This window comes from Pan paniscus, chromosome X (assembly GCF_029289425.2).
Source record: "Pan paniscus chromosome X, NHGRI_mPanPan1-v2.0_pri, whole genome shotgun sequence".
NCBI classification, from domain to species: Eukaryota; Metazoa; Chordata; class Mammalia; order Primates; family Hominidae; genus Pan; species Pan paniscus.
Genome location: NC_073272.2, coordinates 66,857,235 through 67,001,413, shown reverse-complemented (window position 1 = coordinate 67,001,413; position 144,179 = coordinate 66,857,235).

The window sequence follows — 144,179 nt, the reverse complement described above, 5'->3', positions numbered from 1 at the left end:
GCCTGGCAGAGACACACAAAAAAAGAGAATTTTAGACCAATATCCTTGATGAACATTGATGCAAAAATCCTCTATAAAATACTGGCTAACCGAATCCCGCAACACATCAAAAAGCTTATCCACCATGATCAAGTGGGCTTCATCCCTGGGATGCAAGGCTGGTTCAACATATGAAAATAAATAAACGTAATCCAGCATATAAACAGAACCAAAGACAAAAACCACATGATATCTCAACAGATGCAGAAAAGGCCTTTGACAAAATTCAACAACCCTTCATGCTAAAAACTCTCAATAAATTAGGTAGTGATGGGAAGTATCTCAAAATAATAAGAGCTATCTATGACAAACCCACAGCCAATATCATACTGAATGGACAAAAACTGGAAGCATTCCCTTTGAAAACTGGCACAAGACAGGGATGCCCTCTCTCACCACTCCTATTCAACATAGTGTTGGAAGTTCTGGCCAGAGCAATCAGGCAGGAGAAGGAAATAAAGGGCATTCAATTGGAAAAGAGGAAGTCAAATTGTCCCTGTTTGCAGATGACATGATTGTATATCTAGAAAACCCCATCATCTCCGCCCAAAATCTCCTTAAGCTGATAAGCAACTTCAGCAAAGTCTCAGGATACAAAATCAATGTGCAAAAATCACAAGCATTCTTATACACCAATAACACACAAACAGAGAGCCAAATCATGAGTGAACTCCCATTCACAATTGCTTCAAAGAGAATAAAATACCTAGGAATCCAACTTACAAGGGATGTGAAAGACCTCCTCAAGGAGAACTACAAACCACTGCTAAGTGAAATAAAAGAGGATACAAACAAATGGAAGAACATTCCATGCTGGAGGGTAGGAAGAATCAATGTCATGAATATGGCCATACTGCCCAAGGTAATTTGTACATTCAATGCCATCCCTATCAAGCTACTAATGACTTTCTTCACAGAATTGGAAAAAACTACTTTAAAGTTCATATGGAACCAAAAAAGAGCCCGCATTGCCAAGTCAATCCTAAGCCAAAAGAACAAAGCTGGAGGCATCATGCTACCTGACTTCAAACTATACTACAAGGCTACAGTAGCCAAAACAGCATGGCACTGGTACCAAAACAGAGATATAGACCAATGGAACAGAACAGAGCCCTGAGAAATAATGCTGCATATCTACAACTATCTGATCTTTGACAAATGTGACAAAAACAAGCAATGGGGAAAGGATTCCCTATTTAATAAATGGTGCGGGGAAAACTGGATAGCCATATGTAGAAAGCCGAAACTGGATCCCTTCCTTACACCTTATACAAAAATTAACTCAAGATGGATTAAAGACTTAAACATTAGACCTAAAACCATAAAAATCCTAGAAGAAAACCTAGGCAATACCATTCAGGACATAGTCATGGGCAAGGACTTCATGTCTAAAACACCAAAAGCAATGGCAACAAAAGACAAAATTGACAAATGGGATCTAATTCAACTAAAGTGCTTCTGCACAGCAAAGGAAACCACCATCAGAGTGAACAGGCATCCTACAGAATGGGAGAAAATTTTTGCAACCTACTCATCTGACAAAGGGCTAATATCCAGAATCTACAATAAATTCCAACAAATTTACAAGAAAAAACAGACAACCCCATCAAAAAGTGGGCAAAGGATATGAACAGACACTTCTCAAAAGAAGACATTTTTGCAGCCAAAAAACACATGGAGAAATTCTCATCATCATTGGCCATCAGAGAAATGCAAATCAAAACCACAATGAGATACCATCTCACAGCAGTTAGAATGGCGCTGATTAAACAGTCAGGAAACAACAGGCGCTGGAAAGGATGTGGAGAAATAGGAACACTTTTACACTGTTGGTGGGACTGTAAATTAGTTCAACCCTTGTGGAAGTCAGTGTTGTGATTCCTCAGGGATCTAGAATTAGAAATACCATTTGAACCAGCCATCCCATTACTGGGTATATACCCAAAGGATTATAAATCACGCTGCTATAAAGTCTCATGCACACGTATGTTTATTGTGGCACTATTCTCGATAGCAAAGACTTGGAAGCAACCCAAATGTCCAACAATGATAGACTGGATTAAGAAAATGTGGCACATATACACCATGGAATACTATGCAGCCATAAAAAATTATGAGTTCATGTCCTTTGTAGGGACCGCATATTCTCACTCATAGGTGGGAATTGAACAGTGAGAACACATGGACACAGGAAGGGGAACATCACACACTGCGGACTGTTGTGGGGTGGGGGAGGCGGGAGGGATATCATTAGGAGATATACCTAATGCTACATGCCGAGTTAGTGAGTGCAGGACACCAACATGGCACATGTATACATATGTAAGAAACCTGCACGTTGTGCACATGTACCCTAAAACTTAAAGTGTAATAATAATAATAATAAAGGAAATAATCGTACACTAAGAAAACTTTAAGATGCATCCAAAAGTGTTTAGATCTGATAAATGAATTCAGTAAAGTGCCAGGATACAAATTGAATGCTCACTAATTAGTAGCACTGGTATACACAAGCAACAATCAAGCTGAGAATCAGATCAAGTACTCAATTCCTTTTACGACAGTGGCAAAAATTTAAAATACTTTGGAATATACCTAACAAAGGAGGTGAAAAATCTCTACAAGGAGCACTACAAAACACTGCTGAAAGAAATTATAGATGACACAAACAAACAGAAACACTTCCCATGCTCATGAAAGGGTAAAGTCAATATTGTGAAAATGACCATACTTCCAAGAGCAAACTAGAAATTGAATAAAATTCCCATGAACATACCATTATTATTCTTCACAGAACTAGAAAAAAAATCGTAAAATTCATATGGAACCAAAAAAGAGCCCACATAGCCAAAGCAATAGTAAGCAAAAAGAACAAATCTGGAGGTATCAGATTACCTGACTTCAAACTATACAACAAGTCTATAGTCATCATAATATCACAGTATTTGTATAAAATAGGCACGTATACCAATGGAATAGAATAGTGAGACTAGAAATAAAGGCAAATACTTACAGCCAACTGTTTTTGAGAAAGCAAACAAAAACTTGAAGTGGAGAAGTGACACCCTATTCAATAAATTTTATCGGTAAAATTGGTAAGCCACATGTAAAATAATAAAACTGGATCTTCATCTTTTGCCTTATAAAAAATAACTAAAAATGGATAAAAGACTTAAATCTAAGACCAGAAATCATAAAAACTCTAGAAGATAACATTGGAAAAACTCTTGTAGACATTGGCTTAGGCAAAGAATTCATGACTAAGATCCCAAAAGCAAATGCAACAAAAACAATAATAATTAAAGCAGACCTAATTCACTACAAAGCTTCTGCACATCAAAATAAATAATCATCAGAGTAAACAGACAACCCACAGAATGGAAAAAAAAATCTTTGCAAACTACACAACTGACAAAGGACTAGTATTGATAATCTACAAAGAACTCAAATCAACAAGAAAAAACAACAAATGATTCCATCAAAATTGGGCAAAAATATGTACGGACAATTCTTAAGATATAAATGCAACAAATATAGGAAAAATCTTCAATATTACTAATTATCAGGGAAATGCAAATTAAAACCACAATAAATCACCCCCTTTCTCCTGAAAGAATGGCCATAATTTAAAAATAATAAATAATAAATACTGGTGTGGTGTAAATGGAACACTTTTACACTGCTAGTGGAAATGTAAAATAGTACAGCCACTATGGAAAATAGTATGGAGGTTTCTTAGAGGACTAAAAGCAGAACTACTATTCTGCAATCCCACTACTGGGTATCTACCCAAAGAAAAGAAGTCATTTTATGTAAAAGCCACATGCAGGCTTAATACATGGGTGATAGGTTCATAGGTGCAGCAAACCACCATGGCACACATTTACCTATGTAAAAAACCTGCACATCCTGCACATGTATCTCAGAAATTAAAATTAAATTAAATTTTTAAAAAAGAAAAGAAAAATCCACAAGCACATGCATATTTATAGCAGCACTATTGACAATTGCAGAAATATAGAACCAACTTAAATGCCCATCAACCAATGAGTGGATAAAGAAAATGTGGTATATATATACCAGAGAATACTGCTCAGCCATAAAACAGAATGAAATAAGGCCTTTTCAGCAACTTGGATAGAGTTGAAGGCCATTATTCTTAGTAAGTTACTCAGGAATGGAAAAACAAATATTGTATGTTCTCACTTGTAAGTGGGAGCTAAGCTGTGAAACTGCATAGGCATGAGAAAAATAAAATGGACTTTGGGTACTTGCGGGGAAGGGTAGGAGAGAGAGTGATGGATAAAATACTACATATTGGGTACAGTGTACACTGCTCAGGTGATGGATGCACCAAAGTCTCAGAATCATCACTAAAGAACTTATCCATGTTACCAAAAGCCACTGTACCCCAAAATCTATTGAAATCAAATAAAAATTTAAAAAGTATCATTAAATGATTATTGAGTATAGTCACCCTGTTGTGCTATCAAATACAAGATCTTACTCATTCATTCTACTTTTTTTGTACCTATTAACCATCTCCATTTTTCAAAATCTCCCATTACCCTTCTTAGCCTCTGGTAACCATCATTCTTGCTCTATCTCCATAGGTTCAATTGTTTTAATATTGAGCTCCCACAAATAAGTGAGTTTATGTGGTTTGTCCTTTCTGTGCTTAGTTTATTTCACTTAAAAAGTTGACCTCCAATTACATCAATGTGGATGCAAGCGGCTGGATTTTATTATTTTTTATGACTGAAGAGTACTCCATTGTTTATATGTACCACATTTTCTTTATTGATCCATTTGTTGATAGACATTTAGGTTGCTTCCAAATCTTGAATATTGTGAATAGTACTGCCGTAAACATGAGCATCCAGATATCATTTTGATACACTAATTTTCTTTCTTTTGGGTATATACATAAAAGTGGGATTGCTGGATCATATGGTACCTCTATTTTTTAGCTCCTTGAGAAATCTCCAAACTGTTCTCCATAATGATTGTACTAATTTACATTTCCACCAACAGTGTTCAAGGATTTTCTTTCATCACATCCTTGTCAGGATTAGTTACTGCCTATATTTTGGATAAAAGTCGTTTTAACTGGGGTGAGATGATATCTTGTTGTAGTTTTGATTTGCATTTCTCTGATGATCAATAATGTTGAATATGTTTTTATATATCTATTTGCCATTCGTATGTCTTCTTTTGAGAAATGTCTATTCTGATCTTTTGCCCATTTTAATTAGATTGTTAGTTTGTTTTCTCCTATAGAGTTGTTTGAACTTCTTTTATATTCTGCTTACCAATCCCTTCCCAGATGGGTAGTTTGCAAATATTTTCTCCCATTCTGTGGGTTGTCCCTTCACTTTGTTGATTGTATTCTTTGTTGTGTTGAAGCTTTGTAACTTGATGTGATTCTATCTGTCCACGTTCCTTTGGTTGTCTGTGCTTCTGGAATATTACTCAAGAAATCTTTGCTCAGTCCAATATCCTGCAGAGTTTTCCCAAAGTTTTATTTTGGTGGATTCATAGTTTGACGACCTAGATTTAAGACCATAATTCATTTTCATTGATATATTTTTTCTTTTTTATTATTATACGTTAAGTCCTGGGGTACATGTGCAGACCCTGCAGGTTTGCTACATAGGTATACATGTGCCATGGTGGTTTGCTACACCCATATATCCATCATCTACATTAGGTGTTTCTCCTGATGCTATCCCTCCTACATCCTGCCACTCCCTGACGGGACCAGGTGTGTGATATTCCCCTCACTGTGTCCGTGTGTTTTCATTGTTCAAATCTCACTTATGAGTGAGAACATGCAGTCTTTAGTTTTCTCTTCTTGTGTTACTTTGCTGAGAATGATGGTTTCCAGCTTCATCCGTGTCCCTCCAAAGGACATGAAATCATTATTTTTTATGGCTGCATTGTATCCCATGGTATATATGTGCCACAATTTCTTTCTCCAGCCTATCATTGATGGACTTTTGGGTTGGTTCCAAGTCTTTGCTGTTATGAATAGTGCCACAATAAACATACGTGTGCATGTGTCTTTATAGTAGGATGATTTATCATCCTTTGGTTATATGCCCAGTAATGAGATTGCTGGGTCAAATGGTATTTCTTGTTCTAGATCCTTGAGGAATTGCCACACTGTCTTCCACAATGGTTGAACTAATTTACACTCCCACCAACAGTGTAAAAGCATTCCTATTTCTCCACATCCTCTCCAGCATCTGTTGTTTCCTGACTTTTTAATGATCACCATTCTAACTGGTGTGAGATGATATCTTATTGTGGTTTTAATTTGCATTTCTCTAATGACCAGTGATGATGAGCATCTTTTCATATGTTTGTTGGCTGCATAAAAATCTTCTTTTGAGAAGTGTCTGTTCATATACTTTGCCCACTTTTTGATGGGATTGTTTGTTTTTTTCATGTAAATTTGTTTAAGTTCTTTATAGAGTCTGCATGTTAGCCCTTTGCCAGATGGATAGATTGCAAAAATTTTCTCCCATTTTGTAGGTTGCCTGTTCACATTGATTATAGTTTCTTTTACCGTGCAGTGCTCTTTAGTTTAATTAGATCCCATTTGTCTATTTTGGCTTTTGTTGCTATTATTTTTGGTGTTTTAGTCATGAAGTCTTTGCCCATGCCTATGTCCTGAATGGTATTGCCTAGGTTTTCTCCAGAGTTTTTATGCTTTTTAGGTCTCACATTTAAGTATTTAATCCATCTTGAGTTAATTTTTGTATAAGGTGTGAGGAAGGGATCCAGTATCAGCTTTCTGCATATGGCTAGCCAGTTTTCCCAGCACCATTTATTAAATATGGAATCCTTGCCCCATTGCTTATTTTTGTCAGGTTTGTCAAAGATCAGGTGGTTGTAGATGTGTGGTGTTATTTATGAGGCCTCTATTCTGTTCCATTAGTCTATATATCTATTTTGGTACCAGTACCATGCTGTTTTTATTACTGTAGCCTTGTAGTATAGCTTGAAGTCAGATAGCATGATGCCTCCAGCTTTGTTCTTTTTGCTCAGGATTGTCTTGGCTATGTGGGCTCTTTTTTGGTTCCATATGAAATTTAAAGTCTTTTTTTTCCAATTCTGTGAAGAAAGTCAATTGCAGATTGATGGAGATAGCATTGAATCTATAAATTACCTTGGACAGTATGGCTATTTTCACGATATTGATTCTTCCTATCCATGAGTACGGAATGTTTTTCTATTTGTTTGTGTCCTCTCTTATTTCCTTGAGCAGTGGTTTGTAGTTCTCCTTGAAGAGGTCCTTCACATTTCTTGTATATTGTATTCCTAAGTATTTTATTATCTTTGTAGCAATTGTGAATGGGAATTCACTCCTGACTTGGCTCTCTGTTTGTCTATTATTGGTCTATAGGAATGCCTGTAATTTTTGCATGTTGATTTTGTATCCTGAGGCTTTGCTGAAGTTGTTTATCAGCTTAAGGATATTTCGGGCTCAGATGTTGGGGTTTCCTAAATATACAATCATGTCATCTGCAAACAGAGACAATTTGACTTCCTCTTTTCCTATTTGAATACCCTTTATTTCTTTCTCTTGCCAGATTGCCCTGGTCAGAACTTCCAATACTATGTTGAATAGGAGCAGTGAGAGAGGGGATCCTTATCTTGTGCTGGTTTCTAAAGGGAATAGTTTCAGCTTTTGCCCATTCAGTGTAATGTTGGCTATGGGTTTGTCATAAATAGCATAAATAGCTCTTATTATTTTGAGGTATGTCCCATCAATACCCAGTTTATTAAGAGCTTTTAGCATGAAGGAGTGGTGAATTTTATCAAAGGCTTTTTCTGCGTAATTGAGATAATCATGTGTTTTTTTGTCATTGGTTCTGTTTACGTGATGGATTACATGTATTGATTTGTGCATGTTGAACCAGCCTTGCATCGCAGGGATGAAGCTGACTTGATCATGGTGGATAAGCTTTTTGATGTGCTGCTGGTTTAGGTTTGCCAGTATTTTATTGAGGATTTCAACACTGATGTTCATCAGGGCTTTTGGCCTAAAACTGTTTTTGTGTGTGTGTGTGTGTGTGTGTCTCTGCCAGGTTTTGGTTTCAGGATGATTCCAGCCTCATAAAATGAGTTTTGGAGAGTCCTTCTTTTTCTACTGTTTGAAATACCTTCAGAAAGAACGGTACCAGCTCCTCTTTGTACCTCCGATAGAATTTGGCTGTGAACCCCTCACGTGCTGGGCTTTTTTTGGGTTGGTAGGCTATTAATTACTGCCTCAATTTCAGAACGTGTTTTTGGCCTATTCAGGAATTTCACTTCTTTCTGGTTTTAGTCTTCGGAGGGTGTACGTGTCCAGGAATTTATCCATTTCTTCTAGATTTTCTGGTTTATTTTCATAGTGGTGTTTATAGTATTCTCTGAAGGTAGTTTCTATTTCTGTGGGATTGGTGGTGATATCCCCTTTATCATTTTTTATTGCATCTATTTGATTCTTCTCTCTTTTCTTCTTTATTAGTCTGTCTAGAAGTTCATCTATTTTGTTGATCTTTAAAAAAAAATCAGTTCCTGGATTCACTGATTTTTTGAAGGGTTTTTCGTGTCTCTATTACCTTCGGTTCTGCCCTGATCTTAGTTATTTCTTTTCTTATGCTAGCTTTTGGCTTCTCTATTTCTTTTAATTTTGATGTTAGGATGTTGATGTTAGATCTTTCCTGCTTTCTCTTTAGAGCATTCCTGCTTTTTCTTGTGGTATGTTGTGTGTTTGTTCTCATTGGTTTCAAAGAACATCTTTATTTCTGCCTTCATTTCATTATTTACCCAGTAGTCATTCAGGAGCAGGTTGTTCAGTTTCCATGTAGTAGTGCGGTTTTGAGTGAGTTTCTTAATCCTGAGTTCTAATTTTATTGCACTGTGGTCTGAGAGCCTGTTTGTTATGATTTCCATTATTTTTCATTTGCTGAGGAGTGTTTTACTTCCAATTATGCGGTCAATTTTAGAACAAGTCTGATGTAGTGCTGAGAAGAATGTATATTCTCTTGATTTGGGGTGGAGAGTTCTGTAGATGTCTATTAGGTCCGCTTGGTTCCAAGCTGAGTTCAAGCCCTGGATATCCTTGTTAATTTTCTGTCTCATAGAACAGTCTAATATTGACAGTGGGGTGTTAAAGTCTACCATTATTATTGTGTGGGAATCTAAGTCTCCTTGTAGGTCTTTAAGAACTTGCTTTATGAATCTGGGTGCTCCTGTATTGGGTGCATTCATATTTAGGATAGTTAGCTCTTCTTGTTGCATTGATCTTTTTACCATTATGTATTCCCCTTCATTTTCTCTTTTGATCTTTGTTGGTTTAAAGTTTGTTTTATGAGAGACTAGGATTGCAACCCCTGCCTTTTGCTTTCCATTTGCTTGGTAAGTCTTCCTCCATCCCTTTATTTTGAGCCTATGTGTGTGTTTGTACATGAGATGGGTCTGCTGAATACAGCACATCAAATGGTTTTGACTCTTTATCCAATTTGCCAGTCTGTGTCTTTTAATTGGGGCATTTAGCTCATTTACGTTTAAGGTAAATATTGTTATGTGTGTATCTGATCCTGTCATTATGATGCTAGCTGGTTATTTTGCCTGTTAGTTGATGTAGTTTCTTCATAGCCTCGATGGTACAATTTGGAATTTTTGGCTGTGGCTAGTGCTGGTGGTTCCTTTCCATGTTTAGTGTTCCCATGAGGAGCTCTTGTAAGGCAGACCTGGTGGTTACAAAATCTCTCAGCATTTGCTTGTATGTAAAGGATTTTATTTCTCCTTTGCTTATGAAACTTAGTTTGGCTGAATACAAAATTCTGGGTTGAAAATTATTTCCTTTAAGGATGTTGAATATTGGCCCCTACTTTCTTCTGGCTTGTAGGGTTTCTCCAGACAGATCTGCTGTTAGGTTGATGGGCTTCCATTTGTGGGTAACCCGACCTTTCTCTCTGGCTGCGCTTAACTTTTTTGCCTTCATTTCAACCTTGGTGAATCCGATGATTATGTGTCCTGGGGTTGCGCATCTTGAGGAATATCTTTGCGGTGTTCTCTGTATTTCCTGAATTTGAATGTTGCCCTGCCCTGCTAGGTTGGGGAAGTTCTCCTGGATAATACCCTGAAGAGTGTTTTCCAACTTGTTTCCATTCTCACCGTCACTTTCAGGTATGCCAATCGAACATAGATTTGGTCTCTTCACATAGTCCTATATTTCTTGGAGGGTTTTTTTGTTTCTTTTCACTCCTTTTTTCTCTAATCTTGTCTTCTTGCTTCATTTCATTGAGTTGATCTTAAATCTCCAATATCCTTTCTTCCGCTTAATCAGTTCAGCTATTGATATTGTGTATGCTTCATGAAGTTCTCGTGCTGTGATTTTCAGCTCCATCAGGTCATTTATGTTCTTCTCTAAGCTGGTTATTCTAGTTATCAATTCGTCTAACCTCTTTTCATTGTTCTTAGCTTCCTTGCATTGGGTTAGAACATGATTCTTTAGCTCAGAGGAGTTTGTTATTATCCACCTACTGAAGCCAACTTCTGTCAATTCATCAAACTCATTCTCTGTCCCGTTTTGTTCCCTTACTGGTGAGGAGTTGTGATCCTTTGGAGAAGAGGGATTCTGGTTTTTGGAATTTTCAGCCTTCTTGTGCTGGTTTCTCCCCATCTTCACAGATTTACTTACCTTTGGTCTTTGATATGTTGATGTTGATACTATTCCTTTCTATTCGTTAGTTTTCTTTTTAACAGTCAGGCCCCTCTGCTGCTGGCCTGCTGGTTTGCTGGAGGTCCACTCCAGACCCTGTTTGCCTGGGTTTCACCACTGCAGGCTGCAGAACAACAAAGATTGCTTCCTGTTCCTACCTCTGGAAGCTTCATCTCAGAGGGGCACATGCCAGATACCAGCCAGAGCTCTCCTGTATGAGGTGTCTGTCAGCACCTACTGGGACGTGTCTCCCTGTCTGGATACACAAGGGTTCAGGGACCCAATTGAGGAGGTAGTCTGTCCCTTATCTGTGCTCGAACACTGTGCCCGAACACTGTGCCAGGAGAACCACTGCTCTCTTCAGAGCTGTCAGGCAGGGATGTTAAAGTCTCCTGAAGTTGTGCCCACAGCCGCCCCTTCTCCCAGGTGCTCTGTCTCAGGGAGCTGAGGTGGGCTCCGCCCAGTTCAAACTTCCCGACAGCTTAGTTTACACTGTGAGGGTAAAACTGCCTACTTAAGCCTCAGCAATGATGGATGCCCCTCCCCCCACAAAGCTGGAGCATCCCAGGTAGGCCTCAGACTTCTGTGCTAGCAGCTAGAATTTCAAGCCATTGGATCTTAGCTTGTTGGGCTCTGTGGGGATAAGACCCACCGAGCCAGGCACAAGACAGAATCTCCTGGACTGTCAGAATCCTTTCCCTATTGCTTGTTTTTATCAGGGTTGTCAAAGATCAGATGGTTGTAGATGTGTGTCATTATTTCTGAGGCCTCTGTTCTGTTGCATTGGTTTATATATCTGTTTTGGTACCAGTACCAATGCTGTTTTGGTTACTGTAGCCTTGTAGTATAGTTTGAAGTCAGGTTGCATGGTGCCTCCAGATAGGAAGAAACAATATTGTGAAAATGGCCATACTGCCCAAGATAATTTATAGATTCAATGTTATCACCATGAAGCTACCATTGACTTTTTTCACAGAACTAGAAAAAACTACTTTAAATTTCATATGGAACCATAAAATAGCCCATATAGCCAAGATAATCCTAAGTATACCATCGTTTTTAAGAAGGCTTTCCAGGTATTCAGAAGGACCTGAGTTTTGTGATCTAAGTTTTTAGTCCCTACAGATGTATCCGCATCATGGAGTACCCCAAGTTCAGTAGTGCTGTGGGTCTTGCAGACTCATTGAGATATTACATTGCAGGACTTGGATAAGATCCAGAAGAATTTTCTTGATTTCCAGGCAGAGACCCTTACTCTCTTCCCATACTTTTTTTTTTTTTTTTCAAATAAATGAAGTCTCTCTCTCTCTCTGTGATGAGCTGCCTGGAGCTAGGGATAGACTGACACAAGCAATCCTATGGCTACCATTACTGGGACTATCTGGGTCAAATCTGAACCCAGCATAGCAATTGGTCTCGCTCAAGGTCTCCTTTGACCACTACCTGGCTACAGCTTATGTTTGCACTATGGCTCTATAATCAGTAGGTGCCAATGCTAGCCAGGCATGTGTCCTTCCCTTCAGAGCAGCAAGTTCTCCTGGGTCCTGGGTGGGTCCAAAGTTTCTGTCTAGGAGCCATGGCCTAGAGTCAGAAATTTTAGAAATTTACTTGGTTCTCTAGTCTATTGTGGCTGACCTGACAGGTATACCCCAGGATGAAGTCCTTTCCACTCTCTATTTTCCTTTCTACAGGCAGAGGAGTCTCTTTCCATGGCCACCACCACTCCAGGCTCATGGGAAGTAATCCTGGGCTACCACAAATGTTCACTTAAGGCCCAAGACCTGTTCAGTCAGCTTGTGGTGCATGCTTCCAGGTCTGGAACACGACCTTCAGAGCAATGAGCTCCCCTATGGCCTAGGGCAAGTTCAGAAATGCTTCCCAAGAGCCAAGGCCTGGAACTGGGAACCCCAAGAGCCTGCTTGATGCTTTACCGCATTGTGTCCAAGATGTTACCTAAGCTTCAAGACAGAATCTCCTTTACTTTTCTCTTTGTTTTTCTCAAGCACAAGATGTCTCTCCCCATAGCCACCATTACTGGGAATGTGCTGAGTCACACATGAAGGAAGCACATCTCAGAGCCTCAACCAAGACACATGGATTATATTACCTGGACCTCACTGTTGATTATTCAGCTAAAAAGGACTCTTTTATTAGCAAGTAATGAATGTTGCCAAGACTTGGTCCTTTCTCAGTTGATTTCCTTCTGGCCTAGGATATGTCTAGAAATGTCATCCAGGAGCCAGTGCATAAAATGAAGATCTCCCAACTCTTCCTGGTGCCAAATTTTACTGTGGCTGAGCTGGTATCCAAGTTGCAAGACAAGTTTTTTTTTTTTTTTTAAACCATTATTTGTAATATTTATAAATTATTTTAAATCATTCCCTCTCCTTTAGCAGAAATGCCCTGACAGGTCATGTGCCCCCTTAAGTTCACTGGCTCTGAGATCAGCACAGCAGTAGGACTTGCCTAGGAATTGCAGTCTTTGTGGCCTAGACTGAATTTCAGGTTTATTTAGGACCCGAACTCCTTTAGTGTGCAGTGGCTAGGCTTGCAGAAACTTAAGCTCTGACTGCTGAGATAGGCCATTTTCCCCTGGCTAGGGCTCCTATAAATGCTCCCTCTGTGGGCACTGGCTGAGTTCTGACTGGTGTTTCTTTTCACTGCAACAGGATAGCACTGCATTCCGATGCAAATTGTTGCAATTAGTGTGTTCTCCTTCCCTCACGTGCACAGATTCTCTCTCTGAGCCACACAGCTATTGCGGAGTGGGGAAGGAGTGGTGATGGTAATTCAAGATTGACTTTCCTACCCTTCTTTGTGCCTCTTTCAGTGATATGAAGTTAAAATCAGGTACAGATTGCTCACCTGATTTTTGGTTCTAATAGCGGTGACTTTTTTGGTGTAGATACTTGTTAACTTTGGTGTTCCTGTGGGGAGGATGATTGGCAGATGCTTCTATTTGGCCATCTTGTTCTGTCCCGTACAAAATAATTTTTTAATAGAGAAGTTGGTTTTCTATATACAAGATTATGTCTTCTGCAAATAGAAATACAAATATCTTCTTGTCTTATTGCCTTAGCTAGAACGTCTAGCACAATGTTGAATAGAAGTGACAATAGAAGGCATTTTTGTCTTATTCCTGATATTCTTCAGTCTTTAGCATGTGAGTTAAATTTGTCATCTATGACTTTTTCATAGATACACTTTACCAAGTTGAGAAATTATATTTCTATTCACAGTTTAAGGTTTTTTAAGAAATACAAATTATGCAGAGGTATTGGTTTTGGTCAAGTATTTTTCTGCATCTATTGAGATGGTCATGTGGTTGTATTCTTTATTCTACTGTTGTAGTGTATTACATTAATTGATTTTTGTATGTTAGGCCAATCTTACCTTCCTGGGATCTACCTCATTTGGCAATGGTGTATAATCTTTTAAATAAATTGCTGTATTTAGTTTTTTAATTTTTATTTTTTTTGCCTCCTCATCAGGAATTGAACTCTGGTCTCCTGCATAGCAAGTTTGCTAGTATTTTTTGAAGATTTCGTGATTTTTGTGTCTATATTCATAAAATATGTTAGTCCTAAATTAGCTATTCTTGTCATGTATTTGTCAAGATTTAGGATGTAGGTAAGATTGGTCTCATTGGGTAAGTTGAGTGGTGTTCTTCCCTTTCTATATTATGGAAGAGTTTGTGAAGATCAATATTAATTCTTCAAATATTTGATATAACTTTTTAGTGAATCCATCTGGTTCTGGGCTTTTTTGTGTGGGGAAGGTTTTCTAATCACTAATTCAATCTCCTTACTTTTTTCAAGTCTCTTCATGATTGTCAATTGCTTCTTGAGTCAGTTTTGATACTTGCACCTTTTCAGAATTTGAGAATTTTATTTAAGTTATATAGCATGCTAGTATATAGATAATAGTATTCCCTTATAATTCATTATATTTTTGCAAAGTTAATGATATGCTAGTTATTTAATTTATAATTTTTATAATTTGAATCTTATCTTTTGTTTTATTTTGTGTTTTGGGGGTTTTTTGGGGGGAACTCTAGCTAATGATTGCCAATTTTGTTAATCTTTTTGATGAATCAACTTTTGATTTCACAAATTTTCACTTTTGCTTTTCTATTCTCTATTTTATTAACTTATGCTCTAATCTATATTGGTTTCTTTCTTCTTGTTATTTTGAGATTCGTTTTCTGTTCTTGTTCTAGTGTCTTAGGGTGGAAATTTAGGTTATTGGCTTGATTTCTTTTCCTGAGGTAGATATTTGCTTATGTAAATTTTCCTTTGAGAACTAGTTTTGCTGTATCCCACTTTGTTTTCTAAATCTCTCATGTCTTTTTTCTCAAATTTTCTTCTGTTTCCTTTGGCTTTAAGTAAATATATTCTAGTGTAACATGTTCATTTCTTTAATAATTATTTCTCACTATATGTTTTAAAACTTATTTTTTAGTGGTTGCTCTAGAGTTACCATATTAATTTTAATTTTTGCATATTGAGCAGTTTTATATTAGCTTAATTCTGATGTTATAAAATAACCCTCCTATGAGGTTTTGTTTCTGTTTTGTGCTATTATTCTTATACTTTTTACAAATATTGTATAATTTTTTATTTTTATTACTATTGTTTTTGTTTTAACACATTTTTGTAGGTACATAGTAGGTGTATATATTTCTGATGTACATTAGATGTTTTGATAAAGGCATGCAATGTGAAATAAGGACATCATGGGGAATGAGGTATTCACCCTGTCAAGCATTTATTTTTTGTGTTACAAATGATCCAATTACACTTTTTAAGTTCGTTAAAAATGTACAATTAAGTCATTATTGACTATAGTCGCCCTATTGTGCTATCAAACAGTAGGTCTTATTAATTTTTTCTAGTGTTTTTTATTCTTTAACTATCCCTACCACTTTCCTGGCTCACCACTACCTTTACCAGAGGCTAACAATTCTTTGACTCTCTATGTCCATGAGTTCAATTGCTTTGATTTTTAAATCCCAAAAATGAGTGAGAACATGTGATGTTTGTCTTTCTTTGACTGGTTTATTTTACTTAACATAATGATCCCCAGTTTCACCCATATTGTTGGAAATGACTGGATCTCATTCCTTTTTATGAATAGTACTCTATTGTGTATATGACCAAATTCTCTCTATCTATTTATCTATTGATAGACACTTAGGTTGCTACTAAATCTTAGTTTTTGTAAACAGTGCTTCAACAAACATAGAAGTGCACATAGCTCTTTGATATACTGATTTAGTTTTTTTGGGGTATACACCCAGCAATAGAATTGCTGGATCATTGGTAGTTCTATTTGTAGTTTTTTTGAGAAACCTCCAAACTGTTCTCCACAGTGTTTGTATTAATTTACATTGCCATCAACAGTGTACAAGGTTTCCTTTTCTCCACATACTTCCCAGCATTTGTTATTGTCTGTCTTTTGGATATAAGCCATTTGTACTGGAGAGAGATTTTTTTTGCAGGTTTGGATTTGCATTTCTCTGATGATCAGTGATGTCGAGCAACTTTTCATGTGCCTGTTAGCCATTTGTATACCTTCTTTTGAGAAATGTCTGTTTAAATCTTTTCCCCATCTTTTATTACCTTTTTCTTGCTTTTTGTTTATTCTTTAACCATCCCTACTTCTTTTCTGGTTCATCACTACCTTTACCAGAGGTAAAGCTAAAAAATATTTATAAGTTTGCAAATTTTTTTCCTGCAGATTTGTTGAACTTCTTTGATATTCTGATTTTTAATCCTTGGTCAGATGGGTAGTTTGCAAATGTTTTCTCCCATTCTGTGGATTGTCTCCTCACTTTGTTGCTTGTATCCTTTGCTGTGCGGAAGCTGTTTTAATTGATGTGTTTCCATTTGCCCATTTTTACTTTGGTTGTCTTTGCTTGTGGAGTATTACTCAAGAAATATTTATCCAGACTGACATCCTGGGGGGTTTCATCAATTTTCTTGTAGTAGTTTCATAGTTCGAGGTCTTAGGTTTAAGTACTTAATTCATTTTGATTTTATTTTTGTATATCATGATAAATAGAGGTCTGGTTTTATTCTTCTGCACACAAATATCTGATTTTCCCAGCACTATTTATTGAAGAGACTATATTTTTCCCAGTGTAAGTTCTATCTTTCTACCTTTGTCAAAAATGAGTTCACTGTGGGTGTGTGAATTTGTTTTTGGGTTATCTATTTTGTTCCATTTATTTATGTGTCTGTTTTATGCCTGTATCATGCTGTTTTAGTTATATATCTCTGTAGCATAATTTGATGTCAAGAAATGTGATTCCTCCAGTTTTGTTATTTTTGCATAGAATAGCCCTGACTATTTTTGGTCTTTCGTGTTTCCATATATATTTTAGCACTTTTTAAAACAATTTTATGAAGAATGTCATTTATATTTGGATAGGGATTGCACTGAATTTGTAGATTTCTTTGGGTAGTATGGACTTTTTAAACAATATTGATTCTTCCAATTTGTAAATATGGCATATTACTCCATATTCAGGTGTCTTCTTCAATTTTTTATCAGTGTTTTATAGTTTCATTATAGAGATCTTTTATTTCTTTGGTTAAACTAATTGATAGGTATTTAATTTATATTTGGGAATTGTAAATAGGATTACAGTTTTATTTTTTTACATTGTTCACTATTGTTATATAGAAATGCTACTGATTTTTTGTATGTTGATTTTGTATCTTTCTACTTTATTAATTTTTTTTTATCAGTTCTTATAGTTTTCCTGTGGAGTCTTTAGGTTTTTCAAAATATAAGATCATATCATCTACAAAGAATAATTAGACTTTTCCTTTTCTAATTTAATGTCCTTTATTTTTTTCTCTTCTCCAATTGCTCTAGCTAGAACTTCCAGTACTATGTTGAATAACAGTGGTGAAAGTGGGCATTCTCCCGTGTTTTAAATCTTAGAGAAAAACTTTTCAATTTTTCTCCATTCAGTATAATACTAGTTGTGGGTCTGTTGTATATGGCTTTTATTATCTAATGTTACTTCTAGACCAGTTAATTGAGAGTTTTATAATGAAGAAAAGTTGAATTTTATTCAACAATTTTTTTCAGCTTCAAATGAAATAATCCTATGGTTTATATCCTTCATTTTGTTGATATGATGCATCAAATTGTTTTATTTGCCTATGTTGAACCATACCATCGTTGCAACCCAAGAATAAATCCCACTTGGTGTTTATGAATGATCTTTCTAATGTATTATTGAATTCAGATTGCTAATATTGTGTTGAGAATTTATGCATCAATTTTTATCAGATATATTGGTCAGTGGTTTTCTTTCTTTGATGTGTCTATCTGAGTTTTGTATCATGTTAATACTGTCTTTATAAAGTGAGTTTGGAAGTGTTCTCTCCTCTTCTATTTTGTGAAATAATCTGAGGAGGATGGATCTTAATTTTTCTATCGATAGTTGGAATAATTCAGCTGTAAAACAGTCAGGTCCTGGGCTTTTCTTTACTGGGTGACCTTTTATTAAAGCTTCAATCTCATTACTTGTTATTGATCTGTTTAGGCTTTGAATTTCTTTTTGGTTTAATCTTCATAGGTTGTGTGTATCTAGGAATTTGTCCATTTCTTTCAGATTTTTCAATTTATTGGAATATTGTTTCTCATAGTAGCCACTAATGATCCTTTGAATTTTTGCAGTATCAGTCATAATATCCCTTTTTATCATTTCTGATTTTATTTATTTGGATCTTATCTCTATTTTTCTTAGTCTGACTAAAGGTTTGTAAATTTTGTTTAACTTTTCAAAAAACCAACTTCTCATTTTATCAATCTTGTTTTGTTGTTTTCATTTTAATTTCACTGATTTCTGCTCCTACCTATATTATTTGTTTTATTCTAATAATTTTGAGGTTGGTTTGCTCTTGCTTTTACAGTTCTTTAAGATTCATTGTTAGATTGTTCATTTAAAGTTTTTTTCTTTTTTGATATAGGTATTTATAGTTATAAACTTCCATTTTAGTACTTCTTTTCCTGTTTTCTATAGGTTTTGGTATGTCGTGCTTCCATTATCATTTGTTTCCAGAAATTTTTCACTTTCCTTCTTGATTTCTTCGTAGACCTACTGGTCATTCAGGAGCATAGTGTTTAATTTCAATATATTTCTATAGTTTTCAAAATTCCTGTTGTTGTTAATTTTTAGTTTTACTCCCTTGTGGTCATAGAAGATTCTTGATATAATTTCAATTATTTGAATATCTTAAGAATTGTGACCTAATAAATGGTCTGTCCTTGAGAATAATCCATGTGCCAAGAAAAAAATGTGTATTCTGCAGCTCTTGGATGAAATGTTCTGTAAATATATATTGGATCTATTTAGTCTATAGTGCAAATTATGTCTGATGACATAAATTATTTCTTTGTTGATTTTCTGTTTGGAAGATCTGCCCAATGCTGAAAGTGGAATGTTGAAGTCTCCAGGTATTATTGTATTGGGACTCATCTCTCTGTAGCTCTAATAATATTTTCTTTATATATCTGGGTGCTCCAGTGTTGGGTGCATACATATTTGATATTACTATGTCCTCTTACTGAATTTACCCATTCATCATTACATAGCGACCTTCTTTTTCATTCACCATTATGTAGTGACCTTCTTTTTATTCTTTTATAGATTTATCTTGAAATTTATTTTTCTGATATAAGTATAGCAACTCCTGCTATTTTTGGTTTCCATTGACATGAAGTAACTTTTTCCATCTTTTTACTTTTCAGTTTCTTTGTGTCTTTATTGTGAAGTATGTTCCTTGTAGGCAACAGAACTATGTGTCTTGTTTTTTCATGTATTCATTCAGTCTATTTCTTTTGAATGGAGAATTTAATCCAGGTATATTCAGTGTTTTTATTGATAAGTGAGGACTTCTGTCATTTTCTTATTATTTTCTGGTTGTTTTGCAGCTTTCTCTTTCTTCTTTCCTTCATTCCTGTCTTTCTCTAATGAAGATGATTTTCTCTGGTGATATAATTTAGTTTTCTGATTTTTCATTTTTTCTTTAAATTTTTATTTTAGGTGTGGGGGTACATGTGAAGGTTTGTTACATAGATGAACACATGTCACTTGGGTTTGTTGTACATATTACTACATCACCCAGTTATTAATCTCAGTACTCAATAGTTATGTTGTGTTGTGCTTACATGTGCCCCACATTTATCTGAGGCTGTGTTTAGTTGTCTTCATTTTATTATTTCTATGTTTTATGGATTGCATAATAACTATTGATATATCTTCAATTTTGCTCATTCTCTTGGTTTTTCAAATCTACTGCTGATCTCTTGTAATAAATTTTTAGTTTAGTTATTGTAATTTTCAACTCCATAATTTCCATATTATTCTTTTTCACTTATATTTTATCACTTATATTACATCTTTTTATTTATATTATATATGTGATGAGACCTTCTCTTTATATCTTACTTTTCTTAATTAAACATAATTTCCTCTGGTTCTTTAAACATATTTATAATGGTTGCATTGAAATTTTTGTTAAATCTGACATCTCTTTCTTCTTACAGATAGTTTCTATTGCCTATTTTTTTCCTTTGAATGGGGCACACATTTCTGTTTCTTTGCTAGTTTTGAACTTTTGGTAGCAGCAGGAGGCAGACAAATGTCTAGACATATAGGGGTGGGTGCCTGGTTAAACCTGACCTCAAAGTCAAAGACAGTTTAAAACTTGAAAGCCAAGCTACAAGTCAAATCCATGGACTGGATTGAAAACCTGTCTTCCTGTTTTGCATGCTTTCCTCTGATTGATCCTCCTCTTCACCTATTTTACATATATCTACCCTTTCCTAATTGGTTTTCGACACTGCCATGTCCACCTTATGTGGTGACTTTGCTTTAGCCTTTCTTTGCATACTTACAAACCAATCAGCATGTACACCTCTGTTCTGAGCCCATAAAAGCTTCAACTGCAGGGGTGGGGGAACAGCTTTTCATCCCCTCTCCACTGAGAGCTGCTCTGTCAGTTAGTTAAATTCTCTTCTGCTCTCTTCACCCTTTGAATTGTCAGTGTATCCTCATTCTTCTTGGATGGAGGACAAGACCTCAGGAACTGCTGAACATGGGTACAAGCCATAATGCAGCCATGCCAAGTGGGTGGGGTGCCTCCAGTGACAGGCCCAGGGCTGAGTGAGACCTGGGGGAGGGTGGGGTGTGTCACTGGACATGAAGTTCCCCAGTTGGCAAAGTGGCCCAGAAAAATTATGTGTCACTTTTTTTTTCTTGAAAAACTGGACTTTTTATGCAGTATGTTGTAGTAACCTTGGATACTAATTCTCCCACACCTCTTTGTGGCTTATTTTGTTATTTGGTTTTTGTTTCTTTGCTAAAGTATTCTAGTAAATTTAGGAAAATATTTTTGCTCCATATTGAGAAGGAAATAGTGTCACTTTGGTGTCATTTTTCAGATCCTACAATCCTCAGTGTGTTTTGTGTTACCCTAGGATGCCTGTGATATTAGAATGGATTTCTTAGAATCTATTTTCCTAATCTCTCTGTTAAGCTGTGTTCTTCATTTGGTAATGCACCTTGCCAGTCAGGCCCTGTTAATTACCAGTTGATTGCTCTATTGTTTTTGACAATTCCCCGATTGCATAAACTGCTTAGAAGTCTGATTCAATTAAATTCAGTTGAAGATGTTTTTGAGGCTGGTCTTTGATATTTATTCTGACACCAGAAGGACTCTTGACTGTCTCTTTCTCTGGTTCTTTTTGGTGGACTTGCTGGTCCATAGTTTTGCTTCTGTCCTTAACTAAGAATAACTATTTTTTTTTTCCAAGAGTGGCTTTAAGATTCAACTTCCTCACTTTATGCTTCAAATAAAGTTAATTATGTTTGGGAGAAATTAGGAACTCTCTTTTCCTATAGACTGCTGTTCCCTCAGGACAAGCTCTCTAAGCAATAGGTTTGGTGGTATACCCTCCGGTTGTCTCAGCTGCATTTATAAATAAGCTCATGCAAGGACAGTCAAAGTTTTATTATGCTGGCCATCCATGCTTCTGGTACAGCTTCCATCATTTAGATAAGGCCTGGGTGGAGGAAGTGAGATTCCTACCACTTGGCCATACTCACCAAAAATTTAGGCTCTTCTACTTAAAATTGAAAGGTTCTTTGCTATACTTACTGAGAGTAGAAGTACCATAATGTTGGGTTGGGCAAGGTGAGAAAGAATGGATTGTGGCTCAAATTCTCTTGACTCTGGGCATTATTACTGATTTTTAGTATATTTTCTTGAATAGATGTTTTCTACTTTGCTCTTTGCACTTTAGTCAATTTTCAAACATTTAAAATTGTTCTTCATAATATTTTGACCAGTTTTGCTTGATTTGCTGGGTATAGGGTTCATGGAATTCCTCAGGCTATAATCCAAAAGAGGAATACTCTTTGTGTTTTTAATATTAATTTCTGTAAGGACTAAAGATGTTGAGCGTTCTTATGTTCTTAGTAGCCATTTGTATATCTGTTTTGGAGAAATGTCTACTGATAACCTTTGCCCAACTGAATGAAGTATTTTCTGTTTTTATTTTAATTATAGAGTTGTAAGCATCTCTTATATATTCTGGATACAAATCCCTTATCACATAAATAACCTGGAAAATTTTCCTCCATTCTGTGAATTGTCTTTTTATTTTTTCAGTGCTGTACTTTCAAGTACGAAAATTTTTATTTGTTTGCATTTATACTACTTTTATTAAGTCTGAACTCTCTGATGTTGAGTAAGATGTGAGCAGATATTAATGACTTTTTCATATTCTTTATATTTGTAAAGATTTTTTCAAGCACAAATGATCTCCTGTGCAGTAAGGTGTGAGCATTGGTTAAAAGTTTTGCCACATTCTTCACACTTGTACAAGTTGTTTTTTTGTATGAATTATCTTATGTACAATCAAGTGTAACAACCATTTAAAAGCTTTGTTACATTCTTCACATTTCTAAGATTTCTCACCAATACAATTTCTTTTATGTTTAGAAAAGTTTGAGGTGTTGTCAAAATCACTGTTACATCTTTTAGGTTTGTGGAGTTTCTCACCAACATGAATTTTCTTATGTCCAGTAAGGCTTGAGTATTGGTTAAAAGTTTTGCCATATTCTTCACATTGGTAGGGTTTCTATCCAGTATGACTTCTCTTATCTAGTAAGGTGTGAGGATTGATTAAAGGCTTTACCACATTTTTCATACTGGTAGGGTTTCTCTGCAGTATGAATTATCTTATGTGTAGTAAGGTGTGAGAAATGACTAAAGGCTTTGCCACATCTTCACATGTGTACAGTTTCTCTCCAGTATGAATTTTTTATGTTCAGTAAGTTTTGAAGATCGATAGAAAGATTTGCCATATTTTCCACATTGGTAGTGTTTCTCTCTAGTATGAATGCTCTTATGTCTAGTAAGGTGTGAGGACTTGTTAAAGGCTTTGGCACATTTTTCACATTAGTAGGTTTTCTCTCCAGTATGAATTATCTTATATGTAATAGGGTGTGAGGACTGCCTAAAGGCTTTGCCATATTCTTCACATTTGTAAGGTTTCTCTGTAGTATGAATTATCTTATGTCTGGTAAAGTGTGAGGACTGGTTAAAAGCTTTGCCACATTCTATAACTTTGGAGAGTTTCTCTGTAGTATGAATTATCTTATGTCTGGTAAGGTGTGAGGACTGGTTAAAATCTTTGCCACATTCTTTATATTTGTTGAATTTTTCTCTGGTATGAATTATCTTGTGTAGTAAGGATTGACGACTGGTTAAAGACTTTGCCACATTCTTCAAATTTGTAGGGTTTCTCTCCATTTTGAATTATCTGATATGTAGTAAAATATGAGGAAAGATTAAAGGCTTTGACACATTTTTGACTTTCATAGGGTTTCTCTCTAGTATAAATTATCTTACGTGTAGTAAGGTTTGAGAACTGGTTAATGGCGTTGCCACATTCTTCACATTTGTAGGGTTTCTCTCCAATATGAATTCTTTTATGTTTGTTTAGTAAAGATTGAGGACCCATTAAAGGCTTTTCCATAGTATTCATATTTGTAGAAATTTACTCTAGTATAAGTTAGTTTGTGTTGAGTTAGGTTTGAAAACACGCAAAACAATTTGCCACATTCTTCACATTTGAAAGGTTTTTGTTCCAGTATGTCTTATCTTACGTCCATTTAAATTTGAAGATTTGTGAAACATTTTCACGTATTTATCATATTCAAATATTTCATGCTGGGTAGTCAGCAAACATTGATCAAGTCCATTATAACCTCCTTTTTGCACCTTGCAATCATCTACACATTTACCACATTTTCTTAACTGTAAATTCTCATGTTTGCATTTTCCACAACTTCTCAATGTCACTTTTTGGAAAGAATCATTTATGATCTGCTCTGGCCAAAAGTCCTGGGAAAAATGAGAACACATAACTGGGGATCAGGAAGACCAGGTTTCTGTAATTCTCTAACATCACATTACTATATAAATTCCACTGTGTGGTGTCCAAGCATTGTCACTTCACCAGAGAGAATTCTATGACCACAACCCTAAATTTCAATTTTTCCTTAGAGTCACATTAGGCACTTTATTAAAATGACATGGATGCTTCTGCCCATAACATTAAACAGAACAATTTCTAGGCTTTCAGGGGGCCCTGGCATCTTAGCTGTGCATCTCCCAACACTTGCTGGTTACAGGACCACAGAAGCTGGACCTCTAGGAGCAGAGAACACAGAGAAGTAAAGACAAGACCTGGAGCTACAGCTGCAGCGAGAGACCAAAAGATTTTCATTTTGATGAAGTCCAATTTATTGATTTATATTTTATAGCTTGTGATTTATTATTGTATATTAGAAACAATTGCCTAATGCAAGTATAGAAAGTATTACTGCTATATTTTCTTCTAATAGTTTTATATATTTGTCTTATTCATTAGGTCTCTGAACCATTTGGAGTTAATTTTTAAATATGGTGAGAGAAAGCAGTCTAACTACATAGTTTTTTTATACAGTCTTATTGAAAAGAGTTTTTATTTCATTGAATAGTTTTAGAAACTTTGTCAAAAACTAATTTTGTATAAAAGTTAGAGTTTATTTCAGGATTCATAATTCTGTTTTATTTATGTATATGTTAATCCATATATCACGATCACACTGTTCAAATGACTATAGCTTTGAAGTAAGGTTTTAAATTGGGTAGTGTTCTTTTTAAAATTTATTTTTGACTATTCTGAGTTTCTTTAAATTATACATGGATTTTAAATCAGCTTGCCAAATTTCTGAAAATGGGCTCTGAAATTTTGATAGAAATTGCTTTAAATATGTAGATCAATTTGGAAATTATTGTTATCTTAAAATATCATCTGCCAATCCATGAGTATGTTTCCTTTCATTTTATTTAAATTTCCTTTGTTCTTTCAACAATATTTTTCAATTTACAAGTTTTGCACTACTTTGAAATATTCATTTCAATGTTTTTTATTCTTTTTGATGTATTTTAAATAAAATTGCTTTTTTGAATTTTTATTGCTAATGTGTGTAAATACAATTGATGTTTGCACATTGACTTATCGTGAAAACTTGTTGAAATCTAGGTGGTATGGTATTGTGTATATATATATATATATAATATTGTGTGTATATATATAATATTGTGTGTATATATATATAATATTGTGTAAATATATATAATATTGTGTGTATATATAGATACACACACACATATATATTTTCTGCATCTTGTTCTTACCATTATAAAATTGTGATATTGACATCTTTATTATTGCTTAATTATTTATTTCTTACTTCAATTATGTTCAGTTTTGCCTTATTTATTTTGGGGATTTGTTATTAGGTGCATGTATATGTATAATTGTTATATTTTTCTGATAACTATTTTTACTGTAATAAAAATTTTTGTCTTAAAAACTATTTTCTCTGATATTATTATAGCCACTTGAGCATTTGTTTAGTTATTGCTTTCATGACTTACCTTTTTCCATCCTTTATTTTAAATGCTGACAGAATTTTGTGGACCTATTGTAGACAGTATGAAAAATAAGGATCATCTTTGATTCATTCTGCCACTATTTGCCTTTTAATTGGAGCATTTATATCAGTTACATTTCATGCAATTTCTGAAAAGGTAGGATTTATTTTGCCATTTTGCTATTTATTTTTGACATGTCATATGTTATTTTCCTCTTTTTCTCCATTATTCCTTTGCTTTGTGATAAATGTATATTCCCTTATAATTACTTATTTTAAAATAATTTTTATTTTATTTTTTGTAGGTTTTTTTGCATATATAAGGGAAAGTTTTATTCAAAATAAATGTGTTTAAATGTTTTTTTTTTTAATTATACTTTAAGTTTTAGGGTACATGTGCACATTGTTCAGGTTAGATACATATGTATACATGTGCCATGCTGGTGCACTGCACCCACTAACTCGTCATCTAGCATTAGGTATATCTCCCAGTGCTATCCCTCCCCCCGCCCCCCACCCCACAACAGTCCCCAGAGTGTGATATTCCCCTTCCTGTGTCCATGTGATCTCATTGTTCAATTCCCATCTATGAGTGAGAATATGCGGTGTTTGGTTTTTTGTTCTTGCGATAGTTTACTGAGAATGATGATTTCCAATTTCATCCATGTCCCTACAAAGGACATGAACTCATCATTTTTTATGGCTGCATAGTATTCCATGGTGTATATATGCCACATTTTCTTAATCCAGTCTATCATTGTTGGACATTTGGGTTGGTTCCAAGTCTTTGCTATTGTGAATAATGCCGCAATAAACATACGTGTGCATGTGTCTTTATAGCAGCATAATTTATAGTCATTTGGGTATATACCCAGTAATGGGATGGCTGGGTCAAATGGTATTTCTAGTTCTAGATCCCTGAGGAATCGCCACACTGACTTCCACAATGGTTGAACTAGTTTACAGTTCCACCAACAGTGTAAAAGTGTTCCTATTTCTCCACATCCTTTCCAGCACCTGTTGTTTCCTGACTTTTTAATGATTGCCATTCTGACTGGTGTGAGATGGTATCTCATTGTGGTTTTGATTTGCATTTATCTGATGGCCAGTGATGATGAGGATTTTTTTCATGTGTTTTTTGGCTGCATAAATGTCTTATTTTGAGAAGTGTCTGTTCATGTCCTTCGCCCACTTTTTGATGGGGTTGTTTGTTTTTTTCTTGTAAATTTGTTTGAGTTCATTGTAGATTCTGGATATTAGCCCTTTGTCAGATGAGTAGATGGCAAAAATTTTCTCCCATTTTGTAGGTTGCCTGTTCACTCTGATGGTAGTTTCTTTTGCTGTGCAGAAGCTCTTTAGTTTAATTAGATCCCATTTGTCAATTTTGTCTTTTGTTGCCATTGCTTTTGGTGTTTTAGACATGAAGTCCTTGCCCATGCCTATGTCCTGAATGGTAATGCCTAGGTTTTCTTCTAGGGTTTTTATGGTTTTAGGTCTAACATTTAAGTCTTTAATCCATCTTGAATTAATTTTTGTATAAGGTGTAAGGAAGGGATCCAGTTTCAGCTTCCTACATATGGCTAGCCAGTTTTCCCAGCACCATTTATTAAATAGGGAATCCTTTCCCCATTGCTTGTTTTTCTCAGGTTTGTCAAAGATCAGACAGTTGTAGGTATGCGACATTATTTCTGAGGGCTCTGTTCTGTTCCATTGATCTATATCTCTGTTTTGGTACCAGTACCATGCTGTTTTGGTTACTGTAGCCTTGTAGTATAGTTTGAAGTCAGGTCGTGTGATGCCTCCAGCTTTGCTCTTTTTGCTTAGTATTGACTTGGCAATGTGGGCTCTTTTTTGATTCCATATGAACTTTAAAGTAGTTTTTTCCAATTCTGTGAAGAAAGTCATTGGTAGCTTGATGGGGATGGCATTGAATCTGTAAATTACCTTGGGCAGTATGGCCATTTTCATGATATTGATTCTTCCTACCCATGAGCATGGAATGTTCTTCCATTTGTTTGTATCTTCTTTTATTTCCTTGAGCAGTGGTTTGTAGTTCTTCTTGAAGAGGTCCTTCACATCCCTTGTAAGTTGGATTCCTAGGTATTTTATTCTCTTTGAAGCAATTGTGAATGGGAGTTCACTCATGATTTGGCTCTCTGTTTGTCTGTTGTTGGTGTATAAGAATGCTTGTGATTTTTGTACATTGATTTTGTATCCTGAGACTTTGCTGAAGTTGCTTATCAGCTTAAGGAGATTTTGGGCTGAGACAATGGGGTTTTCTAGATATACAATCATGTCGTCTGCAAACAGGGACAATTTGACTTCCTCTTTTCCTAATTGAATACCCTTTATTTCCTTCTCCTGCCTAATTGCCCTGGCCAGAACTTCCAACACTATGTTGAATAGGAGTGGTGTGAGAGGGCACCCCTGTCTTGTGCCAGTTTTCAAACGGAATGCTTCCAGTTTTTGCCCATTCAGTATGATATTAGCTGTGGGTTTGTCATAGATAGCTCTTATTATTTTGAAATACGTCCCATCAATACCTAATTTATTGAGAGTTTTTAGCATGAAGGGTTGTTGAATTTTGTCAAAGGCTTTTTCTGCATCTATTGAGATAATCATGTGGTTTTTGTCTTTGGCTCTGTTTATATGCTGGATTACATTTATTGATTTGTGTATGTTGAATCAGCCTTGCATTCCAGGGATGAAGCCCACTTGATCATGGTGGATAAGCTTTTTGATGTGCTGCTGGATTCGGTTTGCCAGTATTTTATTGAGGATTTTTGCATCAATGTTCATCAAGGATATTGGTCTAAAATTCTCTTTTTTGGTTGTGTCTCTGCCAGGCTTTGGTATCAGAATGATGCTGGCCTCATAAAATGAGTTAGGGAGGATTCCCTCTTTTTCTATTGATTGGAATAGTTTCAGAAGGAATGGTACCAGTTCCTCCTTGTACCTCTGGTAGAATTCGGCTGTGAATCCATCTGGTCCTGGACTCTTTTTGGTTGGTAAACTATTGATTATTGCCACAATTTCAGCTCCTGTTATTGGTCTATTCAGAGATTCAACTTCTTCCTGGTTTAGTCTTGGGAGGGTGTATGTGTCGAGGAATTTATCCATTTCTTCTAGATTTTCTAGTTTATTTGTGTAGAGGTATTTGTAGTATTCTCTGATGATAGTTTGTATTTCTGTGGGATCAGTGGTGATACCCCCTTTATCATTTTTTATTGTGTCTATTTGATTCTTCTCTCTTTTTTTCTTTATTAGTCTTGCTAGCGGTCTATCAATTTGGTTGATCCTTTCAAAAAACCAGCTCCTGGATTCATTGATTTTTTGAAGGGTTTTTTGTGTCTGTATTTCCTTCAGTTCTGCTCTGATTTTAGTTATTCTTGCCTTCTGCTAGCTTTTGAATGTGTTTGCTCTTGCTTTTCTAGTTCTTTTAATTGTGATATTAGGGTTTCAATTTTGGATCTTTCCTGCTTTCTCTTGTGGGCATTTAGTGCTTTAAATTTCCTTCTACACACTGCTTTGAATGCGTCCCAGAGATTCTGGTATGTTGTGTCTTTGTTCTCGTTGGTTTCAAAGAACATCTTTATTTCTGCCTTCATTTCGTTATGTACCCACTAGTCATTCAGGAGCAGGTTGTTCAGTTTCCATGTAGTTGAGTGGCTTTGAGTGAGATTCTTAATCCTGAGTTCTCGTTTGATTGCACTGTGGTCTGAGAGATTGTTTGTTATAATTTCTGTTCTTTTACATTTGCTGAGGAGAGCTTTACTTCCAACTATGTGGTCAATTTTGGAATGGGTGTGGTGTGGTGCTGAAAAAAATGTATATTCTGTTGAATTGTGGTGGAGAGTTCTGTAGATGTCTATTAGGTCCGCTTGGTGCAGAGCTGAGTTCAATTCCTGGGTATCCTTGTTGACTTTCTGTTTCGTTGATCTGTCTAATGTTGACAGTGGGGAGTTAGAGTCTCCCATTATTAATGTGTGGGAGTCTAAGTCTCTTTGTAAGTCACTCAGGACTTGCTTTATGAATCTGGGTGCTCCTGTATTGGGTGCATATATATTTAGGATAGTTAGCTCTTCTTGTTGAATTGATCCCTTTACCATTATGTAATGGCCTTCTTTGTCTCTTTTGATCTTTGTTGGTTTAAAGTCTGTTTTATCAGAGACTAGGGTTGCAACCCCTGCCTTTTTTTGTTTTCCATTTGCTTGGTAGATCTTCCTCCATCCTTTTATTTTGAGCCTATGTGTGTCTCTGCATGTGAGATGGGTTTCCTGAATACAGCACACTGATGGGTCTTGACTCTTTATCCAATTTGCCAGTCTGTGTCTTTTAATTGGAGAATTTAGTTCATTTACATTTAAAGTTAATATTGTTATGTGTGAATTTGATCCTGTCATTATGATGTTAGTTGGTGATTTTGCTCGTTAGTTGATGCAGGTTCTTCCTAGTCTCAATGGTCTTTACATTTTGGCATGATTTTGCAGCGGCTGATACCGGTTGTTCCTTTCCATGTTTAGCACTTCCTTCAGGAGCTCTTTTAAGGCAGGCCTGGTGGTGACAAAATCTCTCAGCATTTGCTTGTCTGTAAAGTATTTTATTTCTCCTTCACTTATGAAGCTTAGTTTGGCTGGATATGAAATTCTGGTTTGAAAATTCTTTTCTTTAAGAATGTTGAATATTGGCCCCCACTCTCTTCTGGCCGGTAGGGTTTCTGCCGAGAGATCCGCTGTTAGTCTGATGGGCTTCCCTTTGAGGGTAACCCGACCTTTCTCTCTGGCTGTCCTTAACATTTTTTCCTTCATTTCAACTTTGGTGAATCTGACAATTATGTGTCTTGGAGTTGCTCTTCTCGAAGAGTATCTTTGTGGTGTTCTCTGTATTTCCTGAATCTGAACGTTGGCCTGCCTTGCTAGATTGGAGAAGTTCTCCTGGATAATATCCTGCAGAGTGTTTTCCAACTTGGTTCCCTTCTCCCCACCACTTTCAGGTATACCAATCAGACGTAGATTTGGTCTTTTCACATAGTCCCATATTTCTTGGAGGCTTTGCTCATTTCTTTTTATTCTTTTTTCTCTAAACTTTCCTTCTCGCTTCATTTCATTCATTTCATTTTCCATTGCTGATACCCTTTCTTCCAGTTGATCGCATCGGCTCCTGAGGCTTCTGCGTTCTTCACGTAGTTCTCGAGCCTTGGTTTTCAGCTCTATCAGCTCCTTTAAGCACTTCTCTGTATTGGTTATTCTAGTTATACATTCTTCTAAATTTTTTTCAAAGTTTTCAACTTCTTTGCCTTTGGTTTGAATGTCCTCTCATAGCTCAGAGTAATTTGATCGTCTGAAGCCTTCTTCTCTCAGCTCGTCAAAGTCATTCTCCATCCAGGTTTGTTCCGTTGCTGATGAGGAACTGCGTACCTTTGGAGGAGGAGAGATGCTCTGCGTTTTAGAGTTTCCAGTTTTTCTGTTCTGTTTTTTCCCCATCTTTGTGGTTTTATCTACTTTTGTTCTTTGATGATGGTGATATACAGATGGGTTTTCGGTGTGGCTGTCCTTTCTGTTTGTTAGTTTTCCTTCTAACAGACAGGACCCTCAGCTGCAGGTCTGTTGGAATACCCTGCTGTGTGAGGTGTCAGTTTGCCCCTGCTGGGGGGTGCCTCCCAGTTAGGCTGCTCGGGGGTCAGGGGTCAGGGACCCACTTGAGGAGGCAGTCTGCCGGTTCTCAGATCTCCAGCTGTGTGCTGGGAGAACCACTGCTCTCTTCAAAGCTGTCAGACAGGGACATTTAAGTCTGCAGAGGTTACTGCTGTCTTTTTGTTTGTCTGTGCCCTGCCCCCAGAGGTGGAGCCTGTATACAGAGGCAGGCAGGCCTCCTTGAGCTGTGGTGGGCTCCACCCAGTTCGAGCTTCCTGGCTGCTTTGTTACCTAAGCAAGCCTGGGCAATGGCGGGCGCCCCTCCCCCAGCCTCGCTGCCGCCTTGCAGTTTGAGCTCAGACTGCTGTGCTAGCAATCAGCGAGATTCCGTGGGCGTAGGACCCTCCGAGCCAGGTGTGGGATATAGTCTCGTGGTGCGCCGTTTTTTAAGCCAGTCTGAAAAGCGCAATATTCGGGTGGGAGTGACCCGATTTTCCAGGTGCGTCCGTCACCCCTTTCTTTGACTCAGAAAGGGAACTCCCTGCCCCCTAGCGCTTCCCAGGTGAGGCAATGCCTCGCCCTGCTTTGGCTCGCGCAGGGTGCGCGCACCAACTGGCCTGCACCCACTGTCTGGCACTCCCTAGTGAGATGAACCCGGTACCTCAGATGGAAATGCAGAAATCACCCATCTTCTGCGTAGCTCACGCTGGGAGCTGTAGACCGGAGCTGTTCCTATTCGGCCATCTTGGCTCCTCCTCCTATTTTATGTAGTTTTAAAATAATTTATTAATGATAATTACAGTAAACAGTTTAAAATAATCTAGTTCAGTTTAATACTAAATAAGTTATATGGTGTAAAAAAGTTTGCTCCACTATATGTTAATGTCTTTCTCCCTCTTTGAGTTTTTATTGTGAAAATATATCATTATATATTTAAAGCCTGTCCAAAAGATTTACAATTATTGCTTTATGCAGTTTCTTTCAAATCAGATCAGATAAAAAAAGTTACAAGAAAAACCTTTACACTAATTTTTATATTTACCTCTGTCTTTACCTTTATCAGTGTAGTTACCTCTACAAATGCACTTTATTACTAATGTGTTTCAAGGTGCTCTTAATTTAATTGCTAACATGTTTCTGGGTCCCATGAGTCCCTGAATCTCTGCTTATTTTTCTTTATTCTTTTTTATTCTATTTCTCAGTCTGAATAATTTAAATTAATTTATTCTCAAGTTTGTGGATTAGCTTCCTGATTCAAACCTGCTATTCAGCTCATCTAATACATTTTTTTATTTAGGTTGTTATTTTAATGCAGGATTTCTATTTTGCTCTTTGTAATAATTCCTTTCTCTATCTTTATATTCTCTATTTGATGAGACACTATTCTCATAATATCCTTAATTTTTTATACATGGCTTGTTTCAGTTCTTTGAGAAACTTTGTAATACTAAAGTCTTTGTGTAGTGAGTCTGAAATCTAGGCTACCTCCCAGTGAACTTCTATTGACTGCTTTTTCTCTTTGTTTTGACCACAATTTCCTGTTTCGTTGCATACGCATTAGTATTTTTGTTGAAAATCAGATATTTTAAATAATATAATATTGCAAATGTGGAAATCAGATTCTTTTTCTCCCAGTATTTTCTTGTTGTTTGTTTCTTTAGTAACTTACCTGAATTAGTGCTATACATCTGTATTCCATATTATTTGTATCCACTGAAGTCTGCTTAATGAGCTTAATTTTCAGCCAACAATTAGACAGAGATTTTCTTAAATGTTTTGAGCCAATAAATCTTCAATCCTTTGCTAATTGTGTGTCTGTGTGTGAGAGAGAGAGAGGACAGAATATGTGTGTGTTGTGGCATGCATTCAATACTCTAGCAATATCCAATTTTACCTTAAAGTTCATTTTCTTCTTGGTTGGAAACTCAGGTCTAGCTAGAGCTAGAAGAGTGGGTCTCTGTTGCATCTCTCTTGAGCATGTGTACATGTCATGGCCTACCAGATTACAAGGAATATGTAGGATCTTTCCCACTCACCCACGTACATTTTATTAATTTTCTTTTCTTTTTTTTTTTTTTTTGCCAGCCTTTTTGTTGCCCAAACGTGAATCATCACCTCAGGCAGCTGCAATATTAAATAATTGCCAGTGATAATTTTTACCAAATTCCATGGATGTATGCCTATTTCTATGAAACAGGCTTTGAGTCAAATCAAATGGCAAGACCCGTTAAAAGGGACGCTCTAGAGAGTTTCCAGACAAGTCAGATAGTGAACACTTTCTGGGGATGGGTATTTTTGAGATGTTCTTATCCTGGTATCCACTTCTCAGTGGCTGCTAAGGTGCTGATTTTTACAGTTATTTTAGGTACGTATATTTTAACAATTTTTTTTGGCAGTGTTGTCAATAACTTTATGGAGGAACAGGTTTTGGGAAGTCTCTGCCTTTCATCTTCTTCTATATTAGATTTTCAGAAAATTTTACAGGTGATTTTTCAAAAACAAATCCTTCATCAAACAATTTATCATCAATGTCCAGGACACATTCTTCATTTCTGCTTTGTCATCTTGAATTTCTTTGTTTTTGTCCTTAGGTTGGCCCTCTATGTTCATAAAATAGCTGCAGGAAATCCAAGCATCACAACCTCACACAATAGAAACCAAGGGCAGAAAGAAACGGAAATACCTTCTTTGTGTCTTTTTTTGAGTGGGGAAGTTTTTTCCAGAATTCCTCTCCCTCCATGCACACACTAGTAGCTTTTTCCTCGCATCTAATTGTCCAGATTGCACTGCTTACCCATTCATAAACCAATCATTGGCTAGGAGAATGGGATTATTATGAGTTTCTCATACTAATCAGATTTACCCTCTGCAGCTTGGGAAAAACCCTAAAGTTTTTTTCTTTAACTTTTATTTTAAATTCAGGAGCACATGTGAAGGTTTGTTACATAGGTAAACTTGTGTCATGGGGTTTTGTTGTACAGATTCTTTTATCACTGAGGAATTAAGCCTAGTACCAATAGTTATCTTTTCTGCTCCTCTCCTTCCTGCCACCTTCCACCCTCAAGTAGACCCCAGTGTCTGTTGTTTCCTTCTGGTGTTCATAAGTTCTCTTCATCTAGCTCCCACTTTTCAGTAAGAACATGTGGTATTTGGTGTTCCATTCCTGCATTAGTTTGATAAATATAATAGTCTCTAGCTCAATCCACGTCCCCAGAAAGATATGATCTTATACATTTTTATGGGTGCATAGTATTCCATGGTGTATTTGCACCACATTATGTTTATCCAACCTGTCATTGATGAGCATGAGGTTGATTCCATGTCTTTGCTATTGTGAGTAAAGCAGTAATAAATATTCACATGCATGTGTCTTTATGGTAGAATGATTTATATTCCTCTGGTATATAGCTAGTAATGGTAGTGCTGGGTTAAATAGTAGTTCTGCTTTTAGCTCTTTGAGGAATCACCATACCGCTTTCCATAAAGGTTGAACTAATTTTCACTTTCACCAAAGGTGTATAAGTGTTCCCTTTTCTCTACAACCTAACCAGCATCTGTTATTTTTTGACTTTTTAATCATAGTCATTCTGACTGGTGTGAGAGGGTATCTCATTGTGCTTTCGATTTGCATTGCTTTAATAATCAGTGATCTTCTTTTGAGAACTGTCTGTTTATGCTGTTTGCCCACTTTTTAATGGGTTTGTTTGTTTTTCTCATGTCAATTTGTTTTTTTCTAGAGATGCTGGATATTAGACCTTTGTCAGATGCATAGTTTGAAAGTATTTTCTTTGATTCTATAGGTTTTCTGTTTACTCTGTTGGTAGTTTATTTTGCTGTTCAGAAGCTATTAAGTTTAGGTCCCACTTATCATTTTTTTTTGCTTTTGTTGTGACTTATTTTGGTTTCTTTGTCATGAAATCTTTGCCTGTTCCTATGTCCAGGGTGGTATTGCCTAGGACATCTTCCAGGGTTTTTACAGTTTGGGGTTTTACATTTAAGTCTTTAATCCATCTTGATTTGATTTTTATATATGGTGTAAGGATGGGGTCCAGTTTCAATTTTCTGCATTTAACTAACCAGTTATCACAGCATCATTTAGTGAATAGAGAATCTTTTCCCCATTGCTTGTTTTTCTCAGGTTGTTGAAGATCAGATGACTGTAGGTGCTTGGCCCCATTTCTGGGCCCACTATTCTGTTCCATTGGTCTATGTGCCTGTTTTTTTTCTGTGTGTGCTAGTATCTTGCTGTTTTGGTTACTGTAGCCCTGTAGCATAAAGTCGGGTAATGTGATGCCTCCAGCTTTGTACTTTTTGGGTAGGATTGCCTTGGGTATTCAGGCTCTTTTTTGATTCCATGTGAAGTTTAAAATAATTTTATTCTAGTTCTGTGAAGAATGTTGCTGGTGGTTTGTTAGGAATAGCAGTGAATCTGTAAATTGCTTTGGGCAGTATGGCCATTTTAATGATATTGATTCTTTCTATTCATGAGCATGGGATGTTTTTTCCATTTGTTTGTGTCATCTCTGATTTCTTTGAACAGTATTTTTAAATTCTTGTTGTAGAAATCTTTCACCTTCCTTATTAGCTTTATTCTTAGGTATTTTATTCTTTTTGACACAATAGTGAATGAGATTATTTTTCTGATTTGGCTCTCAGCTTGTCTGTTATTGGTTTATAGGAATGCTAGTAATTTTTGGACATTGATTTTTATATCCTGAAACTTTGCTGACACTGTGTATTATGATCTATTTTTTCCTATAATGAATCCCTCAGCCTTAGAAGAGACTTAAGCAAACTTGTGAATAATTGTCACACTAGCCCATTGATACAACATAAATTTAAAAACAGAGAAAAACAGTTTTAGTTCGGATAAAGTGGAGTAGACATATTTCTCCCTATTCCTTCTGCACAATACAACGAAATACTTTAGACATAATATATAAAACTCATAAAAAACTCTGAAAGATGTAGAAACAAATGTAAACTCAGTGGATACCTTGGGACTCAAGGACTGAATCAGTAGTATATTTCCTGAGGTTACTTTTTGCCTACTATATATCTCAGACAAAGTGTTAGAGACACCCATCTCCTAAAAATACAAATAGGCACAGAAAAAATATTCTCAAGGAGAGTCTGTGCTCTCCAGCCAGAGGCTTGGAAAAGAATGGCCTAGATGGGCAGAAACATTTTTGATAATACTTGCTCTACTCCAGAGAAACATCACACACACAAAAAAATTCCACAACTTCTTCCATGCCACATCAGTGGAGGCTCAGTGAGGAACCTAGACATTCATCCCTGCTTAGTACTTGCAAGGTATCCCTCCCACTCCCTTTTGGGGTGGTACCACTGGAGGCTGAGAGGGGAGCCCAGACTTCCACTTCCACTCCCGAGTAATAACGCTGTTTCTTCTCCATTCCCCTCCTGGCACAGTGGAGGACTGCAAAGATAGAAGATTTAAATAAGATCCAGAGTCTCATAGCATAATACCAAAATGTCCAGCTAGTATGTAGCTGAAACTCACTCATGTAAAACCATGGAAAAATCTTAAATTGAATGCATTCCATGAGATCAGCATCATCCTGATACCAAAACCTGGCAGAGTCACAACAACAAGAACAAAAAAACCTTCAGGTCAATATCCTTGATGAACTTTGATGCAAAAATCCTCAACTAAGTAATTGCGAACTGAATCCAGAAGCACATAAAAAAGCCATAAGGAAGTAATAAATTTTTAAGTGCTTAAAGAAAACAGTTGTTTACACAAACTCCTGTATCCATCAAAAATGTCCTTTATAAATGAAGGAGAAATCAAGATATTTTCTAGTGGAAGCAAATTCAGAGAATTTTTCACCAACAGATCTATGCTAAAAGAGTGGCTAAATGAAATCCTTGAAACAGAAAAGAATTGAAGGAAGTAATCTTGGAACATCAAGAAGGAAGAATGAACAATAGGAAGAGTGAAAATATGGGTAAATAAATCAGACTTTTTTTTTTTTTTTTTGACAGAGTCTCACTCTCTCGGCCAGAGTGGAGTGCAATGGTGCGATCTTGCCTCATTGCAAGCTCTGTGTCTCGGGTTCAAGCAATTCTCCTGCCTCAGCCTCCTGAGTAGCTGGGATTACAGGTGCCTGCCACTACACCCGGGTGATTTTTGTATTTTTAGTAGAGACGAGGTTTCACCATGTTAGTCAGGCTGATCTCAAACTCCTGACCTCAGGTGATCCACCCGCCTCGGCCTCCCAAAGTGCTGGGATTACAGGTGTGAGCCACCGTGCCCAGCCAAAATGGACTATTTTTCTCTTGAGTCTTATACATTATATTTGGCAGTTGAATCAAAAATTATAAAATTGATGTTATTTTCAACGCATTTGGAGGAAATATTTAACTTGGAAAATGTTTCCTGTGCACTTGAGAAAGATGTGTAGTCTGATGTTGTTGAGTGGGATGTTCTGTATATGTCTGTTAAATCTAATTGGTTTATGGTGAGTTTTCTATCTGTTATTGAAATTGGTGTATTGAAGTTCCCTAGTATTCATGTATAAGTGTATTATTTCCCTCTTATTCTGTCAATTAAAAAATATTTGCTTCGTGTTTCAGAACATTAATTTCGATGTGTATGTGTTTATAATTGTCATATCTACTTAGTGAATTAACCTTATTATTGTTATATAATATCAGTTTTTGTCTACTCTAACAGTTTTTTACTCAAAGTCTATTTTGTCTGATATTAGTAAAGCCAACCCAGCTTTCTTTTGATTACTGTTAACATGGATATCTTCTTTCATCCTTTCACTTTCAACCTATTTGTATCATTATATCTAAACTGACACTCGTATATCCAACTATACAGGGTTTGTTAATTTCTTCATGTAATTCTCTTTGGGTTTATCCTAGTTTTTGGTAAATTCATGTCTTTGCTCAAATTTGAGAAGTTTTTCATTATTCTTTCTTCAAACAATCTTTTTTGCCTATTTCTCTCTCTCTTCTTCTGAGAGTCTCATTATATGTATGTTTGTCCATTTGATGGTGTCCCTCAAGTCCTGCAAGTTCTAACGTTTCTGTATTCATTTATTTCTCTGCTCCTCTGAATTTCTAATTTAAATTTTGTTTTCTTCAAGTTCACTGATTGTTTTTTTGCCCAAATATTCTGTTAAAAAACAGAAACTTCACAGCCAGTCAGACTAGGATTGGAATCCTAGTTTTGTCACTTACTAGAGAATAGTCATTAGGCAAATTACTTCATCTCTTTGAGTTTTAGTTTCCACATCTGACAAAAATACCCACCTGTAGCAGAGACTGCTAATTATCCTCTTATATTTATATTCTCTGATTAAATGGCAATACAAATTTTAGCTGGTATGTGGTCACTCAACAAAATTTTAGATTTTTGCTCCTCCTTCCTCCTTTGGATGTAAGGTATGGCTATGTGACTAATAATTGGAAAATAGATTTGAAAAAAAATGACATAAGTAGCTTCTAAGTGGCTCCCTCTTCTGCTGGCTAGAATACAGATGACATGGTGGGAACTGGGGCAGTTGCCTTGAACCATGATTAAATTCTTTGCTCTACTGAATACTTGGCAAGTAATTTTCCATTTCCTTTTCTTTTTTTTTCTTATATATTAAGTTCTGAAATACATGTGAGGAACATGCAGGTTTGTTACACAGGTATACATGTGCCATGGTGGTTTGCTGCACCCATCAACCCATCATATATATTAGGTATTTCTCCTAATGCTATCCCTCCCCTTGACCCACCCCCCAGCAAGTCCCAGTGTGTGATGTTCCCATCCCTGTGTCCATATGTTCTCATTGTTCTACTCCCACCTGTCAGTGAGTACATGTGGTGTTTGGGTTTCTGTTACTGTGTTAGTTTGCTGAGGATGATGGTTTTCAGCTTCACCCAAATCCCTGCAAAGGACATGAACTCATTGTTTTTTTATGGCTGCATAGTATTCCATGGTGTATATGTGCCACATTTCTTTATTCAGTCTATCATTGATGGGCATTTGGGTTAGTTCCAAGTCTTTGCTATTGTGAATAGTGCTGCAATAAACATACGTGAGCATGTGTCTTTGCAGTAGAATGATTTATAATCCTTTGGGTGTATACCCAGTAATGGGGTTGCTGGGTTAAATGGAATTTCTGATTCTAGGTCCTTGCGGAATCACCACACTGTGTTCCACAATGGTTGAACTAATTTACACTCACACCAACAGTGTAAAAGTCTTCCTATTTCTCCACATCCTCTCCAGCATCTGTTGTTTCCTGACTTTTTAGTGGTTGCCATTCTAACTGGCGTAACATGGTATCTCATTGAGGTTTTGATTTGCATTTCTCTTACGACCAGACATGATGAGCTGTTTTTCATGTGTTTTTTTGCCACATAAATGTCTTCTTTTGAGAAGTGTCTGTTCATATACTTTGTCCACTTTTTGATGGGTTGTTTGTTTTTTTCTTGTAAATTTAAGTTCCTTGTAGATTCTGTGTTTTTTGTCATGAAGTCTTTGCCCATGCCTATGTTGTGAATGGTCTTGCCTAGGTTTTCCTCTAGGGTTTTTATGGTTTTAAGTCATACATTTAAATATTTAATCCATATTGAGTTAATTTTTGTATAAGGTGTAAGGAAGGGGTCCAGTTTCAGTTTTCTGCACATGACTAGTCAGTTTTTCCAAAACCATTTATTAAATAGGAAATCCTTTCATCATTGCTTGTTTTTCAGTTTTGGCAAAGATCAGATGGCTGTAGATGTTTGGTGTTATTTCTGAGGCCTTTGTTCTGTTCCATTTGTCTATATATCTGTTTTGGTACCAGTACCATGCTGTTTTGTTTATGGTAATTTTGTAGTATAGTTTGAAGTCAGGTAGGGTGATGCCTCCAGCTTTGATCTTTTTGCTTAAGATTGTCTTGGCTATACATACGGTTTTTGGTTCCATATGAAATTCAAAGAAGAGTTTCTAATTCTGTGAAGGAAGTCTATGGTAGCTTGATGGGAATAGCATTGAATCTATAAATTACTTTGGACAGTATGGCCATTTTATGATACTGATTTTTCCTATCCATGAGCATGGAATGTTTCTCTATTTCTTTGTGTTGTCTCTTATTTCCTTCAGCAATGGTTTGTAGTTCTCCTTGAAGAGGTCCTTCACATACCTTGTAAGTTGGATTCCTAGTTATTTTATTCTCTTTGTAGCAATTGTGAATAACAGTTCACTCATGATTTGGCTCTCTGCTTGTCTCTTATTCACGTATAGGAATGCTTGTAATTTTTCCATATTGATTTTGTATCCTGAGACTTTGCTGAAGTTGCTCATCAGCTTACGGAGTTTTGGGGCTGAGATGATGGGGTTTTCTAAATATAGAATCATGTCTTCTGCAAACAGAGACAATTTGACTTCTTCTTTTCCTATTTGAATACCCTTATTTCTTTCTCTTGCCAGATTTCCCTGGCCAGAACTTCCAATACTATTTTGAATAGGAGTGGTGAGAGAGGGCATCCTTGTCTTGTGCTGGTTTTCAAAGGGAATGCTTCCAGCTTTTGCCCATTCAGTATGATATTGGCTGTGAGCTTGTCATAAATAGCTCTTATTAATTTGAGATACTTTCCATCAATACCTAGTTCACTGAGTGTTTATAGCATGAAAGGGTGTTGAATTTTATTGAAGGCCTTTTCTACATCTATTAAGATAATCATGTTGTCTTTGTCACTGGTTCTGTTTATGTGATGATTTAAGTTTATTGATTTGCATATGTTGAATCAGCCTTGCATCACAGGAATGCAACCGCCTTGATCTTGGTGGATAAGCTTTATAATGTGCTGCTGGGATCAATTTGCCAGTAGTTTATTGAGGATTTTCACATCAATGTTCATGAGGAATATTGGAGTGAAATTTTTTTTTGTTGATGTTGTGTGTCTGTTAGGTTTTGGTATTGGGATGATGCTGGCTTCATCAAATGATTTAGGGGAAAGTCCCTCTTTTTTATTGTTTAGAATAGTTTTAGAAGAAAAGGTATCAGCTCCTCTTTCTACCTCTGGTATAAATTGGCTGTGAATCTGTCTGATCCTGGGATTTTTTTGGTTGGTAGTCTATTAATTACTGACTCAATTTCAGAACTTTTTTTGGTCTATTCAGAGATTCGACCTCTTCCTGGTTTAGTCTTTGGAAGGTGTATGTTTCCCAGAATTTATCCATTTCTTCTACATTTTCTGATTTATTTGCATAGGGGTGTTTATAGTATTCTCTGATGGTAGTTTGTATTTCTGTGTGATCAGCAGTGATATTTCCTTTATCGTTTTTTGTTGTGTCTATTTGATTCTTCTCTCTTTTCTTCTTTATTATTCTGGCTAGCAGTCTATCTATCTTGTTAATCTTTTCAAAAAGCCAGCTTCTGGATTCCTTGATTTTTTGAAGGTTTTTTTTGTGTGTGTGTGTGTGTGTGTGTATGTGTGTATCTCCTTCAGTTATGCTCTGATCTTAGTTATTTCTTGTCTTCTGCTAGCTTTTGAATTTGTTTGCTCTTGCTTTTCTAGTTCTTTTAATTGTGATGTTAGGGTGTCGATTTGAGATCTTTCCTGCTTTCTCATGTGGGCATTTAGTTTTATCAATTTCCCTCAAACACTGCTTTAGCTGTGTCCCAGCGATTCTGGCACATTGTGTTTTTGTTCTCATTCGTTTCAAAGAATTTATTTATTTTGGCCTTAATTTCATTATTTACCCAGTAGTCATTCAAGAGCAGGTTGTTCAGTTTCCTTGTAGTTGTGCGGTGTTGAGTGAGTTTTTTTCTTTTTTTCCCAACAATTTAATACTTTATATATTTATTTATATTATACTTTAAGTTCTGGGATACACGTGTAGAACATGCAGGTTTGTTATGTAAGTATACAGGTTCCATGGTGGCTTACTGCACCCATCAACATGTCATATACATTAGGCATTTCTCCTAATGCTCTCCCTCCCCTAGCCCCACAGCCTCTGACAGTCCCTGGTGTGAGATGCTCCCCTCCTTGGGTACATGTGTTCTCATTGTTCAACTCCCACTTATGAGTGAGAACATGCAGTGTTTGGTTATCTTTTCTTGTGTGAATTTGCTGAGAATGATGGTTTCCAGCTTCATGCATGTCCCTGCAAGAACATGAACTCATCCTTTTTTATGGCTGCATAGTATTCCATGGTGTATATGTGCCACATTTTCTTTATCCAGTCTATCATTGATGGGAATTTAGATTGATTCCATGTCTTTGCTGTTGTGAATAGTGCTGCAACGGACATACATGTGCATGTGTCTTTACAATAGAATGATTTATATTCCTTTGGGTATATATCCATTAATGGGATTTCTAGGTCAAATGGTATTTCTGGTTTTAGATCCTTGAGGAATTGCCACACTGTTTTCCACAACGGTTTAACTAATTTACGCTTCCAACAACAGTGTAAAAGCGTTCCTATTTCTCCACATGCTCTCTAGCCTCTGTTGTTTTCTGACTTTTGCATGATCGCCATTCTAACTGGACTGAGATGGTATCTCAGTGTGGTTTTGATTTGCATTTCTCTAACGATCATTGATGATGAGCTTTTTATTACATGGTTCTTGGCTGCATAAATGTCTTTTGAGAAGTGTTGGTTCATATTCTGCACCCACTTTTTGATGGGGTTGTTTTTTCCTGTAAATTTGTTTAAGCTCTTTGTGGATGCTGGGTATTAGCACTTTGTCAGATGAATAGATTGCAAAAATTTTCTCCCATTCTGTAGGTTGCCTGTTCAATCTGATGATAGTTTCTTCTGCTTTGCAGAAGCTCTTTAGTTTAAATAGATCCCATTTGTCAATTTTGGGTTTTGTAGCCATTCCATTTGGTGTTTTTGTCATGAAGTCTTTGCCCATGCCTATTTCCTGAATGGTATTGCCTAGGTTTTCTTCTAGAGTTTTTGTGGTTTTATGTCTTATATTTAAATATTTAATTCAGCTTGAGTTAATTTTTGTATAAGGTGTAAGGAAGGGGTCCAGTTTGAGTGAGTTTCCTTATCCTGCGTTCTAATTTGATTGCACTGTGGTCTGAGAGATGGTTTGTTATGATTTCCATTCTTTTGCATTTGCTGAGGAGTATTTTACTTCAAACTATGTCATCAATTTTAGAATAAGTGCTATGTGGTGCTGCAAAAAATGTATATTCTGTTGATGTTGTGTGGGTATTTCTACAAATTTCTATCAAGTTTGCTTGGTCCAGAGCCGAGATCCAGTCCTGAATATCCTCAATTTTCTATCTCTTTGATCTGTCTAATATTGACAGTGGGGTCTTAAAATCTCCTACTTTTATTGTGTTGGAGTCTAAGTCTCTTGGTAGGTCTCTAAGAATTTACTTTATTCATCTGGGTGCTCTCGTATTGGATGTATATATATTTAGATTAGTTAGCTCTTCTTGTTGTACTGATCCCTTTACCATTATGTAATGCCCTTCTTTTTCTTTTTTTATCTTTGTTGATTTAAAGTCTGTTTTATCAGAGACTAGAATTCCAACCTCTGCTGTTTTTTGCTCTTCATTTGCTTGGTAAATCTTCCTCTATCCCTTTATTTTGAGCCTATGTGTGTCTTTGAATGTGAGATGGGTCTCCTGAATACTGCACACCGATGGGTCTTGACTCTTTATCCAATTTGCTAGTGTGTGCCTTTTAATTGGGGGCATTTAGCCCATTTATATTTAAGGTTAATATTGTTATGTGTAAATTTGATGTTGTCATTATGATTCTATCTGGTTATTTTGCCCATTAGTTGATGTTCTTTCTTCATAGTATTGATGGTTTTTACATTTTGGTATATTTTTATGGTGGCTGCTACAGGTTTTTCCTTTCCATATTTAGTGTTTCCTTCAGGAGCTCTTGTAAGGCAGGCCTGGTGGTGACAAAATTCCTCAGCATTTCCTTGTCTGTACAAGGTTTTACTTCTCTTTCACTTATGAAGCTTAGTTTGGCTGGGTATATGACAGTCTGTGTTGAAAATTCTTTAAGAATGTTGAATATTGACCCCCACCCTCTTCTGTCTTGTAGGGTTTCTGCAGAGTGATCTGCTGTTATTCTGATGGGCTTCCCTTTTTTGTTAACTAGAGTTTTCTCTCTGGCTGCCCTTAACATATTTTCCTTCATTTCAACCTTGATGAATATGACAATTATGTGTCTTGGGGTTGCTCTTCTTGAGGAGTATCTTTGTGGTGTGCTCTGTATTTCCTGAATTTGAATGTTGACCTTTCTTGCTAGGTTGAGGAAGTTCTCCTGGATAATATCCTGAAGTGTTTTTTCCAACTTGGTTCTATTCTCCTTGTCACTTTCAGGTACACCAATCAAATGTAGGTTTGGTCTTTTCATGTAGTCCCATATTTCTCAGAGGCTTTGTTCTTTCCTTTTCATTCCTTTTTCTCTAATCTTGTCTTCATGCTTTGCTTTATTTCATTAAGTTGATCTTCAATCTCTGATATCCTTTCTTCTGCTTGATCGATTCGGCTATTGACATTTGTGTATGCTTCACGAAGTTCTCGTGCTGTGTTTTTCAGCTCCATTAGGTCATTTACATTCTTCTCTAAACTGGTTATTCTAGTTAGCATTTCCTGTAAGCCTTTATCAAGGTTCTTTGCTTCCTTGTATTGGGTTAGAACATGCTCCTTTAACTCAAAGGATTTTGGTATTACCCACCTTCTGAAGCCTACTTCTGTCAATTCGTGAAACTCATTCTTCATCCAGTTTTTTTCCCTTGCTGGTGAGGAGTTGTGTTCCTTTTGAAGAAAAGAGGCACTGTGATTTTTGAAATTTTCAGCCTTTTTGTGCTGTTTTTTCCTCATCTTCGTGGATTTATCTAACTTTGGTCTTTGATGTTGGTGACCTTCAAATGGGGTTTTCTCCTCTTCATCCCTTTTTTTTTTTTTTTGATGTTGATGATATTGCTTTCTCTTTGTTAATTTTCCTTTAACAGTCGGGCCCCTCTTCTGCAGGTCTGCTGGAGTTTGCTGGAGGTCCGCTCTAGATCCTGTTCGCCTGGGTATCACCAGCGGAGGCTGCAGAACAGCAAAGATTGCTGCCTGCTCCTTCCTCTGGAAGCTTTGTCCCAGAGGGGCACCCACCAGATGCCAGCTGAAGCTCTCCTGTATGAGGTGTTTGTCGACCCCTGCTGGGAGGTGTCTCCTCGTCAGGAGGCTCAGGGGTCAGCGACCCACTTGAGGAGGCAGTCTGTCCCTTAGCAGAGCTCAAGCACTGTGCTGGAAGATCCGCTGCTCTCTGCAGAGCCAGTAAGCAGGTATGTTAAAGTCTGCTGCAGCTGCGCCTACAGCCGCCCCTTCCCCCAACTGCTCTGTCCCAGGAAGATTGAAGTTTTATCTACAAGCTTCTCACTGGGGCTGCTGCCTTTCTTTCAGAGTTGCCCTGTCCAGAGAGGAGGAATCTAGAGACACAGTCTGACTACAGAGGCTTTGCTGCGCTGTGGTGGGCTCCGCCCAATTTGAAATTCCTGGTGGCTTTGTTTATTTACACTCTGAGGGGAAAACTGCCTACTCAAGCCTCAGTAATGGCGGATGCCCCTCCCCCCACCAACCTTGAGCATCCCAGGTTGACTTCAGACTGCTGTGCTGGCCGCGATAATTTCAAGCAAGTGGACCTTGGTTTGTTGGGATCTGAGGGAGTGGCATCCACTGAGCAAGACCACTCGGATCCCTGGCTTCAGCCTTCTTTCCAGGGAAGTGTACAGTTTTGTCTCTCTGGTGTTCCAGGTGCCACTGGGATATGAGAAAATACTCCTGCATTTGCCCAAACAGCCACCCAGTTTTGTGCTTGAAATCCAGGGCCCTCATGGTGTAGGCCCCCAAGGGAATCTCCTGGTCTTTAGGTTGTGAAGACTGTGGGAAAAACATAGTATCTGGGCCGGATAGCACTGTCCCCCATGGAGCAGTCCCTCACAGCTTCCCTTGGCTAGGGGAGGGAGTTCCCTGACCCCTTGTGCTTCCTGGATGAGATGACACCTCACCCTGCTTCTGTTCACCCTCCATGGGCTGCACCCACTGTCTAACCAGTCCCAATGAGATGAACTAGGTACCTCAGTTGGAAATGCAGAAATCACTTGCCTTCTGCATTGGTCTTGCCTGGAGCTGCAGAACAGAGCTCTTCCTATTCAGCCGTCTTGCCTGGGAATCAATTTTCCATTTTCTGCATGTGTAAAATGGAGAAAATATTGACCTTTTAGAGATGCTGGTAATGTTCATTGAGAGAAGGGCTTCAAACATACATTGGAGATGGTCAAGTAATTATGATTATTTTTAGTAATAAAATACAGCCTGAATATGTGGAAGGAGACTTCATATTTAAAAATCATTAGGGTCTAATTTCATCTCAGTCACTTATAAGTTGTGTTATACTGTGCAGAGCCCATAAAATTTCTCAGCATCATTTTTTCAACCGTAAGATGGGAAAAATCATACTTCCTCTTAAAGATAAGGAAATAAGTCATTGACATAGTTTCTATGAAAGTGTTTGGCACATAGTAAGTGCTCAGTATTATTTTTTATTTTTCCTTCTTTTCTTTTATAGATGTCTACTGTACACAACCCTGTCTGGGTAAAGACACTCATGGGCATCATGAAGACAATTAGGTCCTAGTGGAGAAGTGAGAAATTTGGTAACATTGGAAGATGAACAAAAAGCAATTTGAACGTTGGCCCATTCTGTTTTATTTTGTATAATTCCCCTTGAGCATTTGTTTTGTTCTCCTTAGCATGAACTGAGCATTAACCTAGTAGGCCATTTCTGTAGTTACTTTGCAACATAGACGCTTTTGGCAGTCTGATATAATGTACTGACCCTTCTTAGAATAATACTTTGAATGGATAAAATAAAATATAGAAGATTACAATGAAAACAAATTGTATTTAAAAGTACTTATCAAATTATACAAAACAAAGTTTGTGATAAAGAAATATACATATATTTCTTTATTAGAGCACTAAATAGCAAGATCTAATTATAGGTTTAATAACCACCACAATTTCAAAGTAGTGATGAGCAAACATGATATTCCAAGATATGTGCAACAACAGTAGTGTGATGTGACCATTTTGTAATTTCTACTGACTATAGAACTCAGACATTATCAAAACTACTCTGATTTGTTGCTTACATTCATAATTGAAGGGAGAGCTAAGTTTCAGTTAAAAGTTAGTAAAAGTAAAAAATGTACTTTTTGTTCATCTATGTTCACAGATACCTGCCTTAACCCTAGCATGAGAGAGCCTTTATAGTAAATATTTTATAATATGGAAAAATACCATTGACAGGTAAAATTAAAAATGAAAAACATCCCTCAAACATATTTGGTACTACATACACCAAATTGATTGACGGAAAGCAGAACTAAAGTTGTAGGAGACCTTATAAGCTATTTATTATATCCACTCTATTTCATAGCTTATGGATGCAGAAGTGAAAGGAATTGTTTATGGTCACACAGTTAGGTAGTGGTGACAAACCAGAATACAGATCTCTTCAGTCCCAGATCAATGTTTTAATTACATTAAATTAATTTTGAAATATAGATATGTGACAGTTTTGCAATCTCATAAAGGTAAGTGATCAACAATAAGAGGCAGCAATACACTCTCTATGCATTTTACACTGAACTTAAGTCATTGGTTTTATTACACAGATTACCAGACTAAAAGTTTAATATAGTCTCTTGTTTAGAGAGTATCTCAATTTTGGCCTAGTGTTTGGCAAAGTATCTAAGGATATTTCTATTGATATGATTGAGAAAGAATGCACTTGACAGTGTAGCGAAGATTTGTGAATGGCTAAAGCCTCATAACCAAGCATAGTCAATCATGTCAACCTAGTTGGAGGTTTTTTAACGTGTGCTGCAGGTGTTGGTCCTTAACTCTGACTCAAAATTTTTATTAATAATTTTTGGTGAGGACTTTAATAGCATAAAACAATTGCAGATGATAAAAAGCTGGGGCAGGGAGTGTAGAATAAATGAATTAGAAAATACACTCAGGATCCCAGAACATGTCCACAGGCTACACAATGGTAGATTGAGTAGAACCAGATGGAATTGAAGAGAGGTTTATGTGAAGCTGCCATTTGGTCTTGACAATTGCACAGGCACAGAATGGGAAATTCTGGGGTGGCATTGGTATGTGAGGAAAAGTAAGGGAAGAAGGTGTTTCAGAAAAGCTCAGCAGTGGAAAGTGTAGCTATAAAAGCTATTGTCTGTGTTTAGCTAAGGTAACAACAACTGCTTTGAATCATAATTCTAAAACCTCAGTCACTTAACACAGTGAATTTTTTTCACCAATAGAAAGTTTAATAAGTGGCGACAGAGAAAGGTACTGATCTTCACACAGTTACTGAGGGATTCAGACTGACTGGAGGTTCTGCCATGCTCAAAGTGTGACTCTCAAGATCCTTATGGGAGTTAATACCCAGCTGGAAGATTAGAAAAAAGTATGGAAGTATTTACATGCCAGGGCTAAAAGTGGTGAATTATCACTTCTACCTATATTCCATTTCCTAGAATTCAGTTAAATGGCTATACGCAGCAACAAGAGAGGCTAGAAAATGTAGTTAAGTGCGTGACAAGCAGGAAAGTAAAACATGTTAAATGAACATCCAGTCTGTCTTTGCCTTAAGCCAAAATGGCTGAAAGTGGGTTATGATGGTTCTGATCTCTTCTACCCTGACTGTGCACTTTAAAGGAGAAACAGACTAACTGGATAGGAGTAAGTAGGCTGGGGACAAAGCTGGATTTCAGGTTCCATAAATAGTGGTTGAAAGGAGCTGGAGCAGCATGCCTAGAGAAGAAAGAGAAGGTTCAGAAATGTGGTCTCTGTCTTCAGACCTCCGAAGAGCTGTCATTGTAACGAAGAAGACAAGGTCTGCTGTGGCCTGAATGTGTCCTCCCAAATTCATGTGCTAAAACATAATGGCCAATGTGATAGTATTAAAAGGTAGAGATTTTAGGGGATATAATTAAGTCATGAGGGCAGAACTCTTATCGCTGAGATTGGGGCTCTTAAGGAAGGGCTTGGGAGAGACGGTTTGTTCTCTTCTGCTCTTCATTATGTGAGAGCATAGCATTTATCCCCCTTTTGCCTTAAAAAATCCCTTCCACCATATGAGGATGCAGCAAGAGTGCCCTCACTAGGAACTAAATGCCAGCAACTTGATATTTGACTTCCCAGGTTCCATAGCTGTAAGAAATAAATTTATTTCATTTATAAATTACCCAGTCTATGGTATATTGTGATAGAAGCATGAATGGACTAAGACAGGGACTGTGTGTTTGCAGGTGGTAGAGCTGGGACTTGTAGGTGAAAGCCACAGGGAGGCTGGTTTCAGCTCAATAGAAGGAAGAATTGTCATCAGATGAAAGAAGCTGCTTTTGGAAATAGTGAGCTGTTCAACACCAGAGATATGCAAAGGTTGGATGACGCATCTCACAGGGATAATGTTGAAATGATTCCTCTATTTTGTGGAAGATTGCACTACTAGATCTAAGACTCTTTCCACTTCTGAGATGCTGTAATTGTACATTTTTTCCTGCTGTAATTTTAGGCTTATTTGTCTCTTTCTAGTATGTGAAGAAGAATACCAGCTGAAGAAAATGAATAAAAATAAAAGTTTATGAAAAATAAAAATCAGGACAAAAGGCAATATTAACTCACTCTAAAACTATGGATGAATTGCACTTACAAACTGTGACTAACAGTAGAAAAATTGTGTCTTTTAAAGCAGAGCTTCATTGCAAATTTTAAGATAGAAATATCCAAGTGACTAATCTTTGAACAATTTGCTAATTTCAGGTCTATATTCATACCAAGTGGCTACTGGAGGATGTAACTAATTCTGGGTGCCAGATATTAGATATCTATTAGATTTAAGCTGGCAGTTTCTAATATACTTTATCCAGTAAAATTCAGTGATTGCAGAAGCTTACCCTAAGCAATAATATTAGAGAAATGAGTCCCTATCACATTACCAAAAGAAATAGTAAAATGGCTGCAGTAAAATGATCCTAGCAGAACCCTCTGAAGTTGCATTTTTTAGCATGTCAGGACTGCATACAAATTCAGACAATCATGCAAGGAATCCAACCCCTTAATCATAAACATAAAGACTCAAAGGGAGATGACTTTTAGCAGGAGAATCAGGGGCACCTTTATAGAAAGGGTGACATTTAGCTTCAGTCTAAAAGATGGGTATAATTTTCTCCGGTAATAAGAAGGCACATTTATTCAGTTCTTTATTCATTTAACAACACAACAAACATTTATCTACCAGACATCGGTAGGCTCCAGGGACACAGCTTGTCTTTGTCCTTGTGAAGCTTACATTGTAGAGAAGTATATAGGCGAGAAATAAAAAAAAGAAGTTCCAATGGTAATACAAGCATTGAAAAAGAATAAGGTAGAGTAATGTGTCAGGGACTGTAACAGGTGGGATTTTGTAGACCATAGGAAAGAACTTAGTTATTGCTCTAAATGCATTGGGAAGGTATTGAAAGATTTTAAGGAATATTACCCTTAACTGCTATTTAAAAATGTATGTTGGAGAAGGGCAAATTGCAAGTGGAGGGACCAGTTGGAATACTGCAGGGGTAGGCCTGGGAGGTGGTAGAGAAGAGGGAGTGAAGTACTCAGATTCAGTATATGGTTTGGAGGTAGAGCTAGCAGGACAGGCCAGTGGGTAGGAACAGTAAAGTCCACTTATTTTGGCACCTACTTTTTCACTGAATCTAAAAACAACCCCTTTTAGGTAATATTATTCTCACTGAAGGGTTTTCAACAAGGAAATGATATGCCCTAAATTACATCATTGAAAACTACTTTCACACCAATTATTTCACTCAACATCCACAAAGATCTCTGCAGTAGGTAGGGTGAAGACTCTTACCCCTATTTTATAGGTAGGGAACCTGACACTCACAGCTCAGCTCCAGATTTGTAACCCTGATCACTAATTCTGAATACAGGAATTTCTATCCACTTCATCTCTCTTTAGAATAGTCACTCAGCTCCCCAAGAGGTAGCTGAATTCAGTTTCTTAACTCTTGCAGCTCTCCAGTTTATGTAATCTATGTAGCACTAAGGGCACAGCCTAGTAGCTATCGTCCCAGAGGTCAACTCAGGAAATACACTCAAGTACCTGTATTGGGTTTATTTCAAAGAATTCAGGGTGTAGCTGGGAGAAAACTTGCCTCAGATTACCTGGTCATTAGCAGGGAAGCATATGTGAATAAGGAGAAATGCAAGTATTAGGGCTCCGCAAGTCTCTGTGGGCTCCCACAGTTCCCTGCACTCCCCTCTGAGGGCATTGATCACACCATTTGGTTTTTGAATGTTTTGTAGCCTGCCTTGCCTCACTAAAGGGCAAGCCTCCCCTCAGCAGGACCTAATTTGTAAGTATTTATTTGTTGAGGGAATGCATACAAATATAAAAGAATCTTGAAATTTAACCTGTCACTTCTGCTTTGTAGTATATCTACACCAGCAGGATTTGTAAAGTTGGGTAAGAACTTTGCAAATTTGGCCATTCAGTGTTCTATCACACTACAACTGTTTCCTCAACTTCCCAACTCTTTAGCAAAATGTCAAATATATTATCTTTTTACTAACCAGCATTGCCTTGCTAGAGTAGCCTATTTACAAACCAGCTCACTCCCCTTTTACTCGTGCTTATCCCCATTAAAACATTCATTAGCCGCTACTGTAATTGTCTAGTTACTTGTTATTTTTCCTGCTTGACTTGTGAGAACTTGTAGACTTCCCATTTGGCCTGAGATCTGGGATCATGCCATTTATTTGCACATCTCTAAAGACTTCATGACCTAGAGCAGATAAGGCATTCAGTGTTTGTTGAACATTCTCACACCATGCTGAGATATATCTTCTGATATTCACCTCCATTTCCTCCAGTGTCATCACATTTTCTCCTCACAATAACGTTCAGTTCTCTGTCTTCACTATGGTTACATCCTCTATGTTAGGCAGACATCATACTTCCTCTTTTTGTTGCCTGACTTCAAGGGGAAGCCTTAACTTGATGTCTCTTTTTTTCCACCACTGTTCTTTTCCTGTTATACAATCTAGCTTTGAACTCCACCAATGCACTAAACCTCCATCCTTGAAGATTGTGTTTAAAGATTTCTTGTTAAGTCCAGTGTCCTGTTTTGATCACCTTTTTCTTCTAGTCCTTTGCAGTACTTGACAGTGTTAATAACACTTGTTCTTCAAAATCTCCTGTATTGTACAAATTTAAAATGGCTTAGTAAATCTTAGCCACACTGGATGTTTGGTTATGAGGCTTAAATTAAATCATATATGTGCACAGTCACTGGCAGAAAAGGTTCATTGTCTCTAACAGCAGTAGGGCCTAGGGCAAGGATAACAAATAGAAGCCCACAATTTATTCGTTCAAATATTTAGAAGTCAATCAAGTTGACTAACTGTTAAATAAGATGCTAGCTTCCTACCTTGACAAATACATTTTTCTAACAACTTTGAAGACCATATTTAAATATAGAATTCTTGGACGCATTTGAGTGCCATGCCAAAATGTGCTGGTATGTGGGAAAGCTATCCCTTAGCCTGCAGTTCATTCATGTTCTCTTCCCATGACTGGCTCTGCCCAAGACGAGAGAAATTTTCCATAGACATGTGTAGATCCCTGGAATGTGGCCTGAAAACAGAAATGTAGACTCTTAATGGGCTTGTTCCTTGGGTTTATGAACTCTTCACCCTATGGATAGAAGCACAGTTAGAGGAGCGTTAGGATAGGGCCTCAAAACTTGGATAATCTTGTATGGCTCATTGTAGATATTCAGTACATGGTTGTTTACTTTTAATGCAGCACACATATTAGTCATCTTTTCTCCCCACCTGTTCTCCCTCCAAGTTTCTTTATTTTTGACATTAACAGCAACACTCTATCATTTAGACTAGAAATTTTGGAGTTTGTTGGGAATCATTCCTTTTCTTCATTGTCTATATCTTTTCAGTCTTTAAGTCCAGTGCATTGTATCTTCTACCTGTAGATTCCTATATTTAGCTATCTCACTCTCAGCCTTTGCATCCAGCTGACTCATTGCCTCAAGTTGGGATTATTTTAATAAGTATACCTAGCATTTTCTGTTTATTTGGCATTCTTCCACTTGGTTGGGAACCTCTTGAGATGAAGAACCATGACATTCATGTCAATATCCCTAGAAGTTGTCTGGGCACTTTTAGCCTATTCAGATATATTTTGAATTATCCAGAGTGCTGGTGGAGTTTCTTGACAGGGGTCTCATTCCAAGAAAAATTAAGAGGCTTTATGAAAAGCAAAATTGACTGGCTACTTCTGGGGCTGGTAGCCAGACCTCGTGGATAAGAACTTTCAAATATTAGGTTCACAGGTCACCCCTATATCTTCCCCTGGCCCCATGCCTCCTCCCCAGCTAAGACCTTGGCAGAAAAGTAATTTACCTTTTTGAGAAGGTGAAGTACACAAGTTAGGGATTGAAAGACCATATACTGCAATAGAGAGAAGGTACTATTGGCTATTTCATGTTGAACTGCTCCTTTTGAATCAGTTTCAGTTCCCTCAAGAAAGAGGGTACTGACAATAAGCAAATGACATAAAAGATGCCTCATTTAATTATCTACATGAAACAGAAAGGATGCTGCTGTTGTTTGTCGCCTCCAAAATTTATGTTGAAATTTAATTGCCATTGTAACAATAATAACAGGTGGGACTTTTGAAAGGGGATTAGTTCATGAGGGTTCTGCCTTTACGGGTGGAATTAATGCCATCATGAGAGAATTAGTTACTTCTCCCATTTTCTCCCTCTTGCCTTCTCTTGCCCTTCTGCCATGTTAGGACACAGCAACAAGGTGCCATCTTGGAACAAGGTGGCATCTTGGTCCTGATCAAGGAATCAGCAGCTTCAATGTCTCAACCTTCTCTTCAGATGTTGAAGCTGCTGATTCCTTGATCTTGGACTTCTCAGCTCTCAGAACCATGAGGAATCAATTGCTTTTGTTTATAGATTACCCAATCTCAGGTGTTCTGTTATAGTAACAAAAACAGACAAGACAGATGGCAGGCATGGTTTTATGGTTGGACGTCCAGTGTTCAATTTCAGAGCTGGGGCTGTTAAAGGGGAAAGAAAGCCCTATGAAGTGGATACAAAAAATTTTTTTCCATATTATGTGGCTTCTTTCAGTACGGGACTTGGTGCTAGATTGGCAACAATAGCAGCATGTCATGCTACTGGATACCTAAATGTCCTGCAGGCCATATAAGGACCTAAAGAAAGAAAATGTCTTGTCAGACTAGGTAAGAAGTATGATAATTTAGCTTCAAGTAGTAGAAAGCAAACTGAAAGAGGTTTAATTAAAGACTTCTATTCGTTTGTACCAATATAAACCCTGGTCCTTTCAGTAGAAGTATAATAAAGTTGGCTTCAGGATTGGCTGTATCCAATCTTTGGTACTGCCCTCAAACCAATATATTAACTTAATTTTGATAATAATTATTTATTCAAATTCAACCTATCCCAAGTCCTATTGACCATCTTTTGTTCAAACCTATGCAACTTCTACTTTTCTCATTTTTGCAAATGGAAGCACCAATCATCCCACCACTTCAGCTGAAAACTTTGGAGTCCTCTTAGAATCTTTTCTGTTTCCGTCTTTCTGCAGGTTCCTTAGTTGTTTCAGCTCTGCATGTTGATATTTCCTTCAGTCTGGATTTTTTCATGGAGGCAAAATGGTTGTAGCACTTCCAGGCCCATAATGTCCACAAAAAGAAAGGGTATAGCCATTGTTTGAAATTTTTTTTTCCACAAAAGTTTCCATCAAAACTTTTCTCACATTGTGTTGACATGAATTGAATCACATGATCATTCCTGAGCCAACTGTTAATGGTTAGGAGAATGCCACTCATTTGTTGTCTTAAGCCTGGAGCTCTGAATTGACTATTGGTGCAAGGGGGTTAATACCCACAGACTAGTCTACCCTGGCCCTAGTACTGAGGTTAAGGCTGAGGGGAGAGCTCAGGTTGGACTAAATTTTCCCTAAGCACAGGAATGCTTGGAGGGAGAGGTGGATACTGAAAGGACCTCAGAGGCATAGAAAGTGAGAAAAAGATGCTAGGTAGACAGCCAACAATGTTTGCTACAGGCCCGTTGATCCAGAGAAACAGTTGTCAACGGAATGGGTTTTCTAGAGATCTGGATCTAGATCAGTTGCTTTGTTATGGGTTTCTTTGTGTGTGTGCATGTGATAATTTTGTTCTCAAGTGTAAAAGCCTTTAAGGCTAGCAGAAGGTTGTCTAAGAAGGTGGGTCTCCTGGCCTTCCAAAGACTCTATACCACTACAGAATAATTTCTCTGCAAATTCACAGACCTTTCATTCAAAATTATCTCTGCCAGCTTGAATCATGTATTTTCTCCTTTAGAATCGCATTTTGGTCTCTTCCTAATTCTTGTTCAGAATTGGGCTTTTGTCTCATGACTCTATGCCTAATCTCAGCTCTCCTCTTATTTCTGCTCTCACTCAGCTGGTTAAGATTTGCCATCTTGACTATTGTCTTCTGGTATCTGGCTGGGCTCAGTTTACCTCGCATTTACCATCTCGCTACCCCTGTCATAGCCTTTAGCTCCATGGAACCCCATCCTGCTATATATTGTAATAAATGCCACTGGGTTGGGCCAGTTTGAGTGAAGGGAACAATTCCTGTGAACTCAATTTCAGCTTCTTAAATAACAAATAACAGCTACATCTATCTTAAATGCATATTAAAATTTTAAAACATTTTCAGGTCTTAAGCTTTACAGAATCATTCTACTATATTATCACAGAGCTTAGATTACATTACAATTAAAATTTGAGATGCATAGGGACAATATTCATTCACTCAACAACATTAATTGAGCCTAAACATTGCACCAGGCATGGTACTGGTACTGGGAACACAGATATGAATAATCTAAAGTTTCTGCTTGCAAAGAGTTCACATTTTGTTCGTGGAAGATAGACACATAAATAGATAATTTAAGTACATTAGACTAAGTGTTATCATAAATGTAAGCTCCACAGGGTGCTGAAGAGCACATACGTGTGGCAGCAAACCTTATCTAGAATGGGGAGAAGAGAGTTAAGAAAACTTCACAGTCCTCAATATTCCCATTTCTTAGTATTAAAACCCTCCCACATTGTAGTAGAGCTGGTCTATATGACCAATTGCATAAGATAGAAACAGTTTTGGCTTCACTATCTGTGGGTGATGCAACCACACAGAGCCAGGTCTCAAAAGGGCCTTAAACTTGGGGCTTTAATACTCTGGAGTCACTGTCCAAAATTTCTTAATAATTTAACTTTGAATTCATGTTTTGTAAGTAAAGTCCAATAGGAAAATGAAGCATTGGCCAAGGATGAAGTCCCATCTCCTGCTGTTTTTCTGACTATAAAATAGGTTGTCAGCCTCTTACTCTCCTGCCATCTTCTGGCACCCAGGGCCCCACTTGGACTCCCCTTCCATTCCCCCTACCAGCTGCTGCTGCCACTTTCTGCCTATAGTGGTGGCCTGGTAGCAGGTGTGAGGAATATTGGGATTGGGTGTGTGTGGTCCATGACATTTTAGAGTTGGGCATGGTGGTGTCCAGGTGACCCTGGGCTGTCAGCACCATAAAAACTCTGGTGGGAAGCTGTCCAGAGGCTATGACTCAGCTGGGGCAGGCCTCCATGCCCATGATTGATGCAGTTACCTGGTGTGTCCTTGTCGGTATGACGCAATACTCTTTGTGTTTACCCATCTACTTTGATTGAAGTGGTATACCTATGGGAAGGGGAAGGCACATGGCTTAATTCCCCAGTGTCTACAGCATGTTGATTCTCCTGTGGCTAGTGGTAATAGGGTAAATTAGAGGAGAAAAATGCATCCAAAAGACCTGAGCAAGTGTGTGTGCCCCTGCATTGAGGGTTTGTACATTTTACTTGCCCCACATGTTGTTTCTGTGTCCAAGGGAGCACTCCCCTCAAGGCTGCTTTGTGTCTGGGGAGCCCTCTTTCCAGCCTTCTCAAATATGGTTTTTCTTTACCACTTCTGGCCATCTGAAGGCACCCTCAAAATACAAATTGTGCAAATTTTGTGATTATTCATATGAAATAAATACTCTGATATTTGAATTTTAAACTAGTATTGCACAACTTAAAGATGAATGGTGAAAATCAGGCTAAAAAGTTAGTTTTAGCTTTTCTGTCCTTAGAACATTAAATATTAAACAAAAAATACCATGACAAGCTGAGAGAGAGAGAACGGAAGAAAGAAAAATGATTTATATTTTAGTACCTTTACTAACTCAGTTTCCTTACTTTTTGAACAAGAGATGACCCCACATTTTTATTCTATAGAATTATGTAATTATGGAGCCAGTCCTGGGTAGAAATGATGATATGTCACTTTCAAGATTAGTTTATGAAAGACACTAAGCTCAATGGCTTGCTCTCCCAGATCACTTCCTCTGGGCAAAGCCAGCTACCCTGTCAGAAGGATATTTAGGCAGCCTGTAGAGAGAACCATGTGGTGAGGAACTGAGGTCTCCCACCAAAAACGTGTATGAAACTGAAACCTTCCAACAATCACATGAGTGAACTTTGAAGATGCTTTGGATCCAGATGCTTGTACCCACTGACATCTTGACTGATCCTGAACAAAAACTAAGACACTGCTGGGTTGCTGATCCACAGAAACTGTGTGACATAATCAATGTTTGTTGCTTTAAACTGCTATATTTCAGGGTAATTTGTTATGCAGCAATGGGTAACTAATATGGAGAGGGGTGTGATTGGGTTTCAGGATTGGTTAATGTAAGTCACATTGGTTGAAAAGTAAATATCCTTCCAGAGGAGAGGAAGAAAGGGCAGACCCTGTGTGGGTGACCCACTGTCATGCAGATTACTTTAGCTCTTTGTACATACAATGTGCATCTAAACAGAGGTTGGAAAGAGCAGGATTGCTCAACAAAACAAGTGGAGGAACTTTTTTGAGTTGAATTGCTGGTCAGAGTAAGGGGCAGTGAAAAGGAGGAAGGGAATCAAATTGGATGGAGCTAGACCTGAGTTAGTTGAAATAATCTAGAAACTTTTTAAGAAGAAAAATGAGTAAATGTTCTGTTAAAATTGTCTGATTTTCTATGATGTAAACCTTCATCATTTCCCCAAATATTCAGCAAAGTGTCACACATATTAAAAATTTTGTGTAATAGTTTGTTTTGTGGATATCAAGAAAAAAGCCAAGTGACTTAAAAATACAAAAGAATGCTGCAAGATATAGAGCAGGAAAATGGAAATCAGCAGATGCACAAACGAGGCCAAAGGTGACCATAGAAATGTAAATTCCTTAGCAAGTAACTGAAATCTTGAGAAGGTCATTAGACTATCCGTAGAACAGAAATTCAAGCCATTTTCTCTAGATATTAATAACAAGCAGGAAAGCCACAAACTTCTTTGACTTGTAGATGATGGGAACTCTTTGCTGTTCATTCACATATTGGTTGATGTCATTCTCTGGAATCTTGGTGTTTGCTTTGTCAGTATGTGTTTCAGAAGTTGGATCATATTTATAGAGTTGTGTTGTTGTATTTGTTGTTTTGCACAAGGTCCAGCAGTGCAGCAAGTGCCATTAGAAAATTAATCAATGTTGTTTGGAAGTATTCTTCTGTTGCAGACTCTGAAAGCATTCATCTACCCATCCTTCCAAGCATCATTGAACATTTGCCACATGCTAGACAATTAGGGCTTACACATTTGCTATACATTTGAGTATAACCTTATATTTCCTGTTCTGCTGAAACTTAGTTTCTGCCTTTTTGATAATTCAATTATACTCTCCACTTTCATGTCTTCAATATGAAATTGTAACACGGTATGATGACTTTTACTAAACTTTCCTTTAAATTTTCACTTGACCTTCCTAGAGAGATTCACAAAAGGTAACCCTCAGGCACAATACAATAAAGTCTTATTAATTTGAACTCTACTAATTTGAAACATGTTTTTTTCTTAGACTTAAGGGTACATAATAATGGGCAGTGGATTATGTGGACACCACAATTTGGAAGGGCCATTGATCACTTTAGATTATAAAACCAGGATGTTCCTCAAAGATCTCAGCAAATTGAAGGCATTAACCAATTCTAAAAAAAAAAAAAAAATTTATTTGGATCTTACATGAGCCCCTCAAATCATCCACACAAAATACGAGAGATATGAATTAAAAGCAGCACATATGAAAAAGACTTATGGGGGACTGGTTTGTTTAATTATATGTTAGTTTGTGTCAAAAGTGATGCAGATCCAAAAAACAAAAATCTAGAGTGATATTAACTGCATTAATAGAAGTATAATGTAGAACTATGATTCTAGATTTTAAGAAGGATAAAGAACTAACTGGGACATGTTTGGTGGGAGATAGCAATTTGAGAAGGGTGCTGGAACCCATGTCCTAGGAATAAGGAATGGATGCTAGAGATAGAATAATTTTAAGAGAATACTCAAGGACACGTACTCTCTGTTTTTAGATACCTGGAGGCCTTCCATGCATGAACAGAGGCATGGAGGCTACAAATTGTTAGGCATATGGGGAATATTGACTAATCTAATTTGCACAAAATATAGAATACACAAAAGGGAATAGTTGAAAATCAGCCATAATAGGTCCTTTAATGTCAGATTTTAGAAGTTTTCAGAAGAGATAAAAAATAATATGGAAGTTAATCATAAGGATGGTGGAATTCATTGGCAGTTTTAATCTTGTTTTTTGGCAAGGTGACATGTATATTGTAATAAATATAAACATTGAAGAAAAATATGGCCTATCTTTGACCCCCAAGATTTTTGGTTTCCTTCCCCATATTTACACAGTAATATATGTATGTTGCCCCCTTGCTTAAAATATGAACAGTTGCATACTCTATTCTTCATTATGCATCTTATTATTATTATTTCACTTAACATATCTTAAAGATTGTTCCAAATAAGTACATATAAAGCTGCTTCCTTCTTTTTCATGGCTGCATGACATTATATTGTTATGAATATACCATAATTTATTTGACCAGTAGTATGGAGCCATTGAAGGGTTTAGAATATGGCTGCAACATGATCAGGCCTGTGTTTTTGGAAGTTTACTCTAGCTGGCAGGATTGGAGCATTGAGAGACTGGAACAGAGAAACCAATTAAGAGGATCAATGAGAGAATATATGTGAAAGCACTTTTCAGCTGTAATGCACTATGCAAATATGAGTTATTACGGTTATAACTCACATCGGAGTTAATGAGGGGCTTGAGCTCAGGATTTCTGACTCCAAATCTGGACGCTCCTTTCCACATCATGTTTTTTGGGCAACTCCACCCAGCTTTGCCATTTGTAGTTGTGATAATGCTGACAATTAAGATGCTTACAGTGCTTTACCATTTTCTGAGGGCTTGGTATTCAGGATCTTTGGCTCCTTTCAGCACCCTAGTGAGGTAGGCCTCACCCCTGATTTATAGGTGCTGGGGTGACAGTTGAAGCTAGTATACAAAATCAGTTCACTAAGAGAGAAAAAAATCAGAAACTTGGGAAACAGGCACCATCAAGGGGCTAGCAGAAGGAAGTGAAAAGCAATAAAGCTAGAAGAGCCAGAAAAGGAGTAGTCCAAGAGGTAGGAGGAAAAACAAATAAATTTAATGTCAAAAAATCATGGCCATTTAGTATACTTTTCTGTAGCACCTTACAGTTTACAAAGTGCTTTCCATTTGAACCTCAATACACACAAATTTAATTTACCTCCCCCACTTCAAAATGTGACAGAAAAAAAAGATTAGGGGAAGGAGAAAAGGGGGTTAAGGAATTATTTATAATGCCCTTGTTAGGTTCTAGCATCTAGAGTAGGTGCTTTACAAGCATGAGCTCCTTGAATTACCTCTGTGTGGTAGATGCCACATCCTCACTACAGAGAAGAAGACTGAAATTTAGGGTGGTTAAGTGACCCGCCTAATGTCACACAGTTTATAAGTGGCAGAACCAGGAATCTGACTTTTATCTTTCTGATTCCAGAGCCTCATGCTTCTTCCACTCTACCATAATGTCCCTGTCTGAAGCACTGAAAAGAGATATCATAGAAAGTAAAAACACATCCAGATTTCCTACACAAGTTCAAACTCATTCAGTGTTAGAGAGAGAAAATAAGATGCCAAAGCTACAGGAGATTTCCGTTAGGTTCAGATAACTGACCTGGACCAAAAGCTGAATTAGACTTTGAACTTTACTATTTTGGAAGGTTGTTGCAAACACAGCTTTTGGTAGGCAGGCAGAATGGATGGAGGGAAGGGGCAGGTTCAACCATACCATCTAAGAGGAGAAACTCAAAAGAGGATTCTCACAAGACAACTTGAGAATTGAAGCTGTGACTTCTTTAGCTTCACCCTCTTCAAAGTGCATAATGAAGTGTTTGGCACATATTAACTAATTAACAAGTTGTTTAAAGATGCCAATTATGGCCGGGTGCGGTGGCTCACGTCTGTAATCCCAGCACTTTGGGAGGCCGAGTTGGGTGGATCACAAGGTCAAGAGATTGAGACTATCCTGGCCAACATGGTGAAACCCCGTCTCTACTAAAAATACAAAAATTAGCTGGGCATGGTGGCACGTGCCTGTAGTCCTAGCTACTCGGGAGGCTGAGGCAGGAGAATTGCTTGAACCTGGGAGGCAGAGATTGAAGTGAGCTGAGATCATGCCACTGCACTCCAGCCTGGTGACAGAGCGAGACTCAGTCTAAAAAAAAAAAAAAAAAAAAAAAAAAAAAAAAGATGACAATTATTTGGGTTCATCTGGAAGGGAGAAGAATAAGATTTTAAGTTCAGTGTTTTCCCAGACAGCTCTCTTCCATTAATTTTGTAGATAATCAGTCTTTCTCAATGTTTTCTCCATTCACGTAACCTCTGTAATCATCCCACTTTCCTTGCCCTAGCAAAATCAAATACATGTCTAGGTCCCAAGTGTTTTGTAACTTGTACTACATCTGCTGCAGAAAAACTGTGTAGCTGGCTTCACCACTCTGAATTCAGAGGCTAGAGGCACAGGAAGCCCAGTCAGTTAGAATGAAGCTTCCAAATTAGCCCCAAGTGCCTTGGAGCTGCTCTAGGCATAAACTTTGCTCCCAACTCAGACCACATCTATTTCACCTGCAAGAAGGGAGGCCAATTTATATAGAAATGAGTTTTTCTACTTGAGCCCAAGCCATGCAAATACTCTAAATAGGGGAAGTCATGGGGTATCTGTTTCTTATCTCATAGGACAAAGTAAAACAAGAATGGAGTCTTGAGGAGCTCCTTAGCTGCAAGGTAGGGAATATGCTGCCTGTCACTGTCAAGACATGAGCTGAGGACACAATGGCCTTAGGAAGGCTCTCCTGAGTCTTTTTATCAATACTTATTGACTGAGCTGGTCATCTGTGACTTCTTTAGCTTTGTGCTAGTCATTGTGGCATAGTACTAGTCACTGTGGTGGGGAAGTAGAGATGAACAAGATACAATACTTTAGGAAACTCACATCATGAAATGTATAATTAAGAGCCAAATTATGATAAGACTAGGGAAAGGGTGGTCAAGGAGAGCTTCAGGGCTTCCTGCAGGAGGTTGTGTTTGAGTTATATCTTGAAAGAAGAATTAGTGTTTAGAGATTTGGGGTAAATAACTGCAAAGAATGGTGGGAGCAAAGGTGCCTAGGTAAGAGTGGGCACTCTAGTGACCAAGCCAAGGTGGTGTAGGTGTGTGGAAAGTAGGGAAAATAGCCATTTTTAGAAGGCTGACTAGGTTGTAGATGCCCACTCTTTGATTAGAGAACACCCTTGGCCAAAAGGTAAAAGTCTAAGAGAGGCCATGAGGAGAAGAACTGTATTTTCCAGACCAAATAAACATAAACTTGAAAATCAGGCTAAGCACCTTAGAAAGGCAGAGACCCTTTGCCAAAAGGTAAGAACCAAAGAGAGACATGGGCCCTTGGAAACACTTTCAGGCTTTCCTTGGTTCAGAGCGGGACAAGGTGGTATCACATACACTTAAGACAATGAGCTTTCTACTGAAATGTCCAAAGTTTATATTCCAGCTCTTCTGTATTCTGTGTGACCTCTCTGTGCCTTGGTTTTCTCATGTATAAAAAAAGAGAATAAAAATAGCTTCTTTCTTATAGGCTATTCTGAGGCTTAAATTACAGAATGCACATAACAAAGCACTTAGCTCATGGTTGTCCTATAAGAAGTACTTGGTAAATTGTGGCTCCTATTAGTTTTTTTTTTAAATTGATATTATGCTCAAGGTTATATAGTGGCCTGGGCATGGAGATGACTCTCAAATACATGCTTTTTAAAGTTTGGTACAATACTAAGGTATTTATTCTGAGAATACCCTAGGGCACACATCCACAATTTCTCCCTGGTGACTCATTCCCTGGCTGATTGATGGTGGGGAAGACATACCTCAATATTCAATTAGATGATTATTGTGATTGTCTAGCTCTGAAAGTACCCATGAAATCTCTAATCCACTCAATTTATAATAACTGCTATTTCCAAAGTTTTTCACTGTTTGCAAAATCCCTTTATCTCTGTCATCTCATGTGGATTTGAAAAACTGGGCCATAGGATGGTCAGGGACAGGTGCCCTTATTTTACAAGTCAAAAACTGAAGCTCAGAGACATAAAGCAATTCACCCAAGGCCACACAGCGTGAGGTGACTCTCAAACTCATATCTTTTGATTCTATTTCAGTGCTCTTTCCCTCACCGGGCCTTGATTAAATCCTCCAGGATTAAATGAAGACTCAAATTTAACCTTTAGCCTGTCAAATTGGCCAGGCAATGTGTGTGTGTGTGTAGGAGAGCAGAGTTTGGTAGAGAGAAAAATCAGGAACCTGGTCTGGACTTGGGAGTGAAGAAGGTTTGAACCCACCTATCTAGATTGGACCCAAGCAAAAAAAAAATTACTTCCTTTTAGTATATTTTGTGAAGAAGAGAGAGGACTGGGTTAAAAAGAGCACTGTGAGATATGCAATAGGCCAAAAATTAGAGCAACTACAATAGATTACCCCACCCTTGAAGGAGGCTATGGATGGGTGTTTGGGATCTTTGGTGTGGCACAATGAAAGCTCTATCTCCCCTCTCTCTTCTGCTTCCCTAGCTGTACCATCAGCACCCACGTATTCTATCTGGCTTTATATTACTCTCAACAAGTTTATTGCATTGGTACTCCAAGTTCAAGAGTCCAGGCTTGAAAAGGTATTGAGGTTGGGCCAGTGCCTCCACACACTTTTGGTACTTAGGCAGATTAAAGACAAGGGAAGTCCCAGCACATCTATTAGACAGAGACACTTAAGCCTGAACAAGTCATGTCTCCATTCCCCTGCCCTTTGCTTGTCAATTAAGGCCTGTCTCTAGTGTGTCAGGCCAAAAAAGAATCAGTACACTGGGAGATGCTTCTTCTGGTACAATCTGAGTCTTACTACATACTAGGCTTCTGCTTCCTAGTGAGATAGGAGGCAGGGCTCAACTTTAGAGGCAGGGCTTGGACACCGGGCCAGATTGACGATTTGGGCAGGGGAGGAAGCAGTTTTCAACGAAACATGCCCACCAGCATGCCATGTCAATTTACCATAGCCATGGCAAAACCCAGGAGCTACTGCCCCTTTCCATAACAATGACCCAATGACCCAAAAGTTACTTCCCCTTCTGTGGAAATTTCTGCACAAACCATCCCTTGATCTGCATGTAATTAAAGTAGGTATAAATATGACTGCAAAACTGCCTTGAGCCCCACTCTTTGCCTAAGGGATAGCCTTTCTCTGGTAGAGTCAAGGAGCTTTAACACTGCTGGAGCTGTAACACTGCCTCTTCAATAAAGCTGTTTTCTTCTACTTCTAGCTTGCCCTTGAATTCTTTCCTGGGCAAAGGCAAGAACTCTCATGGGATAAGCTCCACTTTAGGGCTCGCCTGCCATGCATCGCCAGGAGAAGGCCTCAGGGTGGACCAGAGAGTCCTGACTTGGCAGTCCACTTTGCTTCTGACCATGAACATACCTCTGAAGTTCCAAGAGCAGGAAGGAAAGAGCTGAGTGCTAGCTTTTGCCTGAAGCCTGGCACAGAATTCAAACAACTCCCAGTGTGTTGGCATAGCCATGTGGGACAAAGTCAACCTTGCAGAACACATTTGGTGGCTTCACATGAATTACTGTTGTATAATAAATATACAAGAACAGAGCTCAGTTGGTTTTTAACCATAGCATTAAAGTTTTTCTCATACCTTGGTCATCCTTCTGCTCAGACTGGGATCTTGTTTATAAGCCCACTCTAGGTTTGGAGGAATCAAGGAAAGCCAATCTTTCTGATATCGTCTTTCTAGTGGTAAGTAAAGGGCAGGAGTGATCACTCCACTGAAGCCAATTAGGAATGTTTTATTTGTTTTAAATCCTCCAAATTTTCTTGACAGATGGGCATGCCCCTTTTGGACAGGTCAACTTGGCCAAAATTCCTCAGAAGGTTATCTGTACTATTAATTTTTGTTAAATGATGTGAGATAAGTTCTGATGAATCATGATTCTTACTTCAATCCCCAGTATCAGCCTGCCCTAGATTGATAATACTGGAGAAGTCTTGAATACCTGACCCTATTATTTGTACCAGAACAGAAAACACACGGTTCATATTGAAAGAGTAAGTAGGAAAAAACTTAAATATCAAGGTCTCTAAAAGCCTTCAGTCCCATCCTCATAAAAATTCATCATGACTTGCCCTCAGTAGTGATCACAAAATAATTCTTTTCTTGGGGGGTGGCGGTGGGGTGGTCCTTATGTGAGAAAAGACAGTGGTTCCAGCATCCCAAACACTATTTTCTTGAGGAATTGGCTCTTTCATTTTCATTACTCAGCTTCAGCTCTTCTCAGTTGAAACCTAGGAGATGCTTGGGCTTTTATACTGTAGAAAGATTGTTCCTTTTTAATCAGGGAAATGGAGTGGGGGTAGGTAGTAGGGAAACCCTGTCAAGAGAGAAGAATGGATAACTTAAGAGCTGGAGACATATCCTTTGGGATTTTTAGACTAAAGTATTTAAGATCAAGAAGGCAGAAATTGTCACAGGGCTGGGTTGTACTTTAGATCCTTCACATGGAACTAGTACAATTCACAGTGGTATATTGCTGTGGGAACATGAAACTTCATGGGATATATTTTTTGTAGTATACAGCTGATGTGTTTCAGCTAGTTACTTTGGGCTCTAGGCTCCTTCAGCCAATTGGTGGCATTCAATAAGTAACTAAAGAATCTCTCCTCACCACTTCTCTGTCCCCCTCTTGAAGATCAGAGTCCTAGCCAACACCAACATTTTGGCCAGGCATGAATTCTCTAATCCAGCACAGGAGAATAGGAAGCTCATATGATTGCTCTGAATCATTGTGTGCGTCATTCATTCCTATATTTCCAGTGTCTGGAATAGTACCTTGCATATAATACGTGCTCATGAAATGTTTATTGAGTAAATAAACGCTTAAATAAATATTTCTAAGTACTGCTTCTGCCAAGAAAAAAAGACTAATCTTTTCTCAGAGTACCTTCCCATTTCCCACCTCAACTTTTCATGTGCTAAATTCTTCCCAGTTATATCAATGAAGAATGGACTTACGGATAAAAGTGGAAGAAGATGTGGACGGGCCATAATGAGCTCCAACTCAGAATAATTCAAAGAGTTAATTAGAACATTTGTAGAGTATAAATTTCCCACTCGTGAGAAAAAGTCTTACTTTGCTCTTTCTTAAGTATTTAACAGAAGGAAAATACCCTCAAAACCAAAGTCTTGAGGTTCTGCCTAAATATCTTACATTCCCCAGATTTCCCAAAAGCTTAACAACTCATCCTTGGAGTCTGTTTCACTCTCTAGCCAAGTCTCACGGGCATACAAAGTATTTCATAAATAATTGATTGCATAGAATGATCAAGTGTCAAAGCTGAAAGGGAATTTAGAAATATCAGAGCCCAACTCCTTCTTTTTATAAGTAGGGTACACTGGAACCCAGAGAGTGGAAGACATTGGCAGCTTGGTCTGCTGACCACCAGGCTAGGGTTTTTCTCATCATACCACATGATTTCCAAGTGTTGGTCAATTTTACAAAAGGACTACCACCCCCCACCCCTCCTTATAGGGTTATAGAATATAGGTTTCTAGGTTGGAAACACTACATGGACAGGAATAAGAGGGCCTATATTGCATTCAAGAACCATGTTGACTGCAAATTGTAGGTTCACTTTGGCCCAGAACGTGCTATTGATGTGCTCCTATAGAAGGGCCAGAATCCATAGGCTCTGTCTCCTCCCCCCCCGTAACCTAAGCCAGGTGTGCCAGGGCATGTTGGCACAACACCCTCTCCCATGCATTGTTTTTTTGGAACACAGGCCTCAGGCCAAGTATATATTAATGCAGCTATGCATAGTATGCAGGGTTCTCAGTTCCTGAATTGGGAAGAAATGAGGCCAGGCTGAAAAGAAACCAGACTGTGAGGGAAGATCTGTAGTGACACATGCGGAAACAGCCTCAAAGCAATTAAGAAAAGCACTGGGCTTCCAAGACTCACATTATTAATTTTGGCTGGCCCTAGTTAAGATACTTAACTTCTCTGATCTTGGTTTTCTCATCTGTAAAGTGGGAGAAAATCAGATCTGGTTCAACTATTTGGATGGAACTATGAAAGTAATTTGGAAGTGATGGTGTTATGCAACAGTTCCTTGTGACTGGATCTGAACATTTTTAATCCTTTGAGTCAAGTAACTCCAGTAGAAGGTATCACTGCCTTTATTCAGATAAATGTTTGAAAGAAAATCATAGAATGGTTAATGAGTGATTGTGGGCTTGCTTTGAAATTAAATATGACTCAAAATACTTTTTTTCTAAACACACTGGTCTTCAGATGAGCAAAGAAGAATCACCAGGAAAATGTTTTAAAAATCCAGATGCTTAGGCTCTACCTTGGATCTGAGGTTCAGAATTGAAGAGGGAGGAAGTATGAGTTAGGCAGGACATCTGTATTTCCAACTAATAGTCCCTAGAAGATAATACTTAATCAATTTGGAAATCACTGATCCAGTAGACTGATTAAAGTGGTGAGGTATAGGAGAAAGATGCCAGCCTCTGGCTCCAGGCAGACAAAGTTCAAGTCTTCACCTGGAGCAAATCACATCCCTTCGCAGAGTCTTCAATTTTGCGTCAACAAAATAGAATTATGTACCGAGAGGTTACTGTGGGGATTAAAGGTGATGATGTAGGTAATGTAGCAGGCATTCAAAAATGTTCTCTCCTTTATTGGCCTGTCCTTTCCTTACTTTGGCCTGGTTTGTTGTAAACCTGGATGACATGGACCCCATCTGTTCAACTCATTCTGCATGATGCTCAAAGATGTAGGGTGAGAGTAGGGAGATTTATGCAGAAGTAGCAGCTTAATAGCCGCTTTGTGATTGTTCTAGTCAGGGGCAGAGGACTTCAAATAAAGGGGAGTTTATTGTAAGCATATAGGAGGCCTGACGTAGAAGAAGTTAACCTAAGAAGCTACAGAGACTTCAGCAACTAGGGGTCATAAATGGCTTTCATTAGTGTGATCCAGCTGTCCTCTATTTCTTTCAATTCCCTTATCAACTGGATCTCCAATAACTTCAGCGTGAACACAGTACAAGAAACTTTTCTGCTCCAACTCAATCTGATGACTTTCAGTTGAAGCACCTACTACTACTTGGTATTTTAAAAAATATGTCCTAGTTCAAATATGAGAGTCAGAGAGAATCTGATTGGTGAAGCTTATCTTTTTGTGACAATACAATTTTTAGGTTCCAGGTCTGCTTAAATATTGGTTGCCCGTAGGTCAGATTCAGTTGGAGTGAGGTCATTTGGTGAAAAGCCTGGCAGCCTAGGTTTTAAGAACAGTTTATCTTGGAAAGAGATATGGTTTAGGTAGGGACCATAAGATAGGACTGGCATAACATTGTCCTCTGGGGTTGAACAGTTGAGGAGACATGAGCAGGGACTTGGCAGTACATGTATACTGATTAGGTAATGCCATGACATCTCTGTTTTGGGCAGTAGTGTAGGTAACCTTTCTCTGGGAAGTAACAAATCTATCTATTTCCTGGACATGATATAGCCACCCATTCTCTGGGCTTTGTGTCTAAACCAGCAGCAGTAAAGACAAGGAGAATATCTAAATAATGGAATCTAACTTCCGGACTGCACATAGTGATGACCCATCAATGTTTAAGGAGGGTCTGAGTAGAAGGACGAATCCTTCCCCTTTCTGGTGAAGAAAGTGAGTTTAAAAAGAGAAGCATCTCATAGCTAAGAGTTAGAAGTCAAACCTGGTCTGACTGTCTCTCGATTCCATACTCCCTCCATTGTATCCAAGTTTGGTCTTCCTCATTATAAATCTGAGAAGCTACAATGGCTTATGCTGGTTCCCATTTTACAGGCAGAGAAACTGGAGCATAAGGAAACACCATGGCTGGGTGTGTACTGGCAAATTAAGGTAGACAATTGACAGCTTTTTTGGGAAAATTCAGATGAAGTTCCCACTTTCAATACATTAATCCTAAGATACACTGGATTTCCCTGGAGAGCTGGTTAAATACAGATGACTGGGCCCTACTTTCAGAGATTCAGATTCTGTAGCTCTGGGATGGAGACGGGGAATTTACATTTTTAACAAAATCCCAAGTAATGCTTATGCTGTTGATCCAGGAGCTACACTTTGAAAACCGCTGTTGTAAGCAATGCATTGGTTGAAATGACTGGCTTATGACATCCAGCTTTCATGCACCAGCCACTAGGATGAAGTAGTTAAAAAATATTTATATGTGAGATCCAAGACCATCTCTGTTAAAGACATCTGATGCTACCCATGACCTTCTTCTCCATAGACTCTAGCAAACACAACGATGAGTACCTAGGCCTTGATGTCAGACAGATGGGGTACAATTTCCTAGCCTTGTGACCCCAAAAAGTTACATGACTTCTCTGAGCCTCAGGTTCTTCATTTTTAAAATGGGGGTAATGACGTTGCTACACAGGGCTGTTGTGAAGATCACAGAAACCAATGCATATAAAACCTTTGAAGACAAGAAAGTTTTGCATCAGTTGAAATACATTTTTAAAAAGAGTAACAGATTTCTTTTTCTGGACCACCTCTAATTCTTGGCATTTTAAGACTCCTTGGGTGCCTGTACTTTTGTTGCAGAAGGTGGCAGACAGGAATGTCTGCAAGTGGCTGTGGAGGAGCCATCCTAGATGCTGTAGGTGTTTATTCATCCCTATTAACACAGGCTAAATTCAAGTTTCCTATGTTCTTAGCCCTGGATCTTTTTAATATGATGCCTTCAACAACCAAGCTGCAGTCTTTCCAAAAGCCTGAGAAATGCAGATGGTCGTGTAATTCTTATCATCCATTTTTCATTTTTAGAGGACTGGGTGTTTGAAAAAAAGGGAAATTCTGTAAGAGGTAGACAGAAGATACAGTCTTTTACAACTGTGTCAGATTTTTCTCTGTTAGAGAGTAGAGTGGAAAGGCAACAGAGTCGGGAAATTTGGGTCCGAGAAAATGTTCTGCAACTGACTCACTGTGTGGCTTTGTATAAATCTCTCCTGCTTTTCAGGCCTCAATATTTTGTCTGTAAAATGAGGTACAATATTCAGATTCAATGGTCTTGAAGGGTCCTGCAAGATCTAAATTCTAGATTCAGAAAGACAGAAGACTTGCTCCTAGCCATAGCTATATGTATGGGCTCATTATGTGATGGAAAATCCCTTCTCATCTCTGAGCATTAGTCTTCTCAGTTATAGACTTGGGAATAATTATAAACCATGCCTTAAATCTCTTCAAATACTTATGCTAAGAACCTAATATGTACTATTCAAAATATCTAGTATCATATGATAAGAAGTTGATATTCAGAATATATAAAGAACTCCTACAACTCAACAATAGACAAATTTACTAAAAATTTGTCCAGGAACTTGAATAGACATTTCTCCAAAGAAGATATGCAAATGACGGATAAGCACATGGAAAAATGTTTGACACCACTGATGCAAATCAAAACCACAAGAAGATACCATCTCATATCCATTAAGATAGCTACTATGAAAACAAAACAGAAAATAACAAGTGTTGGCAAGGATGTAGAGAAATTGGAATACTTGTGCATTGTTGGTAGTATTGCAAAATGGTACCACTGCCATGAAAACAGTATGACAGTTCCCTTAAAAGGTAGCAATAGAATTACTATATATAATCCAAAAATTCTACCTCTGGATATATATCAAAAATAATTAAAAGCAGGCTCTCAAAGAGATATTTCCATACCCATGTTCATAGTGGCATTCAAAATAGTCAAAAGTGAAATCAACCCATGTCCATTGACAGATGAGTGGATGAAGAAAATGTGGTTTATACGTGCAAAGGAATATTATTAAGCCTTAAAAAAGAAGAAAAGTCTGACACATGCTGCAGCATGAAATAATCTTGAGGCCGTTATGCTAAATAAAATAAGCCAGTCTCAAAAGGTCATATGCAATATGATTCCCCTTATATGAGGTGCCTAGAGTAGTCAAATTCACAGGGGATGGGGGCTGGGGGGATGGACTGTTATTGTTTAATGGATAGAGTTTCAGTTTTGCAAGATGAAGGGGCACTGGAGATGGATGGTGGTGATGGTTGCTCAACAATGTGAATGTACTTAACACCGCTGAATTATACACTTAAAATAGTGGAGATAGTAACATTTGTGTTATGTGTATTTTGCCATAATTACAAATAATAAATTTCTTTGAAAACTGACAAGCGCTCTATAAATTTGGGAGTGTAATTTGCTCATCAAGTTTATCATCTTTTTTTATATTTTAGGAATATATCTCCACCTTCATTCATTTTGTAATTTTTTTTAAATTGAATTATAACTGACATACCAAAAACTGTACATATTTAATGAATACATGTCAATGAGTTTGAAAATACATATACTCCCATAAAACCATCATAAAAATGCCATTAACATATCTACGATCTGTAAAATTTACATCCTCCCTCTTTTTTTGTGACGAGGACATTTGACACACAATCTAACCTGTTTACAAATGTTTCAGTAAGCTGTACAGTTGATCTCTAGGAGGTTTTCATCTTGCAAAACTGAAACTATGTACTCTTTGACCAACATCTCATTTCCCCCAACTCCCAAATCCTGGCAACCACCATTCCACTCTGTTTCTATTAGTTTGATCATCTCAGATTCCTGATACAAAAGGGATTATGTAGTATTTGTTCTGTGTCTGGCTTATTTCACTTAGCATAATGCCCTCCAAATTGATCCATGTTGTCACAAATGGTAAAATTTCCTTTTTTATTTATTTTTAAATTTTATTTCAATAGTTTTGGGGGTACAGGTAGTTTTGGTTACATGGATAAGTTCTTTTAGAGGTGATTTCAAAGATTTTATTGCACCTGTCGCCCGAGCACTGTACACTGTACACAATATGTAGTCTTTTTATTCTTCACTTCCCTTCCAATCTTCCCTCCTAAGTCGCCGAAATCCATTATATATTTCTTAAGTTTTGCGTTCTCATGGCTTAGCTTCTGCTTATAAGTGAGAGCATATGATGTTTGGTTTTCCATTCCTGATTTACTTAGAATAACGGCCTTCAGCTCCATCCAAGTTGCTGCAAAATACATTATTTTATTCCTTTATATGGCTAAGCAGTTTTCCATGGTGCATATATACCACATCTTCTTTATTCACCTGTTCGTTGATGGACACTTAAGTTGGTTCTGTATATTTGCAATTGAGAATTGTGCTGCTATAAACATACATGTGTATGTGATCTTTTCATATAATGACTTATTTTCCTTTGGGTACATACCCAGTAGGGGGATTACTGGATTGAATGGTAGGTTTTTAGTTCTTTAAGGAATCTGCATACCATTTTCCATAACGGTTGTACTAATTGACATTCCCACCATCAATGTAAAAGTGTTCCTTCTTCACCACATCCATGCCAACATTTATTTTTTTTTTACTTTTTAATTACAGTAATTGTTGCAGAAGTAAGTTGGTATCTCATTGTCATATTAATTTGCATTTCCCTGATGATTAGAGATTTTGAGCATTTTTTTCATATATTTGCAGGCTGTTTTTATATCTTCTTTTGATAATTGTCTGTTAATGTCATTTGACCATGTTTAGATGGGATTTTTTTTCTTGCTGATTTGTTTGAGTTTCTTGTAGATTCTGGATATTAGTCATTTGTCAAATGCATAGGTTGCAAATATTTCTCCCATTCTGTGGGTTGTCTGATTATCTCTTTTGCTGTGCAGAAGCTTTTTATTTTAGTTAGGTCCCACTTATTTATTTTTGTTTGTGTTGCATTTGCTTTTGGGTGCTAAGTCATGAAGTCTTCACCTAAGCTAATGTCTAGAAGAGTTTTCCAATGTTATCTGCTATAATTTTTATGGTTTCAGGTCTTAGACTTAAGTCTTTGATCTTGAGTTGATTTTTGTATAAGGTGAGAGATGGGGATCCAATTTCATTCTTCCTCAGGTGGCTTGCCAATTTTCCCAGCATCATTTATTGAATAGGGTGTCCTTTCTTCACTATATGTTTTTGTATGCTTTGTCAAAGATCAATTGGATGTAAGTATTTGGCTTTATTTCTGGGTTCTCTATTCTGTTCCATTGGTCTATATGCTACCACAACCAGGAAATGACATAAAAATAAAATTAAAAGAATATAATAAATATTGTCAAGTAAATATGATTTAAAATTAATTATTATTTTATCACCAACAATATTAGTTATCTACTGCCACATAACTAGTAACCTCCAAACTTCAGTGACTTTACCACCATTTTATTTCTCAAAATTCTGTGGGTTAGCATGATTCTTTGGGTCGCCTGTTAAGTAAGTTGGGAGCTGGACATGTGAGGTGCTGGTATGGATGAGCCTCACTTTCCAAGTGATTTTTCATCCTTAGAGAGGCTAAACTGGGTTTCTTTATATGTAGTCTCTGGGCAGTGTTCCAAAACAGCAAAAGCAGAACCAGTATGGCCTTTTAAGTCTCAGCTTCTAGCAGATTCCAATATTCACAAGATATGAAATAAGACATTTGCATTTCCATTTATTTAAATAGCTCCTTCAGCTTACTCTAAATTGTGGAAATATAATCATGATTATAATTTATGTTTCAAAAGTAAGCAAAGTTTACTTTCAGCAAATTGTCCTTTTTATAATAAATTTTTCAAAATAACATGATTGAAACTGTGGAAAAAAATAAAAATAAAAACAATAAAATGAAATTACAAACCAGTGTCCCTGATGAACATAGATGCAAAAATTCTCAAGAAACTACTAGTTAGGTGAATCCAACAACATACCAAAAAGATAATTCATCATGATCAAGTGGATTCATACTAGAGATGCAGGGAAGGTTAACATACACAAATCAACAAATATGATACATTATATAAACAGAATTAAAAACAAAAACCATGTGATCATCTCAACAGATCCAGAAAAAGCATTTGATAAAATACAGCATCCTTTTATGATTAAAACCCTCAACCAAAAGCATAGAAGAAACTTACCTCAAAGTCACCTACGGCAATCCAACCACCAACATCATACTGAATGAGGAAAAATTGAAAGCATTCCCCATGAAAACTAGAAAAAGACAAGGATGCACACTTTTACTACCTCTATTCAACATAGTACTGGAAGTCCTGGCCACAGCAACCAAAAAAGAGGAAGAATAAAGGGCATCCAAATTGGAAAAGAGGAAGTCAAACTGTCACTGTTTACCGATGATATGATCATATATATCATCGGCGAATAGCTTTTTGTTTCATTTATTTTTTGTAATTTCTTTTGGTTTCAATTTCATTTAGTTCTGCTCTGATCTTTTTTTTTCTACTGGGTTTGGGGTTTGGTTTGTTTTTATTCCTATAGTTCTTTGAGGTGTGAATTAGATTTTCTATTTGTGCTCTATCAGACTTTTTGATGTAGGCATTTAATGCTATAAACTTTCCTCACTTTTGCTGTATCCCAGAGGTTTTGGTAAATTGTGTCACTATTATTCAGTTCTAATAATTTTTTAATTTCCATCTTGAGTTCATTGTTGGCCCAAAGATCATTCAAAAGTACACTATTTAATTTCCAAGTATTGGTATAACTTTGAGGGTTCCTTTAGAAGTTAATTTCATTTTATTCTACTGTGTTCTGAGAGGCTATGTGATATGATATTGATTTTCTTAAATTTATTGAGACTTGTTTTGTGGCCTTGATATCATATGGTCTATTTTGGAGAATGTTCCATATGCTGATGAAAACAATGTACATTCTGCCATTGTTGGGTAGAATGTTCTGTAAATATCTGTGAAGTCCATTTCTTCTATCGTATAGTTTAAGTCCATTGTTTATTTGTTGACTTTCTGTCTTGATGGCCTGTCTAGTGCTGTCACTGGAGTACTGAAGTCCCCCACTATTATTGTTTTGCTGTCTACCTCATTTCTTAGGTGTAGTAGTAATTGTTTTATGAATTTGGGAATTCCAGTGTTAGGTGCATATATAATTAGAATGGTAATATTTTTGTTTCAGACTAATTATTTTATGATTATATAATGTCCCTCTTTGACTTTTTTCATTGTTGCTGCTTTAAAGTCTGTTTTGACTGATATAAGAATAGCTGCTCCTGCTTGCTTTTAGCTTCCATAGGTGTGGAATATCATTTTCCACCCCAATTTACCCTAAGTTTAAGAGTCCTTATGTGTTAGATGAGTCTCTTGAAGACAGCAGATACATGGCTCATGAATTTTTATATACTCTGTCATTCTGTATTTTTTAAGTGAAGCATGTAGGCTACTGAAATTCAATGCTAGTATTGAAATTTGAGGTACTATTCTATTCATCATGTTAGTTATTGCCTAAATACCTTGGTTTTTTCATTGTGTTATGTTTTATAAGCCCTATGAGCTTTAAAATTTGGTTGCACTTTGGTGTAGTTTGAGGTTTTGTTTTAAGATTTAGTACTCCTTTTAGCATTTTCTGTAGTGCTGGCTTGGTAGTTGTGCATTCTCTCAGCATTAGTTTGTGTGAAAAAGACTTTATCTCTCCTTCATTTATAAAGCTTAGTTTTGCTGGATAGAAAATTCTTGGCTGACAATTATTTTGTTTAAGGAGATTAAAAATAGGACCCCAATCCCTTTTGGCTTTAAGGTTTCTCCTGTGAAATCTACTGTTAATCTGATAAGGATTTTTAAGAGGTTACCTGATGCTTTTGTCTCACAGCTGTTAAGTTCTTTTCTTCATCTTGACTTTAAATAAACTGATGACGTGGCTGGAGCCAAGATGGTCGAATAGGAAAAGCTCCGGTCTACAGCTCCCACCGTGAGCAACGCAGAAGATGGGTGATTTCTGCATTTCCATCTGAGGTACCGGGTTCATTTCACTAGGGAGTGCCAGATAGTGGGCACAGGACAGTGGGTGCAGCACACCATGTGCGAGCCAAAGCAGGGTGAGGCATTGCCTCACTCGGGAAGTGCAAGGGGTCAGGAAGTTCCCTTTCCTAGTCAAAGAAAGGGGTGACAGATGGCACCTGGAAAATTGGGTCACTCCCACCCCAATACTGCGCTTTTCCGACGGGCTTAAAAAACGGTGCACCAGGAGATTATATTTCGCACCTGGCTCAGAGGGTCCTACACCCTGACCCCTGACTCCCGAGCAGCCTAACTGGGAGGACCCCCCCCCAGTAGGAGCAGAGTGACACCTCACACGGCCGGGTACTCCTCTGAGACAAAACTTCCAGAGGAACGATCAGACAGCAGCATTCCCGGTTCACGAAAATCCACTGTTCTGCAGCCACCGCTGCTGGTACCCAGGAAAACAGGGTCTGGAGTTGACCTCCAGCAAACTCCAACAGATCTGCAGCTGAGGGTCCTGTCTGTTAGAAGGAAAACTAACAAACAGAAAGGACATCCACACCAAAAACCCATCTGTACATCACCATCATCAAAGACCAAAAGTAGATAAAACCACAAAGATGGGGAAAAAACAGAGCAGAAAACCTGGAAACTCTAAAAAGCAGAGCGCCTCTCCTCTCTAAAGGAATGCAGCTCCTCACCAGCAATGGAACAAAGCTGGACGGAGAATGACTTTGACGAATTGAGAGAAGAAGGCTTCAGACGATCAAACTACTCTGCGCTACAGGAGGAAATTCAAACCAAAGGCAAAGAAGTTGAAAACTTTGAAAAAAATTTAGACGAATGTATAACTAGAATAACCAATACAGAGAAGTGCTTAAAGGAGCTGATGGAGCTGAAAGCCAAGGCTCGAGAGCTACATGAAGAATGCAGAAGCCTCAGGAGCCGACACAATCAACTGGAAGAAAGGGTATCAGCGATGGAAGATGAAATGAATGAAGTGAAGTGAGAAGAGAAGTTTAGAGAAAAAAGAATAAAAAGAAACAAACAAAGCCTCCAGGAAATATGGGACTATGTGAAAAGACCAAATCTACGTCTGATTGGTGTACCTGAAAGTGACAGGGAGAATGGAACCAAGTTGGAAAACACTCTGCAGGATATTATCCAGGAGAACTTCCCCAATCTAGCAAGGCAGGCCAACATTCAGATTCAGGAAATACAGAGAATTCCACAAAGACACTCCTTAAGAAGGACAATTCCAAGACACATAATTGTCAGATTCACAAAGTTGAAATGAAGGGAAAAATGTTAAGGGCAGCCAGAGAGAAAGGTCGGGTTACCCTTAAAGGGAGGCCCATCAGACTAACAGCGGATCCCTTGGCAGAAACTCTAAAAGCCAGAAGAGAGTGGGGACCAATATTCAACATTCTTAAAGAAAAGAATTTTCAACCCAGAATTTCATATCCAGCCAAACTAAACTTCATAAGTGAAGGAGAAATAAAATACTTTACAGACAAGCAAATGCTGAGAGATTTTGTCACCACCAGGCCTGCCCTAAAAGAGCTCCTGAAGGAATCACTAAACATGGAAACGAACAACTGGTAACAGCCGCTGCAAAATCATGCCAAATTGTAAAGACCATCAAGGCTAGGAAGAAACTGCATCAACTAATGAGCAAAATAACCAGCTAACATCATAATGACAGGATCAAATTCACACATAACAATATTAACTTTAAATGTAAATGGACTAAATGCTCCAATTAAAAGACACAGACTGGCAAATTGGATAAAGAGTCAATATCCATCAGTGTGCTGTATTCAGGAAACCCATCTCACGTGCAGAGATACACATAGGCTCAAAATAAAGGGAAGGAGAAAGATCTACCAAGCAAATGGAAAACAAAAAAAGGCAGGGGTTGCAATCCTAGTCTCTGATAAAACAGACTTTAAACCAACAAAGATCAAAAGAGACAAAGAAGGCCATTACATAATGGTAAAGGGATCAATTCAACAAGAAGAGCTAAGTATTCTAAATATATATGCACCCAATACAGGAGCACCCAGATTCATAAAGCAAGTCCTGAGTGACCTACAAAGAGACTTAGACTCCCACACAATAATCATGGGAGACTTTAACACCCCACTGTCAACATTAGACAGATCAATGAGACAGAATGTTAACAAGGATACCCAGGAATTGAACTCAGCTCTGCACCAAGTGGACCTAATAGACATCTACAGAACATTCCACCCCAAATCAACAGAATATACATTTTTTTCAGCACCACACCACACCTATTCCAAAATTGACCACATAGTTGGAAGTAAAGCTCTCCTCAGCAAATGCAAAAGATCAGAAATTATAACAAACTGTCTCTCAGATCACAGTGCAATCAAACTAGAACTCAGGATTAAGAAACTCACTCAAAACCTCTCAACTACATGGAAACTGAACAACCTGCTCCTGAATGACTACTGGGTATATGACGAAATGAAGGCAGAAATAAAGATGTTCTTTGAAACCAATGAGAACAAAGACACAACATACCAGAATCTCTGGGACACATTCAAAGCAGCGTGCAGAGGGGAATTTATAGCACTAAATGCCCACAAGAGAAAGCAGGAAAGATCCAAAACTGAAACCCTAACAACACAATTAAAAGAACTAGAAAAGAAAGAGCAAACACATTCAAAAGCTAGCAGAAGGCAAGAAATAACTAAAATCAGAGCAGAACTGAAGGAAATAGAGACACAAAAAATCCTTCAAAAAATTAATGAATCCAGGAGATGGTTTTTTGAAAGGATCAACAAAATTGATAGACCGCTAGCAAGACTAATGAAGAAGAAAAGAGAGAAGAATCAAATAGGCAGAATAAAAAATGATAAAGGGGATATCACCACCGATCCCACAGAAATACAAACTACCATCAGAGAATATTACAAACACCTCTGTGCAAACAAACTAGAAAATCTAGAAGAAATGGATAAATTCCTTGACACATACACCCTCCCAAGACTAAACCAGGAAGAAGTTGACTCTCTGAATAGACCAAAAACAGGCTTTGAAATTGTGGCAATAATCAATAGCTTACCAACCAAAAAGAGTCCAGGACCAGATGGATTCACAGCCGAATTCTACCAGAGGTACAAGGAGGAGCTGGTACCATTCCTTCTGAAACTATTCCAATCAATAGAAAAATAGGGAATGCTCCCTAACTCATTTTACGAGGCCAACATCATCCTGATACCAAAGCTGGGCAGAGATGCAACAAAAAAAAGAGAATTTTAGACCAATATCCTTGATGAACATTGATGCAAAAATCCTCAGTAAAATTCTGGCAAACCAAATCCAGCAGCACATCAAAAAGCTTATCCACCATGATCAAGTGGGCTTCATCCCTGGGATGCAAGGCTGGTTCAATATAAGCAAATCAATAAATGTAATCCAGCATATAAACAGAACCAAAGACAAAAACCACATGATTATCTCGATAGATGCAGAAAAGGCCTTCGAGAAAATTCAACAACGCTTCATGCTAAAAACTCTCAATAAATTAGGTACTGATGGGATGTATCTCAAAATAATAAGAGCTATCTATGACAAACCCACAGCCAATATCATACTGAATGGGCAAAAACTGGAAGCATTCCCTTTGAAAACTGGCACAAGACAGCGATGCCCTCTCTCACCACTCCTATTCAACATAGTGTTGGAAGTTATGGCCAGGGCAATTAGGCAGGAGAAGGAAATAAACGGTATTTAATTAGGAAAAGAGGAAGTCAAATTGTCCGTGTTTGCATATGACATGATTGTATATCTAGAAAACCCCATTGTCTCAGTGCACAATTGCCTTAAGCTGATGAGCAACTTCACCAAAGTCTCAGGATACAAAATCAATGTACAAAAATCACAACATTCTTATACACCAATAACAGACAAACAGAGAGTGAAATCATGAGTGAACTCCCGTTCACAATTGCTTCAAAGAGAATAAAATACCTAGGAATCCAACTTACGAGGGATGTGAAGGACCTCTTCAAGGAGAACTACAAACCACTGCTCAATGAAATCAAAGAGGATACAAAGAAATGGAAGAACATTCCACGCTCATGGGAAGCAAGAATCAATATCATGAAAATGGCCATACTGCCCAAGGTAATTTATAGATTCAATGCCATCCCCATCAAGCTACCAATGACTTTCTTCACAGAATTGGAAAAAACTACTTTAAAGTTCATATGGAACCAAAAAAGAGCCCGCATCGCCAAGTCAATCCTAAGTCAAAAGAACAAAGCTGGAGGCATCACACTACTTTACTTCAAACTATACTACAAGGCTACAGTAACCAAAACAGCATGGTACTGGTACCAAAACAGAGATATAGACCAATGGAACAGAACAGAGCCCTCAGAAATAATGCCACATATCTACAACTCTCTGATCTTTGACATACCTGAGAAAAACAAGCAATGGGGAAAGGATTCCCTATTTCATAAACGGTGCTGGGAAAACTGTCTAGCCATTTGTAGAAAGCTGAAACTGGATCCCTTCCTTACACCTTAAACAAAAATTAATTCAAGACGGATTAAAGACTTAAATGTTAGACCTAAAACCATAAAAACCCTAGAAGAAAACCTAGGCATTAACATTCAGGACATAGGCATGGGCAAGGACTTCATGTCTAAAACACCAAAAGCAATGGCAACAAAAGCCAAAATTGACAAATGGGATCTAATTCAACTAAAGAGCTTCTGCACAGCAAAAGAAACTACCATCAGAGTGAACAGGCAACCTACAAAATGGGAGAAAATTTTCACAACCTACTCATCTGACAAAGGGCTAATATCCAGAATCTACAATGAACTCAAACAAATTTACAAGAAAAAAACAAACAACCCCATCAAAAAGTGGGCGAAGGACATGAACATACACTTCTCAAAAGAAGACATTTATGCAGCCAAAAAACAAATGAAAAAATGCTCATCATCACTGGCCATCAGAGAAATGCAAATCAAAACCACAATGAGATACCATGTCACACCAGTTAGAATGGCAATCATTAAAAAGCCAAGAAACAACAGGTGCTGGAGAGGATGTGGAGAAATAGGAACACTTTTACACTGTTGGAGGGACTGTAAACTAGTTCAACCCTTGTGGAAGTCAGTGTGGTGACTCCTCAGGGATCTAGAACTAGAAATACCATTTGACCCAGCCATCCCATTACTGGGTATATACCCAAAGGACTGTAAATCATGCTGCTATAAAGACACATGCACATGTATGTTTATTGAGGCACTATTCACAATAGCAAAGACTTGGAACCAACCCAAATGTCCAACAATGATAGACTGGATTAAGAAAATGTGGCACATATACACCATGGAATACTATGCAGCCATAAAAAATGATGAGTTCATGTCCTTTGTAGAGACATGGATGAAATTGGAAATCATCATTCTCAGTAAACTATCGCAAGAACAAAAAACCAAACACTGCATATTCTCAATCATAGGTGGGAATTGAACAATGAGAACACATGGACACAAGAAGGGGAACATCACACTCTGGGGACTGTTGTGGGGTGGGGGTAGGGTGGAGAGATAGCTTTAGGAGATATACCTAATGCTAAATGACGAGTTAATGGGTGCAGCACACCAGCATGGCACATGTATACATATGTAACTAACCTGCACATTGTGCACTTGTACCCTAAAACTTAAAGTATAATAATAATAAAATTAAAAAAATAAAAATAAAAAAATAAAAAAATAAACTGATGAGTATGTGATTTGGCGATTATCTTTTTGGGTTGAATTTCTATGGAGTTCTCTGAGTTTCTTGTATTTGGATGCCTAGATCTTTAGGAAGGCCAGGGAAGATTTCCTCATTTATTCCCTCAAATAAGTTTTCCAGACTTTTAGATTCCTCCTTTCTCAGGAACACCAGTTATGCTTAGGTTTGTGCTGTTTAACGTAATTCCATATTTCTTGGAGGCTTTGTTAATTTTTAAAATCTTTTTTCTTTTTGTCTAATTTGGTTAATTTGAAAGCCTTGTGTTTGACTTCTGAAGTTCTTCCTTCTCCTTATTCTACTATATTGTTGAAACTTTCTACTACATTTTGTATTTCCCCAAGTGTGTCTTTCATTTCCAGAAGTTGTGATATTTTTTTCTTTATTATACCTATTTCTCTGGAGCATTTGTCATCCATATCCTATATTATTTTTTTAATTTCTTTAAGTTGGTTTTTGCTTTTCTCTGGTATCTCCTTACGGAGCTTAATAATCAACCCTCTGAATTCTTTGTCTGGAATTTTAGAGATTTCTTCTTTGTTTAAGTCCATTGCTTGGGAGCAACTGTGATCTTTTGGGGGTTTTAAAACCCTGTTTTGTCATACTACCAGAATTACTTTTCTGGAGTCTTCTTCAAAAGACATGTAAGTAGCCATTGGTGAAGACACAGAAGAAGTCTAGAAAGTTGCTATTGAAATTTGGGGGAAAAATGCAGAGAGAGAGGGGTTTCTCCCATGGTTTGAGGCAAGCAGATTTTTTTTTTTATTATTGTAAATGTAATTGCTTTCTTAATTTAATTTTTTATTGTTTGTTGATATATATAGAAATAGATTTGACTATTTTATACAGAGGTTGTATCCCCAAATCTTGCTGAATTTGTTTAATATTTCTAACAGTTTTTTGTTGATTATTTACCAATTTCAACATACAAGATTATGTCATCTGTGAAGAGATAGTTTCATATATTCCTTTCCAATCTTAGTGTCTTTAAAAAGTTTTTTCTTGCTTACATGCTACAGCCTCCACTGTAATGTTAAATGAAAGTATTCTAGAGTGGACATCTTTGTCTTCTTCCTGATAATAGGGGTTAGTTTTTAGTCTTTCATCATTAAGTGTGATACTAGCTGTGGAGTTTTCATTGATGCTGTGTATCTAGCAGAATAAGTTTTCCTCTATTTCTAGTTTGCTGAATGTTATAAACAACATTGTGTTGAATATGACCATATATACATTTTTGTAATTTCTCAAGGTGGAATTATAGGGTATAAGAAGATAGCCGTTTTGAAGGCATTTGGTACATATTGCTGAACTCTGACTGGGGCGGGGAACCCATTTTTCCTTCTTCCAGTAGTGGAAGTGACACTGGATCTTGGTAGTAAGGCCCACAGATGAGTAGACCCATGTGAAAAACTGAATCCTTGCATGGTGTCTACCTTGCAAATGTCTTTGTAGTAGTTATCTAAACTAGGGAGCTTTAGAATAGACACTCCTAGCAATTATCACTCTGAAGAACAATAGGTCAGAATGCTTACTTAGTACAAGGGAAGTTTTTAAGAAAGTCTTCTTGCCTGATGAGTGTGTTGGGAGAACAAGTAGACCCTCATGCACTATATAAAGGCCCTTCAACTACAGAGCATTTGGCTTGATGTTGAGAATAATTAGTTCAACATGGAGCCCCATAAAAATACTTAACTAAAACTCATTTATCTTGGAGTGAGGAAATTCCATGTCCCATTTTTTTTGCTGTTCAACTTTGTGCAAATCACTTACTTTCATGAGTAAATTTTTAAACCTACCAAACAGTAGTGTTGGTGGTGAGTAATGACCACTACCACTCAGGTTGTGAGGCTCAGGTGAGTAAATAAATGTGAAAGTATTTTAGGAATTATGAGTAAAGGTAAACCTTGTGGGGATACTACAAAGATATTTATGAATGAAGTAGTTTGTTGTCAGGCTCTGACACCCATTTCCCTCTCCTTCACTCCTTATTGCCAACCTTTTATGAAAATCTGTTGGTTCTAACTCCAAAATAGATTCTGCATTTATCTATTTGCTTCTACCTTTACTTCAACCCTGGTACCTTAATCCAAGCCACCATCACCTGCATTGATCTCTCTTCTTCCAATTCTTTCTCTTCCTCTCATCACTGCAAAGCCAAAGAGAGCATTAAAATCAAGTCATATCCTGTCACTTCCCTGCTTAAAACCTTCCTCTGGTACCAATCACAATTAGAACACACATCAAATTTTTCTTCTTGCCAATAGCCCCATGGCTTCTATCCTCATCTCACACTTATCGCCTCTTCACTTTTTGCATGCAGTATACCCTTACCACGCTGGGCCTTATTGTTTTCTCTAATGCACCCTGCTCCTCATCACAGGAATTTAGAATGCGTGTTCTCTTTGTCTGGAATGCACTTTTTCCCTTGTTTACACAGTTAACTCTTTAGAACTTCAGCTCAGTCAAAATTTTTCCCAAGAAACGTTTTCTAAACTCCTCATTAGATAAAATTTCCCTATTATAGGCTCCCCTGTCACTGTAAGTTTACACTTTGTAGCTTAGCTACAAAGTGTAAACTTACAGTGACAGGAGAGTAAGTATATACTTACAGTGATAGGAAAGCCAAGAGCTGCATCCGGCTCTAAGCTTTATGAGTTGAAATTATATATTTATATGAAAATACAATATTCAAAATTAAAAAAAACTTAATGGATGGGCTCAACAGGAGAATGGACAGATCAGAGGAATGAATGAGAGAACTTGAAGGTAGACTAGATTATATTACCTAATCTAAACAACAGAGAGAAAATAGACTTAAAAAGATGAATAGAACCTTAGACTCCTGTGGAACTATAACAAAAGATTTTTGTTATCAGAGTCCCAAAGACAGAGTAGAAGAAGTATGGGTCTCAAAAAGTATTTGAAGAAATAATGGCTGTAAAATCCTCAAAATTAGCAAAAAACATAGACATATATCTTTTCAAGAAGCTGAGTGAACTGAAACGGGATGAACACAAAGGAATTTATGAGAAGACACATCAGAGTCAAACTTTTGAAAACTAAAGACAAAAAAATTGAGTATTTTAGGGCAGAAATGACACTTTACCAATATGAATGAGAAGATTTATCATCCAAAACCGTGGAGGCCAGAAGGAAGAGGCACAACATTTTTCAAGTTCTGGAATAAAAGGTAACTATCAACCTGGAATTTTGCATATACTAAAATATCCTTCAGGAATAAAAGGTAGAACAAGATATTCTAAGAGGAAAAGAAACGAAAAGAATTTGTTGCCTGAAGACTTTATTTAAAATATTGGTTGGGTAGATCCTGGCGGACAGGAGGCAGGACTAGACTGCAGCTCCAGATAGAGCAGCATTGAGGAGGCTTTCATTGTGAATTTTAGCTTCAGATCCACAGCAAGAACAAACCAGCAGTCCTGAAAGGACCCATACACCCTCTGAAGGAAGTGGACTGCTCCTGCAGAATCTGGGAGACACCACAAATACTCTGAGTGCCCCAACTGCAGAAGTGGGAGAGGGAGATCCTCCTTTCCCGAATGCTTACCCGCACTGGGGAAGCTGAAGGTCTATTTGCAATCCCCAAGTAGCCCATTCCTGCTTGGCACCACAGGGATCCATTAGGAGGGAGGCCAGAGAAGCAGGGTGTAAAACCCCACCTGGGAGAAAGACTTCCCTAGCTGAACTTTGTAACACTTTGAGCTGGGCAAGAAGCCCCCTGGCCAGAACTTGGGGGAGGGTACGAATCCCGCTTGCAGATTTCACAGGTGGGGGAAGAACTAAAGCCCTTTTCTTTTGCAGCTGGGAGGTGGAAAGCATCGGGCAAGTTTTCTTTTTATTTTTTAAATTTTTTTTATTATATTTTAAGTTCTAGGGTTCATGTGCACAATGTGCAGGTTTGTTACATATGTATACATGTGCCATGTTGCTGTGATGCACCCATTAACTCATCACTTACATTAGGTATTTCTCCTAATGCTATCCCTCCCCTCTCCCCCCACCCCACATCAGGCCCCAGTGTATGACATTCCCCACCCTGTGTCCAAATGTTCTCATTGTTCAATTCCCATCTATGAGTGAGAACATGCGGTGTTTGGTTTTCTGTCCTTGTGATAGCTTGCTCAGAATGATGGTTTCCAGCTTCATCCATGTCCCTACAAAGGACATGAACTCATCATTTTTTATGGCTGCATAGTATTCCATGGTGTATATGTGCCACATTTTCTTAATCCAGTCTATCATTGTTGGACATTTGGGTTGGTTCCAAGTCTTTGCTATTGTGTATAGTGCTGCAATAAACATATGTGTGCATGTGTCTTTATAGCAGCATGATTTATAATCCTTTGGGTATATACCCAGTAATGGGATGGCTGGGTCAAATGGTATTTCTAGTTCTAGATCCTTGAAGAATCACCACACTCTTTTCCACAATGGTTGAACTAGTTTACAGTTGCATCAACAGTTTAAAAGTGTTCCTATTTCTCCACATCCTCTCCAGCACCTGTTGTTTCCTGACTTTTTAATGATAGCCATTCTAACTGGTGTGAGATGATATCTCATTGTGGTTTTGATTTGCATTTGTCTGATGGCCAGTGATGATGAGCATTTTTTTCATGTGTCTCTTGGCTGCATAAATGTCTTCTTTTAAGAAGTGTCTGTTCATATCCTTTGCCCACTTTTTGATGGGGTTGTTTGATTTTTTTCTTGTATATTTGTTTGAATTCTTTGTAGATTCTGGAAATTAGCCCTTTGTCAGATCGGTAGATTGCAAAAATATTTTCCCATTCTGTAGGTTGCCTGTTCACTCTGATGGTAGTTTCTTTTGCTGTGCAGAAGCTCCTTAGTTTAATTAGATACATTTGTCTATTTTGGCTTTTGTTGCCATTGCTTTTGGTGTTTTAGTCATGAAGTCCTTGCCCATGCCTATGGCCTGAATGGTATTGCCTAGGTTTTCTTCTAGGGTTTTTTATGGTTTTCAGTCTTACATTTCAGTCTTTAATCCATCTTGAATTAATTTTTGTATAAGGTGTAAGGAAGGGATCCAGTTTCAGCTTTCTACATATGGCTAGCCAGTTTTCCCAGCACCATTTATGAAATAGGGAATTCTTTCCCCATTGCTTGTTTTTGTCAGGTTTGTCAAATATCAGATGGTTTTTGTAGATGTTTGGTATTATTTCTGAGGGCTCTGTTCTGTTCCATTTGTCTATATCTTTGTTTTGGTACAATGTTGGGCAAGTTTTCAAGTCTGCCCTCCATCTGGGAACAAACTCAGAGCTGTTGCTGGTGGCATGGTGGGAGTGAAACTAGCCCTTCAGTTTCCATGGGAGGTGGGGGATGCCTCTGACTGCCATCTTTTTCCCACTTCCCTGACAACCTGCATGACTCAACAGAGGCAGCCATAATCCTCCTAGGCACACAACTCCAGTGACCTGGGAATCTCACCCCATCCCTCACAGCAGCTGAAGCAAGACCCACTCAAGGAGAGTCTGAGCTCAGACACAAATAGCTCCATCCCCACCTGATGATCCTTCCAAAGCTAACAACTCTCACAGAGTCCATTGCTCCCTCCACCACCTCCACTGGAACAGATGCTGGTATCCATGGGTGAGAGACCCATAGATGGTTCACATCACAGGGCTCTGTGCAGAACCCCCTCAACACCAGCCAGGAACTGGGTAAACTCGCTGAATGGCTGGACCCAGAAGAGAGACAACAATCACTGCAATTCAGCTCACAGGAAGCTACAACCACAAGAAAAGGGGATGAGTACTATATCAAGAGAACACCCTGTGGGAGAAAAATATCTGAATAACAGCCTTCAGCCCTAGAACTTCCTTCTGACAGAGCCTATCCAAATGGGAAGGAACCAGAAAAACAACCTTGGTAATATGACAAAACAAGTCTCATCAACACCCCCTCAAAATCACACTAGTTCACCAGCAATGGATCCAAAACAAAAAGAAATCTCTCACTTACCTGAAAAAGAATTCAGGTGGTTAGCTGTTAAGCTAGGCGTGGAGGGACCAGAGAAAGGCAAAGCTCAATGCAAGGAAATCCAAAAAATGATACAAGAAGTGAAGGGAGAAATATTCAACAAAATAGACGGCTTAAAAGAGAAAACAGTAAAAACTTCAGGAAACATTGGACACAGTTTTAGAAATGTGAAATGCTCTGAAAGTCTCAGCAATAGAATTGAACAGGTAGAAGAAAGAAATTCAGAGTTCAAAGACAAGGTCTTTGAATTAACCCAATCCAACAAAGACAACGAAAAAAGAATAAGAAAATATGAACAAAGTCTACAGGAAGTCTGGGATTATATTAAAGCAACAAACCTAAGAACAAGTGGAGTTCCTGAGGAAGAAGAGAATCCTAAAAGTCAGAAAACATATTTGGGGGAATAATTGAGGAAAACTTTCCTGGCCTTGCTAGAGACCTAGACATGCAAATACAAGAAGCACAAAGAATATCTTGGAACTTCATTGCAAAAAGATCTTCACCTAGGCACATTGTCATCAGGTTATCCAAAGTTAAGACAAAGAAAGAACCTTAAGAGATATGAGACAGAAGCACCAGGTAACCTATAAAGGAAACCTATCAGATTAACAGCAGACTTCTCAGCCGAAACCACACAAGCTAGAAGGGATTGGGGGCCTATCTTCAACCTCAGACAAAACAACCTTCAGCCAATAATTTTGTATCCAGCAAAATTAAGCATCATATATGAAGAAAAGATACAGTCATTTTCAGACAAATGTTGAAAGAATTTGCCTTTACCAAGCCACCACTATGAGAACTTCTAAAAGTTGCTCTAAATCTTAAAACAAATCCTAGAAACATATCAAGACAGAATCATTTTAAAGCATAAAGCACACAGGACCTGTAAAACAGAAATACAAGTTAAAAAGCAAAAACAAAAAACAAAGTATGCAGGCAACAACAAGCATGATGAATGCAATGGTACTTCACATTTCAACACTAACATTGAATGTAAATGGCCTAAATGCTCCACTTAAAAGATACAGAATTGCAGAATGGATAAGAATTCACCAATCAACTATCTGCTGCCTTCAGGAGACTCACCTAACACATAAGGGCTCACATAAACTTAAAGTAAAGGGGTGGAAAAAGGCATGCCATGCAAGTTGACACTAAAAGTGAGCAAGGGTAGCAATTCTTATATCAGACAAAACAACTTTAAAGCAACAGTGGTTAGAAGAGACAAAGAGGGGCATTATATAATGGTAAAAGACCTTGTCCAACAGGAAAATATCACAATCTTAAAAATATATATACCTAACACTGGAGCTCCCAAATTTATAAAATGATTACTAATGGCATAAGAAATGAGATAGACAGCAACACAAAAATAGTGCGGGACTTAAATATTCCACTGACAGCACTACACAGGTCATCAAGAGAGAAAGTCAACAAAGAAACAATGGATTTAAACTATACTTTGAAACAAATGGACTTAACAGATATATACAGAACAGTTCACCCAACAACCACAGAATACATATTCTATTCAACAGTGCATGGAACTTTCTCCAAGATAGACCATATGATGGGCCATAAAATGAGCATCAATAAATTTAAGAAAATTGAAATTATATCAAGCACTCTCTCAGACCATAGTAGAATAAAATTGGAAATCAACTCCAAAAGGAACATTCAAAACCATGAAAATACATGGAAATTAAATAACCTGCTCTTGAATGAGCATTGGGTCAATAATGAAATCAAGATGGAAATTAAAAAGTTCTTCAGTACCATGCTGTTTTGGTTACTGTAGCCTTGTAGTAGAGTTTGAAGTCAGGTAGTGTGATGCCTCCAGCTTTGTTCTTTTGGCTTAGGATTGACTTGGCGATGCGGGCTCTTTTTTGGTTCCATATGAACTTTAAAGTAGTTTTTTCCAATTCTGTGAAGAAAGTCATTGGTAGCTTGATGGGGATGGCATTGAATCTGTAAATTACCTTGGGCAGTATGGCCATTTTCACGATATTGATTCTTCCTACCCATGAGCATGGAATGTTCTTCCATTTGTATGTATCCTCTTTTATTTCATTGAGCAGTGGTTTGTAGTTCTCCTTGAAGAGGTCCTTCACATCCCTTGTAAGTTAAATGGTGTTGGGAAAACTGGCTAGCCATATGTAGAAAGCTGAAACTGGATCCCTTCCTTACACCTTATACAAAAATCAATTCAAGATGGATTAAAGACTTAAACGTTAGACCTAAAACCATAAAAACCCTAGAAGAAAACCTAGGCATTAACATTCAGGACATAGGCATGAGCAAGGACTTCATGACTAAAACACCAAAAGCAATGGCAACAAAAGCCAAAATTGACAAATGGGATCTAATTAAACTAAAGAGCTTCTGCACAACAAAAGAAACTACCATCAGAGTGAACAGGCAACCTACAAAATGGGAGAAAATTTTCGCAACCTACTCATCTGACAAAGGGCTAATATCCAGAATCTACAATGAACTCAAACAAATTTACAAGAAAAAAACAAACAACCCCATCAAAAAGTGGGCAAAGGATATGAACAGACACTTCTCAAAAGAAGACATTTATGCAGCCAAAAGACACATGAAAAAATGCTCATCATCACTGGCCATCAGAGAAATGCAAATCAAAACCACAATGAGATACCATCTCACACCAGTTAGAATGGCAATCATTAAAAAGTCAGGAAACAATAGGTGCTGGAGAGGATGTGGAGAAATAGGAACACTTTTACACTGTTGGTGGGACTGTAAACTAGTTCAACCATTGTGGAAGTCAGTGTGGAGATTCCTCAGGGATCTAGAACTAGAAATACCATTTGACCCAGCCATCCCATTACTGGGTATATACCCAAAGGACTATAAATCATGCTGCTATAAAGACACATGCACACGTATGTTTATTGCGGCATTATTCACAATAGCAAAGACTTGGAAGCAACCCAAATGTCCAACAATGATAGACTGGATTAAGAAAATGTGGCACATATACACCATGGAATACTATGCAGCCATAAAAAATGATGAGTTCATGTCCTTTGTAGGGACATGGATGAAATTGGAAATCATCATTCTCAGTAAACTATCGCAAGAACAAAAAACCAAACACCGCATATTCTCACTTTTAGGTGGGAATTGAACAATGAGATCACATGGACACAGGAAGGGGAATATCACACTCTGGGGACTGTTGTGGGGTGGGGGGAGGGGGGAGGGATAGCATCGGGAGATATACCTAATGCTAGATGACGAGTTAGTGGGTGCAGTGCACCAGCATGGCACATGTATACATATGTAACTAACCTGCACAATGTGCACGTGTACCCTAAAACTTAAAGTTTAATTAAAAAAAAAAAGTTCTTCAAACTGAATGACAATAATGACACAGCCAATCAAAGCCTCTGGGATACAGCTAAGGCGGTGCTAAGAGGAAAGTTCATAACCCTAAACACCTACATCAAAAAGTCTGGAAGAGCACAAAACAGACAATCTAAGGTTATGCTTGAAGGAACAAGAACAAACCAAACCCAAACCCAGCAGAAGAAAGGAAATAACTAAGATCAGAGCAGAACTAAATGAAATTGAAAGAAAAAAACAGTACAAAAGATAAATGAAAACAAAAAGCTGATTCTTTGGAGAGATAAACAAGATTGATAGACCACTAGCAAGATTAACCAAGAAAAGAAGAGAGAAAATCCAAATAACCTCACTGAGAAACAAAGAAAGAGATGTTATAACTGACACCACTGAATACAAAAGATCATTCAAGGCTACTATGAACACCTTTACAAACATAAACTAGAAAACCTAGAAAGAGATGAGTAAATTCCTGGAAAAATAAAACCCTCCTAGCTTAAATCAGGAAGAATTACATACCCTGAACAGACCAATAACAAGCAGAGAGTTGCTAATTAAAAAATTACCAACACAAAACAAGTCCAGGACCAGACAGATTCAGAGCAGGTTTCTATCAGACATTCAAAGAAGAATTGGTACCAATCCTTTTGACACTATTCCACAAGATAGACAAAGATGGAACCCTCCCTAATTCATTCTATGAAGCCAGCATTACCCTAATACCCAAACCTGGAAAGGACAACCAAAAAAAAAAAAAAGAAAGAAAGAAAGAAAAATACAGACTGATATCCTTGATGAATATAGATGCTAAAATCCTTAACAAAATACTAGCTAATGAATCAAAAACCATATCCAAAAGATAGTCCACCATGATCAATGGTTTTCATAGCAAGGATGGTTTAACATACACAAGTCAATACATGTGATTCACCACATAAACAGAATTAAAAAGAAAATGACATGATCATCTCAATAGATGCAGAAAAAGCATTTGACAAAATCCAGCATCCTTTTATAATCCAAACCTTCAGTAAAATCGGCATACAAGGGGCACACCTTAATGTAATAAAAGGCATCTATGACAAACCAATAGCCAACATAATACTGAATCAGGAAAATTTGAAAGCATTACTCCTGAGAATAAGAACAAGACAAAGATGCTCACTTTCACCACTCCTCTTCAACTGGAAGTCTTAGCCAGAGCAATTTGAAATAAGAAAGAGATGAAGGGCATCCAAATCAGCTAAGAGGAAGTCAAACTATCCCGGTTTGCTGATGATATGATCATTTACCTTGAAAACCCTAAGGACTCCTCCAGGAAGCTCCTAGAACTGATTGAAAAAAAATTCAGCAAAGTTTCTGTATACAAGATAAATGTACACAAATCAGTAGCTCTTCTATACACCAACAGTGACCAAGAAGAGAATCAGATCCAGAACTCAACCCCGTTCTTTCACAATAGTTGCAAGAAAAGCAAACAAACAAACAAACAAAACAACCTTACAAATCTACCTAATGAAGGATTTGAAAGACCTCTGCAAGGAAAACTACAAAACACTGCTAAAAGAAATCATAGACAACACAAACAAATGGAAACACATCCGATGCTCATGGATGGGTAGAATCAATATTGTGAAAATGACCATACTGCCAAAAGCAATCTACAAATTTAACACAATTCCCATCAAAATACCACGATCTTTTTTACAGAGTTAGAAAAAACAATTCCCAAATTCATATGGAACCAAAAAATGAGCCTGCATAACCAAAGCAAGACTAAGTAAAAAGAACAAACCTGGAGGTATCACACTACCTGATTTCAAACTATACTATAAGGCCATAGTCACCAAAACATCATGGTACTGGTATAAAAATAGGCACATAGACCAATGGAACAGAATAGAGAACCCAGAAATAAACCAAAATGCTTATGGCCAACTGATCTTTGACAAGGCAAACAAAAAAATAAATTGAGGAAAGGACACCTGTTTCAACAAATAGTGCTGGGATAATTGACTAGCCACATGTAGGAGAATGAAACTGGATCCTCATCTCTCACCTTATACAAAAATCAACTTAAGATAAATTAAAGACTTAAATCTAAGACTTGAAACTGTAAAAAGTCTAGAAGATAACTTTGGAAAAACCCTTCTAAACATTGGCTTACGCAAGGATTTCATGACTAAAAACCCAAAAGCAATTGCAATAAAAACAAAGATAAATATCTGAGACCTAATTAGACTAAAGAGCTTTTGCATGGCAAAAGGAACAGACCACAGAGTAAAAAGACAACCCACATAGTGGGAGAAAATCTTCACAATCTATACACCCGACAAACGACTAATATCCAGGATATACAACTAACTCAAACAAATCAGTAAGAAAAAAACAATCAATCCCATCAAAAAGTGGGCTAAGGACATGAATAGACAATTCTCAAAATAAGATACACAAATGGCCAACAAACATATGAAAAACTGCTCAACATCACTAATGGTCAGGGAAATGCAAATCAAAACCACAAAGCGATACCACTGTACTCCTGTAAGAATCGCCATTATCAGAGAATCAAAAAACAGTAGATGTTGACATGGATACAGTGATCAGGGATTATTTCTACACTGCTGGTGGTAATCTAAACTAGTACAGCCACTACAGAAAACAGTGTGGAGATTCATTAAAGAACTAAAAGTAGAACTACTGTTTGATCAAGGAATCCCATTACTGGGTATCTACTCAGAGACAGAAAAAAGATACTTACACACACATGTTTATAGCAGTACAATCAACAATAGCAAAATCATGGAATCAACCCAAATAACCATCAATCAATGAGTGGATAAAGAAACTGGCATATATATATGTATATATACACACACACATATGGCATCATATATGTGTATATATATATATGGCATCATATATATGTGTATATATATAGCATCATATATATGTGTGTGTATACATATATATGATGGAATGCTTCTCAGCCATAAAAAGGAATGGATGAACAGCATTTGCAATCACCTGGATGAGATTAGAGAATATTATTCTAAGTGAAGTAACTTAGGAATGGAAAACCAAACATCATATGTTCTCACTGATATGTGAGAGCTAAGCTGTGAGGATGGAAAGGCATAAGAATGATGATAAGAATGACACAATGGACTTTGAGGAATTGGGGGGATGAGTGGGAGGTGGCTGAGGGATAAAAGACAACAAATATGGTGCAGTGTATACTGCTCAGGTGATGAGTGCACCAGGTTCTTGCAAGTCTCCACTAAAGAACTTACTCATGTAAACAAATACCTCCTGTACCCAATAACTTATGAAAAAAATAAAATACTGGCTACAGAATGTTCTCTAAACAGATAAGAAAGAATAAAAGAAGGACACTTGCAACATCGGGCAAAAGAAATAAACAACAGAAAGTGTAAAAATATGTGTAAATACAATGGATTTTTCTTCTCCTCTTGAGTTGTCTAAATTATGTTTGACAGGTGAAGCAAATATTATTATACTCTCCAACGTAGTTCTCAATATATGTAGAGTAAATATTTTTGAAAATTTATTGAAAATCAAAGAGGGTAAAGACATGTAAAGGGAGGTAAGATTTTTATATTTTACTTGAACTGGTAAAATGTTGATATTAATAGACTATGATAGGTAATTTATATGTAACGTAATATCTAGAGCAACAAGGTTATATGAAAAAGCTATGCAAAGAAATATACTCAAAAACTCCAGATAAATCAAATGGAATTTTAAGAATGTTCAAAAAATTCACAGGAAGGCAGAAAAAGAAAACAAAAGCAAACAAAAAACAGAGAACACAAACAGAAAACTAAAACTAAAGTGACAGACTTAAGCCATAAAACACTATAAATTACATATAATGTAAAGGACCTACATACACCAATTAAGTACAGAGATTGGTGAAGGAGATTAAAGACAAATAGCCAACTATTTGCTGAAGGGGGTGAGGGGCTAGGGGATGGATAGCATTAGGAGAATTATCTAATGTAGATGACAGGTTGATGGGTGCTGCAAACCACCATGACACATGTATACCTATCTAACAAACCTGCACGTTCTGCAAATGTATTCCAGAACTTAAACTATAATAATAATAATAATAATAATAATAATAATAAATTACAACAGCGATGCAATCCTCAGAGCTCAGGCTTGGGGGAAACGCTACAGGACAGACAGACAAACACAAAAACAAAAGCAAAAAAAAAAATCACCCATTTCTTCAACAAATGCATTTTAAGGAAGGAAAAAAATGAATAGCTGTGTGTCAAAAAAGACTTAGGAGACATATCTGCTAACAGTAGGTATGGACCTTACTGGATTTGGATATGGAAATCTTTAAAAACAATTAAGAGATAACTAGGTAGATTTGAACACTCACTAGATATTAAGTGATATTAAGGAATTATTGTTCTTTTGGGGTGTGATAATTGTTACTATGCCTTTAAAAAGAGTCTATACTTTTTGGAAACACCAAGAAATATACAAATGATATGAAATAAGTGCATCAACAGAGTCTGCAGGAGAGGCAATGGGTGTGGGTAGGGGACAGAGGACACCAGACTGTCTGCTGAGGTGTCATAACTTGAAACTGGTGATGGATATGAGGATTGATTCTGTTGCTCTCTGCACTTCTGTATATTTTTAAAATACTCTATAATAAAAAGTTTAAAAAAACAATTACACTTATAGGCATTTATCTCAGAGAAATGAAAATTTATGTCCATATAAAAATGTGTATACTATTTTTTATAGCAGCTTTATTTGTAATATTCCAAAACTGTAAAGAACTAAAATATCCTGTAATTGATGAATGGTTCAACAACTGTCCTGCATACATAATATGGAATACTAGTCAGACATTCAAAAGGAATAAACTATTTTGATACCTGAAAATACTTGGATGGATCTCAGATTGCACCACTGCACTCCAGCTTGGGCAACAGAGCAAGACTCTGTCTCAACAACAACAACAAGAACAACAACAACAAAGTGAACTGTAAAACAGCTTCACATAGGCCCTTCAAGAGGTATTCCAGAGAAAGGCATTGTTATCATTGGAGATGACAGCTCCATGTATCATTGTCTTTGAAGGCTTTCCAGTGGAACAAGATGTGGAGGTGGATAACAGTGATATTGATGATCCTGATCTTGTGTAGGCCTAAGATAATGTGTGTGTTTGTGTATTATTTTTAACAAAAAAATTAAAAAGTAAAAAAATGAAAATAGGAAAAAGCTTATAGAATGAGGATATAAATGAAAATATTTTTGTAGTGATACAGTGTGTTTGTGTTTTAAGCTGAGTGTTATTAGAAAAGTATCAAAAAATTTTAAAAAATTAAAAGTTTATAAAGTAAAAATGTTACAGTAACCTAAGGTTAATTTATTATTGAAGAAAGAAAATTTTTAAATAAATTTAGTATAACCTAAGCATATAATGTTTCTAAAATTTACATTAGTGAACAGTAACATCCTAGGCCTTCACATTCACTCACCACTCACTGATTCACCAAGAGCAGCTTCCAGTTATGCAAGCTCCATTCATGGTAAATGTCCCACACAGGTGTACCATTTTTAAAAATCTGGTATATGGTATTTTTACTATATATTTTGTATGTTTAAGTATATTTTGACACTCAAATACTTAGCATTGAGTTATAATTGCCTACCCTATTCAGTACAGTAACATGCTGTACAAGTTTTTAGCCTAGGAGTAATGCCTATACCATATAGCCTAGGCGTGAAGCAGGGTATAACATCTATGTTTGTGTAATTACAGTCTATGATGTTTACACCATGCTGAAATTGCCTATGGATGCATTTATAGGATGTATCCATGTTGTTAAGTGATGCATGATCATATAAGGTGATATGCACCATAAGTGATGCATGACCATATAAGGCCACGTCTTTGGTTTCAGGCATCCAGTGGAAATCTTTGAACATATCACCCATAGATAAGGGGGAACTACTGTATTACAAATTCTAGGGAAATCACTAAAAACAGTTTAAAAAGATATATAACTAATATGCTAAGGATAAAGACAAAATGGAATCATACAAATGCTCAATAGTGAAGCCTTTAGGGTTTTCCATATACAGTATAAGATAATACCATATGCAAACATGGACACTTTTATTTCTTCCTTTTCTATTTGGGTGCTTTTTATTTCTTTCTCTTGCCTAATTGCTCTGGCTAGAACTTCCAGTACTATGTTGAACAGAAATGATGAGAGTGGACATTCATGTCTTGTTCCTAATCTTAGAGGAAAAGCTTTTAACTTTTCACCATTAAGCATGATGTTAACTGTGGGCTTGTCATGTGTGGCATTTATTGTGTTGAGGTACAGTTCTTCTACACCTAATTCATTAAGAGTTTTTTTCATGAAAGGGTGTTGAATTTTGTCAATTTTTTTCTGCAACTTTTGAAATGATCACATGGCTTTCATTCTTTATTATGCTAATATGCTGTGTCCCATTTATTGATTTGTATATGTTGAACCCTCCTTGCATCCGTGGAATTAATTGACCACTTGATCATGAGAAATTATCCTTTTAATATTCTTTTGAATTTTGTTCGCTAGTACTTTGTTAATGATTTTACATCTATTTTCATTAGGGATATGGGCCTGTAATTTGCACTTTTTTTTAGTGTTCTTGTCTGGCATTGGTATCAGGATAATGCTGGCATGACAATATTAGTTTGCGAGCATTTTCTCTTCTTTAATTTTTTGGAGGAGTTTAGGAAGGATCGGTATTAGTTCTTCTTTCTATATTCGTCCTGTGTTTCTAATTCAGCAGTGAAACTGAGTTCAGGTCATAAACTTATTTTGATGGGTTACTTTAAATTATCAGTTAAATCTTACTCATTATTGTTCTGTTCAAACTTTCTGTTTCTTCATGATTGGTAGGCTGTATGCTTCTTGGAACTTACCTGTTTTGGAACTTACCTATTTCTTCTAAGCTATACAATTTGTTAGTAAATTATTTGGAGTAGTTTTATCTTTTATGATCCTTTGTATTCATACAGTATCAATTATAATGTCTTCTTTTGCATTTATGCTTTTATTGATTTGAGTTTTTCTCTCCTTTTGCTTGGCTAGTGTAGCTAAAGATTTGTTCATTTTATTTATCTTTTAAATACTCAACTGTTAGTTTTTTGAGCTTTTCTCTTGTATTTCTAGTTCCCATTTCATTTATTGTTGCTCAGATTTTTTATTATTTTCTTCTTCTTTCTTCTATGAAGTTTAAGCTTCGGTTTATTCTTCTTTTTCTAGTCCTTTGAGGTGTAATGTTGTTTATTTGAGATACTCTCTTTTGATGTAGGTGTCTATTGCTATAAACTTTCCTCTTAGAACTGCTTTTGCTGCATTTCATGTGTTTTGGTATGTCATCATTCCATTTTCATTTTTCTCAAGATGGTTTTTAATTTCTTGTTTAATTTCTTCTTTAAAACTGATTATCCGGGATCATGGTGCTTAATTTCCATGTATTTGTGTATTTTCTTCAATTCCTTCTTTTACTGATTTTGAGTTTCATAATATTGTGATTAGAAAAGATAATTGATATGACTTCTGTCTTTTGAAAATTAAGACTTATTTTGTTGCCTAACACATTATCTACATTGAAGAATGTTCCATGTGCATTGGGGAAGAATATATACTCTGCTGCTATTGGATGGAATACTCTGTATATGTCCTTTATGTCCATATGGTCAAACATATAGTTTAAATCCAATGTTTACTTATTGGCTTTCTGTCTGGATAACTTTCCCATTGCTGAAAGTCGGGTACTGAAGTCCCCTATTATTATACCATTGCAGTCTTTCTCTTCCCTGAATTTATTAATATTTGGTTTGTATATTTAGGTGGTCAAATGTTGAATACATATTTATTTACAAGTTTACATACTACTGAATATTTGACTGCTTTATCAGTATATAATGGCCTCATGTGTCTTTTTTTAAAATTATACTTTAAGTTCTGGGATACATGTGCAAAACATGCAAGTTTGTTACATAGGCATACATGTGCCATGGTGGTTTGCTGCACCCATCAACCCATCATCTACGTTAGGTATTTCTCCTAATGCTATCCCTTCCCCGGCCCCCCCATCCCCAGACAGGCCCCAGTGTGTGATGCTCCCCTCCCTGTGTCCATGTGTTCTCATGGTTCAACTCTCACTTATGAGTGAGAACATGTGTTGTTTGGTTTTCTGTTCCTGTGTTAGTTTGCTGAGAATGATGGTTTCCAGCTTCAGCCATATACCTGCAAAGGACATGAACTCATCCTTTTTATGGCTGCATAGTATTCCATGGTGCATATGTGCCACATTTTCTTTATCCAGTCTATCATTGATGGACATTTGGGTTGGTTCCAAGTCTTTGCCGTTGTCAACAGTGCAGCAATAAACATAAGCGTGCATATGTCTTTATAGTGTAATGATTTATAATCTTTTGGGTATATACCCAGTATTGGGATTACTGGGTCAAACAGTATTTCTAGTTCTAGATCCTTGAGGAATTGCCACACTGTCTTCCACAATGGTTGAACTAATTTACACTCCCACCAACAGTGTAAAAGTGTTCCTATTTCTCCACATGCTCCCCAGCATCTGTTGTTTCCTGACCTTTTAATGATCGCCATTCTAACTGGCATGAGATGGTATCTCATTATGGCTTTGATTTGCATTTCTCTAATGACCAGCAATGATGAACTCTTTTTCATATGTTTTTTGGCCATATAAATGTCTTCTTTTGAGAAGTGTCTGTTCATATTCTTTGCCCATTTTTTGAAGGGGCTGTTGGTTTTTTTCTTGAAAATTTGTTTAAGTTCCTTGTAGATTCTGGATATTAGCCCTTTGTCATGTGGATAGATTGCAAAAATTTTCTCCCATTTTGTAAGTTGTTGGTTCACTCTGATCATAGTTTCTTTTGCAGTACAGAAGCTCTTTAGTTTAATTAGATCCCATTTGTCAATTTTGGCTTTTGTTTCCATGGCTTTGGTGTTTTAGTCATGAAGTCTTTGCCCATGCCTATGTCCTGAATGGTAAGAGCCACGCTGTGGAAGCATGCTGGGCTCATATTTTTTTATAATTTATGAATTAAATCAGTTTTATCTAAGTATAGATTCCCCTGCTATCTTTTGGTTTGCACTTGCATGGAATTTTTTTTTTATTTTTTTCACTTTAAGGCTGAGTGTCCTTAAAGGTAAAGTGAGTCTTATGGACAAAATATACTTTGGAATTTTACAAAATCTATTTATTCACTCTATAACTCTTGATTGGAGAAATTAATCTATTTTCATCAAGGTAATTATTGATAGGTAAGGACTTTCTATTGACATTTTGTTAATTTTTTTCTGAATATTTTATATAACCTTTGTTCTGTACTTCCTCTCTTGCTGCATTTCTTTATGATTAGATGATTTTCCTTAGTAATATACTTTGATTTCTTGCTTTAGATATTTTGTGTCTCTACTATAGGATTTTGGTTTTTTGTTACCATGAAGCTCACATAAAACATATTATAACAGGCTATTTTAAGTTGATAACAACTTAGCTTTGATCACATATAAAAACTCTGCACATTTACTCCCTCCCCAACATTTCATGTTTTTGATGTCATTGTTTAGATATTTTTATATTATATAATCCCTTAAGACATTTTTGGAGTTGTTATTTTTAATTATTTATAATTGTTATATCCTTTGGAAGAATGTCTTCCTTTATCACTATATAGTGACCTTCTTTGACTCTTGTGAAAGATTTTGACTGAAAGTCTATTCTGTCTGATGTAAGTATGGCTACTTCTCTTTTTATTACCGGTTGCATAAAATATATTTTTCTAACCCTTCACCTTCAGTCTATGTGAATTCTGTCATATAGTTAGGTCTCCTATTTTTAAACGTTTATTCAGTCACTCTGTGTCTTTTGATTGGAGGCTTTAATTCAGTGATGTTGAAAGTAATTACTGATAGATGAGGATTTATACTTGCAATTTTGTTAATTGTTTTCTGTCAGTTTGATTGTGTCTTTCTGTCTTCATTCCTGCGTTTCTGTCTTTTTTTGTTATTTTTTTTTTCAGTTTTATGTTTCAATTTTTTCCTTTATTTTTTGTGCACCTACTAGAAGCTTTTTAATTGTATTTGTCATGAGACTGAACAAAAATTTTATAGTTATAGCCATCTATTTTGAGCTGATAACAATTAACTTTAATCAAATAAAAAATCTCTACACTTTTATGTTTCTCCATTCCATACTTTATGCTATTAATGTCACATTCTACAACTTTTCATGCTGCATAACCATTAACAAATTATTGTAACTATAATAATTTTTCATATTTTTTCTTTTAACCTTTATGCGAAAGATATAAGTGATTTACATACCACCATTACAACATTAGAGTATTCTGAAGTTGACCATGTACTTACTTTTAGTAGTGAATTTTATACTTATGTGTGCTTTTATGTTATTAAGAGTCATTCTTTTCTTTCAACTTGGAGAACTACCTGTCAAATTTTTTGCATGGAATGTCTAGTGGTGATAAATTCACACAGCTTTTTTTCTTTGTCTGGGAAAATTCTTATCTATTCTTTATTTTTGAAGAGCAGACTGGATGCATATAGTATTCTTCTTTGGCAGATGTTTTCCTTCAGCACTTTGAATATATTATCTCAACTTCTGCTGATCTGTAAGATTTTTACTGACAAATCTCCTGATAGTCTTATGGAATTTCCCTTGCATGCAATGAGTTGGTCTTCTCTTGCTGCTTTCAAAATTATTTCTTTGTCTTTGATTTTGAGAGCTTGATTATAATGTGCCTCAGTGAGGACCTCTTCATATTCAATTTACTTGGGGTTCTTTTGGATTCATGGATCTAGATGTTCATTTTTCTCTCATATTTGGGACGTTTCTGTCGTTATTTCTTTAAGCTTTTTACTCTTTGATCATTTTCTATTCTTCTAGGATACCCACCATGTATACACTCATTATGATTGATGGTGGCGCATAAGTGCCATATGCTTTCTTCATTTAAACATTATTTTATTTTGTTCTTCTGTCTAATTTCAAATGAACTGTTTTTTAATTTACTGATTCTTCTGCATTTTCAAGCTATTAGTTTTCTCTATTGATTTTTTTTGTTCTCTGAATGTATTCTTTAGATCCAGAATTTGTGTTTGGGTCTTTTTTATGGCTTCTACTTCTTTATTAATATTCTAATTTTGTTCACATATTTTTTCCTTAATTTTATTTAGTTGTCTATATCTGTTTTCTTACATCTCACTGAGCTTTTTCATTATGATCATTTGGAATTCTTTTTGAGAAAATTAGGTCTTTTTTTTTTTTGGATTGGTTACTGTAGTATTATGTTTCTTTTGATGGGGTTGTATTTACTTTATTCTTCATGATTCATGTAGCCTTGCACTGGTGTCTGTGCATTTGAAGAGAAAAACACCTTTTCTAGCCTTTACATAGAGTTGTTGGCCAAAATAAAAACGTCTGTTGGGTCCCTGGGCTGATAGGATTGCCTCGTAAGCAAATAGGATTGGAGCCAGGTCACACAGCTGCTTCTGGGTCTTCAATATGGATCATGGTTGGCAATACTGTTACCAGGGGCTTGGGCAAGTTTGGATCCTGTCTGTTCCCTGAGAAGACTGGATTGCCTCTAGGACCAGGAACAGTTGGGCTGGACCTAGGACATAGGTCTGCCTGAGGGGCTACCATGGGATCTACAGACAGTAGGCCAATTATCAGTTGTAGAAATAGATATGGTTCCCATCAGGTCCCTGAGAAGGCACCTTATAAATCACTGGGTAGGTTTCTGGGTGGGCAGAGCTGCCCCTGGACCATGGCTAAGAGATTCTAGAGCTGAGTTACAAGGATGCATCAGGATCTACAATTGGACAGATGTCAGCAAGGTTCCCACTGGGGGCATGGGAAAGCATATCTTCCAGTAGGTCCCTGGACAGGCAGAAATGCCCCATAACACAACTCAGAGGGGTTGGAACTGGGTAACAGGGCTGTTTCAGGATATGTTTTGGAGCCCAGGTCAAGAGACCTGCCAACTTGGGCATAGATAGACATGTACCCTGATAGGTACCCAGGTGGGAAAAACCACTCCTGGATCACAAATGAGAGGAGCTAGAACTGAGTAATGTGGTCATTGCAAAATCTGCTGTGGGACAGGTTTGTTGGCCTGCCTCTTGGGACATGGACAGCGAATGGGTCCCCGTGCAGGCAGAACTTCTCTCAGACCATAGTTAAGAGGAGTTGGAACCATGTCATGGACTGCTTTAGGGTTCATAGCTGAAACTGAGGTCAATGGGCCTGTTGCCCAAGACATAGGTAGGCATGGCTCCTCCCAGGTCTCTTGATGGATCACGCAGGTGGGAGGACCAAGGCCAAATGGGTCTGTAACCAAGTTAAGAAGGTGAGGCCAATTACAGGTCTGTAGCCAAGACTATGGTCAATGAGCCTGCCACTTGAGTGTGGACACGCCTATTCAAAATGGCTTTCCTCTGGTTCAACCATTGTGGAAGACAGTGTGGAGATTCCTCAAGGATCTAGAACTAGAAATACCATTTGACCCAGCCATCCCATTACTGGGTATATACCCAAAGGATTATAAATCATGCTGCTATAAAGACACATGCACACGTATGTTTATTGCGGCACTATTCACAATAGCAAAGACTTGGAACCAACCCAAATGTCCAAAAATGATAGACTGGATTAAGAAAATGTGGCACATATACACCATGGAATACTATGCAGCCATAAAAAATGATGAGTTCATGTCCTTTGTAGGGACATGGATGAAGGTGGCAGCCATCATTCTCAGCAAACTATCGCAAGGACAAAAAACCAAACACTGCATGTTCTCACTCATAGGTGGGAATTGAACAATGAGAACACTTGGACACAGGAAGGGGAACATCACACACTGGGGACTGTTGTGGGGTTGGGGATGGGGGAGGGATAGCATTAGGAGATATACCTAATGTAAATGACGAGTTAATGGGTGCAGCACACCAACATGGCACATGTATACATATGTAACAAACCTGCACGTTGTGCACATGTACCCTAGAACTTAAAGTATAATTAAAAAATCAAACAAACAAACAAACAAAAAAACAAAATGACTTTCCTCAGTCTTGAACTCAACCAGAGCTTCACAACCTCCTACCTATATCCAAAGTTCCCAAGAAGGCACTTTTGTCTGTGAATGGCTGTCAAATTATTGTTGATGTTGGGGAATATGAGAAGGCACTCGCTTATTCTGCCATCTTACTGATGTCATTTATTATTGAAACTTTCAAATAATATAAATAAACAAAAATAATAGTACACACGTATGTAGTGCCCATTTGTGTGTAAGATATAAGCATTTAAAATAGACATCTATAGGATAAAAACTGCAAAAGCTCTTAAGCTTCTTTACCAACCTTTCCCCTTACCAATTACATTCTTCTCCTCAGAGGTAACCACTATTTTACAATTGGCTTGTATTTTTCCAGGCTTTTTTCTGTACATTAAAACTATATGTATTTTGCATTTGTCAATATATACATTTTATACAAATAGACTCATACTATTCATATTGTTCTACAGTACTGTTTTTTTTTACTCATCTTGGAAATTGTTCTCTCAGTCCATATTGAGCTGCTTCACTCTCTTACAGGCCGGAATCACTTTCCATTATTTGGCTATACCATAACACATCCAACAAATCCTCAGTTGATGGATATTAAAGTTGCTTAAGATATTTTGTAATTACAGTATTGTAGGAGACATCTTTTTGCACATTTGCAAATTTTCCATAGGATAGATTTCCAGGGTTAAAATATTGAGACATATAGTATGAACCTTTTGCATTTTGTCATTCTTCCAAAGTGACATTACAAAACAGCTGTACCAATTTACTCTCCTATCAAAAGGCTTTTCTATACCTTTGCCAACACTGAATATTATTCTTTAAAATCTTCATTAATCTGATGCATTAAAAATAACTCATTGTTGATCCAATTTGCATTTCTTTGCTCACTAGTGTATTAAAGTTTCTTCTCATACGTTAATTGGCCACTTGTAATTGTTCTTATGTGAATTGCTTTTTTTCTGTTGATCCTTTTTCTTTTTCAATTTCTAGGCTTTTTTTTGCCTTTTATATATATTAATCTTTTCTATGTTAATAACATTGGAAGTTGAGTCTCTCAGTCTGTTGCTCATTTTTAAATTTTGTTTTTAATCTTCATGCAGTCAAATATGTCATTAAAAAAATTGTGCCTCCTGGGGTTAAGCCTCATGAAGACTTTTCCACTCCGTGATGCTGATACCCTTCTCCTTTATTTTTCTTCTACTACATTTTGCTTTTTTGTTCCCTAAATTCTTATTTTTAAAACCAACAGTTTTCATTTTAGTGTATGCTGTAATGTAAGTGTCTCACTTTTTTTTAACGAAAGAATAAGTAAGTGCTCAAACATCATTTATTGTATAGCCTATCCATCCTTCTTTACACTCATTTGGAATATTGCCTTCATCACTAGTAAATTCTTATATATGCATGAACTAGCTTCTGAATTCTACTCTGCTCTGTTTGTGTGTTTATATCTCTTTAATGTATTAGGTTTCTAAATATGAAGAAAGTTTGTTATAAGAAAGTTTCTTCCTTCAAAGTTTTTAGGGGGTAGTGAACACCTCAGCACTACCTCAGTGACTTCTCAATCTTACTGATCATCCAAATCAACTGGGATACTTTTTCAAAATTTCCAATTCTCATGTGCCATGGTCTATAGTGGACCCAGTGATTCGTGTACAGTCAGGTTTGGAAACCCTTGGCCTAAGTGATTTTGAATAATCTATTTAGATCCTCCTATTATCTGCTTTTCTTTCCTTCACTGAGCACTTGAATTTTTAGCAGTGCAGTGAAGTAAGATCAGAGCAGGACACAGTTTTTTTCCTAGGTCTGTTCATCCCAGCATCATACCACGTAGTCTAGGCTGCTTATGAATTGTCTCGTAATTGGCAACCACTAGATGGGTCCCCATCTTCTACTACTCATTTGTCCTTCCAGGAATCCTTTGATGAATGTAGAATGAAGCTCATTTTTCTTTCTGTTTACTGTGCTGCAAGGAGGCTGGTATTTTTAGTATAATGGTCATGTGACAGGGTAGCTCATAGCCAGGGTGCAGTCAATGCCTGGGACCATGCTTCTCAGCCTTCATCATGACCTACTTTGTTACGTGGGGTGCTGGCTCTTGCTCTGCTCCTACTCTAAATTATCCAGAAATTGCTGCTGGATGTTCCAGCTTATCCTGAGATAACCCTGACCTCTCCTATCCAGAAAAAAAGTCTGGGAACTGAAACGTTCTGGTAGGTCTCCTGTCTGTCATTGTAAGTGTGGAATGAGACTTCGATCATGTCTGTTGAAAACAAATAGTTAATATTTAATAATAACTAATGATATAGCTAAAATTTTCTGAGTAGCTAGTGTGCGAAACTCTTTATGTATATTCTTTCCAGTCCTCATAATAACCCTGTGAATTATAAACTACTAACTTCAGTTTAGATATAAGAGAATTGATATTCAGAGAGGCAAAGTCACTTGCCTAAGTTCACACACTTAGAAGCCAAAAGAGTGAAAGGATACAGTGTGATTCCAGTACAAAAAAACATGAACTTTGGGACCAAGCAGAGTGGAGTCAAACTTTAGCTCTGCCACTTGCTACATGAGTGACCTTGGGCAAGTCACATTATTTTCCTGAGTCTCAGCTTCCTTATCTGTTGAATGAGAATCCCTACCTTGCCTCCTCATAGAGCAATTGTAAGGATTAAATGTAATAATAATAATGAATGTAAAGCACGTGATCCAGAGTAGATGTTAAAAAAATAGTAATTTTTGTTACTCAAGGTCACCACGACCTGGATTATTACCCAGGCATTTGGATCCCACCCAGCCTCTGCATCTTTGTCTTTTAAAACCAGGAAAAGCTTCTGTTATATAGGCCTATTTTAACATGAAGAGAAATGGCTGGGGAGGGACTGTATTCAAAGCAAGAGAACCATATCTCCTGAACTAGTGCCTTAGACCTATAAGAAAGATGAGTGTTGAAAAGCTTGCCTATCAGCAGGAGGCTAGGTTTGATTGGTCTGGAAATGAAAACATACTCACTGATCTGTAGCTTATCTTTCAGCCTTATCTTCCCTCTTGTTCTAAATAGTTTTAATTCAATGTAGCTAAGAGACACTAAATACCTACTGTACATAAAGCTCTGTATTGAAATTATTTATAGTACATTTTCTCATGTAATCCTCAGAGTTCTCTGACATGTAGATAGTCATTATTACTTTCATTTAATTACTGACAAGTGACTTGCCTGAGGTCAAATAGCTAGTGATTGATAGAGCTGGAATTTGAAGGCTAATTCTTGCCTCTCAAACTGCTCCTTATGCTAATCTTAGTCTCCCCAGCCCCTTTTGTTTCAATTAAGAGCCTCCTAGAATTCCTCTTCTCCACACTAAAAAACACACAAATACACAGTCCAAGAAGCCTTATTAATTTAGGTGACTAAAATGTATGTTTGTTACCCCTAATCCTCTGCCTATCAATCATTATGCTTGGGGACCTCCACTGAAGTATGGTTTTTTTAGGGTGCATAATTCCTGTGTGAGACAGGGCTTGGGAATATTTAAGTTCAGATAGACATGAATTTGAATTCTAGCTCTCCCACTTACTTGCTATGTGACTTTGTACGAATGGAATTCAGAATCTAACACTTCTAGGTTTAAAGCCATACAGCATCTTCTTTCCATTGTTTTTGCAATAAAATCCAGAGTCTGCATTAGCCCACAAGGTGCTGCATGGCTTAGGCCTTTCAGAATTCATACCATCCTCCCCTTTGCTGAGAGTTCTCGAGACACACTGATGTTCTTCAAATACAACAAGCTCATCCAACCTCAAAAATCTTTGCATTTAAAATTTCTCCTTTCTGGCACGCTTAACGTGACTGGCTTTGTCTTCTATGTTCAGGTCTCAACTTCAACATCTCCTATTTAGAGAGGCTTTCCTCAACCAAATTATCTAGTTCACTCCTGGCCTCTATCCCGTTACTTCATGTTCATTACTTCATTGTTTTCTCCATAGTGTTTATGGCTATTTGACATTTTATTATCTGTTTATGTGTTTAGTTATTTATTTTCTGTTTCTATTGTATTTTTATGATAGCAGGGACTTTTCTGAGTAATTCACTGTTATATTTTCAAAACTCTAAACAGTGCTTGCACCAAAGCAAATGCTGAATAAGTCTGTATTAAATCAATGAACGAATGAATTGCTCCTAAATCTAGTCTATGAAACAAGATAATCATGCCTGGCTTTCTGTGAAGCACTTAGTATAGAGTGAAACCAAATAATCGTAGTTTTTATTACGCTATGTTCTTAGGTTTGGTATGCAAACTTAGCCTTGTTGAACTGACTTGTCCAGGATGCCATAGTTCTTGAGATTTTCTATTATGCCCAAACACCCGAGTTCTGATGGTCTAGAAGCTGAAGGACCTGCCAAGATAGAGGCTTCCTATCCTTCTCTTTTCTGGGCTCGTTGTGCGAGCCCTCTCTGGCATGGGGATCACTGACTCATCAGTGTTAAATAGTATGGGCTTGCCTAGAGATTCTCAAGAAGGGCCTAGCCCTTGAACGATGCCACTCTTACTCAGTACAGAGGCATATGCACTGACTAAGAGTAGATACTAAGGGCATATCCTCACCCTTTCATACATGCAACTGTCAGCTTTGGGTATTTACCATTACAGAAGAAGCAGAAGGGCTTTCACCAAATGGCAGTGTTGTAAGAAATAGGACATCATGGCCGGGCGCGGTGGCTCACGCCTGTAATCCCAGCACTTTGGGAGGCCAAGGCAGGTGGATCACGAGGTCAGGAGATCGAGACCATCCTGGCTAACAAGTGAAACCCCGTCTCTACTAAAAATACAAAAAAAAAAAAAAAAAAAAAAATTAGCCGGGCGTGGTGGCGGGCGCCTGTAGTCCCAGTTACTCAGGAGGCTGAGGCAGGAGAATGGCATGAACCCAGGAGGCGGAGCTTGCAGTGAGCCGAGATTGCACCACTGCACTCCAGCCAGGGCGACGAGCGAGACTCTGTCAAAATAAAAAAGGAATAAGACATCATGCAGGAAACCCCAATCCCCATTTATTGATAGGCAAACTGAGGCCCTAGGAGGGGAGGGAATTTTCTTTAGAAAAAACAGGATTACATTTATAATGTCCCACCCCGGGTCCAGTGGTAGGAGCTAATTTGTATTCTCTACAAAAATAGTCTTCATGTTTTCAGGACTTCTTTAAAGTATGTATGCAGTGGGATGAATCTGATGTTGGGAATGGAAAGGAGGTGTGTAGTTTGAAGAAAGATATTTGAAAGGCTTATTAAAAGGAAATTTGGACAAAATCATCTGAAAGTGGAAGCTACCCAGAAGCTAGAATGATAATGCATATAAAGTCCATGAGTTAAAATGTTAAAATACACGGTAATTCAACTGCCCCCCTACACTTCTAATAGCTATATCTAACAGAATAATTTTTATTTGTATAGTCATGGCTTTTAGAGGATTTTCATATTGAATTTTCTCATTTGATCATCAAAGCAGGCAGTACAGTGCACCTTGCTATACACTGGCATTTATTCCTATAACATTTTTTCAAAATAATCATCACAGTTTATTACTGTAATTTGTCTTTCTTCATCACTACTGGCCTTTACTGTTTATCACTATTTCCCCAGCACCTAGCACAGTGCCCAGTACTTAATAGGCATTCAGTATATATATATACACACACACACACACACACATATATATGTATGTATACACACACACACACACACAAACACACACACACACACACACACATATATATATATATATACAGTTTTTTTTTTTTTTTTTTTGAGACGGAGTCTCACTCTGTCACCCAGGCTAGAGTGCAGTGGCATGATCTCGGCTCACTGCAACCTCCACCTCCCAGGTTCAAGCTATTCTCTTGCCTCAGCATCTAGAGTAGCTGGGATTACAGGCATGCACCACCATGCCTAGCTAATTTATTTTGTATTTTTAATAGAGACGGGGTTTCACCATGTTGGCCAGGCTGGTCTCGAACTCCTGACCTCAAATGATCCACCCACCTCGGCCTCCCAAAGTGCTGGGATTACAGGCATGAATCACTGCGCCTGGCCTCAGTATATATTTGTTGAATTAAGGAAGTAATTTCTGTCTTACAGATGTACAAATTAAGAACAAGAGAGGAGAAATGTATTGCCTAAAATCAAATAGCCTCAAAGTGGCAGAGCAAAGATCTCTAACTCATGTCTCCTGATTTCTAGCCAGGTCAGGGATCTTTCTGCCAGTGACTATATGGTAATAGTAAGAACAATAACAATAATTGATAACAGTTGCTATTGGCATACAAGGTATAATACATTATTCAATAAAACTAAGTAACAACTTTAGAACTTTACAGCTGATCCTTCTGCCTAGAACACATCTCTATTTGTCTTGTTTCCCTTCTACTCATTTTTAAAGAGAGTTTCAGGGAGTTTTCTCTAGGAAAATTTCCCTAATCCTATCTACGTAGGATTATCACTTTGACCTCTGTACAAACTTCTGTCCTAGCACTTGTCCTACTATATTTTCATTATTTATTTTATCTACTTTGACTATGAGGCTACTAAGAGTGGGCATCATGTTTTATTTACTCACAGAGACCAGCTTATGTCAACAGAAAATACTTCATATGTAAATAAATGATTAAATCTTCATTTGATCTTCATCTTCACTCCTTGGGAAAAGTAGCAGGGATTATTTTTCTAAGACAATGGGCCTCACACTTTATTGTACATTAGAGCACTTGGCATGCTTTTTAAGCATGAAGATTTCCAGTGTCTCTTCCCTCACCATAAGGGAGATTCAGATTCAGATTCAGTAGGTGTGGGCTGTGGACAGGAATTTGTTTTTCTAATGCAGGCCATTCTTGGAACATATTTTGAGAACCCCTGGACCAGGGTAAAATTGTGAGTTGTCCTATCCATGGAAATGGTTCTGGCAGGTTGGAGGACCTGAATAAATAAGCGAGGATGCAGTGACAACTCTGTCCAGTGCTGCAGTTTGCAGCTGTGAATTTCAGAGGCTATCTAGAAGATTGACTGCTGCAGACACTCATGAAAAAGGCTCCTCTGTTCACCACCCTCAATATTCTTCCCTACTTGAGACATCATGGTTTGGTGGAGGGCATATTGCTCTGGAAGTAAGGCCATCAGCGTGATGACTGGGTAACCTGAAGCATGTCTCTCATGGTCTTTGAGTCTCAGTTATGCATGCGACAAAGGGGATCTATTGTTTTGTTTTGTTTTTAATGTAGTACCTACCTCACAAGAATGTCTTGAAATTAAAATGAAATAAAATAGATCAAAAAGCTAACACAGTGCCTAGCACAGTATGGGGGCTCAGTACTTGAGAGTGAAATGCAAAAAACTCTATCATCCCAGATTTGCTCTTTAATAATTGAGCCTCTTCTATGTTCCTCAGTTTCTCTGTCTATTGATGTAAGGAGGCATCAGCAGGATGATTTTCAAAGCGTGTTTCAGTCTATTGCTGTGACTCAGATCTCGGTCTTGTGTTGTGGGCTGTGAAACAGGGTTCGATGACAGGCTCATTGCAGGTTTTTGTTTTTTTTTTTTTTTTTTTAATAGGCCATCATCTTGTCACCATGTAATGTTGCCAAAAAGCTCTGATTTGATGCATTGCCCTCAACTTTTCCTGTCTCCTTGTTCTTTGACCTTACTCTCCATTCTGCCTGAGAATGACACATGTTATTTTGAAAGCAGGCAGAAAGAAGGAGTTTTACAAGGCAGGAGAAAGAACAATGGAATCAGCAAAAGATGGAATATTTCCTTTTTTGTCATTTTGATTACAATCTGAGTAATTTCTTGTAAAATGTGCATCAGTTGGTGTTTCAAAGCCTCCTGGGAAATTTGCTTGGGTAGTTGCATTGAATACTAACCATGATATAATTCTAGGAAGAGGAGGAGAGAGGTCAGGAAAGAGTGAGTGATTTGATTGTGAAATTGTTTGCTTTATAGCTGCAAACAGACAGTGGCTTAGAAACCTTTGCAGAATTGGTGGGGTTGAACATTGTGGATTAATGCTTATTAAAAGGGGTTTCAATGGGTCAGAAGATCAGAAGCTAAAAAAAGGGTCAGCATTCCCATGCACACTCTGAGAAAGGATGACATTGCAACATAATACTAATAATAGCTAATCCTAAATTTCTATAGTGCTTTCCCTGTGCTAGGCACTAGTCTAAACATATTTCCCCATATTAACTTTTAAACCTCATAACAATCTGTGGGGTAGATCACTTGCATATTCAGATGAAGAAACTGAAAGATCTAGTTATTTTCCCTGGGTTATATATAATGTAAGTTACTGAGTATAGATTTGAACCTAGAATATCTGGTTCTAGAATATATGCTATTGCCATTGTGATATACTGCCTCTTATGCTTGGGTAAAACCCCTCAGGGGGCACAAGGATACTGTACTTCTGTTTCAGGGTATGTTTTAATCCCTGATAAGGTCCAGTTCTCTTCTATCAGTCTTCATTGACTGGCTTTTCCCTGACTGTTTCTTCATCCTCCCCTTCCCTCCATATAACATGAGCTAGGCAAGTAGTTATATCCTTTGGGGAATTTCTTTCACCTAGACTTTCTAAATGCAGGAATAATTACCTCTAACAGGTGCACAGAACTTCCCTATATATTCTCTCATAGGTCTTGTGTCCCTCAACAATTTTGTAGGGTAAGCTTAGCAGGAAATATTGTCATATCATTTTACAAACAGGACTATTGAAGCCCAAAGAGAGTTAGTGACTTGCCCAAGGTTCACACAATAAATTAACAGCAGAATGTAAGTCAGTAAGCCCCATATACTTATTAAACACTTATTAGGTACCAGACATTGTTCTAGGCACAATTTTAGGAATGTCTGACTTCAGAATCAGTGCGCTGGCAAATATACCACTCTCTCTCTCTCTGTCTTGGTAGCCATTCAGAATGATCACCTAGGTCCCTTGATTAGGGAAAAGAACAAGCATTTGTTGAGCCTCCATCATGACAAGTATAGGAATTTTATTTACATTTTTTTTGTTCTATTGAATCCTTCTGCCAACCCTGAAAGTTTGGGATTTGAATCTTCATTTTCAAATAAGAAAGCTGACAAGTAAGGCAGACCCCAGTTTGAGCTGGCTCCCTTTTTCCTCTCTAGAGCTCCATGTCAGGCTTCGGCTGCAGCACTGGAACATCCCTCTGGCAGACTCTGATAAAAACATTCCTAGGAATGCTGCGGCCAAGATTAACACATCTTTTCATTTATCCTTTGCTGCTGCCTTAGGTTTTTCAGCAGAACCATAAACAAGCAAGTAGAAAGCAGTCAGGTTAGTGAGGAAGAAAGGAAATGAGGCTTAGCCCTTGGGCTATATTCTGGGTCTCCTGGGCCGACTAATGCCCTCCCAGCCCAGGCCACAAATGGATGAAAAGGGTCTTCTGCAGCAGTCCTCTGAGGCCTGGCCTAGTTCTGATGCACAAGACTCTGCTGGCTATTGCAGCTGCTGCTTCTCATTCCTCAGGCCTGGCCAGCATTGTTAAGAGGAGGGGTTGAGAAAGACAAGAGTGTGTGTAAAAAGAGGTTCGCTCACCACCAGATCATGCCTCTCAAGGGCATGGAGCTTGGTTCTGTTGAGAAAGCTTCTCTCGTTTATTTGTGAAGAAGGCCTGAGGGTCAGTCTCCTGCTGACATTTTCTCTAGTAGTGGGCAGACCTCAGGAGATGACAGAATTGGGGAAATGACATGTCTCAGTTCAGCTTGCTTACTTGCCTTTACTCTCACTATCTGGGCAATCTCCCTCTCAGTCCTTGGACCTTTTTACCTTAAACTTTAAGAAAAGTTGTAGAATCATGTAGTCTTTTGGCCAAGAGAACCCGCTGCCACTTATCTAAGAGCATGATTCCCTTTGAGTATTCATACCTACATGTCTTCATTCTGCTCAAAAAGATCCTGTCAAAAAGTGATTCTATAGCTTCCTTTGATTAATCCAAGAACCTCCACACTTTGAATGCCTTCCTTGCATGCATCTTGTTTTCTCTTGCTCTCAATTAGCATCATTTCTTTTTCAGGTCTTAGAAAGTTAGAACTAGAAGGGGCTGTTAGTATTATATGAGAATCTTTTCAATCCATAAAGAGCTGCACAGATGTAATTGATTATTATTGCTATCTAGTCCAGTCTCTACATTTGAAAAATGAGGTAACTAAGACCCCTTGGGATACAGTGATTTGCCAAAAATTACACAGCTCATAAGAGACAGCTCCAGGCCTCAAATGTAAGTTTTCTGGCCCAATTACCATGTTGTTTTCACTGTTCTTACTGACTATTTTCCTCTCTTAGGACTTGGGGAAGAGCATTTCACTGCATCCTAAATATTTACACTGATATGCTATGATGTCACTGCTTGACCTTTTCTTTCTTAGGCTAAATCAAGGGATTATAAATATTTTTTATTCCAGTGACTTATTTCCAACTCTTCAGTCCTTCCAGTTCTCTGAGGAGGAGCTTTGTTCTTCAGTAGCAAACAGATGCACATTGGTTTGGTGTAGAAATGAGTTGGGACATTTCTCTTTTCTTAAGAAGTATACAATGCTGACGAGGGAAGTAGGAATTGTAATCTTTCCTCAGGCACCAGGAACTCTCGTGCCTCCAGCATACTAAAACTGCTGTTGGATTTGGGTAGACAGAATAGACCACAGCCTAGGATACAATAACAGCTACCATTTATTGAGTGTTTAAAATACTCCAGGAACTATGTTAGGTGCTTTATAAACATCATTTTACTTAATCCTTACAATGACACTGAGAGGGACTTAATATGAGCACCATTTTTTTAGGTGAAGAAACCAATGCTCAGAGAGTTTATATAACTTGTCCATATTTACAGTTACTAAATATGTAAAACAACATTTAAATCTGTGTCTCCCTGACCCAATGCTCAGGTTACTTTCACTACAGTAAGAATGTTCTGTGAGGAATAACCTTTCCCCTTTGTGATGTGGGCTTAGAGATGTGAGAAAGCATTCCTTCTCCATAAACTTAAAATAATCAACAAACCATGATTTTATAGTTCCTGAAAATTCACAATTAGAGACTGGTTGTTTTCTAGTGGAAATTACAATGGACTAGGAGTTAGGAATCCTGTGTTTTAATTACAGCCTTACCACTGAGCAACTGTGTAAATTTAGACAAATTATTCCCTCACCTGGTGCCTCAGTTTCTCCCTCTGTGTAATGGAAAATATAATTGGGTTGTCCTCTTCATTCTCTGAAATCCTGCAATTCTTGAAAGATAGTAAGCTAATTCTTTCAGACTATTTTCTCCAGAAAAGGACATATTGGGAGTATGAGGAAGCTTCCTGCCAGGCAGTGGTTAATTGAAGTATCACTTTTCATAATGAGCCTGTCTACAAGATGCTCCACCTCCACCCCACCCTCCACCTTAACTTGTCCAAATGGAACCAGGAACAATATTTTGACTGGTCCTTATTGCCTTATATATTTTTTGAATGGAATAAGAACTGTCAATGAGAGCTAGAGATTCATCTGATACCAGAAGTAACATACCTCAGATTCAAGTTCCCCTGGCCGGGTCAAATGGGCCCAGGTTTAATAAGTAACCTCAGGTGCTCTAATGCACTGTGAGGTTTGAGACTCCTTGTCCTAGGAAAATATAGTTTCTGTTACTTTTCTCAAGGAATGTGTATGAAGATAAAAATTAAGCTCCATTTATGTATGTATGTATGTACATATTTTATTTCATGTAACAGGTATTTACTGAGCACATCTGTGCCAGGCTCTTTGAATAAATAAGACATCTTTGCTATTCACAAGAAACACAAAATATAGTGGGTGAGACAAAATTAAACTAATAATGACAAGACATGGGGTTAATGTTATAACTGAGATATATACAAAGGCTAGAGGGGCCCTAACTCACATAGGTGAGATTAGAAAAGGATCCTTGGAGGAGGTGGGGTCTGAGACAAATCTTAAGGGGTAACAGTAAAACAGAACAAGGGAGATAAGGTGAGAGTTTAGCTGTAAGTTCTAGAGGTGTTATTTATTCTGATGTACAGTACCTTGGTGTATTCTAAAAAATTAATAGCTTTTGTTAACATTTTATGATTGTATTTTTTTTTTTTTTGCTTCTCTGACATCTGGTAGCCAGATTTCACCCAAGAGAACTTAAGACTTGAGGAATTCAGCAAGTTCAGCCAGAAAGTTTAGTAGAGAACAGAGGGTATTCCCCATTCCACTATATTATCAATAGCTCCAGTTTAAATCAATTCAATGATTGACAACAAAATCTCCATGAGTCTGCAAGAACCAGAGTATTACTGGACTTGGGGTGCCTCCCAATGCAGATATGTCTTCAGTGACCAAAAACTTAGATCACAACACTGAAGTTCCTTTGAATACCTGAAAAGCCTTTCTAAGAAGGACAGGTACAAAAAAGCTCAGACTGTGAAGATTAGAATGAGTAAGTAGCTCTTCAATGCCCAAACACTGAAAAACATCCATAAGAGTTAAGACCATCCAGGAAAACATGACCTCACCAAGTGAACTAAATAAGGCACCAGTGACCCATCCTGGAAAGACAGAGAAATGTAACCTTTCAGACAGAGAATTTAAAATAGCTTCTTTGTGGAAGCTCAACATCCAAGATAACACAGACAAAATTTTGGAATTTTATCAGATAAATTTAACGAAGAAGTTGAAATAATGTTTTAAGGAATTAAGCAGAAATTCTGGAGGAGAAAATGAAATTGACATATGGAAGAATGCATTAGTATCCTACCAAGAGAATTGAGCAATCAGAAGAAAGAATTAGTGAGCTTGAAGACAGGCTATTTAAAAATATAGTCAGAGGTCATGTACCCCAGAACTTAAAGTATATTATATATATATATATATATATATATATATATATAGTCAGAGGAGACAAAAGGAAAAGGGATAAGAAAAAAGTAAACATCCATACAAGATCCAGAAAATAGCCTCAAAAGCGGGCAGATCACGAGGTCAAGAGATCGAGACTATCCTGGCTAACAAGGTGAAACCCCGTCTATACTAAAAATACAGAAATTAGCTGGGCGTGGCGACGCGTGTCTATAGTCCCAGCTACTCAGGAGGCTGAAGCAGGAGAACCACTTGAACCTGGGAAGTGGAGGTTGCAGTGAGCCGAGATCGCGCCACTGCACTCCAGCCAGTCTGGTGAAAGAGCGAGACTCCGTCTCAAAAAAAAAAAAAAAAAAAAAAAAAAAGAAAAGAAAAAAAAGAAAAGCCTCAAAATGGCAAATCTAAGAGTTATTGGCCTTAAAGAGAAGAGAGAGAGAGAGAAAAACAGAGATTTCATTCACAGAGATAAAAACAGAGAACTTCTGAAGCCTAGAGAAAGATATCAGTATTGAAGTACGTTATAGAACACCAAGCAGATTTAAAGCAAATGAGACTTCCTCAAGACACTTAACTATCAATAACTCTTCTAGCTGTTTTAAAATAAATATATGTGCTGTTAACTATAGTCACCCTACTCTGCTCTTGAACATTAAAACATATTCCCTATACTTAACTGTATATTTGTGCTCACTGACCAACTTCTCTTTGTCCCCCACACCACCTACAAACCCTTCCCAGACTCTGACATCTATTATTCTACTTTCTACCTCTAGGAAATCAACTTTTTAAGCTCACACATATGAATGAAAACATGCAATGTTTGTCTGTCTGTGCCTGACTTATTTCACATTTAGCATAATGACTTTGAGTTCCATCGTGTTGCTGCAGAAAATGTAGTTTAATTATTTTATATGGACAAATAGTATATATATATATACACACACACACACACACACTATATCTCGCAATTCCTTTATCTAACCATCCATTGATAGGTGCTTAGCTTGATTCCATATCTTTGCTATTGCAAACAATGCTGTGATAAACAGACAAGTGCAGGTATCTTTTAAATATAATGATTTTATTGTCTTTAGGTAGATACCCAATAGTGGGAGTGCTAGATCAAATGGTAGTTCCACTTTAGGTCTTATAGAAATCTCCATACTGTTTTTCATAGAGGTTGTACTGATTTACATTTCTACTAACAGTGTACAAGCATTCCCCTTGTTCCTCAACCTTAGTAACATCTGTTATTTTTTGTTTTATAAACAATAGCCATTCTGATTTGTGTAAGATAATATCTCATTGTGATTTTATGTTGCACTTTACTGATGAATGGCGATGATGAGTATTTTCATATGCTTATTGGCCATCTGTATTTCTTCTTTTCAGAGAAGTCTACTCATGTCCTTTGCTCATTTTTGATGAAATTATATTTTGTTGAGTTGTTTGAGGTTCTTGTGTTTTCAGGATACTATTCCCTTCTTGAATGACTAGTTTGCAAATATTTTCTCATATCCAACAGGTTGTCTATTCATTCTACTGATTCTTTCTTTTGCGATGCAGGAGTTTTTTAGTTTAATATAGTTTCATTTGTCTATTATTATTGCCTCTGCTTTTGGGATATTAACCATAAAATCTTTGCCTGGACCAATCCCCTGAAGCTTTTCACCTGTTTTCTTCTAGTAGGCTTACAGTTTTGAGTCTTACATTTATGTCCTTAATTCCTCTTTTATAAATTTTATTTTAAGTTCAGGGTTACATGAGCAGGTTTATAACAGAGGTAAACTTGTGTCATGGGACTTTGTTGTACAGATTATTTTGTCACTCCAGTATGAAGCCTAGTACCCATTAGTTATTTTTCCCCATCTTCTCCATCCTCCAATCCTCCACACTCATAGGTCCCAGTGTGTGTTGTTCCCCTCTATCTGTCTATGTGTTCTCATCAATTAGCTCTCACTTATAAGTGAGAACATGTGGTATTTGGTTTTCTGTTTCTGCATTGGTTGGATAAGATGATGGCCTCCACCTCCATCCAAGTCCGTGCAAATGACATGATCTTGTTCTTTTTTATGGCTGCATATTATTCTGTTGTGTATATGTACCACATTTTCTTTATCCCGTCTATAACTAATGGGCATTTAGGTTGATTCCATGTCTTTCCCATTGTGGATAGTGCTGCAATTAACATAAGCTTGCATTCATTTTGACAACAGAACAATTTATATTATTTTGGGTATATCCTCACTAATAGGATTACTGGGTTAAATAGTACTTCTGTCTTTAGATCTTTGAGGAGTCACCACATTGTCTTCCACAATGGTTGAACTAATTTACTCTCCCAGCAACAGTGTAAAAGCATTCCTTTTATTCCACAACCTTGCCAGCATCTGTTGTTTTCTGACTTTTTAATAATAGCCATGCTGACTGGTATGAGATGATATCTCATTGTGGTTCTGATTTACATTTCTCTAATGATCAGTGATGTTGAGATTTTTTTTCATGTGAATGTTGGCTGCAGGTATGTCTTCTTTTGAAAAGTTTATGTCCTTTGCCCCCTTTTTCATGGGTTCTTTGTTTTTTTTCTTGTAAATTTGTTAAAGTTCCTTACAGATCCTGGATATTTGTCAGATGCATCGTTTGCAAAAACTTCTCCCATTCTGTATGTTGTCTGTTTACTCTGTTGATATTTTCTTTTTCTGTGCAAAAGCTCTTTAGTTTAATTACATCACATTTGTTAATTTTCGTTTTTTTTTGCAACTGCTTTTGACATCTTCATCATGAAATTGTTGCCAGTGCCTATGGTTTGAATGGCATTGCATAGGTTGTCTTTCAGGGTTTTTATAGTTTTGAGTTTTACATTTGAGTCTTTAGTCTATCTCGAGTTAATTTTTGTATATGCTGTAATGAAGGAGTCCAATTTAATCTTCTGCCTATGGCTATCCAGTTATCCCAGCACCAGTTATTGAATAGGGAATACTTTCCCCAATGATTGTTTTTATCAGGTGTGTTGAAGATCAAATAGTTGTAGGTTTGCGGTCTTATTTCTGGGTTCTCTATTCTGTTCCATTGGTCTATGTGTCTGTATTCATACTACTACTATGCTGTTTTGGTTTCTATAGTCCTGCAGATTAGTTTGAAGTCAGTTAGGGTGATGCCTCTAACTTTGTTCTTATCGCTTAGGATTACCTTGGTTATTCAGGCTCTTTTTGGTTCCCTGTGAATTTTAAAATAATTTTTTCTACTGCTCTGAAGAATCTCAATGGTAGTTTAATAGGAATAGCATTAGATCTATGAACTGCTTTGGGAACTATGACCATTTTAAAGTTACTAATTCTTCCTATCCATGAGCATGAACTGTTTTTTCATTTGTTTGTGTCATGTCTGATTTATTTGAGCAGTAGTTCATAATTCACCTTGTAGAGATCTTTCACCTCCCTAGTTAGCTGTATTCCTAGGTATTTTATTCTTTTTGTGGCAATTATGAATGAGAGTTTCTTTCTAATTTGGCTCTCGGCTTGAGTGTTCTTGGAGTATAGAATGCTAGTGATTTTTGAACATTAATTTTGTATCCTGAGACTTTGCTGAAGTTGTTTGTTGGATCAAGGAGCTTTTTGGCTGAGACTTGAGGTTTTCTAAAGACAGGAAAATGTGGTTTGCAACCAGGGATAGTCTGACTTCCTATCTTCCTATTTGGATGCCCTTTTTTACTTTCTCTTATCTGACTGCCCTGACCAGGACTTCCAATACTATGTTGAATAAGAGTGGTGACAGAGGGCATCCCTGTCTTGTGCCAGTTTTAAAGGTTTTAAGTTTTGCCCATTCAGTATGATGTTGGATGTGGGTTTGTTATAGATGGCTCTTATTATTTTGAGGTTTGTTTCTTCAATATCTAGCTTATTGAGAGTTTTAAACATGAAGAAGTGTTGAATTTTATCAAAAGCTTTTTCTGCATCTATTGAGATAATTATGTGTTATTTTGTCTTTAGTTCTGTTTATATGATGAATCACATTTGCTGATTTGTATATATTGAACCACCCTTGCATCCCAGGGATAAAGCCTACTTGATCAAGGGTAGATAATCTTTTTGATGTGCTGCTGAATTTTGTTTGCCAGTATTGTGTAGTGAAGTTATTTTGCATCAATTTCATCAAGGTTATTGGTCTGAAGTTTTCCTTTTTACTGTATCTCTGCCAGGTTTTGATGTCGGAATGATTCTGTCCTCATAGAATGAGTTAGAGTGGAGTCACTACTCCTTAATTTTTTGAAATAGTTTCAGTAGGAATGGTACAAGGTCTTCTTTGTACACCTAGTAGAATTCAGCTGTGAATCCCACTGGTCCTGGCTTTTTTTGATTGGTATGGTGTTTATTACTGCCTCAAATTTAGAGCTCATTATTTGTCTGCTTGGGGATTCAACTTCTTCCTGATTCAGTCTTGGAAGGTTGTATATGTCCAGGAATTTATTCATTTTTTTTCTAGATTTTCTAGTTTATGTGCATAGAGGTGTTCATAATATTCTCTGATAGTTGTTTGTATTTCTGTGGGGTCAGTGGCAATATCCTCCTTGTTTCTGATTGTATTTATTTGAATTTTCTCTTTTCTTATTTATTAGTCTGACTAGAGATCTATTTTATTTTTTTTTAAAAAAAACAAGTTCCTGAATTCATTGATCTTTTTATTGTACTTTTTTTTTTGTATGTGTTTCTATCTCCTTCAGTTCAGCTCTGATTTTGGTTATTTATTGTCCTCTGCTAGCTTTGGGGTTTGTTTTCTGTGGGTTCTCTAGTTCCTTTAGTTGTGATGTTAGGTTGCTAACTTGAGATGTTTCTAACCTTTTGATGTGGGCATTTGGTGCTATAAATTTCTTAACAGTGCCTTAGCTGTGTCCCAGAGATTCTGGTATGTTGTATTTATCTTCTCATTACTTTCAAAGAACTTCTTCATTTCTGCTTTATTTTAATTATTTATCTGAAATTAACTCAGAAGCAGGTTCATGTGCTCATATTCTATTTCCATGTAATTGTATGGTTTTGAGTGAATTTCTCAGTCTTGATTTCGAGTTTAATTGTGTTGTGGTCCAGGAGACTGTTTGCTATAATTTTAGCTCTTTTGCATTTGTTGAGCAGTATTTTACCTATTAATATGTAATCAATTTTAGAGTGTGTGCCATGTGGCAATGAGAGGAATGTATATTCTGTTGTTTTGGGGTGGAGTTCTGTAGATAACTATAAAGTCCACTTGGTCTACTGCTGCATTCAGGTCCTGAATATCTTTGTTAATTTTCTGTCTCCATGATCTGTCTAATGTTGTCAGTGGGGTATTATAGTCACCCACCAATGTCGTGTGGGAGTCTAATTCTCTTTGAAGGTCTCTAAAAACTTGCTTTATGAATCTGGGTGCTCCTGAGTTAGGTGCATATTTATTCAGGATAGTTAGCTCTTCTTATTGAATTGAACTTTTACCATTATGTAGTGCCCTTCTTTCTCTTTTTTGAACAGTCTGTTTTGTCATCAACTAAGATTGCAACTTCTGCTTTTTGCTTTTTTCCATTTGCTTGGTAAATTTTTCTTCATACCTTTATTTTGAGCCTATGTGTGTCATTGCATGTGAGATTGGTCTCTTGATGACAGCATGCCAATGGGTCTTGGTTCTTCAGCCAGCTTGCCACTCTGTTTATTTTAATAGGGTCATTTAGCCCATTTACATTCAAAAATAGTATTGATATATGTGGATTTGATCCCATCATGATGTTAGCTGGTTATTTTGCAGACTTGTTTTTGTGGTTTCTTTATAGTGTCACTGGTCTGTGTACTTCAGTGTGTTGTTGTAGTGGCTGGTAATGGTCTTTCCTTTTCATTTTTAGTACTTCCTTTACTAGCTCTTGTAAAGAAGGTCTGGAGGTAATGAATTCCCTCAACATTTGCTTGTCTGAAAAACATCTTATTTCTCCTTTGTTTATGTTTAGCTTGGTCAGAAATGAAATTCTAGGTTACAATTTCTTCTCTAAGAGTGTTGAATATTGGCCCCCAATCTCTTCTGGTTTCTGGGGTTTCAACTGAGAGGTCTATTGTTAGTCTGATGGGCTTCTCTTTGTAGCTTACCTGACCTTTCTCTCTAGCTGCCTTTAAAATGGTTTTTTTTTTTATTTCTGCCTTGGATAATCTAATATTTATTTGTCTTGAGCATGATCTTGTGAAATATCTTACTGAGTTTCTCTGCCTCTTCTGAATGTGAATGTTGGCCTCTCTAGCTAGGTTGGGGAAATTCTCATGGATGACATCCTGAAATATGTTTTTCAAGTTGGTTTCATGCTTCCTATCTTTTTCAAGACCACCATTGGGTTGTATATTTTGTCTCTTTACATAACCACATATTTCTCTGAGGTTTTGTTCAATTGTTTCTATTTTTTTCTCTGTATTATTGTCTTCCTGTCTATTTCAGAAATCCAATCTTCAAGCTCTTAGATTCTTACCTCTGCTTGGTCTATTCTGCTATTAATTCTGCATTATGAAATCTTTAAAGTGTGTTTTTCTGCTCTATCATGTCTATACTGGCTATGTTTTTTTTTTCCTGTCATCTCCTGCAATGTTGTATCATGATCTTTACTTTCCTTGCATTGGGATTTTTAAATTTATTTTATTTGTTTTGAGACAGAGTCTTGCTCTGTTGCCCAAGCTGGAGTGCAGTGTTGCGATCTCAGCTCACTGCAAGCTCCGCCTCCCGGGTTCATGCCATTCTCCTGCCTCCGCCTCTGGAGCAGCTGGGACTACAGGTGCCAGCCACCACGCCCGGCTAATTTTTTCTATTTTTAGTAGAGATGGGGTTTCACCGTGTTAGCCAGGCTGGTCTCAATCTCTTGACCTTGTGATCCACCCACCTCGGCCTCCCAAATTGTTGGGATTACAGGCATGAGCCACCGCACCCAGCCTGCACTGGGTTTTAATGTACTTCTGTAGCTCCATTAACTTTGTTCCTATCCATATTTTGAATTCTACTTCTTTCATTTCAGCCATCTCAGCCTCAGCTCAGTTCCAAATCCTTGCTGGGGAAGTGATGTGGTCATTTGGAGGAAAGAAGGCACTCTGGCTTTTTAGAGTTTTCAGTGTTCTTGTGCTGATTCTTTCTCATCTTTTGGGCTTATCTGCAATCAATCTTTGAGGTTGCTGACCATTAGATGTTTTTTTCTATTGCCCTATTTGATGTCCTTGAGGGTTTGATTGTGGTATAAAGTGGGCCAGCTGGCTTCATTTCTGGGAGATTTTAGGGTGCCAACACTCGGCTCTCAACTCCGAGACTGTGTGCTCTAACTCTGGGAGACTTTTATTGTGCCCTGACTTTGTTCTCTGGCTGCTTGAGATTTTTAGTCTGCTGCTCTGGGGTGACTGAGTTGTGGCAGATGCAGCAGACTGCTAGTGGACTCAAGGGTGCCTGCCTCCATGTGGGCATTCACCACAGTGGCAGAGGCAAAACAGCTGGAGGTTGAAGCAGGTGCCTCTGCTGGGGACTGTGTGCATGATTGCACTGGAGATGGTGTTGGCTTGGGGAGGGGTGCTAGTCAGCACAAGTCTGGGTGCCTTCTCTGTGTCTCATGGGCAGGAGTGATCACTCAGGGTGTGCAAGGATATTCTGTTCTCTGTGCAGCTTTAGTGCAAGGGTGGGGTGCTTGTGGGGTAAGGCTTGCTGGCTCTGTGTCCACCAAGGCTTCATCTGTAATGGTGGTCAGCAGGGGTGGAGGCACATACTGTACTCTTGCATGTTGGTGGGACAAGTAAAAAAAACCCACCCATGCAGACGCACACCAGCAAAGTGATGTGGGGAGGTGCTGTGGGCTCAGAGGATTTTGCAGTATGGGGAGAGAATGTGCCAGCTATCACACAGCCATAGGGCCTGCCTCTCTGGAGGTCTCCACCAGTCGGGCCTGCCACTCACCATTGGAGCTCCATCCTAGGGAGCCCTGAAACCTCTGTCAGCCAAAGATCATTGGCTACAGTAGGCAGAAACCCCAGTTGGGAGGCTCCACCTGGTGATGAATGGGATTGAGAACCTACTTAAGACATCAGTCTGGCCACATTTTTATAAGGCAACTGTGCTGTGCTGAGGGACTGCCTTTGCTCCCAGTTGGCTTGGACTCTTCAAAGCCCAAAGGGTTGACTGGCTAAGTTTCCCTAACAGCGAATACGGTGGCCCATTCCTCCCTCTAGGGGCTGTCTCTCAGGGACTTTTCAAATCTTTGTCAGCTGGAGAACACCAGGAGGGATGGCTGGAGGCCTTGGTTGGGAGGTACTGACCAGAGAGGAGGAACGGGAACAGACACTTGCTTAAAGAAGCAGTCTGGACACATTTTGATAGAGCAGCTAGGCTGTACGGGGTACAGTTTCCACCCCTGGTTGGCTTGGACTTTCCAATGCCCAAAGACTGGAACAGCTAAGTCACCCAAATAGCAAAAATGGTGGCTCGCCCCCCTCTCTGAGAACTTCATCCCAGGGAGATTTCAAAACTATGTCAGCTAGAAATCACTGGCATATGTGGCTGGAGACCCTGGTTGGAAGGTCCTGCTCAGTGAGGAGAAACAGGATTGGGTACCCACTTTAAAAAGCAGTCTGGTCACATTTTCATAGAGCACCTCTGATGTGTTGGGGGATCCCTTTCACTTCCAGTCAGTTTGGACTTTCCAAAGCCCAAAGGCTGGAACAGCTACATTGCCCTAACAGCAAAGATGTCAGCGTGCCCATCCTCCTGGGATCTCCATCTCAGGAAGGCACAACACTGCTACATGTGGCTGGCTGGAATTTCAAACCAGTGGATTTTATCATGTGTGGTGCCATGGAAATGGGGCCCACAGACTGTCGCTGCTCAGCCCCCTGAATTCAGCCTCTTTCCTAGGGGAATGCATAGGGATGTAACACCCCACTTTGCCAGAGTTGCAACTACTTTTGCCAGGAAGCTCATAATGCCAGAGTATCCAAGGTTCCTGGGTCTCTGCACATACTTGAGGAGCTGCTCTTCTGAGACTCCACATCATTCTGTGTGTCAGACTGAAGGCCCTGGTGGAGTGGGTTCACAAAGGGATCTCCTGACCCAAGGGTTACAAAAATCTATTGGAGAAGCATGGGTTCCCAGGAATGCACATTCACCATGGCTTCCCCGGGCAGAGGAAGTTCTCTTGGCTGTATGTGACTCCTAGGTGGGCAGTCATCCTGCCTTGCTTTTACTTCAATTTTCATGGGTCAAGTAGTTTCTTGGATTAGTACCAATGTGAGTACCTGGATGTTTCAGTTGAAGGTGCTGTATTTACTTGCTCCTTCCATTCCTCTCTATTACAGCAACACACAATAGCTGCTTCTAGTTGGCCTTCTTAGCTACTCCTCTAATTCATCTTTTGTTAGGTGTTTTACACGGTGAGATATAACCTCAAAAAGACAAATCTAAGAAGTAATGGCCATAGAGAGAAAGTAGAAGGAGAAATTATGATAGAAAGTTTATTCAAAGGGATGACAACAGATAACTTCTGACCTAGATAAAGATATTTATATTCAAGTACAAGAAGGTTATAGAACACCAAGCACACTTAACCGAAACAAGACTACTTCAAGACATTCAACAGTCAAACTCCCAAAGGTCAAGGATAAAGAAAAGATCCTAAAAGCAGCAAGAGAAAAGAAACAAACAATGTACAATGAAGTTCCAATACATGTGGCAGCCCACTTCTTAGTGGAAACCTTACCAACTAGGAGACAGTGGCTCTTTACATATTTAAAGAGCTGAAAAAAAAAAAAACTTTTATCTTAGAGTAGAGTGTCTGATAACAAGCCTTTTCCAGACAAACAAAAGCTGAGGGATTTCATCACCAGCAGACCAACCTTAAAGGCAATGCTAAAGGGAGTACTTTAATAAGGAAGTAAAGGACATTAATGAGCAATAAGTAATCACCTGAAGGCACAAAACTCATTGATAATAGTAAGTAAACAGAAAAACACAGAATAATATAACACTGCAACTGTGGTGTGTAAACTACTCTTAACCTAAGTAGAAAGACTAAATGATGAACAAGTCAAAAATAATAGCTAGAACAACATTTGAAGAGAGAGCCAGTACAAGGAGATATAAATAGAAAAAACAAAAATTTAGAAAGCAGGTTGATAGAGTTAAGGCGTAGAGTTTATATTAGTTTTCTTTCTGCTTGTTTGATTTTCATGCAAAAAGTGTTAAGTTGTTATCAAGTTAAAATAATGGATTATACAATAATATTTGCAAGTCTCATGGTAACTTCAAACCAAAAGATACACAACGGAGACAGAAAACAAAAAAGGAAGAAGTTAAATTAAATCACCTGAGAAAATATCCTTCACTAAAGAAGACAGAAAGGAGGGCCATTATGAAATGCCAGTTAGAACCTATTATTTGAGCCCATTACTGGAAATTTGCCTGCAAAACTCTATTCAGATGCAATAATGATTTAGGCAGTTCTGACTTCCCAGAAATGAAGAGAAGTGCTGAAAATAAATAGAAGATAATAAATCTCTTAATGGTGCAAAGGGGAAAAATAAAGCAAATTATATTTTATCTGGCAAAAAAAGAAGACGGAAAGGAAAGAAAAAAGAAAGTGAAGACTACAATGCAGTTAGAAAACAAATAACAAAATGGCAGGAGAAATTATTATATAATATCATGTTAATAATATTGACTATATATAGACTAAACTCTCCAACCAAAAGACATAGAGTGGCTGAGTGGATAAACAAACAAGACCTATTCATCTGTTGCCTACAAGAAGCACACTTCACTTATAAAGACACACATAGACTGAAATAATCAGATGAAAAATTATTCCATGACAATGGAAATAAAAAAGACTAGCAGGAGTCACTAAACTTATATTAAAAAAGTACAGCAGGTGTCTTTATGCTTATATCATACAAAATACATTTCAAAACAAAATGTATAAGATGAGACAAAGGAGATCACTATATAATGATAAATTGATCAATTCAGTAAAATGATATATACCACAATTTAAAATATATATGCACCCAACACTGGAACACTCAGCTATATAAAGCAAATATTATTAGAACTAAAGAGAGAGACATGCTACAGTACAATAATAATGTGAGACTTTAAAACCCCACTTTCAGCATTGGACAGATCATCCAGACAGAAATTCAACAACAACAGCAACAACAACAAAAACATTAGACATAACCTGCACTTTAGATGAAATGGACTTAATAGACATTTGCAGAACATTTTACCAAATGGCTGCAGAATACACAATATTTTCCTTAGGACATGGGTCATACTCAAGGATAGACCCATGATATGTTAGGTCACAAAACAAGTGTTAAAACATTCAGAAAATTTAAGTAATATCAAGCATCATTTCTGACCACAAGGAAATGAAACTAGATATTAATAACAGATAGAATTCTGGAACACGTACAAATACACAAAAATTAAACAGTAGGTCCTGAATGATCAGGGAGTCAATAAAAAATTAAAAAGAAATTTAAAACGTTTCTTGAAACAAGTAATAATGGGAACACACCATACCAAAACCTATGAGATACAGCAAAAGAAGTTCTATCACGTAAGTTTGTAGCTATGAGTTCCTACATCAAAAAAGATAAAAAACCTCAAATGAAGAACCTAATGTTGCATAATTAAGAACTAGAACAGCAAAAGCAAACCAAATACAAAATTGAGTGAAAAGAAGTAATAAATACCAGAACAAAATCAAAAAAAAAATTTCAAAATTAAAAAAAATTCAAAAAAATAGTGAAACAAAAAGTTGGTCTTCTGAAAAGTTAAATAAAATTGACAAACCTTGGGCTGGGCATGTGGCTCATGCCTGTAATCCCAGCAATTTGGGAGGCTGAGGCAGGCAGATCATGAAGTCAGGAGTTCAAGGCCAGCCTGACAAAGATGGTGAAAACCTGTCTCTACTAAAAATACAAAAATTAGCCAGGTGCAGTGCCAGGCATCTGTAATCCCAGCTACTCAGGAGGCTGAGGCAGGAGAATTGCTTGAACCCAGGAGGCAGAGACTGCAGTGAGCTGAGATCATGCCATTGCACTCCAGCCTGGGTGACAGAATGAGACTCCATTAAAAAAAAAAAAAAAAAAAAAAACCTTTAGCCAGACTCACAAAAAAGGACGACAATACAAATAAATGGAAAAAAGGAAGAAGACACAAATAAATGAGATCAGAAATATATAAGAAGCCATTACAACTGACACTGCAGAAATTTAAAAAATTATTAGTGGAATCTATGCACAACTATATGCCAATAAATTGGGCAATTGACAATAAACTAATTTCTAGACATATACAGTTTATTAAGATTGAGCGAAGAAGAAATTTAAACTTGAACAGAGCAGTAGCAAGTAATGAGATCAAAGCTGTCATAAATAGAAAAGCCCAGGAGCCTTTTATTTTTCTACTAAAGAGTAGCCCAGGAACTGATGGCTTCATTGCTGAATTCTATCAAACATTTAAAGAAGAACTAATACTAATTGTACTCAAATTATTTTGAAAAATCAAGGAAGAGGGAATATTTCCATACTCATTCTACAAGGCCAGTAATACCCTGATACTCAAACCAAACAAAGACATATCAATAAAAGGAAACTACAGGCCAATATCTCTGATGAATATTGATCCAAAAATTCTCAACAAAATACTAGCAAATGAAATTTAACAATACATTAGAAAGAATATTAATCAAGATGAAGTGGGATTTATCCCTGTGATGCAAGGCAGGTTCAACATATACAAACCAATCAATGTGATACATCTTTTCAGTGGAATGAAGAATAAAAATCTTACGGTCATTTTAATTGATAATAAAAAAGCATTTATTAATATAAAATTCAACATCCCTTAATGAGAAAAACACTAAAATAACTGGGGATAGAAGAAACATACCAAAGCATAATAAAAGCCCTATATGACAGACCCACTACTAGTATCATACTGAATACAAAACAACAACAAACTTGAAAGCCTTTTCTCTAAGATCTGGCACACAACATAAGTGTGCACTTTCAAAATTGCTATTGAACATAGGTACTTGAACTCTTATCTAGAGCCATCAGACAAGAGAAAGATATAAAGGACGCACAAATTGGAAAAGAAGAAATGAAGTTATCCTTGTTTGCAGATGATATAATCTTTATTTTATTATACTTTAAGTTTTAGGGTACATGTGCACAACGTGCAGGTTAGTTATGTATGTATACATGTGCCATGTTGGTGTGCTGCACCCAGTAACTCGTCATTTAACATTAGGTATATCTCCAAATGCTATCCCTTCCCCCTGCCCCCCACCCCACAACAGGCCCCAGTGTGTGATGTTCCTCTTCCTGTGTCCACGTGTTCTCATTGTTCAATTCCCACCTATGAGTGAGAACATGCAGCATTTGGTTTTTTTGTCCTTGCGATAGTTTGCTGAGAATGATGGTTTCCAGCTTCATCCATGTCCCTACAAAGGAAATGAACTCATCATTTTTTATGGTTGAATAATATTCCACGGTGTATATGTGCCACATTTTCTTAATCCAGTCTATCATTGTTGGACATTTGGGTTGGTTCCAAGTCTTTGCTATTGTGAATAGTGCCACAATAAACATACGTGTGCATGCGTCTTTATAGCAGCATGACTTATAATCCTTTGGGTATATACCCAGTAATGGGATTGCTGGGTCAAATGGTATTTCTAGTTCTAGATCCCTGAGGAATCACCACAATGACTTCCATAATAGTTGAACTAGTTTACAGTCCCACCAACAGTGTAGAAGTGTCCCTATTTCTCCACATCCTCTCCAGCACCTGTTGTTTCCTGACTTTTTAATGATTGTCATTCTAACTTGTGTGAGATGATATCTCCTTGTGGTTTTGATTTGCATTTCTCTGATGACCAGTGATGGTGAGCATTTTTTCATGTGTCTTTTGGCTGCATAAATGTCTTCTTTTGAGAAGTGTCTGTTCATATCCTTCACCCACTTTTTGAATGGGGTTGTTTTTTCTTGTAAATTTGTTTGAGTTCATTGTAGATTCTGGATATTAGCCCTTTGTCAGATGAGTAGATTGCAAAAATTTTCTCCCATTCTGTAGCTTGCCTGTTTACTCTGATGGTAGTTTCTTTTGCTGTGCTGAAGCTCTTTAGTTTAATTAGATCCCATTTGTCAATTCTGGCTTTTGTTGCCATTGCTTTTGGTGTTTTAGACATGAAGCCCTTGCCCATGCCTATGTCCTGAATGGCATTGCCTAAGTTTTCTTCTAGGGTTTTTATGGTTTTAGGTCTAACATTTAAGTCTTTAATTCATCTTGAGTTAATTTTTGTATAAGGTGTGAGGAAGGGATCCAGTTTCAGCTTTCTACATATGGCTAGCCAGTTTTCCAGCACCATTTATTAAATAGGGAATCCTTTCCCCATTGCTTGTTTTTGTCAGGTTTGTTAAAGATCAGATGGTTGTAGATATGTGGCATTATTTTGGAGGGCTCTGTTCTGTTCCATTGTTCTATATCTCTGTTTTGGTACAAGTACCATGCTGTTTTGGTTACTGTAGCCTTGTAGTATAGTTTGAAGTCAGGTAGCATGATACCTCCAGCTTTGTTCTTTTGGATTAAGGTTGTCTTGTCAATGTGGGCTCTTTTTTTATTCCATATGAACTCTAAAGTAGTTTTTTCCAATACTTTGAAGAAAGTCATTGGTGGCTTGATGGGGATGGCATTGAATCTATAAATTACCTTGGGCAGTATGGCCATTTTCATGATATTGATTCTTCCTACCCATGAGCATGGAATGTTCTTCCATTTGTTTGTATCCTCTTTTATTTCCTTGAGCAGTGGTTTGTAGTTCTCCTTGAAGAGGTCCTTCACATCCCTTGTAAGTTGGATTCCTAGGTATTTTATTCTCTTTGAAGCAATTGTGAATGGGAGTTCACTCATGATTTGGCTCTCTGTTTGTCTGTTATTGGTGTATAAGAATGCTTGTGATTTTTGCACATTGATTTTGTATCCTGAGACTTTGGTGAAGTTGCTCATCAGCTTAAGGCAATTGTGCACTGAGACAATGGGGTTTTCTAGATATACAATCATGTCATCTGCAAACAGGGACAATTTGACTTCCTCTTTTCCTAATTGAATGCCCTTTATTTCCTTCTCCTGCCTGATTGCCCTGGCCAGAACTTCCAACATTATGTTGAATAGGAGTGGTGAGAGAGGGCATCCCTGTCTTGTGCCAGTTTTCAAAGGGAATGCTTCCAGTTTTTTCCCATTCAGTATGATATTGGCTGTGGGTTTGTCATAGGTAGCTCTTATTATTTTGAGATATGTCCCATCAATACGTAATTTATTGAGAGTTTTTAGCATGAAGCATTGTTGAATTTTGTTAAAGGTCTTTTTTGCATCTATTGAGGTAATCATATGGTTTTTTTTGTTGGTTCTGTTTATATGCTGGATTCTGTTTATTGATTTGCATACATTGAACCAGCCTTGTATCCCAGGGATGAAGCCCACTTGATCATGGTGCATAAGTTTTTTAATGTTCTGCTGAATTCTGTTTGCCAGTATTTTATTGAGGATTTTTGCATCGATGTTCATCAGGGATATTGTTCTAAAATTCTCTTTTTTGGTTGTGTCTCTGCCAGGCTTTGGTATCAGGATGATGCTGGCCTCATAAAACGAGTTAGGGAGGATTCCCTCTTTTTCTATTGATTGGAGTAGTTTCAGAAGGAATGGTACCAGCTCCTGTTTTTACCTCTGGTAGAATTCGGCTGTGAATCCATCTGGTCCTGTACTTTTTTTGGTTGGTGAGCTATTAATTATTGCCTCAAATTCAGATCCTGTTATTGGTCTATTCAGAGATCCCACTTCTTCCTGGTTTAGTCTTGGGAGGGTGTATGTGTCGAGGAATTTATCCATTTCTTCCAGATTTTCTAGTTTATTTGCATATCGGTGTTTATAGTATTTTCTGATGGTAGTTTGTATTTCTGTGGGATCAGTGGTGATATCCCCTTTATCATTTTTATTGCATCTATTTTATTCTTCTCTCTTTTCTTCTTTATTAGTCTTGCTAGGGGTCTGTCAATTCTGTTGGTCCTTTCAAAAAACCAGCTCCTGTATTCATTGATTTTTTGAAGGGTTTTTTATGTCTCTATTTCCTTCAGTTCTGCTCTGATCTTGATTATTTCTTGCCTTCTGCTAGCTTTTGAATGTGTTTGCTCTTGCTTCTCTAGTTCTTTTAATTGTGATGTTAGGGTGTCAATTTTAGATCTTTCCTGCTTCCTCTTGTGGGCATTTAGTGCTATAAATTTCCCTCTACACACTGCTTTGAATGGGTCCCAGAGATTCTGGTATGTTGTGTGTTTGTTTTCACTGGTTTCAAAGAACATCTTTATTTCTGCCTTCATTTCGTTATGTACCCAGTAGTCATTCAGGAGCAGGTTGTTCAGTTTCCATGTAGTTGAGTGGTTTTGAGTGAGTTTCTTAATCCTGAGTTCTAGTTTGATTGCACTGTGGTCTGAGAGACAGTTTGTTATAATTTCTGTTCTTTTATATTTGTTGAGGAGAGGTTTACTTCCAACTATGTGGTCAATTTTGGAATAAGTGCAGTGTGGTGCTGAGAAGAATGTATATTCGGTTGGTTTGGGGTGGAGATTTCTGTAGATGTCTATTAGTTCCACTTGGTGCAGAGCTGAGTTCAATTCCTGGGTATCCTTGTTAACTTTCTGTCTCATTGATCTGTCTAATGTTGATAGTGGGGTGTTAAAGTCTCCCATTATTATTGTGTGGGAGTTTAAGTCTCTTTGTAGGTCTCTAAGGACTTGCTTTATGAATCTGGGTGCTCCTGTATTGGGTGCATATATATTTAAGATAGTTAGCTCTTGTTGTTGAATTGATCCCTTTACCATTATGTAATGGCCTTCTTTGTCTCTTTTGATCTTTGTTGGTTTAAAGTCTGTTTTATCAGAGACTAGGATAGCAACCCCTGCCTTTTTTTGTTTTCCATTTGCTTGGTAGATCTTTCTCCATCCCTTTATTTTGAATCTATATGTGTCCCTGCACTTGAGATGGGTTTCCTGAATACAGCACACTGATTGGTCTTGACTCTTTATCCAATTTGCCAGCGTGTGTCTTTTAATTGGAGCATTTAGCCCATTTACATTTTAGTTTAATATTGTTATGTGTGAATTTGATCCTGTCATTATGATGTTAGCTGGTTATTTTGCTCGTTAGTTGATGCAGTTTCTTCCTAGCCTCCATGATCTTATATTGGAAATACTAGTATGTCTCACAAGAAAATTATTAGAACTGATGAACAAACTCAGTATAATGGTGGCGTATAAAATCAGCATACAAAAATCAGTAGCATTTCTGTATGCTATCAGTGAACAATGTGAAAATGAAATTAAAAATGTAATCCCAGAATAACCATGCATAAAATTAAATACCAAGGAATTAACTTACCCAAAAAAGGAAAATATCTCTGCAATAAAAAGTATAAAAGACAGATGAAATAAATTAAAAACAATATCAAAATAATGCAAAAACATTCTATGTTGATGGATTCAAAAAATCAATATTGTTTTAATGTCCGTAACCACCCAAAGCAATCTATGCATTCAATGCAATCCCGGTCAAAGTACCAATGACATTAATCACAGTAATAAATAATCTTAAAATATATATGAATCCAAAAATCCCAGAATAGCTAAAGCTATCCTAAGGAAAAAAATGAAAATAAAACAAAACACAACAGGAAAAATCACATTCCCTGTCTTAAAATTATACTACAGCATTTTAATAACAAAAAAAAAAAGCATGGCACTGGCATATAAACTGATACATATACCAATGGAACAGAATAGAAAACCCAGAAATAAATCCACACACCTAGTGTGCACTCATTTTTGACAAGGTTGCCAAGAACATAAACTGGGGAAAATAAAGTGTCTTCAATAAATGATGTCATAAATCTATATATCCATATGCAGAAGAATGAAACTAGATTACTATCTCTCACCATGTACAAAACTAAAATCAAAATGGATTAAACACTTAAGTATAAGACTTCAAACTATAAAACTACTACAAGCAAATATTTGGGAAATTCTCCAAGACATTGGACTGGGCCAGAATTTCTCGAGTAATACCCTACAAACCCAGGCAACCAAAGCAAAAATGGACAAATGGAATCACATTCAGTTAAAAATATCAGCACAGAAAAGGATAAAATCAAAAGTGAAGAGACAACCCATAGAATGGGAGAAAATATTTCTAGACTACCCATCTGACAAGGATTTAACATCCAGAATGTATAAGGAGTTTAAAAACTCTACAGAAAAAAAAATTATAATTCAATCAAAAGATAGGCACTAGATTTGAATAGACTTTCTCAAAAGAAGGCATACAGAAGGCAAATGTGCATGAAAAGGTGCTCAACATCATTGATTATCTGAGAAATGCAAATTGAAGCTACAAGGCGATATCATCTCACCACAGTTAAATGGCTTACATCCAAAAGACAGGTAAAAATAAATGCTGGCAAGGGTGCAGAGAAAAGGGAACCCTTATACACTGTTGGTGCAAATGTAAATTTGTACCACTCTAGCCACTCTAGACAATAGTTTTGAGGTTCCTCAAGAAACTAAAAATAGAGCTACCATATTATCCATCAGTCACACAGCAGGGTATATACCCAAAAGAAAGAGAATCAGTTTATCAAAGATATATCTGTGCTTTTATGTTTGTTGCAGCACTTTTTACAATAGCTAAGATTTGGAAGCAGCCTAAGTGTGCACCAACGGATGAATGGGTAAGGAATATGTGTTGCACATACACATTGGAATTCTTTTAAGTTATAAAAATAAATGAAATCCAGTCATTTGAAACAACCTGAATAGAACTAGACATTATTATATTATGTGAAATAAGCCAGGCACAGAAAGACAAACATCATATATTCTATCTTATTTGGGGGACCTAAAAATCAAACAATTGAACTCATGGACCTAGAGAGTTGAAGAATGGTTATGAGAGGTTGTGAAGGATAGTGTGGGGCTCATGGAGAGGCAGTGAGGATGGTTAATGGGTATAAAAAATGGAAAGAATTAGGAAGACCTAGTATTTGATAGCACAACAAGGTGACTAGAGTCAATAATACCTGAATTGTACATTTTAAAATTACTTGAAAGTGTTACTGGTTATTTTGTAACTCAAAGGATAAATGCTTGATGAGATGAATAACCCATTCTTCATAATGTGCTTATTTCATATTGCATGCCTGTTTCAAAACCTCATGTACTTTATAAGAATATACACCTACTATATACCAACAAAAATATTAAAAAATACAAAAGACACAACAAATACACAAATAGTAAAAAGCAAGGAATCAAAACGTACCATCTGAGAAAATTACCTTCATCAAAAGAAAGACGAGAAGAATGGAAAGGAAGGAAAAAAGTCCACAAAACAGCAAGAAAACAAACAACAACAACCAAAAAGTGGCAGGAGAAAATTCTTTTTTATGAATAATAACATTGAATGTAAGAGGATATAACTCTCCAATCAGATATAGAGTGGTTGAATTAATTAAAAAAAAAAAGATCTAATGATCTGCTGCCTACAAGAAACACACTTTACCTAAAGACACAGTTAGACTGGAAATAAAAGGATAGGAAAAGATATTTGATGCAAATGAAAACAAAAAGAGAGGGGAAGTAGCTATAGACATATTAAATTTCAAAACAAAAATTATAAAAACAGATTTAAAAAGTTATTAAATAATGATAGAGAAATCAATTCATCAAATAAGTATGACAATTTGAAATATATATGCACCCAACACTAGAGCACTCAGATATATAAATAAGATATTATTAGAGTCAAAGAGAGAGATAGATCCTAATACAACAAAAGCTAAATACTTCAACACAGCATCGTCAGTATTGGACAGATCATCCAGACAAAAAAATCAGCAAGGACACATTGCATTTAATCTGCACTATAGAACAAGTGGACCTAATATATATTTACAGAATATTTCATCCAATGTCTGCAGAGCATACATTTTTCTCCTCAGCACACAGATCATTCTCAAAGACAAGTAATATATTAGGCTGCAAAGCAAGTTTCCAAAAACATAAATAATTGAAATTATAACACATATCTTCTATGACCACAATGGGATAAAACTAGAAATCAATAATGAAGAATTTGGGAACTTATACAAGCACATGGAAATTAAACAATACACTCTTGAATAACCAGTGGGTCAATGAAGAAATTAAGTAGGGAATTAAACAATGTTTTGGAATAAATAAAAATAAAAATGCAACATACTAAAGCCAGTGGGATACAGTGAAAGTAGTACTAACAGAAATTTTTATAGTAATAAGAACTTACATCAATAAAGTAGAAAAACTTTAAATAAAAAAATCTAATGTTGCATGTTAAAGAACTAGAAAAGCAAGAGCAAACCAAACCCAAAATTAGTTGAAAAAAGTAATAAAAATTGGCAAAATGAATAAAATTTAAATAAAAACATTACAAAAATCTATAAAATAAAAAGTAGATTTTCTGAAAAGATGAGCAAAATTGACAAACCTTTAGCCAGACTAAGAAAAAAAGAGAGATCCAAATAAACAAAATCAGACATACAAAAGGAGACATCAGAACTGATACCACAGAAAGTCAAAGGATCACTAGAGGCCACTGTGAGCAACCATATGCCAATATATTGAAAAAGATAAAATGAATGGATAAATCACTAGACTCATACAGCCTAGCAAGATTGAACTATGAAGAAATCCAAAACCTTGACAGACCAATAATAAATAATGAGATCAAAGCTCTAATAAAAGATTTTCTAGCAAAGAAAAGCCTGCGACCCAATGGCTTCACTGCTGAATTTAATAAAACTGTTAAAGAAGAATACCAATCCTAATGAAACTATTCCAAGAAATAGAGGAGAAGAGAATATTTCCAAATTTATCCTCAAGGCCAATATTACTTTCATAACAACACCAAAGACATATTAGAAAGAAAAAACCCTACACATCAATATCCCTGATAAATATTGGTGCAAAAATCCTCAACAAAATACTAGCAAATTGAATTCAATGACACATTACAAATATCATTTATCATGACCAAGTTGGATTTATCCCTGGTATGCAAGGTCAGTTGAACATATGCAAATCAAACAATGTGGCACATCATATGAACAGAATGAAGGACAAAAACCATATGATCCTTTCATTTGATGCTGAAAAGCATTTGATAAAATGTAATATCCCTTCATGATAAGAATCCTCAAAAAAACTGGGAAAAGAAAGAACATACCTCAACCCAGGAAAAGCCATATACAACAGAGCCAAGGCTAGTATCATACTGAATGGGAAAAAAACTGAAAGCATTTTTTTCTAAGGTCAGTAACATAACAAGGATGCTCACTCTCATCATTGTTATTCAATATCGTACTGGAATTCGTAGCTAGAGAAATCAGAACAGAGAACAAAATAAAAGGCAACCAAATTTGAAAGAAAGTAGTCAAACTGTCCTTATTTGCAGATGATATGATCTTATACTTGGAAATACCTAAGGACTATAGCAAAATACTATTAGAACTGGCTAACAAATTTGGTAGAGTTGCAGGACACAATCAACATGCAAATATCAGTAGCATTTCTGTATACCAATGGGGAATGATCTGAAAAAGAAATCATGAAAGTCATCCTGTTTACAATCACTACAAATAAAATTAAATACCTAGGGTTTAACTTAAGCTAAAATATGAAACATTTGTACAATAAAAAAATAAAATATTGATGCAAGAAATTGAAGAGGACACAAGAAATGGAAAGATATTTCATGTTCATGGATTGGAAGAATCATTATATTTAAAATGTCTATACTACTCAAAGCAATCTACTGATTCAATGCTTTCTCTATCAAAATACCAATGACATTTTTTACCAAAATAGAAAAAACAATCCCAAAATATATACAATACCACAAAAGACCCAGAATAGCGAAAGCTATCCCAAGCAAAAAGAACAAAACTGGTGGAATCACATTACCTGACTTCAAATTATACTACAGAGCTACAATAACCAAAATAACATGGTACTGGCATAAAAACAGACACATACACTACTGAAATATATTAAAGAATCCCAAAACGAATCCTTGCATATACAGTGAACTCATTTTTGACAAAGGTTCTAAAAACATACATTTGGGAATAGACTGTCTTTTCAATAAGTGGTGCTGAGAAAACCGGATTTGAATATGCAAAATAACAAAACTAGTTCCCTATCTCACATCACATACAAAAATCAAATAAAAATGGGTTAAAGACTTAAATCTAAGACCTCCCACTATTAAACTACTAAAAGAATACGGATAAACTCTTCAGAACATTAAACTGAGCAAGGATTTCTTGAGTAATATCCCACAAGCACAGGAAACCAAAGAAAAAATGGACAAATGTTCATGGACAAATGATCACAAACAGTTAAAAAAATTCTGCATGGAAAAGGATATAATCAACAAAGTGAAGGAAAAACCAAAAAATGGGACAAAATATTTGCAAACTATTCATATGACAAGAGATCAATAACAAGAATATATAAGAAGCTCACACAACTCCATAGAAAAAAATCTAATAATTTGGTTAAAAATGGGCAAAATATTTGAATATACATTTTTCAAAGGAATACACACAAATAGCAAACAGATATATAAAAAGATGCTCAACATCATTGATCATCAGATAAATGAAAATTAAAACTATAATGAGATATTATCTTACTCCAGTTGAAATGGCTTTTATTCAAAAGACAGGCAATAATGAATGCTGGCTAGGATGTGGAGAAAAGGGAATCCTTATACACTGTTTGGTGGGAATGTGAATTAGTACAACCACTATAAAGAACAGTTTGGGGGAATCCTCAAAATCTAGAAATAGATATACCATTTGTTCCAGCAGTTTTATTGCTCAGTATTTATCCAAAAGAAAGGAAATCAGTATATCAAAGAGGTTATCTGCATTCCCATGTTTGTTGCAGCACTGTTCACAATAGCCATGATTTGGAAGCAACCTAAGTGTCCTTCAACACATGAATGGATAAAGAAAACGTGCTCCATATACATGATGTAATACAATTAAGCCATAAAAAAGAATGAAATTCAGTCATTTTTAACAACACAGATGGAATTAAGGTAATTATGTTAAGTGAAATAAGCCAGGCAGAGAAGTTGGCATGTCTTCACTTATTCAATTGAGCTCATGGAGATAGACAGTAGAATGTTGGTTATCAGAGTCTGGAAAGGGTATCTGTGGCAAGGAGTGCAGATAAATAATGTGTACAAAAATATAGTTATAATAAATAAGGTTTAGTCTTTTATACTGCAACAGGTTGAGTACAGTCAATGATATTTATTGAAAATTTTAAGGTATTTGTAAGAGTATAATTGGATTCTTTGTAATGCTTGGAAAGGATAAATGCTTGAGGTGATGCATACCCCCATTTACTCCAATATGTTTATAATGCATTGTATGACTGTGCCAAAACAGCTCAAGTACCCCATAATGACATACACTATGTACCCACAGAAAATAAAAATAACAAAATTTAAATAAATCTCATATCTTGAAGGTCATCTGACCAATTTCTCAGTGGAGTTACCTTCCCTCACAAAGTATATGAAAATGTTCTGTGTGTTTCAGTTCCTTTCATAGTTTCTTCTCATGAACTTTTTTCTCGCAGGATTCTTTGGTCTTTGAAACTCATGAAAACATGTACATCAGAGCTGGGTGGCCTTTAAAGAACACCTATTCCAACTTTCATTTTAATAGATAAAAAGAGAGGGCAAGGAATTTGACCTCTTGTCAAATGATCTCTAGTTTCCAATCATCTCTAATAACCAAAAGTATTTTCTGTTTATCTGTGGTAGCTTATTAAGGTTAGATCTCGCCAATGGTTTTAGGTTCCAAAGATATGGGAGTAAAATCAGAAATTATGTAGTCCAGCAGGATAAACCCAGATCATCCAAGGAGATGTTTGTCTGACTTATTCTTTAACGTTTTCAGTGATGACACTTTTTTATTCCTCTTGACAGGTTATTCTTGTGTTTCCTGTTTCTTGTGTTCTGGTGCCTAGTAGAGTGCTTGACATATGGTAGATGGTCAATAAATATTTGTTGAATACGTTTTTGGAGGGGTCCTTATCTCCTTGTCTTTCTTTCTATTCACAAATTCTGCATGTATTTATCACTAGAATAGTACAAGAACTATTTGAAATAGTATAAATGGAGAAAAAGATGTATATTCACTCAGATTTCACTATTGTAACATTAATGTTGATGAGATTTTGTTGTATTGTTATCCAGGGTTTTGAAACACATTTCTATGTGTACATTACTTAAAATGCAAATAAGCTTTTCCATGTATCTTACTATCGTGTTTTCTCACTTTACCTTATCTTACAGATATTTTTCTGTTATTATATACTCTTTTACAACCATTATTTTCATGGCTGCATCATACTATTAATGTCCTTATTTGGGGGAATAGCCATGAAGTCCTCATGTCCTGTGTTTTATTGCATCCTTTTCTCCAATATTATAAACAAGCACCAATAAATACCAGGCCACCTGAACTTTTTGACTGCCACAACCGCTCACTTCCAAACATTTTTCTGACAATATTCATGAGGTAGAATATTCAGTGAAACCCATTTTTTCTTTCTCCTTACCCATAAAGACTCATATACATGAGCAAAGTTAGCTCTCACTGTTGTTCTACAAATACTGTTATACACACTAAATTTCTGTATTTATAGTTTAAATAAAACTAATTGAAACCCTGAAGTAGGACATACTTAGGTGAATTCAAGCATGAAGAAAATTCATGAATAGGAAAGCCTTTAAATCATAAAAAGTTAGAAGATCTTAAGGGTGGTAGTATATGTGTGTTGTGGTGGCACTCTACAATGACTGAGAAGAAAAACTAATTGCAGTTTACTTCCAGGCAGGGCAAGATGAAGAGAAGTGGCCAGCTCTTCTCTGGTCAATTTGGGAATATTTCCTGGAAACATTACCTCTGTCCACCATCACATATTATTTTTGACCTCAGACATGTGAACATGTGGTTATCTATGGGACTGGGTAACAAGGTGTGTGTGAGGATGAGCTTTTCTTATATTAGATATGTTTTTGCAATATGATAAGGTAAATGAAAGAAGTCAATGTTATTTCCAGGAGTGTTCTGAGAGACACTGTGTCATGGAACAATGTGACATTGATGAGATGGCACCTAGGATGTCTGAGTCAGTGTGGGACCATCAGAGGCTCCAGATGATGAGGACACAGAGAGGCAAGTAAGAAAGCGGCTGTAGACATGATTGATAAAGTGGGAAGACATGATTGGCAGGGAAAGATTAAAGAAGCTGTGTTACTCAATGAGGAGGCACAGAGGATAGACCACATATTCCTCTATAAATATCTGAAAGATATTAACACCATTAGAAGGAAAACTTTTTCTGGAGTGGAGTAAGCTTGGATAGCTAGGATTCATAGATGGATGTAAAGGAAGACATTTAAAAGAACTGGTTTCCCTTCAGGCTGCTTAAAAATGTTATTAAAATATTGACAACATATATAGCAAGGAAAATGATAAATGACAAAGGACACTGCCCCATGTTTCTGGATCAAGGTTTTTAAGGTTTGCTGCTGTGCCAGGCAATACTTGTTATTGGGGAAAACTGGGAGTGGTACTGGGAAAACCACGGCAATGAAGAATAAACTTGAGAGGCATGAGGTGGCTAATTGCCAACTAGTAAAAATTGTTTCAATGGTTTTTTTCACTTGTAATAATTTATTATTATTATTATTATTATTATACTTTAAGTTTTAGGGTACATGTGCACAATGTGCAGGTTATTTACATATGT